This window comes from Acromyrmex echinatior, chromosome 15 (assembly GCF_024713525.1).
Source record: "Acromyrmex echinatior isolate Ae372 chromosome 15, ASM2471352v2, whole genome shotgun sequence".
In the NCBI taxonomy this organism is placed as follows: domain Eukaryota; kingdom Metazoa; phylum Arthropoda; class Insecta; order Hymenoptera; family Formicidae; genus Acromyrmex; species Acromyrmex echinatior.
Window position 1 is genome coordinate 8,780,968 of NC_141866.1, and position 115,409 is coordinate 8,896,376.

The following is a 115,409-nucleotide window of genomic DNA, read 5'->3' on the forward strand; positions in this document are numbered from 1 at the left end:
TAAAAGAGCTTTTTTATATTTTTAATTTTTGCATCTCTTGATTTAATTTTTTATCGTTAAAATTATAGTTTAATCTATGTAATTTGAGAGAGAAGAAAGGTTATTACAAATTTTTAATATAGACACATGTTCAAAATAATGAAATTTTTTATTAATAGTGCAATATATACAGTGCACTTTGATTACACTTTAATATATTTGCACCCATACACACAAGATCGATACAGATTGTAATTAACTAATTGCTCATTGTTATCCATAATTTCCCGACTTTCCGTTCAAACGCCTCTAAATTACTGCGAACAAAGCATGGGAGTTGCCTTTGATGTGTAAAAACGTCAGTTCCAGTTTCACGCGGATTTCCACCATCTACCACATCTCTCTTATTGCGGCTCTAATGCCGCTATAATTCAGAATCACATGAGCTATATACGGACGCAGATCAATAAAGCGTTCATAAAGATTCATTCGGAAATGTTCGGACAAGATAATCGTGGATAATCAATACAATTTCGTAACGTTTCCAATTTCGCGAAGTGAAACCACGTGATTTCGTTTCCTCTACGTTCCTTTCCGGAATTCTTTCCAGAGTGTAAATCCCATTTCAACCACTTTTCGCAAATAAAATAACGTATCGATTTTCTATCTTGAGTTGCGTTGAACGTCAAAAAGCACAACTTTTGCAGCTACCTAGGAGAACGAATAGTTCACTATTCTAACTTCATTATATACCTACAAGTTTTAATCCGTTCACCAAGCGTACCTATATCTCCTGTGGTACTTTTCATACAATATGTAAGAATCTATATAGAAGTTACCGTCATAAAGTTTCTCTTTGTTACAGCCTCAGTGATTACCAAAAAAATATATATATCACGCAAAGAGAGAGAAAGGAGAGTGAGCGAGAGGAAGGGAAAGTTTACGCACCGATATCTACATATAATTGTTTATTCATTAGATCCTTCGTCAAACAAATATCGAATTTCGCCTCTGCGAAATTATATCCTTCGTCAACTTAATAATCCTATATCCATAGCTTTGAGAATGCAGAACGTGAGACAAATCCCCAAGATTTTATGGATAAATCTTATTTTCCTTTGATTTCGTATTTCAAAGACTGTATTTTGCATCATATCCTATAATATAATTATATTTTTTTTTCTTATATTATATATAAATCCCTCGATCACAAATTAAATAAATTTACAAATTATATAACGTTGACACAACATGTAATTAATATATGCATAATTTAAAATAATATCGGGCTTTGTATCAACTTCGTGTTATGTAAATTTTGTAATTTTCATTTGTGCAATTATTTACAATATAATCGTGTTAAAATAATGATAAACATCCAAAATGACTATCTAGTTGTAAGAATGATATGCCGAAGGTCTGAAAGAGTAAATATATGATTGTGTCTGACATCCAATGCGCCGTAACAATAAGAACTATTAGTAGAATTCCATAAATCATGCAATGGCTCAACGATAATTAGGAAACAGAAGAATAAAACTTTAATTACTCTTTTTCATACGTTAACGCTAGTCTGTGTTAAATTAAGTTTACTTTACGTTTTGTGCGCAGATAAAAATCCATAGGATATGCAAAATAAGTGAAAAGGGCATCGCAAAAATAAATCTTAATGCAACAAAAAGTGTTAAATCTGATAAAAACTCTTTTATGAATAATCAAAGGATTTAATTATCAATAAATGTCCAATAAACTTCGATAAATACCGTTTTCTAGTTTTAATTAGTTTCCAATGAGAGGTTTAATTAAGATCTTCAATGCAAATTAAAATGTACAAGTTGAGAGTTCAAACACGAATTCAAAACTGGAACAATAGGAATAATAGCTTTCTTGTGTATATTCATTTAATAGAATGCATACCTTTGTCTTTGAAATAAAGTATTATGCATGAATGATATATTTTGAAAGAATACTTAATAACATAAGAACGTGAAAGCAAGGTTGCAAATCAAGAGAAGCAACGAGTTGCAAAACTTTGTAGTAATAAAATATGAAACATTGGCCGTAAAATAGATAATAATCGGGTACAAACAAGCCTCGCACTATAAAGTCGATGCTCTTCTCTCGAAAGAGAGCATTAAAGAATCATTTCAACGAAATTATTTTAATTCGATAAAGTAAAAAATCAAATTACTAGCTAATGTTATAAATTTCATAATGAAGAAATTGCATTTAAAGAACGATTACAAATAATATATTATGGAGAACAATTAAAAAAAAAAATATATATATATATATATATATATTAGCACGTGTGTTCAGATCGCGTCACTAAGCGTGATCCAGCTTTTAAAATAATTATAAAATAAATCCCTTTTTTATTTACATTTTCTTTCGTGACAAGTGAAACAATTGTGGCTTACAACAATGCGTGCACTCTGTTAAAATAAAATTTCTAAAATTTCTCGACAGATACTAATAAATAATTATCAAACTAAAATAATTATTAACACAAATCTTCGCATGCCTGATGAAAACCTTGAGCAAATAAGTTTTTCCATTATCAATCAAGAGAAAAAGACAAAAATCTCTAAAAATCTCAAGTAAGAAACCTTTCCCGATTCAATTCTATGGTTTTCTTCTGGTAATACAATACGTGTCGACGGATCGTGTTCGCGGCTACAAAAGTACTTTATGTGTATACATATGTATAATATATAAGAAAATATATATGTATACACGTACGCACATAGGCAGGCGATAAGATATTATAGACAATTGCGCAGGCGTCACCGCCGGTGAGCTTTTTGCGGCGAGATAACTCTAGAGGAGGGAATTTCGCGAGAGAGAAACGCGCACCGACAGTTGGCGCCGAGTCGTTCTCGTGTGATCTCGTTGATCTTGTCTCTATTCCGCGATGTGATACTCTTGATTTCCGACTTACGATCGACGTAAGAAACTTCGCCCGTTGGAATTCCGCCGGGTGAAAATTATCGTGTCCCGAACTGCGACGAAGGATCGGACAGTCACCGTTTCTAAATTTCGCGGGAAGATCCATGTGCTCGCAGCATGGCTATCATGCAGTCTTGTTGCTGCTGGCAGTCTGTACGGAGAGGCAGCTACGCCTGTGCCATTTACACCACAGTAAGTATATATCGTAATTTATCTTGTGAATGTTTGCGAAAAAAAATTATGGTGAGAAAAAAAATTATTTATGAGCAAAGATGAAAATTAAATTTTATACTACGTTCTATTTTCCGTGCATTTAGTGGATAGAATATAAATCTCTTCAGGCTCCTTTCCTTTCTCCGAGTTATTTTAGAAAATCTTCACGTATAAACTTCTTCATATATTTATTTTTGCATGAAATAACATTGAAAAGTTTTAACTTTTTCTACTTGTACAAATTTTTATATGAATTTTTATAACATAAAATTTTTTACTTGATTTTCATTCAACAATTTAGAAAATTGATAGTTTTTTGTATGTTTTCTGCTTCAATATGTGACATTTTAAATTTTGTTTTTTATAGGCTCGTAAAAGAATAATTAGCAAATTGCTGGCTGCGTTTTTTAAAGTAGGTACATTTATGAGTACGAATGATTCATATCTCAATATAAACATCAATATTTTAATACTTAGGCCTAGTTCCACAACTCATGGTTAACTCTTAACCGAGGTTCAAACTTATTCACTGTCTCTTTCCAATTTTAGAAGAGATAAGAAACAAGTTGAACCTTGATTAAAAGTTAATTATAAATTGTGGAACTGGGCCTTAACAATAATGCCTTAACAATAATCACTTTTGCCATTGTTTCGCCTAACGATTTCTGTCTAATAAGGATGATGATAGCTTTGTATACAACTTTAATGATTGATTCCTTCACTTTTATTCTCGAACTGTCAGATGAAACAAGTAGTACGAGTCAATAATAAATCATACATTTTCGAGATATGATTAATAAACTTTAGCGATATAAAATATCAGAGCCTCTTCATATAAGTAAAAAAAAAAATAGAAAGACATTGCATTAAAGCACCTCTTTTTTTTAATATTATTTTATACAAACAATATTTAACGTCAATATTTTTTATACAAACATGTATGTCGAATACTGTTGCAATACATATGGTAAATATGCGATTTCGTAACACAATTCTGTAAAAATTTTGCAAGTATAATTTATGCATAACATTACCGCAACATCAAGCCGTCTATATAGTAAGTCACCTACTAAATCAAATATAATACACATATTTTAACATCTTCAAAAGATATTTGTAAAGTTATGTATTAAAGAGAAAGTTGTATATAAATGTTACTAATTACAGTTGATAAAACGAGAGAAACGTCCTGTTTCATATAACGCTGTTCATCAACGAGAAGCACCCTTAAAGCACAACGAAATATTACTGAATTATAAGTCCTACAGCAGTTACAGTTGAGTAACGTGACGTCAACTAATGCTTGAAATCCCGCAACTTCCTTAACAAGCATGCCTGTGATATATTTCCAAGATATTACAAGCATTCAAAGAAATGACAGTAAAAAATTCACGAAAATAATAAAATGCGTCCTAATTCCAAATATCTTTTAAAAATATCTCCTCAACGTTTTTTTTTCGAATCTTTTTTATTAAATATATTTCAAATCGGATATGCTCAAAGTAATATACGAGTTACAAATTAATCTTTGATAGATTATGAAAAATTGTAAAATGTTAAATTACTTTTTATTACTTCATATGAACGAACTTGCGTACACGCGCCCTTTCACGACTTCGTACTTGTGTGAAATTGGATTTTCAACGATGCGATGATAGAAATCAAAACTAAATTTCGAAACTGCAAGTATCAAATTCCTTGCAACTGAAAATGATTCGTATTCGATATCGACATCAAAGCTATCACTCTAAACAAATGTGTATGAATTTAATATCCCGCGGTGTTTATATAATTCTCACCGCGTTAATACCAATAATACAGATTTAAAAACCCTTTATATCAATAACATGGTAAAAATTATAACGCATAACGTAAACAACGCATGACGTTAAATGTTCTTTAGAGCACATTAATATATAATTCTTCGCATTAATATTAATAATTAAAGTGCAGATTTTAAACTCCTTTATATCAATATCAACATGGTAAAAATTATGTAAACAATGCATGATTAAATCATGTTCTTTAGAGTACATTAACAGAAGCAATAAGGATAAATACTCTTTACACATACCTTATTATTTATGAAAAATAAATTTGTAAAATTATATTCAATAAAAAATTAAAAAGTAAGAAGAGTAAAAAGATATAAATAAATTATAATTAATTCACTCCTTCCTCGTCATTTTTTCATATTTATTAAAACTAGGTAAATCGCGTTTTTACTAAAGTTAAATAGATAAATCGACATTTTTAAAAGTGTGTCACGATCTATATAAATTTGGAAAGCCTGGTTTAAATCACCAGATCACTTCAACAGTAAAGAGGAGAAATCATTTTATATCTGTAAAAAATTTATATAGATCCGCAATTGTTGTTTACCTGTTAACTGGTATATGCTTAATTTTCTCCATCAACAAAGTACAATGAAAATTAATAAAATTTGTATTAAAATGGAATATCAAATTGTGCAGCGCAGTAAATTATTGTGTGTGAAACATAATATAATTTAAAATGTAAAACTACACGACAATTAAAATATATACGAAAGTCTAATGACACAAACACAAATATTTTTCCTATAATATATGATAAACAAAAATATACTGTATATATTATACCTACGCGTATTATTCCTCGCGAAATATAATACAACATTATATAAGTGGAAAAATGATATTTACAACTAATTATTAAGACGGAACAATTTCTAAGATATTTGAGATGGATACGTGAGAGCGCAAAGCAGTAGATAATTTAGATTATAGTTGCTATGTAGATGTAAATATAATGCGCACTATTGGACATGTCATTATTAATGCAATCAGCAGTCTATTAATAATAATATGGAACATTTCATCGCGCTGGACGTGCACTCCAGTTGCATCATTAAACCAAGTAACAGCTATTGATCAACACATTCTCTTGGACACATTCGAGAATCAATCTAGTCAAAATATACGAATATCTATGCACACGCTACTTCATGCATATGTAAATATGTATATGCATTCCATTCTTCTTGAACGCACTTTTACACGCAGCAGATTTTTCGGTCTTCCGCGAAAAACTAATGGAACAATCGAAGGGAAAAAATAAAAGCAGTTAGTATTTTGCAATATCGTTGAAAGCTTTCAATTGTGAAGAGAATCGCTACAATACTCGGAAACTTTTTCACTTTTCAAGTATGCATTGCAACGTTATTGCAATTTCCATTTTTTTGAAGAAAAAAAAAAAGATTATCTGATAAAAAATTGAATCAATAATGTAGGGGAGACTGGGGACCGATTGTCACTGCTTTTGATTAGCGATTTTTAGAAAAAAAATGAATGCCCGATTTTGAAATATTATGTACGTTATTTAATATATCTTTAAGTATTAAAAAAAATATTACTCGTGAATTCATCATATCATAAAAATAAATTATTTAATTTTAAATGAAGCTGTGAAAATATGACAATTAATCCTATGTCCTGGGTTGATTCACACGTTCTAAGATTGGCAATAGCATATTTGTTATGGACACAACACATGCAAAAAATACAATTTTTATTTTAATATCAATTCTATATTTTAGAAATAATAGTAATTATGGTATTAATTCAAATAAAATAGTTATTTTAATTATAAAATATGTAATAATTTGTTTTTGCACCGTAGTTTCTATATGAAAAATAAAAAACATATATCTATATAAAATATAATATGTAAGTATATTCTCTACAAATGTGTTCTCTAAAAATATGAAAATTAATTGTCACCTAACCTTATCTCATTTTGATCAATCTACTCCTTACAGCCATTTTTAATAAAAGAGAATGTACTTACAACTTTATCAGGATAATGATTAATTTTAATTGTAGCACAGATCTTCTAAAACATATCATTTTCTATAAATACAGAGATATCGCGATTAATAAAGATTTGTCAGATATCAAAATAAGTGATACAAAAAATTTACTCACCAACTTCATTTGCTTAAAAATCGTTATAAATAATATATACAATACTTGTGGTGCAAATCATTTTACATAACAAATTAATATTATATCAATAATCTACAGTAAAAAAAAAGATTTTTCTGTCACATCCTGTTTGAATTATAAACATTTTGACAATCAACTCCGTACGACAACCAACTCCGGTCTCCCCTACATAAGTTTTTTTCACTTTAATATTATCAATTTATTTAAGAGCATGCTTAAAGTTTCGATTTTTCGCCTAAACAAGCATTGGAAAAAGAGAGTCTAGTTGCATTAATTGGAATTCTGGTTAAAAATAAACGAATTAGAATTTTCTGATTCAATTTATTCTAATTAAGAAACAACCAGACTGTTGATTAATATGAGTTTCTGGTTCATCTATTTTGAATCAAAACTTTTTCTCCACGAAAAGGACAGTTTAATTTGCTGAAATATCTAAAAATTTAGTTAGATACAGATCTGAAAATAACTTTATCGAATTATTAAAATAATTATGTAGGACATTCAAACTCTAGTTGCTATATAGAATATCGAAACTTCTTGCAACATTGGTCATCATGCGTAGTGAGATTCCCACGTAATTATTTTAATGATCCAACAAAATTATTTTTATATCTATATTTGGCTAAATTTTTAGATGCTACTTAAAATAATTCTTTTCATACACGAATCGCACACTAGGACTGCGATAAAAATATATACATATGTTATAACCGTGAGAACATTTCAACGTGTCAAGTCACGCGATCGATTCATAATTTATGACCGATTAATAAATTTAGTAGACCTCGATGGTTTGTCTTGCGCCAAGTGAAATCTGCAAAGATGTTTAGTAATTTATACATTGAGAGAATTTTTACGCTTCGCGACGTTGAAAAGTTAATTCGACAAAATTTAATGCAATCGTAATTAACCCTGAAATATTATTGTGGAAATTTGTATCCAAATGCTAATTCAAGTACAGTTTTTTTTTGTTATGGCTTAAAATAACATTTATAATTAAAATTTATTTTCTTTTATATTAAAATAGTGTTAGTTATATTGTAATAATGTAAATGTTATTTTTTTACATGTAATTTTTTTACAGAGTAATGCTAATTTAAGAAAAATGTGAGTAGAATTCCAGGATTAAATATGATCGAGTTGTAATTCATCCAAGTCTATAATTAACAGTTAGTCATAATTTTTTTCACATCGCGCGTTAGTTTAATTAACGCGTTGAAAATGTCACGCGTTGATGCTTCTGTGACTTTTGATAAATTGTCGAACGTGAGCTTAACGCAAAATTTTTCACCAAAAATATCTTCAAACTGAAAGGATCAAATAGCAGAAGGTGGGGAAGGAAGGTAGTGATCGTGCTCTATTAGATAAACAAATTTCCCCGAGGGTTTATAGTCGGAATTCGTTTTCTGACGAGGGACGTTGTTCGCAGATAGAAGCGTGCACGACCGAAGTACGAAACTTGCTTACACGGCGCAGTGTATTAATTAACATTGCGACGAGTCGTAGTAAGCGTATCACGGTTCGCCCTGAATTAAATGTAAAGTCGGATGATATATTATATCGCTGTACTGTTACGTCATATCGTGTAAAATGTTGCGCCAGATGTGATTTAATATTTTCGCGACTGTAAGCAGCAGGAGAGTTTGCGATAACGCCGTTGCGAATAAATGTTAAAATCGAACATGTCAAAAAGTCACGTCATTTACAGAAGCAGACGAAAACGTCAATTTTCGTTCCGTAAAGAAATAATCTTTTTTGACATTCATTTATATGCGACGAAAATTTAAAAAAAAAGGGAAAATAAAAGTTAAGCCACAAGGAAAATTGCGAATAAACGTTAAAAAAGTCATTTACAGAGCAGACGAAAGCGTCAATTTCCGTTTCGCAAAGATATAACTTTTTGCTTTGACATTCATTTATGCGATGAAAATTAAAAAGGGAAAGTAAAAAGTTAAAGGCGGTAACCCACTAGAAAAACTGCGAATAAACGTTAAAATCGAACATGTCAAAAAAAGTCATTTGCAGAAGCAAACAAAGTGTCACGTTCATTGCGCAAAGTTATAATTTTTTCTCACAATGTACATTAATTTAAGCGGTTAAAAATTAAAAGATTAAGGATAATAAGTCATCAAAAAATTAATATTACAATCAATATTGTCGAAAGAAACATTTACGAAAGCAAGCGAAAGCATCAATTTTTATGTATCGCAAAGATATAATTTCTTCTCGTGACGTATGTATACTAATTTACACGATAAAATAAAAAAAAAACAGCCAAAAAATTAAGGGCGACAAGCCACCAAGAAAATTCTATTAAATGATCCATTGAAGCTACTCTTACCTGAAATATTATTTTATGCTAATTTATGTGGGAGTAATAAAAGCGCGCGTCTTTATCTTCGCGTTTTTGCATCTTTTGGAATTTATTCCTGCATATCAAATCTTGAAGATCAAAATAAATCATGAAATTAGGCTAATTATAAGATCTTTTAATAAAGATGTTTAATCAATTAAAATTGAAGAAATAAGAATTCGAGATAATAACTTTCTTTTATCTCAATTTTTTACTCGTCTTTTCTAATTTAAAAGATTTAAAAGTGCAAAATGAATTCAATTTTTATATACAGTCGTATCGCAATAAATCGATTATATTTGTGATTTTTACATAAATATTTATTGTAGACAATTATAACAAGTTAATCGCAGTTGGTTCCAAGTGCTTCTTGTTCAATAATATTATTTTAATTTGACTACCGACTGTAATTAATCATCTTAACATGTCGAGTACCCAAATCGAATTTTCCTGGTCGAACGCAAATAGGTCCTTGAATCTCAAGTGTTTTCTTGTTAACATTTTGGACGCCATTAAATGGACTCGGAGACACCAAGGACACTAAAAACCATGCGAAGACCAGTGAAAGTGGAAAAAAGAAAGAAAAAACATGAAGCTATGATCCCTTCCGCTTCGCCGCGTCTTTGATATCCAGGAATTGCTGTCCGAGCATATTGCGCCATAACCCTCATTTCAAGCTTGTATTTATGGTGGTCACTCGTATTTCGTTTTATAGATCTATCAAACGATGCGTGCCAAACGGACTTTTATTAAACCCTAAATCGTGGTAACACCAATTTGGCCTCACGTAAAAATCAGATGAAAAATTCAATATTCCCTCACGTTATATCATCCCATGATCAAGTGTCAAATTTTTATTTCCTTTTCCCTAATAAAAATGTGATCGCTAAATACGACCGTTACAATACGTGAGTTTGATAATTAATTTTCAATAAGAAACAAATCTGTGAACAAATCTGTGACTTCCAGTAATCTAAGAGAGAGGAGTATTAAATTTAAGATTTAAAATATAGTGAAAAAAACTAAAAGCTATTTGTGCTTTTCGTATCAGCCAATTAAAACAGGTAATCACGACGTGATGAGATATCAATCTAACCATGTGTAGGAGAATCAATGTTGGTGTTACTGAATACAACGAGACTATCGCTATAACTAGCCTTCTAGGGATAAAATTAATGGAGTAAGCAACTTAGAGCGTGTTTTTCGGATTCCCATGTTTCTATTGTATATTTCACAATAATAATCACAACAATAGAATTGTGGTCGCGTGAGATAACACATATGCTGCGATCTAGCGAGACAGATTAATCCGGGAATAGTCATATTATTATCAAATATTATATCAAATATTTTGGGATTTTTTATCAAATTAGATGTTAAATTCAATTTTGATACGGGGTATGTGGTTCAGTTTTCTTTATAATAGAATATCAATAAAATATATAACGACACAAAACTGCTTAAAACTTAAAGTCTCTTGTCATTTCAGTTTTCTGTTGTAATATTTCTATTGTAATATACCATCAGCTACGTTCCAAAACTTTATTCTGAATAAGAGAATTAACTCCTGAACCGATATTCATAGTCTATTCTTATTTTAAGACCGTTTTAAATAATGTCTTAAAGTGTTAAACAGATTACAGAGTCGTATTCATTAAAAGAGAAGAAGAAGGCAAAGCTGTATTGGACAGGTCTTGAAATAAAAACCGATTATAAATGCCAGCCCATAAGTTAATTCTTTTACTCACAAAGGACCTGTGACAATTGTTCGGAACCGATTCGATTCTCCATAAAATATATTAAATACAAAAATCTAAAGGTAACTCTATATGATAACTTTATATGATCAATAATACTGTCAGTAGTTAACAAATACTGACAGTATTATTGATCATGTGTGGTTGATGGATGTAGAATAGTGACGGTGAATTTTGATTCTCCAGCGCTTTATTAGAATCCATCTCGCAGTATGTCACAGGACAATAAATATTGTACGTAAAACTGAAGTGAAATATATTGTGAATAATACTGATCGTATAAGGCATTGTAAAAATACTGAAAATATTGATGCATACTGTCAGTACTATTGAAATTATTATTGATCAGTATGACCGTGTAGAGTCACTTCAAGAAATATTTTTATATATCGATTCAATATGAGATTTAAAGAGTGAAGCAATTTTTCAAAATATAAATAAGGGGATATTTTCAAAATATTAGATTTTAAAAAATCTAAATATATAGTTATAAAATAGATATATAAAAAGTATATAGTTATAAAGTATATAAAAAAAACTATAAAGGTTTAAAAGTTTAAAACATGTTTAAATCTAAAACATTTTTTCAATATATCTCATCGTTTCGTTGATAATTGATAGAATCAAATATAGACATTAGCTTCGAGGAATTGTTTCATTATTTAGATTTCAAATTGGGCTGATATAAAAGAAATACACGTCTCTTAGATTTTTGTGTTCAACAATGTGTTTCAAAGAGAATCGAATCGGTGTTCTGGACAGGTTCTTTGTCAAAGTAAAGTTTTGGAATACAGTCCAGGAAATCCAAACTGATGTACGTATAATGGACTGAATTTTTAAAAGCTTGTCTCCGCTTGTTTTAGGTTTTAGCATGATAGATTGCACTACCCAAGGAACACTACCATCCAAGTCAAGAGAAAGTCAAAATGACTTTATTTTGACATCATAAAAATCAAGTTGATGATTTTTTTTGTTATAAAATTTGACTGTTCATTGATATTAAGTATCAAAAGAACGTTATTTTTATTTTTTGATTTTTATGTATTCTACTAACAACCGTTGAAGGCATAGCATAGCACTCACAATAATGTCGTCCATTTGTATATAAAAATTACGTACTGATATTCCATAAATTTTAAAAAAAGGAAACCTCTAATGTTTCTCATAGTATATCGACGAACTCAGCGAAATTACATCGGATCGGGAATGCAATGACGAACGAAATTTATGGACGATCATCGATAATGCGTTTCAATGAATGAATTTGTGATCGCATGAATAAGACGAAATATGTGATAGCGTACGGAAAAGTGAAACCTCAGCGATGTCGCTCGAAATAACAGGCGAAACCTCAGTGTGCGTTTATGCGTGCATGTATTATACCGAATGCTTAATTAACCATATGCTGATGAGAGGATCATTGGAAGGGAAGGATTAATCGGGAGTACACGAAGCAAACAGGATATAGCATGGGCGGGATAGTATAGCAGTCGATGCATCGACCGATGAGTGAATATGTTTCACTCGTGTGCAGTGGAACGAATATGTCGATCCGTTCACGAAGATTTGCCTCATATTCGTAGGAAACATGTGTTTTTCGATATAGAAATTTCGCGAAACACTCGGTAAAAAGAACTATAATTGTGAATTTTTATTTCCGGTATGCAAAACAATTTTTGCAAATCAACAGTACTAAGCTTAATATTGCAAGCAAAAATATTGATAATGCTTTGTGGCAATATATATGTATTATATATGTACATGTGCAGTGATTACGGTTCAAAATGTGCAATTGTAAGAGTTTTACCTGCTTCAAGATTATATATATGGAAGATGTAGAATTAAACGGGATAAGTGCGAAAACACAGAATCAACTTCATTAAACTGTTATCCAACAGGTTACGTAATTAAATAGGTTCTTGGAAATTAATGATACCTGTGGAACATTAAGGTACGTAAAAGTTGCACGACGATCATTTGTTGGTAGGATTTAAAGCCCTTTCAGAGCAGAGAAAATGAAATGCAACGGTTAGCCTTTGTCCTATAATTACTATTCCGAGACCTAATTATTTTTATGAACCTTTTAGATTCATTATTATTTTCTGGGCGCAAAGAAACAATATTTTTTCCATCGCCGCTTTTTAGTTTTTTAACTCGGAGGAATCACCCTGATTTTTTTATGTAAACGATTACCTGAGATATTTTTATATCCCAATTAAAATCTCTCTTACTCAGAATAAAGTTTTGGAACGTAGTTAGTAGGAGGTAGTAATTAATACTGAAAACGAAATAAATGATTTCAATATTTAAACAGTTTTGTGTTATTATATATTTTAATGATAAAAATATTAGGAGGAGACATTTAATTATACAAGGTATCTTGAAATTTTTTGCTAAGCGCTCTTGTGATAAAACGGACTAAATTGAGTCGAAAGTAAGATCACCTCTATCATTTTGTAATTTTCGCAATAGTTAACAAGATATTATTACTAAAAATCGCCGAATATTGATCTTGAATAATTTTTTATTCAAATACTATCAACTTTACAGAAAAACAGCGAGAGACAAAAATTGTTTATTTTCTTCTCATAAAGTTCTGAAAATTTTTTAATACCGTATTTTCTCATGTTGATAAAAATAATTGCCAATAAAAAAATACAATATCAAAAAGTTGAAAAAATTCTGAAAAAATTCTTAGAGTTCTATAAGAGAAAAATTAATAATTTTTATTTCTGGCAGTTTTTCTGTAAAATTGATAGTATTTGAGAAAAAAATTATTGAAGACATTCAAGACATATAAGGAAATAGGTCACTTTTATTTTATGTAATTTAAAATTCTCAACATTTTACACTTTTAATTACAAAGTATTTAAATTAACTTTTAATGAACACAAATAATTTAATTATTAATTTAAAAAGAAAGAAGGAATAAACGCACTGTTAAATTTAATCTAGAAATGATTGATATGGAATATACAATCGGAATATCCCGAAATTTTTTGCCAATCGCTTTTGTATAGATAAATAGGACTAAACTGAGTCCTTTATCATTTTGCAATTTTTGCAATAATTAACAAGATATTATAATTACTAAAAGCGAATTATCGAATATTAATAGCGCTTAGCAAAAAATTTCGGGACATTCCGATAGCGTATCAATACTGTATCACTCAAGATAGATAGCGTTCTAAGTAGGTTAATTAAATAAATGAAATAATTAAAAGTAAAGAATTAAGTACAAATAAGTGATTTTAATTTTTTCTTCGTAGCTGAGTCTTTCGCACTTCCCCATCCTACCTTTTTTCTCTCCAACGTCTAATTATCTACTTGTTTCTAAGTGTGGAAAGTCTAACGTAATACGATTAAGGAACAAGCTCCTTGACCTTTACTACGAAAATATATATTTTTAAGAGTCTATATATAACGAAAATAATAAGCCGTAAGCCGTAAGAAATTGACCAATCATGGTTGAATATGAGAAAAATAATCGATCACCCGATAAATCGTCTACAATGAGAATAAAATACTGTATAATGAAAAGTAAGCTGTAAAAAATTTACCAATCATAATTGATTATTCTCCTCACATTCGACAGTAATTAATCAATTTCTTACATCATATTACAATTTATTACACCATATCAATAACTTATTCCTCTCGTAGGCAGCCCTTAATTGATCAATTTCTTACATCTTATGGCTTATTACGTTTACTATAACGACCTTTTCCTTGCCACCGTACTTAATAAAAGATGCTAAATAAAACTCGACGAAATTACCATCATTACCGATCATGATCTCCACGCAACGGACACTTCCGTTACTTTCGCGGTTGATTGGCTAATGGAAAATTCAAAAAATGACGGTTATGGCGGAACATATATGGCGGAGGACTCACCGTTACCCCAAGTTGAAAGATAGCAAAAACCTCTTGTCCTCGTAATCCTTCTCGGTAATCCTTTAGCAGATCCCTCGATGATTATCTCAGTCTCCAATATTTCTCCAATATTCGATTCAATACGATACAAAATGTCCGCGCATAGGCACACAAATTCCACTTCTATTCCGACACAAGTCGTCCCATCAGCCAACGAATCTCTCTCAACCGACACTTACTAATTGCTCTCGTCCGTGCCGATTAACGCGCCGAGACTGACGTCGTCTATCACCAGGATTTCAACACTCCGAGGACGCGTAAATGTCAAGAGGGCGAAACAATGGCGACTCGCTCGAAACCGATTCGACGGGCGACCAAAACGTATCGAAAAATGTCGATCGTGACGTATACCGTGATGGATCAACCGTCGCGAGATCCATCACGGCCTCGACGTTCGTGTCGTTCGAAAGCGTAAAACCCACCGCGAATGAATAAATAACGAGAAGAGCGGAGAAAAGTGAAGCGATCGCGATCGACCGCGATCCAAACACGATGCGACGCCGAACGGAACTGTAGGGCACGCGCGTTCCCCGCTTGCACCCCACCCCTCCCCCCTCGCGTGACGTATGATCGCTCAACTCGCATCCCAAGTATCGGCTTCCAGGAATTTTACGCGAGAATTAGACAACTTGTTTACGCTCTGTTCACCTTTAGCCGGATATAAACCTACGAATACCAAACGCGAAAGTTTGTTGCATAAATGATGTACAATTTCAATTGCTATATATGAACACTATGATCTGATCGATAAAATATTAAGAAAAGAAACAATTAACGGCTTAAACACAAACGAGAATGTCCGAACATTCGCGTTCGATTATTTACTATTCATTCGGTATTCATTCGTTAAGTATATATAAGTGTCCAGTTTCAACGAGAAAAGTTTTCTGAGGTTTTTTTCTTTACTTCGGAGAAATTTTGACATGTGGAAACTTGAAAATTGGCTTGAATGGATCTATGAAGTTAGCAACATTCTGCACTGAGAAAAAAATATATATCCTAAATTTCAATAAATATTTATTTGAATAGTACGAACTAAATATTTATTAAACATAAAAATATATTTCTTTGGTACAAAAAATAATTTGATTTAACAATCACTTCTTTTTATAAAGTAAATATTTATTTATTGTAAGTAAATGTTTAGTTGGCAGTATTCAATAAATAAATATTTATTTTAATTTAGACTATTTTTTTCTCAGTATATTAATATGAAGAAAAATTACAATAATATTTTTTATAGTTCCTTATAAAAATTTAAAAATTCTATATTTTTTTATATTAATCCTGAAATTACGTTATGGAAAAAATGTTATATTAAAACTAGTATATTATGGATTCAATGGACCCAGTTAAGGATTGAGAAACTAAAAATGGAAAAATAAACTAAAAATAATGCGTTTTTTATATTAGATTTTAATTATTATATTTATACAGATTCAAAAATTTATTGTTATATATTAATAATGATCTCATATTAGGTCGAAACGTTTGTTGTTTATAAAGTATATGTAATTTTGTTTGGCTCGTACCTCCCTTTTGTAGTCTTGAAAAGTAAATTAATTTTGCAAGTTTAGCACGAGATGCCTCCTCTTTTAAAGTACAAAAATAATAAATATTATCACTTTTATGAACAATTCCTGTCAGTGCTATTCGAGTTTCAGCATTTATAAATATAATTTAAAAATGAAATTCTAATAATTACCAATTTTTTATACACTTTAAATATTAAAGTATTATGATACTTGAAAACAAATAATTGATTACACAGGACAAAGAAAATTAAAAAAAGTAATTCTAATCAGGATTTCTTGAATAATATTATATGTATATATATATATTTTATATATATATATATATATATATATATATATATAAAATATATTTTTGGTTACAAAAAACAATGAAACAAATTGTTTTATCACATCAAGTTTTAGATTTTGAATTTTAGGATAAAAAATCAGTAACTTATAAAAAAAGAATATAAAATAAATCACTGTACTGTAAAAAGTAAAGTATTTATAATGTTTACATTTAATGGTTACTAATAAATAAATATAACAAGTATAAATTATTGTCTTTATTTAGAACGCATAATTTAAATGCAAAAAAATATCTAAGAACTAAACATTATCCAAAGTAAAACAATTTTTAGCGTTTTCAATTTAAAACATCTTTCAAAACTAAACTTTTTGTGTTTCCAAATAATATATTTTAAAAAATTAAACACATTTATGTATTTTTAAATAAGACACTATTTTAAAATTAAACGTTTTTTAACGTTTTGCATGCTTGTTTAAAATTAAAACATCTAAGTATTTAAAAAACAAAGACAAGAAATAAAACATTTTAATATCTTAAAATTAAACAGTTTCTTTTATGAGTGTAATAGTTTTATGAGTGTTGTCAATAAAGTAATAAAAATAAGTGAATATTCAATTACATTGATTCCTTATTAACAAAAAATAAAAAAATCTCATAAATTAACAAAACGTTTGATTGTTAAGAATATATTCTATAGAAAAGCAGGCACTTTTTTATATTTAGCAAAATTAGTAAGAATGAATATCGAATTGACACAATCGATTTTTTATTATCAAATTCTGGTAGATAAATTTAAATCTGTAAAAAATTAATAATATACAGTCTGACCTCTGTCAGAATATAAATTCGTTGTTAAAGCTTTCACAAGTGAGTATTTAAGAATTTTTTTTAATTTTTTGCGATTTTAAACAAATTAAACGAATCCAAGCAGAACAACAAGTCATTATGATCTGAAGACTCGGTAGTGTCTCGGCGCTAAAACAAGCGAAGCGTCATGGCTATTGAAATGATATCAAAATGACTACAAAATGATCATTAAAAGCCACTTTTCAATCATTTCCAATTCATTTAAATATCATTTTGACGTTAACGTCACTTGTTGTTTCCGCTTGGGAAGGTACGTTAAGTCAAATCACAAACTCAGAGATGCACCAAGGCTTCTCACGTGCGCTAGTTTAAACTCAAATTTATGATTTAACATTTCTCTACATTTCGAATTCACAGCTCGTTACCTAACGTGATCATGTTTCGATGTATCGAATAATATAAGGCCATCCTGTATTAACCTGATAATTTCAACGCGCGATATTATATTCGCGTCCAACTAATTTGATTTTACTCTTCCCGCAATATTTCAATATCGGTAAATGAAACGCGATTCTGACAAGAGACGCGTCTAAATTTAAATAATTGCGTAGGATAATTTCGAATGGCTCTAAAAGAGCACCGTGAATTGCAAAACTGTAATTTTGGACAATACAATATAGGGCTAAGAACCGACTCAGGATAAAGTATAAATAACAATATTACTGTAAGCAATATAAAAACGTAGAAACATTTCGACCCCTATCGAATCCTTTTCAATGTTAAAAAATAAATTTAAATGTTATTACGGTAACTACGCAAGATGTTCAACATATAAAAAGCGCATGTTGGAAATAATAATTATGGTATAATACGGCCTAGATTCAACCAGCTTTCCATGGAACTTATTGTTAATCTATTCCAGAAATCACAATCATATGAAGTCTATAATACCGTAAGCTTCCTCTCAATTTACAATTGATCCAGTGAAAATCAATGTAACAAAGATGCATATATCCTTCATATTCTTTTTGCAATTGCTGATTACTCGAACGTTCAAAATAATTAAAAATTTTTATAATACTTTGGACGTTCAAATAATCAGCAGTTGCAAAAAGAATATGAAGAATATATGCATCTTTGTTACATTAATTTTCACTGGACCAACCTGTTGTAAATTGAAAGGAAGCTTATAGTTATTAATAAACTTCATATGAATGTTTTTATATTGCTTACAATAATATTGTTACTTATACTTTATCCTGATTGATTCTTAGCCTTATATTTATATTGTTGAACTTATTTAATTATTGGAACCGTTATTATTTATTGAATTGTAATTATGGAAATCTTAATTTGTCTCTCATAAGCGATGCAATTCACGTCTTTCTTCTTCATAAATGAAATACTAGAAATTACGTGCTGGACACTTGTGGCTCGCAATTATCTCGGGCATGCGGTAAGAGAAAAAGCGAACGTTGGGGTGAAAAGGGGAATGTTGGTTTAATATCGGCGAATTATCGCGAGTGCCGACCACGAGACGCCCGTATAGAATTGGATACCATCGAGATCTCCCCTGCCGATGCTATCCGAATTAAACTAACTCGGATTATTGCGACGGGCATACTCCGTATAATACTCCGCCCCACAAATTGCCAGCAGGATTGCTACCGAGCTTACTGACGCGAAATCGAATTATTCTCTGAATATCGAACTCACGTTATCTGCCTGTTGTCTCTCTATTTTTCCTGCCCTCGTAAAATCAATATCTAAAATATCTAAAATATCGATGCATGAGCTGAAGAACAACGAGACTGATATAGATTTGCTCAATTAAATGTGCGACACAATGGGGAGAGATTAAATCGCGAATGTTAATGTTAACATAGTTAATAGCACGACGCTTATACGAGGATATGTCGGATTATTATGCATTATGCAGAGCAACCAGTTCAATCCTTTGTGGACCGACCCCATTTGCATCCCTTTTTATTTTAAAAAGAATATAAATTCCATTAAACTGCTCGTTCGATTTTTGAAATTTTATTCGAATCTACGACCAAAAATATAAAAGATCCATGGTACGCATTAACGATGTTAATAAATTAATCTTAATTGACGATTTTATTGAAGTGAATTGATTAATAATATATATTTAGAATGCATTCCATTGGGTGCTCACAACGCTCGCGAGCTTTATTTTTCCTTGTTTAACATTTGATAAACAAGAAAGATGAAGTGATTCCAACATGATGTAAAAAAAAAGATGTAACATTGCGCGTAACATAGCAATACAGGAACAATCGATCAAATTTGAACCAAAATGTCCTTTCCTGTATATAATAACATTAACATAATAGAACAGCCAATCAAATTTGGTTCCAACCAAAGGAGATTTTCACTCTCCTAGTCCACGGGATTACATCTTTCTTTTTATATTATGAATCCAGAAGAACATGTAAAAATAATAATAAATATCAAATAGAACGTAGTCTTATCGTTAGTAGATATTTTCTTATCATATGGCTATCGTAAAATTCTTCAAATGATTTTGGCACCCCCAAGATATTTTGATGTTCGGAATGTCTCGATCTTTATTACATTAATGCACTGTGTTTTATAAATATACATTAATAACAATTCCCGGTTTCCACACTCCAGATATACTTCGCTTTGTTAGCGTCGACTACCGGCATGATTCTTTGGGTGGAGAGTCAGTATCTAAAAGGAACCGTTTCTCTACCGGAATCGTCCAGCTTTCTAGAATCAGGGACCATGTCACCGAGTAAGTAGATAGTAGATAGCAAATAGATGGTATTATAGTGAGTTAACGATATCGATTTCTTTCCGCTCCACACAATATTCTTTAGTCTCGATTGAAACAAAAGTTCTCGATCCTCGCGCATGGAATTGTCTACATTTAAGTAGACGGCTTCGCTTAAACGATATTGTATTGCTTACATTGCTTCAGCGACGGTTCAATTCTACGGAATGCTGCTTATCTGCTCCTGCTGCGGCGTGTTGTGCAGCCTCCTTCTTTTGTACGGCTTATACAAGGTAGGGCAAAACTTCGGAGTAACAATTAATGCATAATACATCGCACAACGATATCATTTCTTATTTGTAATTTATTAGAAAAATCACGAAATCAATTTTGCAGTAGAATTTCGATTGTATTTTCTATTTAAATTTAGTTAGTTAAATTAATTTGTTACATTAGACTGTGTTATTGTATTAGATAGGAAGTTACCTAATATTTATTTACCATACTATTTTATAATCCTGTGATAATCCTTGTAAACATTTCTATCATGTTTTACCGAACAGCTAAATTTGCATCCTATTATTTTGCGCATAATATGAAAACCTTTTGTTTATATCTCTTTCTCAAAATGTAGAAAGTCTAGTGGTATTTTCATATCTATTATATTTGCAACTAAACTCAACTCTCTGTGAGAATGCTGTAGAAAATACTTTCGCTCCCACTTGGCACGTGATAAAACAGTATTATCGCTGCTCCCGAATGGATCGTATAAAAGCTACAGGTATGACGCACACGCGTTATTCCCGAGAGATACGTGCCATTAGAACACGTAACACAGAATGAATATTTGAGTAAACAATTCAATATTCATATATTGTTTTTAATAAGTTTATTAACATTTAGGCTTTTCACGAAAAGCCCAAATTTTCTTAAATAGTTTCTAATTTCTTACCATAAGTTTGATATATTCTCTTGAATAAAATTAAATAATTAATAGGAAGCAATTTTTTTCTAATTAGCTTCGGGTATATTTTTATACTTCTGACAATTTTTTGAATAAAATAATTAAATAAATGTTTAAATTTAAAGATCTATTTATAACTATTATTTATTATAAGTGTATTAATGCTTTAAATAATAGATAAAGATCCTAATTTTTTTTAAGTTTTTTATCCTGATACTTTTCTATTGACCAGTGAGATTTTTATGAAATAATGTATATATGTATATAGATGCTAAGCCGGTCAATATAACATGCTATGTAGGTAATCCGCTTTGCGTGCACGATATTATTATTATAAACGATAAAAATTGTAAACTCACGTGGGCGAACCAGAAAAAAAACCGGAACGAGAACACGTTATGAATCTTAATTATTCTGAGTACTTACTTCATACTATGACGAATATCATTAACAAAACAAGCTGAAGGATTCGCGCGCGAAAGAAACGTGATGTATACATTCATGAATATTAATAACCAGAGAAACACCGATAACGTGATGAGAGCATTTTGCGAGCGTTACAAAGAGTGTTTAATTCAACAGAAATAAATATACTTGATGTGTTAGACTCCACGTTGCGTATTATATTATAGAATCATCATTAATATACAGTACTTTGTTTTATTTATCTTATCAAAATATTTATATGGAAAAAAACATAATTAAAACTTTAAAGATTTAATGTAGTGCGCGGCAGTGTGAATAACATAGATAAATATTCGTGAAAAAAAATTTTTACGTTGATACAATACAATATTAGCTACGTTTTTATATATAAGTACAATTTTATATTAGTTATATTAATAAAAAATTCTCTCTATGTACATAAGTCTTTTTTACAAGATATTACTTATTATAACATAAATAACTTTTCAGGATCACAAGATGTTGCTGATACCATGGATTGTCACAGTCATGACGTGTTGCATCATCGATATAGCACATTCCTTATACATGTTCTTCGTCACAGTGAGTTCAGATTGTCATTCATAGAAAAGATTTCCAAATCCAATACTATTATAGAGTTCGACAGGAATAATCATATTTATTATCAATAGAAGAATATTTTATTTTTAAATGGAAAATTCTTAAAACTAGAATAAAATGATTTTGAACATTGATTTTATGCCAAATACTATGGCGTAGTGTGTGTTATAAAAATAAAAATTCTAAATATACATAGGAAAGTATAAACTTAAATTTATATGTGTTATTCCTTATCTCAAGATATTAAGTCAATCTTATATTTAATTCTAAGTAGAAAAATAGAAATTATTGATCAAATTTTAATATTTTTTATTTTTATATTGCATGAATTTACGATAAGATTAAATACACCAAGAATATTTTTTGTCTTGTTATCGGAAATCCTGTACACACTTTAGCGTAATAATAATTAATTTCTCGAGAATACATTTAAGGAACATGAAAGGAAAAGAACTTTTGATCCTCACAAACTATTTCCTTATAAACTGTCTTGAATATTTGATATAATGATTCGATTATTGCCGGATAATCGATACGAAACTAATACTCCATTACATTCTACGATATATCGTTTAGCAAGTTAATCTTTCTTATAAAACCGGCTCAATGAAAGCTCTTTGAAAGTAAAAATTAATTTGAAAGTTTGATAGAAAAAAGGCAAAAGCAAGAATACAGGAAAAAACTTTCTTCATTTACGCCTACTCTCGAGCATATAATTTTCTGAAAATCAATATCTGTTTTATATATTCAGGTTGCATCCCAAATTGAATTTATAATTAATCAAACGTCACATTCTATAGAGTTTTAATCACAATAAATTTCTTTCTGAACTCCATTGTAGTATAAAGTTTTTAGTAAAATTTTGTGTGATACATGAAATATAATGTTTTATGTATTTTTTTCCTTTCAATCGTTTTTTTTTTCATTTCTCTTTCGTTATTCAATGTTTGGAATTTATGAGTGAAATAGCTTGAAAGGCTTTTATATCGCTGTTCTTTACAAGGAAAATATTAAACGAAGATATATAATATTAAAAAAAGTATATTAAAATTAAACTCGGCAGCCTTTTAAAATAAATCATAGAAAACGTAATCGAAGACAGACGTATTTTTTGACATAAATATTTTTTCAAATCTATATGGAAATCTTATAAATTTTTCTTAACACGTTTATTTACATGAAATAAAACTCATGCATGTAATTTCTATAAAATTGGTCTGTTACAGCCTGACTTTAATCCAACGAAACTTATGCTCTACACGCTAAATTTCTTTCTACTTTGTTTAAATGTAAGTATATTCGATTAATCTTGATAAAAGTAAAGAAGGAAATATTATTTTAAATATAAATCGATAATTTTTTTTTTACTTTTTATTAAAAAATTTTACAAATTATTCATAAAACATTTTTTGCAAATATTAAAGTCTTATGTTTTCTATTTTCTGTCTAATTCTTGCAGGAACAAAATTATTCACGATCTGATGGAAAATAATTTGGAGCTATCCAGATGTTTTTAAACTGGTTTTATTTGATTTTGTGAGAAATTTAATTATAACTTTAATATACAAAGTGTAAATAATAAACGAGGGATTAATCAATCAACTCTCTGAAAAAAAAGATGTATCAACAGTATTATCTTAATTGAAAATAATTTTGTTAATTCAATAACATCATTAATAAAACAAGTACTTATGCTCTTGTTTTAATAAAATTTTATTTATTTCATTAATATTGTTATTAAATAAATCAACAAAATTATTTTCGATTAAAATAATGCTGTTGAAATAACATCATTTTCTTTTCAGTGTATATAAACATTTGCAAAATCGTTGGCACAATTTATGCATTTATGTATTGTATACAATACTTTCTCATGCGTAACTAAGTACAGATATTATTACAGATATACTCGTTGTTATGTGTCATCTCGCAGTATCAAGAATATTCGGCTGGTCGCGGCACCGCTGCACACGACTACGAATACAGGGTCAGTATTCCGAAAATTACGTAGAACGAACAATTGGACAAGAGAAAAGTTGAGTGAAATTATTCAGCTATCTCACTCTGTTTGCAAACATTTTGTCAAGATGTAACCATGGAAGCGTGTTCCGATAGTTTGCAAACAATGGATCTAATTGTAAAACGATTCGAATCAATCATACAGGTGTTTGTGTATATCCCCTGTATAATAGTGGATGGTAAAAATAAGAAGATAGCGATAGCCAAAATCTATGAAAAAATATGAATATTTCTTAAAAGCTAATAGCTATCGAAGAGGACAACAGTAGCAACTATTACGTCAATTACCCAAGGAAAATTCCAATATTCCAAGGAAATTATCAGATTCCTTTTATATTTGTAACGTCCCTTTTAAATCGAAGATATGTGTCGCATTGAATTCTTTTCTTGTATTAAGATTATCTCTATATAAACAAAATTTTCCTATAATCTTGGCAATTCTCATAAAAAACATACATACTGACTATAATTCGTAAGCTTTTAACGAGCAACTTGTATCGTTATTTTGCTAAATCTATGTTATAAAATAACTCTTTTTCATACGGTATCTATTTACATCTCATACAATATCCATTGAAGGTCCCAGTAGTGAGATATGTAACGCAACCAGCGACTACGACCGCCACCACATCCTGTCTAAGTTCACGAAGAGGCATAACTAATAATGAAACAAAAGCAACACCGACTCAAAGCCCCACAACGTGTCACAATCCTCTGTTATCGGAGAAAAGTCCTACCGGGAGTCGAGTATCGAGGAAGCACGTCCAGTTTCCAGATAATACATCGTCATCACCGAGTCAGATAGAGAGGCCAGGTGAGCACGTATATGTACTTGTACATGCATATCTTGTTTCGGAAGGAGCTAAAAATAGAGTTACAAATCTAGAAACGTGAGAAGAGAGAAGAAACTTTGCCTTTTTGCTATCACAGGTAAAACATCGCGCTTGTATACATATATTTCGCGCGGCACGTGCCATTTTCATAAATCAACCTGCTAAAACTTGAGTATCAATTTTCACTTGTCACAAAGCTCTCTCTCTCCTCGCTTATCATTGAAAATTGGAGCTCGAGCGATTTCGTCTCAATTCGAGTTTTAAAAAAATTATTAAAAATACAATATATATGAAATATTCTACAAAAAATATCAAGTCTCCGAAATAAAACTCATATCTCAAATATACGTTTCTTATCAAGAAAACAAAAAATTAATTATTCCATATTTTTTGGAGGCTTATGTGCTTTAATTAATTTTAAATAATGATAAAAATGTGTATTCAACATTATAAAACATATCTCTCTTCGTGAAAATCTATTTTTATGACAAACAATTGTCTTTTTCAAAAAGATTGAATAAACAGAATTAAAGTAATTGATTGAAATTTGCGTGTTTATTTATTAAACACTTTGCTGCATAAATAATTAAATGAACAGGTGAGGGCTTTTAAGGTATTTATTATAAATATTTCAGAAACGCCAGTAGCAGAGATTCCAACAAAATGTTCACCGAAAATTGAATATAACGCGAGGACCTGGCTGCAACCCAATGATGCTATAACGATCGTGGTTAATCAATCCTTGCCGTCAAGCGACGAGGAACACAATCATTGCTCATGAAAAAATGGATATACCTGAAGCACAATCACAATGCAATTGTTAATAGTGAATCTATATATGCGATTGCTGTATGATCCCTGTGAAGTTCCTGTGTTATTATGTAAATATATCGAATTTTTTTATTAAAAAAACCTACAGATATAACTTTATTTATCTTCATCCATTTTCTATTAAAAAAATCTACAGATATAACTTTATTTATCTTCATCCATTTTATAATAACTACTACTAACCACACGATAGAAATTTCTATCCCTTTGCTCGGTGCATAGATAGTCCAAGAAAAAAAAATAAAGTTGAAAAAATTTATTAATAAATGCGAAAATGTTAAAAATAAAATTAAAAACAAAGTAGGATTTCAGTATGGAATTTTCGAAAATTTTATTTGATTTGCGAACGATTATTAATATAACGATAGATTGAAATTTGATGTCTTACCTGCGATTTCTCAATAAAAGTTCATGGAAACCAGCTTTGTTAGCAAATCGGCTTTTACGAATTGATCAATACTATCTGTCTCCTTGCATGTAAACATCCTCTTTGCCTCTCAATTCAACAAGAGAGTAATAGCTTTCTATTGGGACTCTCAGCGCATCAAATAATACGTGGATTCCGGTAGTCAGATGAAAGCGACCACAAATAAGCACGGCCTCGCCAAAGAGATGAAGGTGAAATTTCTCATCGAAAGAAACGGATCTATCGTACGGGAACTCAATTAAAGTGCCGAATTTTACGTCAACCGTCAGCATGGGTTCCAAATTGCTGCCGGTGAAATCTCCCCCAAATACATCGACGTAGTTGAATAAGCAATACCCGTAACCAGACCGGAAACCTTCATTTATACGTATATCTCTTGCGAAACACAGAGAACGGACAGGAAGATAAAGGAATTGAACAAGCTAAATTGATCCTTACCTCGAGCAATTTATCTTTTGAACTTAAATAGATATTACGATCTCTGTCTTTTGAAGGAGTAACATTGAAGCTTAATATATATCTTATAGGCATATTTATTTCTCTATGCTGCTTTATAATATTATGCTTTAATATTACATACATCTTTGTGAGTTTAATTCAAAATAGATTTTTATAGAAATTTCATATACTTACGTATCTTAATAAATTTATATTGATTACATGAAATATATAGTATTTTTTATTTTATTTTATTTTTTTCAAATAACGTTCAGTTTGCGCAATTATATATTGTATTTCTAATATTTTGCGATATCAATTGATTCTCTATAAAACTTCATATAGTAAAACAAGTGTAGTCATCCATTATGTAATAAGCTAATTATAATTAACAATTTTCAAATAATTTTTGTGTTAAAAGCACTGTTTCCTTTAATTTTATTACATCTGTAATTAACTAATTTATCTAATATATTAGCTTATTGAACAAAGAGCTTTGTTCGCTAGGAAGGAAACTATTTCTTGTCGATTAAAGATCGACTATCTCGCTTACAGGTTTGATTGCATATTACAGCAAGATAAAGTTTGTAATTTAAACAGAAAGTTGTGAAACACTCAAAGAAGTCCAAAGGAAAGTAGATTATGCCGTTAAGAGCTAGAGTGCACAATAGAGTGTAATCTAAATGTACTTTTGTAATGTACTCTCAAACTTTAAGAAATTTTGAAAAGCTTGGAAAAACTTTGAAACGGAAGAGTTATGATCTAATATAAAACTATATTATCTCATGAATGTTTTAACTTTCAATGCTTTTACACACCCAATTTATTGTTTTGTAGAAAGTATTCAATTATACTTAGCAAATGTAACAATTATTAAATTACCGACGATATTGTAAAGGTTATTAGCAATTAATTGCTGTCGTAAATAATGTAGTGTTTTTCTCTGCCAATGATATTCACCATCAATGCAGAAATAAAAGCAACCTACCATAGCACCGATATAGAGTAAAAATGTTTATCTAAGAGATTCCTTTCAAATTTAAACGCACGAGATGCTCGAGCACCATTTATCAATAAATGTATGATGATAATGCCCAACCGACACATAATAAGTCCATTCCTAGATATCCTATAAAAATAATTTGAAGAAATTTGGAAGAGGATTTAATATATATCAGTAATTTCATAAATTAGATAGAAGAAAAGAGAGATATTCATTACAAATTTGATTCATAAAGATTTTTTATAGAGTATATTTGCAAAGATTTTTCTTTATTTACGAAATTCTTTTAATTCTAAGATATTTTTATTTATAAAGCTAAAGAAACATTTTTATTTAAAATTGATATAATAAAATTTACATCTAACAAGGAACTATTAAATAATTACACACCAATTTTAATAAAACTTATTTAGTAAAAATACTTTCACACAAACTGAAGAATAATGATGTCAATTTTATCGGCAATCATCAATGTTAAAATAATAAAAGCAATATGTAAATAACAATTTGTACATCTAATTAGATATTATAAGATTCATTGCGCATTTTGCATAACATGAATATTATTTTTTTTTTTTACAATAACGCACATAACAAATATTTGTTAATTAAATATATCACACAAATTTTTTTTATAAACTACATTTTGTACAATAGCTATAAATTATAAATTAAGGTGCCTTTTTATGCTGACGCTTGACGCTCATTTTCAGCGTCGAAATAAGTCACGTGAATTTCAAAATTGACGATTAATATTCATCAATTTCTATCACGTGACTTATTTTGATGCCAAAAATGAGCGTCGAGCGTCGGCATGAAAAGGCATCTTTATAAATCTGGAGACACGCTAGTGTCTCGGCTAAGCCAAGCGCAGCGACACTGCCGTGGCTTTATATATTTGACATCGTCAAGGCAGAAAATTTAATATCTCAGTAAAACTCTATGTGAGAAAGAAAAAATTGTAGAAACAAGTGTAGACTGAAAAAAATATACTAAATCTTAATATATATTTCTTTGAATAGTACTCTGAACATATACTTACAGTAAATAAATATTTACTCAATAAAAAATAATTTAAAATTAAATTAATAGCTTTCATATTAAATAAATACGAGTATATGTGTTACATTCAGTAAATATTTAGATACTTGTAACTATTAAATCAAATATTTATAAAAATTTAGTATTTTTTCAATGTAAATCGACCTCAAAAACTTTTTCTCGATTAAAAGGCGAATATTTCGCAAATCAATATTTACATATCAAGTAGTGACACGTGAAAGTACTTCATTCTTGAGTTCTTCTTGTTTCGATGAGCCGTGCAATTTCTTCTGTATCTGCTCTAGCGTCCTGCCTTTGGTTTCAGGTACATAGAAAATTGTGAATAAGGCACCAGCAAGGCTGCACATGGTGAATATCCAGAATGGCGTATGCATACCGGCACTTTCGCTTACAATCAGATACAGACTCTCGATGACAAAGGCTGTGATATGAATCGTCATTGTGCCTATCATAATGCCGAAGGCCTTTACGTTCATGGGAAACAATTCGCCGCCCATAGTGAACGGTAACACCCCCAAACCCAGACTAAACATGATTCTATATAAGATCACGCCAATGGCGGGCAACCATGTTATATTGCTGGTATCCATGTGATGGTACTGAAGATGAAAGTATGTCGCAACCATAGCGGTAGAGCATGCAGAACCGATAGTGGAGATCATCAGCCATGACTTCCTGCCGCTACAATCGGTGATGAACATGATGACGATCGCGCAAATTAGTTGCATGGCGCCCAATATCATAGTCAAGTATTTACCCTCTAGATTACCATCCATCTCATCAAATATTAATTGAGCATACTGCATTACGGCTTGAGAACCGCTCAACTGTTGAACTAAGGACAGGCACAGCAACGTTATTAGGGCTCTGCAATATTATTCGAGCAAATTTATCGATTAGATCGTTCTATTATCAAAATGTTTTAAAAGTTGTTATAACTCTAAACACTGTGTGTGTGTGTGTGTGTGTGTGTGTGTGTGTGTGTGTGTATATATATATATATATTTGAAGGGTCCAGGATTTTTTGTTCATTCTGTCTGTGTGTATATATATATATACACACACACACACAGACAGAATGAACAAAAAATCCTGGACCCTTCAAATATCTTGAAAAGTAAGCATTTTTGAGAAAATTTTAAACAAAAGTTACAGGGTTTAAAAACATCTATTTCGCGTCGGTTAGACACGTTAGATAATGCTAATATCGATGAAACTTCCAAACTTTGTAACTTGAAAAGTATTTAATGATAAATAATTTTATAATAGCGTTTTGAAGAGTTCTTGACAGCTATCAGATTCTGGCATCAAAAATAAGGTATTAAAAAAAATCGATTTGACCTTGACATAATCTTGACGATGCCATCCAAGGTCAAACGAATGTGATCAATGAATAGATCTTTTTAAACTCTATAACTTTTGTCTCAAACATTTTTCTCAAAAATGCTTATTTTTTAAGATATTTGACGAGTCCGGGACTTTTTATACACCCTGTACACACGCGCGCGCGCACACACACACACACACACACACACACACACACACACACAACACACAAGAAATTATTAACAATAGAATTTTTTAATGTTCTCCAACGATTACAATACAATTATTTTATACAAACATAAAAAATGACTTATACATAATACTTATTTGTAAATCTTTTTAAATCCAATATCTAATTTTTATTCGTGGTAACAGGAAATCTTTGAAAGTTTTTGTGATTTGTGAATTAAAATTTTATTAATTTATGTTGATAAAACAACAAACAGAAATTTTTTTCTTCAGAAATTTGACTTCTTACCTGCGATTTCCTGGTATAAATAGGAGTTCATGGATACTAGCTTTATTAGCCAAATCGTCTTTTACGAATTGCTCAATACTGTCTGCCTCCTTGTAAACATCCTCTTTGCCTCTCAATTGAATAAGAGAGTTTATGGCTTTTTGCTTGGTGTTGCAACGCATCAAGTGATATGGGGATTCCGGTAGCCAGATAAAAGTGACCAAAAACAGACATGGTCCCGCCAAAGAGACGAGAGCGAGATTTCTCACTGAAAGAAATGAACCTATCGTGAACTCGATCAAAATACCGAGTTTCCCAGCGACTGCCAGTATAGATCCCAAATTGCCGCGAATGTCAGCCGGCGAAATCTCGCTCACATACATCGATGTGGACATAGAAATAATGCCCACAGCTAGTCCGGATATAAATCTCGATATGTATAGCTCCTGTGAAATGACAGAAAAATAAAAAGATTGAACAGACAAAATCGATCATTTACTTCGAGCAACTTTATCTTCCGGATTCAAGAAGATACCATGATCTCTTTTTTTAATAGAATAATATTACACAAAAACTTATCATGTATATTTGTTTATATATGAGATTTGTAAGCACATATCTTTTTATATATATTTATATTTATATTTTTATATTTATTTATAAGCTTTGCTTATTTATTTGCTTTTATACAGTTTCCAAAGTCCATAATATCGCTTTTTTGTGGATTTAATTAAGAAATTAAAATAGATATATAATAAATACTCATATTATCTAAATATTGTCCAAATGAGAACTATAGTAGGTTTTTTTTTAAATAGCATTTAGAGTTTGCGTAATTACATATTTTTATATATTTTAAATATACTTATTTTATAATATCAATTGATTCTCTCTAGAAATTTTTCTTACAGTGGAATCAAACGCTATAATCATTTGTAAAGTGCAAGCTTATTATTATAATTGTAAAAATAATTTTCAAATAATTTTCGCGTTAGAATTACAGCGTGTAATAAAGTAATAAAGTGTGGAACTTAAACCGAAAGTCGCGAGATATTCAAAGAGGTTCAAGAAATGTAGATTATATTGTTAAAAAAACTATAGAGTGTACCTAAATGTATCTTTAAAATGTTCTCCCAAATTTCAAGAAATTTTTAAAAAATTGAAAAAACTTTTCTTGAAAGACTAGAAGAATCACGTAATTATAAATATTCCCAGAAATGAGTGATTAACCAATTCCGAATCAACGCTGATTCAACATTGATCGATATCAATCGACTAATCCTTTCTAGTTGAATTATGATCCAGTATAGAACTGAAATCTCACGAATATTTTAAATTTTAACTTTCAATGTTTTTGTACATCCAACATATCATTTTGTAAAAAGTACTTGGATATATTTAATGAACATTGCATATTAAATTACCCACGATGATGTTGCGAAGACTATTAACAACCAGGCAATTATTGAGGGCACAACCGTAAATAACATGGTCTTCTTCCTGCCGATGATATTCACAATCAATGCAGAAATAATGCTACCTGCGGCGGCACCAATACTAAGTAAAGCTGTCACCCAAGAGGCTTCTTCTACGTTTAAACGTACAGGATATTCAGCATCACCACCATGTAGCAATAAAGGCAAAGATGGCGATGCCCAACCGACAAATAAGGCCACTGACAGCATACCTAAATTTCCTATTAAAATAATAGGGTTTAAACAAGTTTTAATATATATCATATGTTTTATTAATTAGGCAAAAGAAGACAATTTCACAAAGAATCTCAAGCATCCTGATGAACACAAAAATCAGAGCGTAAGCCGAATATAATGGGAGAGTAACAGAAGCGTAAATAAAACTTCTAGAAAAAACAATTGAAACATCAAAATGCAAAAGAAGAAAAAAAAATGCTTCTTTTATGTTTCATTGTTCCAATTTTCGTCTCCTAGAAGTTTCATTTACGCTTCTGTTACTTTCCCATTATGTTCAATTTATGCTCCGATTTTTATTTTCATTAATGATTATCAAAATTAATCAATTAGCAAACAAATTGAATAGGAATATTTAAACGTATTAAATAAAAATAATTTAAACAAATTTCAATTATAAAAAAACGCTTAATTTATTTTACATAATAATTAAATAAATATTCAGCACAATGCTGTCGAGATGTCTTTCTATTCTGCAATTATCCCAATATATACATACCTGCTGCAGCAGCGAGATATAATTTCTTCATGTTTTCACTACAATCACCTACCGTCGTGTACAAATAATAAATGAATGAATTTGTAACGATGAATACAGTATTTTTATTCAAGTGATGCAGATAATATAATATCAGTTTCATCTAAAGCATTTCAAGAGATAGATATAAAATTATAATCGTCAGACGATATGTAAAAAGGGGAATATTAATGTCCTAAAATTTTTGAAACGTTTTATAAAGTAATCAGAAAAACACTTTATTACATCTATTTAAAAAAGACATTTTTTAAACGTTTACACGTATCTTGTCTGACAATTTAGAAAATTTTTACATAATCTTAATTATCAAATATCATATGTATAATTCAAATTTATACTTTAAATATCTTATATGTTATGTACGTAATTTTTATTGCAAAATACTAATAAAAATATTATTGTATCTGTACTGACAAAAGAATTATGTAAGGTGTTCAAAAAAGGTGATACTAAACTTTAGGAATACGTAATAATTGTGAAAATAAATCAAAAAGTCTTAATAAGCAGAAATCCAAAAACCACCCAAGAAAAAATGTTCTATAATGGACATATTATATGTATAATTATACATATAATTATATAAAATATGCCAATTTTATATAATTATAATTTTATATAATTATATATAATTATATATAAAAAATAAATTTCATTATATATACAGCAGATATTCAATGTGCTTCCTTCCGTTCATTTAAACACACAATTCGGCACATCTTTTCATTGAAGATCAAACACGTTCAAAGATTCCAGGATTCCATTTTATCTCGTATTGTTGACAAGAGTATACAGTTTATATGTCGAACCAAACACTGTCAACGATAAGGCAAACGTTTGTGGATGAATAACATTGACGGAGAATTAAAAACTGTTATCAATAAGTAACGAGCTTAGAAGCTCATGAAGGACGAATGTACGAATGTGTGTAAAAAAGTAGAAAATTCTTTATAACTTGGAAATAAATAGTTCTGCTAATTAAGATTTTTTAATTTATATTCACGAGTACTATATATTCCTAAAATTTGATTACGCTTTTTTTTAACACTGTATAATATTACTGTTTTGGTTTCTTTTTTATCATATTATCTCATCAGAATATTTCATCTATCATAAAAGATTATCGATATAATAGATAGAAAAGATAAATAAACAGCAGCAAAGTATCAACAAAAACAGCATAATTAAATTGTAAAAATATTTTTAAGAAATTATTTATTTATTATAATCACATTTATAATCATATTTATTATAATACACTCATGTATTTTTTGGCATGAATTATATTTTGATTAAAATATTCAATATTTAATTTTATTAATATTAACGCAATTTTAATATTAATAGACATTGATAATAAATAGACCTTTCTTTTCTCTTTTATCAATATATTATATAATTAATTATTATTTCAACGTTATATAACATTAATTATATCTTTACACAAACACTTCACAGATGATATTGATTTCAATAAATATATAAAACTCTCTCGGCATGGTATTATAAAATTTGTTCGATTTATCAATGTCATGACGAATCTTAATTTATAATATCAATAACATATTATATGTATATGTATATGTATAAATTATCAGCTTATTCTCATAGAATTAGCTATCATTAACTATAAAAAAAATTATTGTAAATGTGTTTTTACTCATTCATGTATCATTTACATATATACATATATATATATATATATATATATATATATATATTTGCTTTATGTTTCAATAATGTTTGTCAGATCTAATTCCGTTAGTTTTTTTATAGGATTACATAAAAATGAGATTTCTTAAGTTGACTCTACAGCACCAAATGTTCTGTTTTATATCTTTGGTACACTATAGTTTAAAAACTATCCATTATTAAGCCTCTATTACATTTTATGATCTGGAAAGATTTTTCAATCTTGTTTTCGTCGATAAAACGCGAATATTTTGTAAATTAATATTCTTCAAATATTTATCAAGAGAAGATCGATATGTTCATTCTCAAATTCTTTTCATTTCGACGGATTATGCAGTTTTTTCTGTATTTCTTCCAACGTCTTGCCTTTAGTTTCAGGTACGTAGAAAAACGTGAATATAGCAGCGACAAAACAGCACGCGGCAAATATCCAGAACGGCGTGTGCATCCCGGCACTTTCACTTATGATCAGATATAAATTCGTCACGACAAACGCTACGATTGTCATCGTCATCATACCTATCATATTGCCGAGGGCCTTCACGTTCATGGAAAATAATTCGCCGGCCATGGTGAACGGTAACACTGACAAACCGAGGCTATACATGACTATGAATAAGATCACGCCTGTAGCGGGTAACCATGTTATATTGCTGATATCCACGTGATTGTATTGAAGATGAAAATATATTGCGATTATGGCAGTGGAGCACATCGTACCGACAGCGGAGATCGTCAACAATAACTTCCTGCCACTGCAATCAGTGATAATCATGCAGATAATCGTGCAGACTAGTTGTATGATGCCCAGTATTATAGTCAAGTATTTGCCTTCCATATTACTGTTCATCTTATCGAAAATTATTTGAGCGTACTGCAACAGAGCTTGAGAGCCACTCAACTGTTGAAATGTCACCAGACATACCAATGTTGTTAAGGCTCTACAAAATTATTCAATCGAATTTATCAGTTAAATTAATCCAGTTAATCATTAATTCTGTACATTAAAACAATAATTTTAACTTTATTAAAAGTTATTATAACTCCGAATTTCTTAAAGATTATTAATACTAAAATTTTTTAATATTTATCTAATATTTTACTAATATAATCTAATATTTATTTGTAAAGTCACGGTAAAAAAAAATCGAAAGTTTCATATTAATTCGCGAATATAACCGCAAACAGTTTGCTGGAAGATTGGCAGCAAATTTAATTAGACTCCTACTGCAGATCCATAGCAATCTGTGTCCGCATTAAGTTCAGAATCTATCGACAGAGTCTGTTGACATGTTATATACTAGTAGATTGATAGCAGAAAGCAGAATCTGCGTGGGTAATAACGGCAGATTGACAGTAGAAACCAAGCAAGAGCTGCAAATCCTGCTCATTTCTTCCGCAAATCCGCTGGCATCCCTACTGAAAAAAATCATGTCACAACGTTACATGATGAAATCATGTAATTAAAACATGTAAATCACGTAACGGATTGTTCCAAATCAGTACATGATTTTTTTAAACGATGTAATTTGAAAAATCACATAATATTAGAAATAATTTTGTCCATCATGTGATTTTATAGTTATCAAATTTTAAAGAATTGAATGATAGAAATAGGAGAAAAAAGAATATATCATCATGTGACTCTTCAAAATACATAATTTTAACATCACGAACTGATTTGGAACAATACGTTACGTGATATACATGTTTTAATTACATAATTTCATCATGCAACTGTCTAACGTGATTTTTTTCAGTAGGCTATACATAGCATGGCAAACAAACATTAATTGTCATATCCCTATTAAAAAAAGATCAAAAGAAACGATAGGAAATAATTCAGTCATTTTTACTCACAGTTACTTATGAATCGAAAATTAGCAAAAGAATATCGTAAGTAAAAATTATGAAAGAAAACAATTTGCTATCATTTTCTTTCATAATTATCTTATTTATTACATTATCGTTTCTTATTCAATATTCTTTTCATAGCTCAGAAACGTAGTTGCGTAACAAAATCATAAATCCACAAATAATTCTTCATCGTTTTTTTTTTTTTTTTTTTTCATAACTACTTTACATGTTATATTAATATTTTTCTTCATAAATAAATAATTATGAATATACAGAAATTTATTGAGTTTTGGTATTAATATTTCAGATGCTATTATACATATTAATACATTTTTATACATATAACTTTTATAAATACATATAACTTTTATATATATAACTTTTATACATATAACTTCCAGGAATTATTCTGAATTAATTTTTGTTGCAGAATTAGAAACTCGAAATACATCTCTTGTTTACTATCGTTTTCGAATTTAATTTGAGAATTCGTATTCAAGAAATTATGAAGAATCTCAGAACGCTATATTTTTTATCCTATTCTGTATGATTCTACTTATGAGAAATAGAACTCCGATTCATTTGATGACAAGATCGCGTAATGCTCGTTTACTAATTCCCGTTGTTTAACTTTATGATAAGACATGTAAGATATATTTTGAATTAACATTCATACACGATAAGTAAAAACAATTTTTATAAATCGTAATAATATGATGATAGGAAAAACATTATAAGAAGAACGATCATGTATGAATAAATCGAAAGTAAAGAATACCGAACGGTCAAAGTTAGATGTTACGAATATATTTAATCAATTTTTTTGTTCTAAATGTGATTGCGCGCCGATAATTGTCGGATTTTCAACACAATCATTATGAAACGTTTTAATAATCCCCTCTAAATAAAATCCCTAAAAATGATGAAAAAATATCGCAACGTTCGTTGTTACGATTATATGATCGATTACAAAATGGTTTCTGTTATAATTTTATAAAATAAATTTTGAATCATCTGTTAATAAATTATTAACAATTTAAATTTTCTTTCAAAATTGTAAAGAATAATAAATTTGTAAAAGAATATAAAATAAGATTTCTATTGTTTTCCAACTGGATTAAATCGGTTTTCAGATAATGATAAAAAACGATAATGATAAAAAACGATTTTTTTTGGAATATAAAAAGTGAAACAATATAGATAAATGATAAGATTTTTGGCAGATATATATATAGATTCCTATCGTTTCCTATCAGTTTTATGCTGGGGATTTCCGGCAATTTGCCGAGATCGTCAGATATATTACACTTTCCAGACTTAATCATCTGTATAAAGTTTGATATCTTACTGTCAACAGAAATTGATAACATATACTGCTCAAAATTTATCTCTACAAGTTTTTGGCTTACTATAAGAATTACTGATACATTAGATCTGTTTTTTGTCTCCTGTACTAGACTGTACTAGAATTCTCTTTCTTGCTTTCGCTAAATATCGAACATATTCCTATCTCTTTAAATTTCAAATATTATTACTAGTATACTCATATATTATATTAGGTGTTGGAATTAATTCGTAGCGTTTTTTAATGAAAGAATGTTATTTATTTCACATGAGCATTAAAAAATACATTAATGAAAGTACTTCCCATCACTTGTAAAACGCTACGAATTAATTCCAACACCTAATAATTCAGCCACAAAAAACATACCTAATAATGACAGATCGAAATGTGACGCCTTACCTGCGATTTCCCTGTATAAATAGGAGTTCACGAAGACCAGCCTTGTTAGCCAAATCGGCTTTTACAGATTGCTCAATGGTATCTGCCTCCTTATAAACATCCTTTTTGCCTCTCAATTGAACAAGAGAGTTTATAGCTTTCTCCTTGGCATCGCAGCGTATCAAATAGTACGGAGATTCTGGTAACCAGATAAAACTGACCACGAACAGACAAGGTGCCGCCAAAGAGATGAGAGCGAGATTTTTCACCGAAAGAAACGAACCTATCGTGAACTCAATCAAAACACCAAGTTTCATAGCGACTATCAGCATGGATCCCAAATAACCGCGAATTTTTGCTGGCGAAATCTCGCCCAAATATATCGGCATGATTGAAATATGCATGCCCATAGCCAGTCCGGATAAAAACCTCGATATGTATAGATCCTGCGAAGCAAATAAAACTTATCAAAAGAAGACTTTGCTAAGAAGAAAAACATTTCTTGTTAATTAAAGATCGAGATTTTAAGTTTGATTTCATATTACAGCGAAATAAAGTCGCAAAAGAGTCTGGAATTTAAACTGAAAGTCGCGAAATATTCAAAGAGATCCAAGGAAAATAGATTATGCTAGCAAAAGCTAGAGTTATATATAATTTAAATGTACTTTTAAAATGTGCATATTTCTATAAAGTAAGTCTTCAAGAAATTGAAAAAACTTAGAAGAACTTTATTTGAAAGATAAGAAGAATCAGGAATATTTATAATTCAATGTAGAATACTTATAGCTCACGAATATTTTAAATTTTAACTTTTAATACTTTTATACATTTTCTAAAAAAATACTCGGCTGTTACACTCAATATAGCTATTACCGTCGATGATGTTGCGAAAATTATCAGCAACCAGCCAATTACCGCAGGCACAGCTGAAAATAGCATGGTGTTCTTTCTGCCGATGATATTCACTGTTAATGCAGAAATAATGCAACCCGGGATGGCACCAAGAGTAAGTAAAGATGACACCCAAGAGATTTCTTCCAAGTTCAAACGCACGGGATATCCAGCATTATCACCATTTATTAATAAAGGCACGGATGGCGATGACCATCCCATATTTAAACCCACTGACAACGAACCTAGATTTCCTATCAAAATAAAAGGTTTCGAAGAATTAAGTTTTAATATATCACAAATTTTATTTATAAAGATTCTTTATAGATTTCATTTGAAAAATTATTCTCTATTCGTTAATTTCACTCGCACAATTCTTTTAATTCTAAGTTTGTTTCTACAGCTAAAGAAATATTTTAATTTAAAGTTGGCATAATAAAATATAAAAATTTCTGATAAAATTTTACTCCCAATGTCGTACCTGCTATAGCAGCGAGATATACTTTCTTCATGTTTTTGCTACCACCGTGTATCGCGTTCAAATATCAAATGATTGAGTTATAACGATGAATAAATTCTTATTTAGATGTAGATAATATCTTATCAGCTTTATCTAAAGCGTTTCAAGAAATTAATATCACGTTTGCCATTAGCAAACGAAATAATAAACTGCATAAATATTAATGTCCTAATATTTATTAAATTTTATGAAATTGTCAGGAAAATTATTTTATTATATCTTTAGCTGATATATTCATTAATATGGCTCTTTGGCAGAAATTTATAAGCCGGTATTCATAATCGATTCTTATATTTAAGACTGTCTTAAATACAATCTTAAAATTTTATGAACTAAAAAGGTGTATTAACATCTTAAGATATTACATACGATAGTTTGGAAATAAAAATGAATTACAAATGTCTTAAGATGCTAATATGGCTCTGTGATTAATTTATAATATCTTAAGACTGTACTTAAGATAATTTTAAATATAAAAACCGACACACAATAAGAATACCGACCTGTGATTACAGATATGTAAATTATTTATAACATCTTAAGATTGTACTTAAGGTAGTTTTAAATACAAGAACCGACAGTCAATATCGGTCATTATCTTTTGATAAAATCTAAAAATCATATATATTTTATATATATATATATATATATATATATATATATATATATAAAACATTATCAGAGTTGGAAAATAACGCGTTATTATTTGTAACGCAGTTACTTTTTTTATTATTTTTTTATAACAATCGTTACCTTTTTTGTCTTTAACAGTAACGTTGTTACATTTTTGCAGTAATGATAACGATTCAGTCGCTACTTTTACGGTTACTTTAATTTTTATTGGATCATATTTCGATATTGCTGGCGCTGAAAGACGTTTCACTTTTGTGTCCTTAGAAACTTCTAGTTTTGTCATCGTTGTAACAAATGAGCGAAATACTTAAAATGTTTTTAAATGCTTGTGTAAGTATAGTATATATTTACAATTTAACATTGTATTATATATAATAAACGGTTATCATTTGTAATAAATATAATTATAAAATGTTTACTTTCTCATTTCTATATATTTCTTAAAATATTTTATATTTTATATCTTAGACTCCATTCCGGTAATTACTATTATCAGTGTTGAAAATCTATAATTTATATTACTATTATATAATTAATCTATAATTTATATATACAACGGATTTTCAGTACTGAAAGTAAATCTTGAAATATACATGTTTAATAATGACATTAAAGTTAAAAACAATATTTAATTTAAATTCAATAATTGTTGAATTTAATTTCCAATGATTGTTTCTATCAAATTCGGTTGTTTTTTGTGCAAAAACGCATTGAAGGAACCTAATTTTATCAATACCGTATGGAAGCTAAACTCAACAATTTCCCGAAAGTGATTCGTTATTTTTTCAAGTAACGATATCGAGTTAATAGGAAATTTTTGCAATACTATTGTTTACCTAAATACAGTGAATGCTAAGGTCACGTTATCTTCTTTTTAACAACTAATTAAGAAAAGGACTTTACTTTAAGAACGTGACTTTAGCGTTCACCATATCTGGATCCACGTTATTACAAAAACTTCTTATTTTTAACTTTAAAAATTAACTATAACGGTAACGCGTTATTTTTTTTAAATTCTGATATATATATGTATACTACACACACACACACACACACACACACACACACACACACACACACACACACACACACACACACACACACACACACACACACACACACACACACACACACACACACACACACACACACACACACACACACAAAACATATATGTATATACACAGTGTCCCAAAATTTTTTGCCAAGCGCTCTTGTATAAATACAGCGGACTAAACTCAATCGAAAAGTCCTATATCATTTGCAATTTTCGCAATAGTTATTAACAAGATATTATTAAAAATTACCGAATATTAGTCTCCGAATAGAATATTCCATTCTAATAATTTTTTTTCTCAAATACTATCAACTTTACAGAAAAACTACAAGAGACAAAAATTGTTTTTTCCCCATAAAACTTCAAAAATTTTTTCAGAATTTTTTTATCAACTTTTTAGTATTACATTTTCTTATTAGCGACTATTTTTAGATTTTTACCAACATGAGAAAATACGATATCAAAAAATTCTGAAAAAATTTTCAGAACTTTATGAGAAGAAAATAAATAATTCTTATCTCTCGCTGCTTTTCTGTAAAGTTGATAGTATTTAAGTAAAAAATTATTGAAAATCAATATTCAGCGATTTTTAATAATTAATATCCTGTTACCTATTGCGAAAATTGTGGAGGGTTTTTCGACTCAATTCAGTCTGCTTCACACAAGAGCACTTGGCAAAGAATTTCGGGACACTCTATATATATATATATATATATATATATATATATATATATATATAATAAAAATTAAAAAAAAGTAATATGATCTTTTTTTGATCATTAAATATCGTGTTGTACACTAATTGTGTAAATTTACCTTGGTAGCAAGATATTGTTTATTTAACGTAATTAATTGGTCAACTTAATTAATTGTTCTTAATGAATATAACATTTTATCATCGTAAAAAATGATGTGGATTTGTCATAGCTGCATAACAAATAAATCAACATCGAAAATACGTCATTATTTTCGTATTATTAATGACGTAAATAAATGACATTATTAACTGATCAATAACATTATCAATATGTCATCGACTAGTCATTTATCTGACATCAATAAGTATGACACTATAAATACGTCATAAATAAATAACGTCATTAATTGGTAAAAAAGATAACATCATTATTACATCTTAAGTAGATCATATGACATCAACAATTCAAAATGATTAACTATCGATGTCAAAATGACTACAGTTTGCTACCTAGGTACACTTTAAATATTTTATATGATGTATATATATATATATAAAACAAAATACTAATAAAAGCACAATATTATTCAATGACTTCTTTTTATCGTATCATTACATCAGAATGTCTCGTATCTGTATCAAGAAATTATAAATATATATATATAAAGATATATATAATATATAGATTTAAAAAAAAACAAACAACAGAATGTCAACAAAAAACAATACAATTTTGTAACATTTTTAAGAAATTTATTATAATTAATAAGCTTACATTAATCTTTCAGCGAATTATATTTTAAATAGTGTTAAATATTTAATATGTATTAATATTAGCACAATATTAATATTAGTTGACATTGACAATAAATGAACCTTTATTTTCTCTTTTACAAACATAAATTTAATTATTCCAATGTTACATAACATTGACTATACTTACTAAAGCATTGCAGTCTTAACACAAGCTCTACAGTATATATTATGCATATATTTTTAATTATAAATTAAACTAAACCATCCGTGTATCCGTTTCAATAAGTTTAAAAAATTAATATTGTTAATTCGATAGTAAAAAGTTATCACAGATTTACGGAGAGTTTGGAATATCGCGCAATATCCTTATAATTAAAATATAAACTATTTATAAAATAACAACAAATATATTCTTCCAACTTTTGTAATTCTGAAGCATAAAGAATTTTTATTTTGCTATAATTTTTAAATGACCGCATCATGTATAAGTATAATATTGTATGTCCAACTATTACTTTAAAAAACAGACTCTTCATTAATTAGTAAAGGTTGACAACTTTGAGGGTAAGTGATAGTCAAGTCGATAAATAAAAGCTCGTTGTGGCACATTTAGACAAACATCGCATATGTTATGTTATAATAAAAAGACGTATATACTTATGCATATATGTATACATGCCTATTAATTACACTAATTTTATTTTATAAGTTACGTTCTTTACGATAAGGTGCGTCCAATAAGCTTACAAGCGATTGCAATGTAACAATTATAACAATATTAAATCAGGTAATGTGTTGTACTTAGTAAATACTGTTTTGTAATAACACAACACATGTACAAAGAACCACAGCCGATGATCGTATCTCATTTTTTTCTTAATATTTTCGTAACAACACTGGTAACTCACACAAGCACACTTCGCGAATGATACTTCCTTTAATAAATATGTAAAATTCACGACATAGTATTATAAAATCCATTCAAGTTATTGATTTTCAAGTTAACGATGTCATGATATTTTTATTTATTGACATCACAACATGTTCTATATAGTATATGTATAATTAACTAGTTTATTCTTATAGAATTTGTGTTACTTAACTATCGAGAGTAATTCATTTTTATACAGAATTCATATATAGATTATTATAAGTTCACATACAAAATTTCACAAAATTTTACCGACATAAAGTGTCAGGATTATTATATCTATTGATAAAGTATACGTATTAAAAAATTTTTATCAGTAGAATTTTGTAATATTTTGTAGTAGAGTGAGGCACTTGTTATTTGCTCACCCTTGATATTTCTTAATAATTTCTAATAAAATAATTCAAATAACGAGGTATCTTCAAGAAAACAAAAAATCAACATTTTCAGAAACCTTTTTTTCATTATATAAATAGTACTTTAAATGCTTGCTAAACAACTTTTTCCAAATGTACTAAATAAATAAAGACGAATATTACATAAAGAAAAATATAATATATCATATAAATAATGTAAAAAATTAGTATACTAACACTTTGCATGTAATAAAATTATAATTGTGCTTTGAAAAGATTTAATATACTTGTTGAGGTAAAATGAGAAATGTTATATATTTAAGGAAATATAATTTAGTAGTGTTCACACACTCAAATATAGCAAGAGACACAGTAATGCGCAAGCGACATTATGGTGTTCCTTTACGCGAGACTGTGAATCGAGATTATTGGATCTGAATAACAGCTGAACTAATCAAGTACACACACGCGCGCGCGCGCGCGCGCTCGCACAATTACTGTAAAATTGTATGAAAGTGTGATGATAAAAATAAAACTCGAGATATTCCAGTATATAATTCTTCTTAATGACGCATAAATTTAAAAACAACCAAACTAGTTCGAAAAGATACTGAACACATAATACATTATCAGTAACTAATAAATAAAAACACCAGTTTATTATAGTTTAATACGTATTTCATCTTTCGTATATATGTATGAACCTATTTGTTCATTCGTATAATTATCACTCACATGTATATTTATTATGTTTTATGTACATATCCGTTTTGCACAGATTCAAGTCCTGATTATCATTACACTCCGCACTGTTTTGCATAGCTTCTATTTTCTAGACAACGTAACTGTCGTCGAGTTAAAATAGTGATGTATATGTATAGTGATATATGTATATTCCATTTGGTAAATGTAAGATGTAAAATCTAATATCAATCCTTAATAAAATTTTCTACAGCGATACAATATGGTATAGAACCATAAAATACACTTTTCTCAGATTATATATAATGTGGTTGTGTGATTTTTTAATGTATACATACATGTATAAGTATTTTATATATATACACACACACACACACACACACACACACACACACACACACACACACACATACACACACACATACACACATATATATAAAATACTTAACAAATACAAAGGTGTTTGCAATTGGCAAGATTTATCGCGATTTGTGTGTAACAGATTCTTTCTTTCAATAAAGAAAGCGATTCGCCGGAACGTCGATTGCACCGCGACAACTACTGGGTGGCGGATTATCATCATCGGTATTGTTATGCTGTCTCAAAGGTTTTGTCGGAAGTTGATTACGCTGTGACGCTATCGCTCGACGTCTGAGCTCCTCTATATAATGTGTAGTGTCATTCGCTACTAATTCCTGTAAACGTTTACTTAAAGTCGATAATTCAGGCTTATCGTCTTCGTAGATCCCATCATGAGCTCCCGACTTTTCATAGAACAATATATAGGGTGTATCAGGAGGTTTCAAGCTCTTGAAGTCTTCAAACGTGGTTTGGGTTACAAAACTATCGTTAAATTTATACCAATTCTGCTTGGAATCACAAGCATACGTGAAATAGTGTCCATAATCCATACTATATCCAGAATGCACGACAGCAGCATACAAGTGATACGTTTCAGCTACGGTATATGGTATCGCCGATACTGGTAATTGTATAGTATCATTATATACTACTTTATGCCGAAGTTTTGTCCTTAATCGAGAATCAAAATCATATCGGAAGTGTTTCAGCGTTAAAATCAAATGTGCGGGTGCTTGTAAGATCGTAATGATCCTTTGCGCGTCGCATAATTTCGTACACTTGTCGCATCGATACTTGTTCTCTCCCGTAAGTTTTTCCGGCGTGAGATAATAGTTAATGAGATCTTGAACGGAAACTTCTTGGTTTTCCTGTATCTCTTCGGGAAAACACAATTGCAGGTCACGAAATTTGTCCGTATTGCGAGAGCTAGTGTCACATTGTGCGCATTGATAAGTGATCTGACACTCTCCACCTAGTACTCTGTGTACAAGAGACGTGTAAGTGCCTGTTTCTTCACCGCCTACGGATTGTATACCGCTGTCAGTTGAATCCGAATGAGAATCGCTAAGCCGTTGTCCTAGTTCTTCACCTGTTACAAAAACATTCAAAATACGAAATGTATCACCTAACTGTGATGTAAATATAAACAGTAAAATTGGGAGATTTCGGGAGCATGTTTATAATTTATTCAATCATACATAAACGAAAATTACCTCGTGTAAAATCCGCCAATGATTGTGTTTTCCTTTGTAAAGCCAAGCCTTCTGTTAGATCTTCTTCAGTTGTCCAACGTTTAATACTACTTTTTGTTGGCTCCATCGGCAATGTTACATCATCTTCTTGCTTTTCAATTTTACATTTAAGAGTTGCTGCGCTATCATTCCCTCCACAATTCGAATTGGCAGATTTTTCTTGCTCGTGTAGGACATCCAGAAGATGACTACAAAAAAAGTTTTATTAGTAGTTATAAGTTATATGTAGTTAAAAATTTATATATAAAGAAAAAGAGAATAAATATAATTTTGCTATTTTATACATTTATGAATTTTAATATCTAATTTGCATTTATACATCGATGTAACAAATAGAATTTTTTAATGATAATTTTGAGAAAAAATGATACAACCAAAATAATATACTAACCAGAGAAATTCTGAGCTATCCTGTTGCTGTCCAGGCAAAAAGTACGTTGGCCGCGATGCTCGTAATATTTCAGTCGGTGCCAAACATATTCTCTTAGAATATAATAGTAATGCGAACAAATTTTGAAGTCTCTCCAGCAAGGGTGTTTTACTCGATTCATTTAAAGAACGATAATTCAATACTTCTTGACAGAATTGTCTGGTCATTAATAAGGCTTGTAGTACACTATTCATGTAGCAAGTATTTCCCAGGTTGGACAGTCCAACTTTTCCAGACAATGGCCTTTCTGGTTCCACAATTGGTTCAAACTCTTTTGTCTCGTCTATCCACACGGGCTCTCTGCAGAGTTCTTTAACAACATGCATTCGTGGTAATACAGGATAAGGATAGTTCTCTGTATTTCCACATGGCATACAAGTAGAAAATCTTTTGCTGTAAACTTTCATGATATCGACCAAATTCTGTATGCACTCTTTACTGGAATCTGAATCTTCCTTCATCAGATCTTTTATCAACGCTGGTATTCTTTTAACTACATTCTGAACAAATGACAATGAGCTTTGCCTCTTTAAGATGTAAAATATAATATTGGAAGCATTTTGACGGATTACCGGCACTAGCAACACGCTGCACATTAACACTAGTATATCTATCGACGATTCTGTAAGTTCAAGAAGAGTAGAATACTTTTGTTGTTTCTCCAAACCACGTATGAATTCCATAATCCAAACGCTCAATCGATCTTCAAGCCATTTCGGTAGCCAATTGCACAGAACTTTTAAGGCTTGTATCAATTGATGATCAGTATGGGACTGAGATAAGATCCAATCTACCGCCTGTGGAATAACGGAAGCTTCCACAAGCTGTAATATGGTAGCGAGTCCCGGGCCTGGCTCCTGCTTTCTGTTTGTGTCAGATATAATATTGTACAAGGTTTGGAGACAAGTAAACATTAGAATGTCACGCTCGCCATTCTTTATGTTTGAACACAGTCCCTTGAGAAAATGCTGGATTTTAGTAGTGTTGTCATAAAACTCAGATATTTTTTTTGGCTCCAAGGGCATTTGAAAGGAAGACAAACTTGTGACTATCGCCTCGCAGAGCTTTGTGTGATTCGCCGACCGGGGCAGGTATGCCCTGTGCTCCGCCAATGTGTTGAGAAGCTCAGTTAAATGCGACATGTCGTCGATGTTCGTGTTCTGTAGCAACAGGGCGACGTCGTTCGAAATGGGATTGATATTGAAACGTTTCTCCGTGATGTGTCCAGACATCCAGGCCATGATTTTCGGCACCTCCGACACGTTCCCTATCTTACCCCGAAGGATATCCCTCAAGGTATCCTCGCAATCGATTAGCTGGCCGAATTCACGGTCCTCTAGATTCTGCAGCATCAGCCAGCCGTCGCTAACGGCTGCATTGTCTCCAGACACTATCAATTTTAGATAATGCCCGATGTCGTTCTTCAGTACGTGCTCGGTATCCATCTCGTCAGGTCGATCGCACTCGAATTTTTGTCACGACTTATCCTAACTAGAATTATTAAAGACGGGATAATTAACCTTCAATCGACGATGAATCCTGAGAAAATCAAAATTATATATCCCATGATGATAAAAAAGCGTAAAGAAGGAAAAAAAGAACAAGTACTACGGCATGAATCATGTGCTATCGAGATAATAGTCTGATGGGAAGATGCATTGCAATTTATGACCTCCGTGCCTCCGAACATTGACTAGGGAATAAAGTGCGATTTGTATTCATTGCATTCTTTTTAGTGCAACTGGTGCAATTGAAGTGCAAATCGGTTTACATATTTTCAGTGTTAATATTGTTAATAAATAATTTAATCCTTTCTAAGATTGTCATGACAATAAAGACTATATTGGGTCATCTAAAAAGTATCCGCGGTTTTTTGTCACTAGATGGTGTTGATGGTCAACATCATCTAGTGACAAAAACCGCGGATACTTTTTAAATGACCCAATATAATTAAAAGGATTAAATTATTTATTTATTAACACTTTGGTTTGCATTCAATTGCACTCAGAGTGCAAATCTTAATACGTAAAAAATTTCAAATGGCAAAGTATGAAATATAACAATAAGAAGGAAAATATGTAAAAATTCTTAAAAATAAATTGTAAATAAATTGTAACTAGGATAACGCACAAAAATGATTGAAAGAAAAGGCCGCAAATACAGACTTTTACAAAATATAGTCTTAAAAACGTCACGAACCAATCAGAGAGCTGTATTGCTATCTTAAGACATTACTTAAGACGGTCTTAAATATTAAGATCCGACTACGAATATCAGTCATAAATATTGGCCTACATCTATTGTGTTTCGGGACTAAAATCTGAGTAAAATAAATTAAGAAATAAATATATAAAAATAATATATTTCGCAAATAAATATGTAATCTATTTACATAAATCAGTACAACAATATCACTAAGGGCGGTATTCATTATCAGTTTTTATTTTAAAACCATGATTGATTCACAATAGCCGTGATTAAAGTATCGCTACAAATGTTTTGAAGCATTTCATGGACCAATTAAAAGACAGAACTTTACAAACTGACCAATTAAAAAACATTTCAAAGAGTTTGCAGCATCGCGTTGACCTTACCCAACATCTTAAGACAGTACTTGAGATGGTTAAATAGCTGCGTTTAGCAGAGAAAGCAACTTTATAACTGTTGTACAATTCTTCAATACGATTGGTTCTTGCTTTTGATTCCTATCAATCTAAACGTATAAACCAATCATAATGAAGAATTTTATAAAACAGTATTCCACAATACATAATTTCTGATAAGTTAAAATTCTTATTCTCCGTTCTCTGTTCCCTGTTTCTTTTATTGTGCGAAGCCTCTAACAGTTGCACAGTTGTTTTCTCTGCTGAACCATTATAACATCCATTATTACGAATACCACCATAGGAATTTTTTAAACATCCAATAAGAGAACTCGCTTTGTAGGGACAAAGATGTCGCCACTCGCCATTCAAATTTCCTAGCTAATATTTGTTCAGGGACAACGATGGTTGGCCCCGTTGGCGACGACGCGAGTCCGAGAGTTTCGTGTCCGAGCTCCTGTCCGGCATGGAGCGCGAGGGAGCGCGGCCAAGAATAGCGTGCAGCACGCGAATCTGAGTCGTTCCGTAAATGAGTGCCCAGCAGAGGTGGTGTTCGACCGAAGGCGATCGTACACGACCGCTCCCTCCGGATAACCTCGTCAAGGCGTGAGATTCCGGCGCGATCGACAATAACACTCGGATGAGGAACACGGGCCCCGGGTGTGTTCTGCTCTCTCATATATATGGAGCAGAATCGCGGGAAACGCCTGTTTCACGAGGCGTATCGCGCGCAGTGAAACGCGAGTATATGTGTGCGTACGTGCGTGCGTGCGTGCGTACGTGCGTGTTCACGTAGCGCAGTCGCCGCCACCGCCGTCGTCATCGTCGTAATCGTCTTCGCCTTCGTCGCCGCCGCCACCGCCGCCGCCGCCGCCACCGTCACCGCCGTGTACAGCAAAGTGGAAGAAGACACGAAGGGCGCGCGGAGAGAAGGGCAAGATAGAGAGGGAGCGAAACGAACAAGAGATAGGCTGCGAGGGAGAACCGAGAACGGGAGCGGCGGGCCGAGAGAAGTAGAGAACTGGAGAGAACGAAGAAGCAACAAGAACGAGTCACAAGTGCGAGTGAATGAGTGAGCGACTGTGTGCGCGTGTGCGTAAGGTTGCATGTGTGGCGCCGCGCGGTCGCGCGTGTGTGCCAAGCGAGTGCGAGAAGAAGGAGAGAAGCCTGTGCGCGCGACAAGAGGAACGATTATAGGAGCAGCCTGCCGCTTCTCTGCCTTGCCCTCTTGAGGAAAGAGGAGGACGCGCTTTTTTTCCTCCTCGCTACCGCCTGTCGTTGCCGTTGTTGCCGTTGCCGCCGTCGCCGCCGCCACCGCTACCGCCGCCGCCGCCACCGCCGCCACCGCCGCCACCGCCGCCACCGCCACCACCGCCGTCCTTGTCGCCGCCGCCGTCGTCGGGGCAATGTCTCTCGAGACACGTTCGAGCTCGGCCCTGTTCAAGCGAGCCGAACAGCTCAAACGTTGGGAACAGTCCGAGACGAATCGCGAGCCCACGCAACCGCGCCAAGTCGCGCGCAAGATCAAATTCTCTGCCGATATCGTGTTCCTGGCGGCGTGCGCGGCCAGCGACAAGGAGGAGGTCGTGCGTCTACTGCAAAGGGGAGCGGACATCAACACCGGGAACGTCGACGGTCTCACTGCGTTGCACCAGGTACTTAAGGGTAGCGAGTCACCCTGGACGCAGGCGCTTCTCCCTGGACGCGCGTCTCACGTTGGCATCTCGCTGAAATTTTGACAGCTCTTTCAAGTTTTCCCCTCCTCTTCTTCATCCTCATTCTTCTCCTCCTCTCCGGAAAGTGTTCTGCCACTTCTACCTTCCTCCCAACGTCTTCTTTCCTTTTCCCTCCTTCCCTCCCTCCCGCGTAAACGTAATTCTGCAAGATGGCTTCTACGAACTCCAGCTGTCTAACGCCCGTTTCTACCAATGTAGATTAACTTTAACTCATGACTAACAATGGGCTATTTGGACCTCAAGTGAATATTTTTAGATGATTGTATAATCTATACGATCGGTATTATAAAGTTCTAAATTGTGGCTAAATAAAACTTTGAACTTTTCTTTATCAATTGCTGTAAAACGGAGATTTACTTCTATTCTATATTTTAAACAAGATTATAACTTTAGAACTTAGGTGTAGTTTTCATAACTATGTTAAGGGTTTTTTAATCTTGATTTTTACTTACTTTTTATCTTTTTCTATTGTTGTTCTAAGGTCCTGTTTCATCAATGTAAGATTAATTGTAATCTCGATTTAATTTACTGTTTTTTTTTTAATTCTTATAACGAGAAAAAGATAAAAAGATTAAATTTAATCGAGATTAAAGTTAATCTTATATTGTGGAACTGGGCCTAAGAATTAGACAAGGATGAAGAATAAATTGGATCGAAATTAAAATCTATCTCTACCAATGTAAATCAACTTTAATCTTGATTTAATTTACTCCTTTCTAGTGTCAAGAATTTGAAAAGGACGAAGAGTGAATTAAACTGAAATTAAAGTTAATCTATATTTATAGAGATGGGTAATTAAAGTTAATCTACATAGAAACGAGTATAATTCGCAACATTACAAAATCATCCGCGGGGGTGTGTTTGCAATTGTGTCGTCCAATTCGACGCCGGTGTCAAAGGAAACAGGTCTCTTTCTTTCTTTTTCTCTCTTTCTCTGTCTCTTTTTCCCTCTTGGAATTCCGTCAAGAGACTGTCACGCTGATCACAAACGCAGCGTCTGCTTTCAATCGTTAATTACTATGTTATATATATTAGTGAGGAGATTACTTTAGGTAATATCTTGCTTGTGTAACCGTTAAATGCTAATTTTGCAAGATGTTTTGACGTGCCGCGTTTAGCTGACTCGAATGTATATTCACGCAATCGGAATAAACTTGGAAATATGATTTTTTTTCTTGTACTAGATCTTTTTTTTTAATATGCATTTTAACATTTTAATAATTGTGTTTGTATTTTATTTTGAAGTGCAACATTATAACATGCTGTTTCATTGTCAATTATTTCATTTGGTACTCGTCAGAATTCGAACGTTATTCATTTTTCTTCTGTTCACAGTTCTATGAATGTATTGTAGATTACTCTTTAATCTCTATTTAACTTACTTTTATCTTCTCATATCTCTAAGAATTTAAAAAAGATAAAGAGTAAATTAAACCGAGATTAAAATCGATTATTGGTGGAAATGAGCCTGACAGAGGAAATGTATGAAGCACACAAACATTATATCAAGTTTTGTTAGATTTAAGATCCAAGCATCACAAAAGTATTTACAGAAATAAAAAAGAAATCAGAATTTTGTATATAAAATGTATTCTAAGAATGGATTAAACTTTTTTTTTAGAACTCTGTTTATTCTATAAAAATTTATTTAATTACATTAAAAGAAGTATGCTATTCTTAGAAATATTTTTTTTCCATTTTATGTTGCCTGACAAGACAGCTGCAGTTCATAAATCTTTAATTTGAAAAGTTAAATTTGCTATTATTAAAAAGTAAAAGTTGCTATTGTTAATGCACAATGTTTTAGTGTTAATCTTATCTCATTCTTTTATTAAAATTTATTTATGTTTGTTTGTTAAAATGTGTTGTTTATTTCATAGCATGGTTTATATTTTCTACAAAGCATGCTGAATTATGAAAATGTTGGATTATGAAATAAAATAGCTGAGACCAACATATTTCGATATTATTTTAAAAAATGGATGTACGTATTGTGTGTATAAAACAGTTTATTTAATTTATTATGTATTGAATAATTGGTTGCATGATTGTTTTATATTTATTTAATAATTTAAAAAACTTGTTGTAATATCTCAATGTTTCTATTTTGTAATGGCTCTTCAATTGCCATGCTATCTTGTAGTTAATTGTTAAATTCTAGTTGTTAAACATTAGGAGATTGAAATTAAAACTTTATTGTGAGAAAAAATTAATTCGACATGCTGATATTTAAAGAATTTGTAGTTATAATATCATTCTGAGCATGCTTAGAAATTATAGAGCAATTTTCTTGTCACACTGGCAACAACTTTTTTTCGCGAGTGGTAAGCTTTTACGAGCAATCTATTTCTGGGTGTTTCCGAAAGCGGACGCAACTGGGTAATCCGGGACACCGTACATACATATATACCATAACGGTTATTACAGTACTAAGTAACTAATGAGGATATAATTAATGAGAAGAAGAGGTCGGTTGGCATGTAAGAATCCCTGATGCGGAGAAAAATGAAATAATTATATTCTGCTAAAAAAAAAAATTATTTAAATAAGCAAATCTTGCGGATCATAAAAAATTATAATGGGCGATATTTTTAAAAATGTAAAATTACAATCATAAAAAATAATAATAATAACAGTGTATCCGCTTTATATATTTTTTAAATTATATTTCTTAATGCACATTTGCCAGTTAAATTAATTAACAACCATTAACGATTTCGAAGCTTAAGAAAACTGTAAAAATGTAGCGCGATATTATCATATAAATGTAAGGAGATATTTGCTGTATAGTAATAGCGGTAAAGAGTCTTATACAAGTTTTATTAAATGGAATAACATTTTCCATAACATGAAGCGATATTTATGGCTGTTATTTAAGCGAGAAGGAAGGAAGTTAAGGCATTTCATGGATTTGCGAAAATAGAATGTGAAAATACATCAGGCATCAAATGCTATTTATAGCTCTCTGTTAGAAGTCACAGGCTGCAGCATCTGTGTTCAGTTTAAATTCTCTGTCTAGCAATGTTGTAACATGTTCCTAACTTTTTTTTCATTTTGATAATATCAAAGTCATGAAAATTTGCATACGTTGAACGACGCAAAGAATACTTTTACCGTTTGTTTAATCTATTATGAAAAGATTATTGGGCGTTAAATATCTACGAAGATTCTGATTAAATGATAAATATGTTTTTCTCTATGTTTTATTTTATGATGCTATTTGGAAATATATTGAAAATTAATTCCTTCAAAGTTTTACGTGATATAAATTTACTACATATAATAAATATAATCTTATAATAAAACATTCCATTATCATATAGAGATATTGCTTCCATTTAAGGGGTCTCTCAAAAAGTAATGACGTAATCGAAGCAGCGCATTTATAACATAACGTCGATTCGAGCCTTGGATTGCGACCAGACTTGACTAGACCGAGCAAAATTGGTGGTCTCGATGTCGAGACCTCGAAATACATCTTGCCAATCGCGCACGCTTTTCAACTCTTGTCCAACTTGTGTATTCATGCACGTTGATGTAATCAGCGGACAGCGTATGATATATTATATTCACATTATATTATTACAACAGGCTTGCATTGATGATGACCTGGATATGGTGGAGTTTTTGGTGGAACAAGGAGCGGATATCAATCGTGGAGATAATGAAGGCTGGACGCCTTTACATGCCACAGCATCTTGTGGATTCATATCTATTGCTAAGTTAGTATAGTTTTTACATAAACTATTTTTCTTTAAATTTATATATATATATAATTTATCAATAAATGTGCTAATCACATATATTGCAATAAATGGACAATTATATATTTTATAGATACTTAATAGAACAAGGATGTAATCTGGCAGCAGTAAACAATGACGGTGAACTGGCGCTGGATATTGCAGAAAGCGACGAGATGGAAGACATGCTCCAACAGCATATAAATAAAGCAGGTTTGTATTTATGTATACCTGCAGGATGTCTGAGGCCTCTCTATTGCGTAAAACTTTTAATTATAGACTTCCGAGGAAAATCAGAGCTGGAAATCGTAATACTGAAATATCTCTGCTGCAATAATTTTACAAACAATTTAATTACGTAAGTGGCAATTAGCCACCATTTTTCACCACTTCTTTATCCAAGTATTAGCTTTATAAAACTATTAGATGTTATACTTAAATCTGTAAAAAGTATAAACACTTCATAAAACATTAAGCACCTAAAATTCAACATCCGGCTAAAAGTTTGCACGCTCAGACACAAATCATACGTTGGCAAAGATATCCTCTTTCATTGACCTCTTTTCGTGATGTTGATATAATTTTACGTACAATGTGCTGAAATATTCTCTTAAGCAATATCATGCATCATTCATACCTTACACGTCTGTAACTATTCGTATAGAAATATTTATGATATGAAACGTTTCTTATGAAGTATAATTGAATTTGTTGATAAAATGAAAATGAAACATATTTGTGAAATACAGATTATTAAAATAAATTAAACTAAAAAAATTATAAATTATTACACACACACACACACACACACACACACACACACACAAATATACGAAATAAATTTAATTCAATTTTTTATATATAAAAATTTAATTTTATGTGCAGGCATTGATTGTGATCAAGCTAGGAGCGAAGAGGAACGGTCAATGTTAAATGATGCAAAAGCTTGGCGGTCAGGTGCACCAGGCAAAGATTCCATGCATCCGAGATCAGGAGCCACGGCACTTCATGTCGCCGCTGCTAAAGGCTACATCAAAGTCATGCAGTAAGACATTATATCTTAATTAAAAATAAGAGATTATTTGATATTATTAGATATAAGTAAATGAATATTATAAAAAATTACATCTCTTGTATCAAAAAATACATTTCGAAAAATACATTTCTTATATCATATGACACGCAGTACAATAAAATAAAAATTATTTTAAAAATTAAATAATTTTTTTTAATATGTTAAATGCAGATTTAGGATTGATTCCTTTTATTGAATTCTTTAATATTTCTGTGCAGCATATTACTACAAGCTCGATGCAATGTTGATACACAGGACTTTGATGGATGGACGCCTTTGCACGGTGCAGCGCATTGGGGTCAACTGGAAGCTTGCAAACTTCTTGTTGAGAACGGCTGTGATATGGATATGAAAAATTACGCCGTAAGAAAATAAATGTTTCTAATAATTATAATTAGACTGTGTATGGATTAAGTTAGCTCCAGACTTTAAATTAATTTAATCTGAATCCAGGCTGGATTTGATTGACAAATGTAATCGATTAATTTTATTCTTGTTTCTTTTCTCATCAGTATCTTGTTTTCAGGATCAAACTGCTTTTGATATTGCTGATGCAGACATTCTCAAAGCTCTTGAAAATTTGAGAGAGCAACAAGCACTTATCAAAGAAAATTCACAAACAAATAACAAGAAGCAATCGTCTATACCAAAGAAACGGTAAGCAACGTGATTCTATTCTTTCTTCTAAATAACAAATTATAATTGTTATTTTTTTCTCTTAATATACTTCTAAATGTTACAGTTTCTCAACGAGTGCTGATAATGCGGTAGCGGCACAAGAATCTACAGAAATCTTTGAAGAAGAAACGCCAAATAAAGTTAAGAAGGTTGAATTAGAGATTCAATCTGATAAAGAAGATTCCAGCACTAGTACAAACAGTGACGTTGGTAAGATTCTGCTTGTACTATTCCTTTCATATACGATCTAATCCGCACGTTTATATTTTTTTTTTTTCTAATATATGTATATAATTTTCAGACTTAATTTTTTTTTTTTTTTTTTTTAAGAGATGATTACATTGATATGAAATAATTATCTACTCTGCAACTTCCATGTTTATCTTTTATGTGAAAAAAAAGGAAAAAGTATAATTATGTTTTGCAAACTATTTTCTCACAAATCTTTATCCTATTATTCACTTTTGCGAATCTAATTTATGTTACCGTTAACTGTAATGTGTATTTCTTATAACATTGCTGCATGGACAGAAGCAACACGTGAAACACACATGGAAGAGAGTGATGGTGAAGGTGAATCTGAGATTAGCTCAGAATCACACTCTTCCACTTTCTCCAATCAATCTGATAAGTCTAACCACGCGACATGTCTTACAGATGACGGTAAGTTTGATCTGTAAGACTGTTTTTCTCCCTTTCTCTCTCTTTTTTTTTTTTTGATAATACAAGTTATTGCTTATTATTGCATGTATACTGTATAAAAATTTTATGACAAAATATCTCTCTTAAATGAAACTTACTGGATTGGTTATTGCTTTAAAGAGTGTGGACTTTAAATACTTCTTTTATAAAATTAATAGTTGCAGTAAAGTGTTTGTTCAATTATTTTACAGAAAAGAAAAATAGAGTAAACAAAGATGAAAGTGCACCCCATAGTCCAATATCTCCAGTTGAAACTAATAAAGTTCCTAATCAGGTAAGGCATCTTTTTGAATCATGAATCATCTTTGTGTGTGTGTGTGTGTGTGTGTGTGTGTGTGTGTGTGTGTGTGGTGTGTGTGTGTATGTGTGTGTGTGGTGTGTGTGTGGTGTGTGTGTGTGTGTGTGTGTGTGTGTGTGTGTGTGTGTGTGTGTGTGTGTCATATTCTTGAAAAATCTTATATAATTAGCTTTATTGCTTATTTATCCGATTTTTCTTTCTTAAGGCTCCAATATTGCCTCCAAAACAACAGACTGATAATAATGAGGACGGTGTTGTACCATCTTGGAGACGTTCAGGTTCCTTTCGAAATAGAATGCAAAGTACTGAAACTACTAATTCTGCATCTACAAGTATGTTAATTGAATGATGCGATTATATTTCACGAATTTTCCTGTTAAATAAGTCAATTATTAATAAGTTTACATAATTATTTTACAGAACTTGAAGATAAGGATAACAATATTAAAATACCAACAACACCAAACAAAGTTAGTGGAGAGCCCGATGTGGTATTAAGAAGAACGCATAGTTTCGAGACAGATGAGAAGTAAGTTTAGTTAAGTCTCTGTTTCATGCATTATACATTATTCTTTTTTTTATATATTATAAGTTCGCAGCTTTATATTTGTAGCAATATCGTGTCTTTTTATTTTTTAATTGATATAGACATATTTAATGCTATTAACAGCGGTGCTACGTTTCAACTAAGATATTGTGTAATATGCATACTCCATATGTCCGCATTAATTATGAGTCTTAGCGTTTCATATTTGTAACGTATGTCCCTATACTATTATGATAATTAGTGTAGAGATATGCATGGCACGGTAATGCATGTGATGCAGGTTTTATGAGCAGTATTTGGCATTACGTGCCCGCATCAAGGCGTTCTCGTGCCCTACCCTCCATCGCTGCAATGCAGCTACTCCTACTCACACCAATGCTACGACTCGCTCTGCATCTCTACGCGAAACACACAGGTATATGCCGCATGCCTCTAATGTTACAGCTTTTACTTGTACAATACCAATTGTAATTATGTTAATTCGGTAATTCTATCCAACTTGTTTACCATGATTATACTGTATAATATGTAGACTGCTGCGAAAGTATTAGGAGCGCAACTAAGTTCTCGCTGTTATTTTGGCATTTTCATCAAAATAACAGCAAGAACTTAGTTGCGCACCTAATATCATATTATTTGCATTATTTGAAAGTGTGTGAGAATGTAATAAATGTGATTTTAATGTTTTTTTTAATATATTCTATACTAATGAGCTTTTAATGTCGCTTGCTATTTATTAGTCTAGCTTGAAACCTTAAAAAGCTTTAAATTTTAAATCACATAATAGTACTAATCAAATCAAAAGATATTAATTTTTAATAAATTCAAAATTAGTTATTGACGAAAATTTACATATGCATATTTTAAAGTAATTCTTTTCTTTAATATTATATTTTGACGTACCACATGATTGAAATTAAATAAAGAACTCAGAAAATATAGAAATTTATAATTTTACTTGCATTTTTTTTTTAAGAATAAACTTTAAAGTATATATAATTAAAACATTCGACAAATTCTATTCTAAGATACAAGAGTTATTTTATTTTATCCATGGAAATGTTAATAAATGGAAGATATCATGGTATCTATACTTCTAAATATGGTAACGTCATTAAAATGCATATTTTTTTATAGTTTATTATTTTAAATTATTCCTTTTTTTTTAATTATTTATTTTATTCTTACTCTAGAAAGAAAGACGTGAAATTAAATTTGGAATTATCAAGACTGCCACAAGGAAGCAATACACTTTCACCAACATCTGCATCTAAAACATTGGCATCAAGTCTATTGTCATCCATCACAACAACTACCACTGCCACTACAACAACAAGTCCTATTCCAGTCAATCAAATTCGCAGGTAAAGAAATTTTTATACTAAGAATCTACACTTATATTATTAAATATTGTCTAAATATTAGAAATGACATTTTTCAATCTATTTTACATCAAATTACAAGTGAACTACAGCATTTCACTATCTTACGAAATGTAAAAGATACTGGCCGCAAAATTTTTAATCATCTTTCTACAATATCTCCAAATTTAATTGAAATCGAAGATTAAGATGTAATTAGATGTAATATTTTTGTGCATATATGTGTTATTTAACTTCACATCTTTCTACATGTTCTATGAAATGTTCTAAACACTTTAATTATTTTACGTAAAACTATAAAAATTTTAATGCTTATATCTTTACTTTTGTTATATAATTAATATTGTGTAAATGTTTGAGTTTTTCTAAGGCGGATTTTTTTAAGAATATTTAAGGATAGAGGAACTTATTTACATCATTAAAATACATTATCATATGTACACACAATCAACAAACATATTTACATTCTGTATTGTGCGTTATAATTAATGTGGCTGGGTAGTGTTCAACCAGTGGAAGCTGCATCTACAGTTGTATCGAATACAAATAATGCAGTAGCAACTGCTCCTGGAACTCCCACTACACCAGGAGGGAGCAAGCTAAGTCCAGGAAATCTCTTCAAGAATTTCTTCAAGTGGGTACTCACTGCTCGGAAGATCCTCCTGAAATATTATGACTTTTGCATATTGTCAAATATTTACATATTAATTACGTTAATTTGTTGGCAGTAGCATGGAAGTTTGCTTTTTGCAGTGTGATTATTCTTTTTGTTTGCACATTAATTGTCCTATATATATATATATATATATATATATATTTGGACAGTCACTTTATACACATTCGAATTTATTAAATTTACCTAAATACTATCTGTTAGTAGTTGGCAAATGAACACACTGCCACACACAAATACGTTTTATTTGATTTATTTTGATAAATATACTTTATGATATTTTCAATATAATTCATTGTAACAAAAATTAATATTCTGTGAAAATAATATATCGACCAGAACAATTCTTCAATATTAAGTATTACGGCTTTATTCTTTTTTCAAGTTTTCTAATCAATTCCAAAATTAATACACTACTACAAGGAAGAAATTGAAATTATGTGATACAAAACATTAAAGGTGTACCTGGAAGAAGAGATATTTTAATTATTTTCTTTTACAGGAATACATATATTTGTGTTATTTTGTGTTATATTTTGAATTTTTTGGATATTGCTTACAAATTGTGTTGAACATGCTTACTAAAAGTTTGTTTTTATTGCACAGATAAAACAATCTGACAATATTACATATCTTTTGTTTTGGAACTCGTAAATTGATACTTTATGTGTTACTGTATGAATATGTACAGATCCTTCGTTCCACCTGTACGCGATGAAGAAAGTGAAACTCAAAGGAAAGCCCATGCAAAGAGAGTAAGAGAAACGAGAAGGTCTACTCAAGGTGTGACATTGGACGAGATTAAGAGCGCCGAACAATTAGTGAAGAAAAAGCAACAGAACAATGAATTGCCGACATCAACATCATCCACGCAGGTAAAGATCATATCAGTATTATTATCGCCGTCTTATCGTGTGATTGGAGAAAAATGACTAACTTATCTGATCTGATATGTCCGAACGAATTCTTTTTAAATGGTATATCAAAATATCAAGGCAGACTTATCTAGTGTGAGAGCAAAAGTAGTGAATGTAGTGCAGCATTAACGATTGAACGTAATAAATTTCATGAAGATCTAATTGAACTAAATTTCACAATGAAATATTTGTGTTGCTTAACATCGAGAGTATATAATTTTATTTTTTATTATATTCTTACACAAAAATAACGCAGCATGACATTTAAAATTGAGATTATGATTTTTATTCGTTTTTTTTTTTAAATAATCCAGCCTTCTACTACTACCACTACTACTACTACTACTACTACTACTACTACTACTACCACCACCAACACCACCGTCAGCAATACAGCTTCGATCACAGCTACGATAACAACTGCAACCTCCACTACTGTGACTCCTGTGAATAAAGTTTCTGAAGAATCTAATTTACCTGAGAGACGACCGTCTTGGAGATTAAGGGTAGACAATGGAAGCAAGGTGTGTGCGCTTATAAAAAAAATCATTTATTTATGACTAATTTACAAATGTTCACGGTTGTCTATGATTGATGCTACGCCGCAATGCGTTTGAAGATGTAATGTACGGAAGTTTAATTGCTAATGAAAAGTGCATCATGAATGTTTTTATAAAATTCAAGATTTATATTAATAATATATTTTGTTATATAGTTTCAGTTAGAGGATGCTAATAATAAATCTACTGACAATACGACCTATATGAGAAGACCGTCTGGTGGAACTGGTGTACCTAGACCATCATCAGCGCCCGTAGAAACTATTGCCACTAGTAGTACAGAAACCACAGTTACTTTACCCCTTAGAAGATCGTTAAAGCAACCTGATGACAAAGGTAAAACTTTACAGAATAATTAACAACGTAACGAATTTAATCAGGAATTTTATATATATATATATTAATAGAAATACTGTATTAATTCGTGAAGTATTGATTATTTATCTAAAAAGATGAAATTTTTTTTTGTTATAGAACAAGATAAGGAAAATGATAGTAGAAACGCACAAGCTACACAAGCAGTTATTCAAAGGAGACGTCGGCCTAAAAGAAGATCAACAGGCGTAGTCCATGTAGATATGGATGTTAGTAAGAGTATATAATAAGTATATAATAAGATTATATTAGGTGTTGGAATTAATTCGTAGCGTTTTACAAGTGATGGGAAGTACTTTCATTAATGTATTTTTTAATGCTCATGTGAAATAAATAACATTCTTTCATTAAAAACGCTACGAATTAATTCCAACACCTAATATTTTTTTAGAAGTATTTTAATTAATATTACTACATGAAAGTAAGAAAGGATTTTGAATAGATAAAAAAATTTTAATTAGAAGAAAATTAAAGTTAACTATAATAAAAATTATTTGATAAAAATTAAATATATATTTAAACATTTCTAAAAAGATTATATTTTCTTTTTTACAGGAAATTGACCCAGAAAAGCAAGATCTAACTGCTGGTGGTGATTGCGATGATTCCAAAATCAATCACAACGAAGTGAGTAATTTTTTTTCAATATAAAATATAATTATTACACAGTGCTATGTCAAGTCTTCAAGCATAAACTCTAGTCTACTATTAAAAACATAAATCGGCGCTTTAAATTCAAGTTACTTGATTTAACATAATAATTCAAAGATTAGACTGTACATATACATGAGTGATGAATTAATTTCTGCAATAGATATTAATATGAATTCCACCGATCTAATATATTATTTCCTTGTTTTCGGTTTATTGATTTTCGTTTTACAAAATCTTTCTAACGCGTCAAAGCGTCTGTTCGAATTTCGACTTACGAGCTTCTTGCCACGGATTTACCAGGCACGTGCCAAAAACCCAAAATTGGATAACGCGCAGTTAAATGACGCAGAGGGAAACACAACACTCGCAAATCGGGACGAGCTTTGAATATAAAACATTATCTCATTTTGATCTCGATGCTGACAGCTTATTGTTTCGCAACTATTAAAGTTCCAATTATTAAACTATTACTTTATGCGTAAAGAGACGCAAGTACCATGAAAAAAAGCATTTTTTAAATATATCGTATAATTATTTTTTGCTTCATTCTGGAGGTTCCATAATATTCCAGCTTAACTTTTTCATTCACTGGATGTAAACGGTTTTCAGGTTACATAGAGCTTCAAATTATTTTTAGCTTCTTGAAAAAATAGCCTCTGTTCTCGATAAAAATAGTCTAGCATTCATTATTTTGTCACTTATATTCGAGAAATACGACATTTGAAAATAGACAGAAGAATAATCGTGATAAACATCAACGTATAATTTTGCTTAATCTTAATGTAATATTTTGATTATTCTAAATATAAGGTTATCAATTGGTCTTGACAAAGAATTTTAATTATATATTTGAGACCTTAATCGATAATTGAAACAAAAAGAAATGATCATGGCCTGATTGTGTCTAAAAGTATTTTACCCAATGCGTTTGGAATCTGACATTTAGAATCATTTCGCTTATATATATATATTTAGCATTCATAAACATTTCAGTTTTTTATATATCGATGACAGACAGATTGTTAATGCGTTCTATATAAATCTTGTGTGTGTATATATATATATATATATATATATATATATATGTGACGACTATTATCTAATATTATGAAATTTATACTCGTCCTCTTTGAACTTATTCCGATTATAAAACTAGATGTATGCAGTATCTATATATTATTTATTTATAAATGCGTCTATATTTAAGCCATTGTTAAAAAAAAACCATTTAAACTACGGTATAAGCTGCATTTATTCTCCAAAACACACAACCTTGATATTTGTGTGCGTCTCCGCGTGCATTCCAAAAATAACGCATAGTAGTAATGCTTTAAAGCGAACTGCCTGATGTCTTGGGTACCCCTGCCCAGTCTCAGTCAGTCTATCGATTCTTATTCGCAGCGTACACGCTCTGCTCTAAAAAACCGAAAAAAGTTTGTGTTTAAAATATCGCAGGCCGTAATAAAATCTCTCGCAAACCATTTATGTGAGTGTTACGAATCTGGCGGAAAGAGTTGCCGATGCTGTAGTGCCTCGTAATAACACTTGCGCACGTAACGCAAACCATGTCTTCGTACAGAAAGGGAGCACAGACTAAGCCAACAACAGCTGCAGGCTTACGAGCTCAAGCGTCAACAAATGGGCAATCAATTTTTGGAAACAGGTCACGGATCGGTGGTTTGCTCTCGTTAAATCCAAATAATTTAACGTTTAACGCGGGATTATTGGGTGTAAAATCTCCAAATCTATATTCCGGATCTAATTTTTTGAATAAGAATAAAAAGAGTAGCAACTTATTTCGAACAACTCCTTTCACGAAGTCTACGAACAGTCCGAATTATCAGAATCTTTTCACGACATATGGTGGAACGTCAACGGGATATGGTGGTGTAACTTTACCTTCTCACACAGCTGTCAGTCCTTTGAATCTGAGTCCATCTCCCAGTTATAATTATTTAAATCTAAACGTAAACACTCGGCCACATATGCAAAAAACCGAGAGTTTTAAGAGATCGAAGATAAAACCGAGTCTTAATATCGGTTCGAGAAGTTCCAGTCTACAAAGTTTAACTAGTTCTGAGGGATATGCTGTAAGCAATTTCCTTGATTTTCACATCTTAAATCTCTTATAAAACTTTCTCAGGATTTTGGAATATTTTCAAATGGTTTTTATTAAACTATTATTTTTTTCTTTTTATTTAAACATATTTTGTATACGTAAATAAATTATATAAATATGGGTTTAATAATATAACATTCACAGTAATATTAATATTACCGAATATTATATTATTAAATTCATATTTATACCCAATTTTTATTAATATTACTGATTATAATTTTTTTAGAGTGATAAAAATTTTAATTGATACATTGTAATAAAAATTTATGTTCAATATTTTTTCTCTTTTAGAGCGGAAACGATCGTTCTGGGAGAGCCACTAGATTAGGTTCGATATCTTCGCTATCATCAGAAGCCTCATCAACACCAATCAGATTAAAATCCAATAGTTCCGAAAACGGTGAATTAGATTATAAGAAATTATACGAGGAATCTCAGGTCGAGAATGAAAGGTTAAAGGATAAACTGAAGCGCTCCGACGAACAATTAAAGGAAGTCAGGCATTTATTGGAAAAAATGCAAATCAACCAAAATAAAGTAATTCTCTCTGAGGCAGAGAAAAGGGAAAGGCGAGCCATGGAGAGGAAACTTTCAGAAATGGAAGAAGAATTGAAGGTAAGTTCGCAGAGATTTTATACACTTCCTACATTATGAATCTGTTATGTATGTGAAAGCGAATGGAAGAAATGCTTTCATACATTGAATTGAATGATGAGAAGACTCGACACAATTGTCTGTGATTTTGTGTACGAATATACGTATCAGTATATTTACAATTTTAGATTTTTTAGTTAGTTACACACCGTCATCTCTTTTTTTCTTGTGTTGCTGTGACTGCTAGCGGCAAGCAAAAACAGCAATGATTATTTTTGTACGAAGACCCGATCGCTTCGGTTATATGCTTTTCCTTACCTGGCAATTTTACGCAAATTGGCGCTTTACTCTCTTTCTTATTCTCTATTTCCAATTGGTACTCATTTTCTCTTTTTTTTTCGCGGGATACAATAATTTTCAGTAATCCATTTTGTATTTTCACTGAGTTCCGCTTCTCAGAACTTCCAGCGTAGTTTTAGCGGGGAATTGCACGCGGTTTTATTCGTCTGTTAATGAAACGCGAATTAGTTATTTGTTTTTGACTATTTTGGGACTCGCAAAAACAATGGCGGGGTTTTAGGCTAATTGTTTAACTGTTTACAGCAATTGCAAAAGCTCAAAGCTGAAAATGAGAGATTGAAAGCCGAAAATCGGGCACTTACCCGCGTCGTATCCAAACTCACCAATACTAAATAGGTAAAGGACACAATGACAGCATCTGCGTTTACGATAGACATCGTATCTCACGTACAACATTAATTAATTAATTAATTACTCTTTTAATCGAATGATTAATTATAATTTTGTGTTCTGATCGCCAATATTAAAACAGAAATGATACCACTCATCATACTTATCGTACAAATCAGCTTTGCAAAATACATTCCAATATATAACGCGTACCATTAATCGACTTTTAATTAAAGGTATCATTTACTTTTATAAAAGAGAGACTTCAGACTTTCTATAATACATATGTCTTATTCTAAATATTGCAATCAATATTGTACATTTATGTATCTTCTTGTGTGATACTAATAACACTTTTATTTCTGCAATGTATTATCAAGGCAGTTATCTTACGCATATATAATTACGTATATAACATATTTTATATATGTATAAAATTTTTCAAGATGTTTCAAATTCCAAACGTGACAATTATAATAAATTATCCCGGCTAATTGTGTGATGCATGTTATAAATGAATTATTTAATAATACATTTACTAAAAAAGAAAAACAAATTTTTAACAAGAGATAAGAAAGAACGCAGTCTGTCATTTATAAGATGCATATAGGAATGAATATAGCTACCACAATTTTAACTTTAGGAAACTTTCCTCTTTATAAAACCATCATCCAACATGCAGAATAACATCAGTAAACTGAATGCCATCATCAAGCATCGATTATTTTAGCACGTGTTTCACATAAGACAAAGCCATGACTCTGCAGTTAATTATTCTTTTTAGTTTATCTTAATCATAACTGTGTGAAAGTTATTATTCAATTCCCAAAATATATTCGACTGTTAAAATATCAACATATTACACTGTATTAACTTAGATTTTCACCTCTGTCTCTCTTTCTCTCTTTCTAAGGAAGCATGTTAAATGTTAAATTGTTGCACTTTATTGCACTTTATAGACTTTAAAAAATAGTCCAATCCATAAAATTGACATTAATCCCTCTTTAACTTTATGTATAATATTGCATACTCATCATTATTCCATGGTATGCATTAGAAAGCTTTCGTATCAACGATATTATTTTGTAGTATTCAAAAAGTGCTCAACAAAAAATATGACAAATGATAGTTGCAATTGTAACATAAAATTATTTCTTGCATATGAAATATCCCTACAACTTGAAGTCAAATGTTGTATCAATAAGATAAGAATAATTGTGCGTTATCTAAATTGTCTTAATTATTCGCTAATTAAGTTCTCGCTCTTAGATTGTGTATGAGTTTGAGGATAAATTTGCAAACGTTTTTGTAAAATATTTGTATGTAAGAAAATTTTATTCAAGAATCGAATTTGTATCTAAACAATTTGTTTGAGCTATTTATCAATATCAATGCAATATTAATTAAATGTAAATAATTATGAAGGAATACTTGTGTACAAATGCAATGATTAACTTGAAAGAAATAAAGTTTATGATTCTGGTATTATATATAATACGATGATCATAAATTGATGAAACGCTTTTGCTATTCGCGATAATTTTTCAGTTCTCTTATCTGTATCGATATCTGAACATTTATTAATTTTTTGCTAGTACATTACATTTCCCGAATACTTAATGACTTTTGGTTGCAGTAATATTTGTGAGTGCCTCTTTCCATTTATCCTCCTGTTGTTTTGTGAGCACTGAAATTATTCCGTCTATAACGGCATTATTTCTTTGTATTCTCCTCTGCTGTGTTCTTAATTAGCGCATAAGAATTAGTGTGATATTTTTTTTTCTAGGTGATGGACCAACTAAAATGCGAAAATCAGAGGCTAAAAGATGAAAATGGTGCCTTGATCAGAGTAATCAGCAAATTATCCAAATAAATCTTGTAGTCTCAACTACGTAATGAAATTTTAAGTTGTATTACAACTATGTTGAATGAATTGCTTTAATTATAGCAGCATCATCATTATCGCTAGTATTCTTACAAATCTTGCGTCATGCTATCGAATTTATCTTTATAGTTATTTAACTTATTCCAATTATGAGATCAATTAATCGCATGGCTGTGCCAAAGGCGAAAAGAAATGTTACTCCTATTCTTAGACTGTGAATACTTGATTGTAAAAGACTTAGAGGAATTTTACTTTGTGGAATTACTTTTTATAATGTCAGAAAGATAAATTTTATAATCCACTATATAAAATCAATTTAATGCTTTATAGTAAAAAAAAGTCAGGTTTATTTTATTTGACTATTAGGAAAGAAAAAAAAGAACTGTTAATCTTTACGGACAGTTTTCTTTTTTAACAAATCGCGTTATCAATGTTGATTCTTTATAAGGAACATTTTGTAAATACAGACAAATAGACAATGGTGATGTGGCATTTTAGTAATTTGAAAAAAAGAATTTTTACTCGCGAAATAAGTTTTTGTGAAACACTCTGACTACATACAAACAAATCCATAATATATCGAAACTGTTTGCATTGTCGAAGCAATAAGCGATATATCTATTACTCCTGATTAAATTACGGTGATAAAGGAGTCAAAGAACATGACCTTGCTACTCAAGTGGCCTTTCTCTGAAGACTGCAATTTGTAAATCCTTCCATCATTGCCATTTTTGCAGTATAAGCAGAAATTTGATGCATATACGGGAGTAAATGTTTTTAATTACTCTGTAATATAATACATTTTCTTATATAATATCACAGATATGTAAAATATACTTTAGACATCGAGATTTTTAATCTCCTTAAAGTGCTAAAATTACTGTATGTTAGAGCTGTGGTAACTTCAGTTCAAACTGTTAATGTAGAAAATCTGTGTTATTATTTTTAACTACCTGTCCAATATAAAATGCTGTTACCTATTATTTTCTTATAGCAACACCAATAATGATTGTCCAATACGTTCTGGATAAAGACGAATTTATAAATATTGAATAATGGAATGTGTAATTGACAGTTGGCATGTTTTTTAATGATATTATTGTAAACAATTGTAAAAAAATGATGACTCAATGTAGTTATTTCGTAATGAAGTTTATTAGAAAATAATATTTGTGTAAATATTTAATACAACTTATATGTGTGTGTGTGACCTATTTTTATTATTTTATAAACTAAGTCTATGGTGGAATTCCTTTATATATCTGTAATAATATATTCTTTAAAATATTTATATTGATAAAAATTCTTATATAATATAACATAATGTGATTAATCAGCAGAATCATATAGAATGAAAGGTAAGTAATCAATATAAAACTGCTTTTAATTAATAAAACTCGAATTATTTTTATTTACAATATATCATTTCACAATATTAACTCATTAATAGATTTATTGTAATTCCTTCTCCCTCCATTTTATCATACTACTATTTCAGTAATCGTTCCATAATTCTTGCAACAACAGTCATATCTGCACATTGTTCCGTAACCTTTGCCATTTCTCCCATTAATGTGTTAAATAATTTTTTCTTGCCACTTTTATATGCTGATACAAGTTTTGGATTTTTTTCTATAATTTCTAAACATATTTGTTCTAATTGTTTCTCATCTGATATCAGGAACCAATTGTGCTCTTTAACGATCTATGTGTAATAAATAAAGTTAATTATATGAATGTAAGTTAAAAAAATATTTAATAAAATAATATGTAAATACCACATATTTTTTGAAAAAATGAGATTTTTACCTCCTTTGGTAATTTATTTGAATTGACTAATTTCTTCAAAATCTTTTTTGCCGTTATTAAATTAATTAAATTGCTTTGTAATAAATCAATCAATTCACCAATAAAATCTTCATGTGATACACTGAAAATTTATGAAGTACGCATTTTTTATTTCGAAACATTATTTTACTTAAAAAAAAGAGGCTTACCAAAATTCAATCATTAGTTTATTTTTATAAAGAAAAGTCAACAGCTCCATTACGAGAAATTTAGCGACCAATTGCGGTTTACGATTCTCATTATTTCTTGTTATTCTATTAAATAATTGTAATAATGCAAAGTCACTCTAAAAAAATATAAAATATTTTTAAAAATGTTTGTACTTGTTTCATTATAGAGCATATCCAAGATTTACCATTAAAGCTATGGTTATTTCAGGAGATATCTTAAGAACGTCCTTTAGTCTGTGACGTATTTGTTCCGGCAACTCGGGTAGCTGTCTTTTCAATACTACAGCATCAACTAAATTGCTTTTATTCGGTAAATCTTCTCTAAGATGTATGCATAAAGGTGGTAAATTTGTTTCAGGCATAAATCGGTAATCCTGAAAGTATTTAAAATGAATTTAATAATTCGTAATGTAAGTAGCAACATAAAATCGAAATGCTATGTTACTTCTTTGTCTTCTTTTTCACGCATAGGAATAGTTTTCTTGTTCACCCCATCCCAAGCACGAGTCTCATTGAACATCTTATCACCGACCTCAAGGATAGAAATATGTCTATTTATTTCATATTGAATGGCCGCAGCGACAGCACGCACGCTTCCGATATTCTTTATTTCCGTTCGAATGCCTAAACTATCTCGGTTGCTTACAGAAACATTGGCATCCACGCGAAGTGCTCCTTCTACAATTTATAAAGATAATAAAAAAACGATTATCGCACACACACACACACACACACACGCGCGCGCGCGCGCGCGCGCATGCACACAATTGTATAAAAATACTTGAAAATAATTTTTCAGCAAATAACCTTCCATTTTGCTGCTACAGACACCCAGTAATTGTAACATAAATGCAAGCTCCTTTACAAGTGCAGCTGCTTCCTCACCATCGACCAAATCTGGTTCAAATACGAATTCCATCAAAGGTATCCCGGCTCGATTAAGATCAATCAGGCTTCTAAAATATAAAAATATTAAATAAAAAATTTAATCGAAATTTTTTTAACTCTCAATTTTTATTAATTTTTGAACAGAATCAAATAGCAATCAACTCAGTACCTTGCTACATTTTCATCATGCAAACTTTTGCCGCTGTCCTGCTCCAATTGAATCTTCTTAATTTTAGAAGATTTCAAATATGGAGACTTGTGCAGTCCTGGAGTGAAAACATGAAATTTAATTTCACCATTAACAGCAATAGGTTGTCCTTGTTGAGTGATTTGAAATCCTGCCTAAATAATTTACAACTAATAAAGACAATAACGATAAGTATCTATTTTGTGACAGCTTTATTACTCACAGGCAAGTCTGCGTAGAAGTAATGTTTCCTTTCAAACAAAGAAATCTCATTCAATCGGCAGGATAGGGCCAAGGCAGTCATTACTGCTGATTCTACGCATTTCCTATTCAATACCTACAATATATACACATCTACGACAATAATTAATATTTATTGTAACAGTTTGCAAAGTTAATTATTTTTATTTGCTCAAGAAAGAGTACTTCTGCTAAATACAAATTAATAATAATATTGCATCAATATTATAATTTCCCATTTAACAATATAAATATAACACATGTTGTATATAACAATTACATTGTTAAATAGGAAATTATAATATTGATTTTATATCACTGTTAGTTTATGTTCAGTAGGTGTCTGATTCATTATAACTGATTATTAATAACTCACAGGTAATGTTCCTGGTGTGGCACAGTCGAAGAATGAAACGCATGAATTAACCGGGTTGGCAAAATTGGTAGATGCACTGGAAAACAATTTTGATTCCGTAGCAATCTGAGCGTGGACCTCCAAACCCACAGTAGACTTCCATTTCTCTCTAATTGTTAAAAAGAGACAATACAATTAATGACTTAATTATGACTCTCTGAAACATCATGAATATTTAATGAATATTTAATGAATATTTAATGAAGTAAATATGCAACTGCTATACTTGGGAGTGACATAACAAGAATTGTTTACATTCACAAATATTACAACCTAACCTAACCTAATTACTCACCGTACTTTTATATCTTTTTGATTCTTGATTGAGAGAAAACGCCGCAAAGCATTGTTATTTCGCTCTCGAATCCATTTATGCGCAAAGGTAAGACATAATTGTTGTTTTGACAACATTTTTCATTGATTTTCCATAAAATTCAGAAGAAAAGCCACGAGTTCTTCGTGGGAAAAATAATAATTCAGAATTGCCAATTGCTACAAATATGTAGGGCAGGGAATTTTGTATGCCAATATTGCAAATTGTATGGATCCGGTCATTGAACCGCCATTTTGAATATATCTTATTTAAAATATTTTGTAAATATTTTTAAAAACTTCATTGATATCCATGATTTTGTAAGAATTGATTATTTTGATATTTTTATGATATATCATTGATATTATATTAATAATCTTTTAAAAATATTAATTTTGAGGTTTATATGTATATAATTATTTCTTTAATGTACGATTGGAAACTGGGACATATCTGGCCATTTATCTTATCCATCAATTCGATAAGGTGATTCAGTTTTCTTATGTAAGAGAAATAAAGTCACATACGACGATACTTTAAACAACTTACATTTATTTGTGAATGTAGAAAATCTGTTTGCGTACAAAATGTATCGTGCAATGCGAGTTATACATAGTTTTTAACAATTAGAATAGAAACAATCGTTCTATTACTTATTGATTGTTGCTTTAACACTTTATGACCTTACAAAACGCTTTTCGTTGATATCGCTGCCGAGTCGTTCTCCCTGTTAATCTTGTCATTAGAACACTGTTAAACAGTTAAATCATGATACAGATTATCATTAGTGCCACTCATCCACTTAGAAAAACCAACAAGGCTATCAAACATCATGTAGTTCCCAAGAGATCGTTTTGTATAAGAAATAAAGAAATAAAGAATAATGAGGCTGTTGGCGAATGCTGAAATTTACTCAGTGGCGTCATCCTTAGATACACTAAATGATTCTGTCACAGTCTCCGCGCCGCTGTCGGCGATGACCACATCTTTGCGTGGCTTATCTCGTGAGTCGGTGCTCGTTTGCTCAATCTTGCGCACTATATCCTACAACAGAATATTGAAATTATAAGTCTGCTTTTTTTTGAACATTTTGCATCGTTCCTCTTTATTTTTTTTATCTCCAAAGTGAAAAAAGGAAAAATAAAAAAAATTAATGAAAAGAAGAAGCTTTATGTACTTAATTAATAGAGTAAAATAAAAAAGTGTATTCTCAGTAAGTTATCGTAATAATAACAAGTGTTCTTACCATTCCTTTGATAACTTTGCCAAAGACGACATGTCTACCATCGAGCCAAGGTGTTTGTTTAACTGTGATAAAGAATTGAGACCCGTTGGTATCCTTGCCAGCATTGGCCATGGATAGCCATCCAGCGCCATAGTGCTTCAGTTTGAAGTTTTCATCCGCAAAGCGATCCCCATAGATGCTGCGACCTAACGGGTAGATTATAGATCAGCAATCAGAATCAAAGCATCTATGCTAAACCAGACTAGTCCAAAACTCAGCTAACGAACTAAATGCTGGATGCTTTCTATTTGCCTGTTTCTACCAATGTAAATCAACTTTAATTTCGACCTAGCTTACTCTTTTTTTCTAATTTTTATTAGAAGAGATTAAAAATAAATTACATTGATAGGAACAGGCATTAATAATACAAATCAACACAAGCATCGCGTTCTATCTTTTTTAACATTCAGTAAAAATAAAACGTTACCTGTGCATACACTTGTGTTATCAAATAAAAAGTATCTGCTATTACCTCACCTTGTCCCATTGAATGAGACAAATAGAAAATAAAAAGAACAAATGCTAGAAGAGCTAGTTACTGGACAGAGCTCTAGTGTTTATTCTATTTGTTTATTCTATCTTGCTCAACAAGACAATGAAGAGGTATTAGCTCGCGAGCTAATTTTTAGACGGTACATCTGTCCTAAATAATTAAAAGTAAAGACCTCCAGTGCCATCTCCCTTTGTGAAGTCACCTCCTTGGATCATAAAATCTTTGATCACTCTGTGGAACTTGCTGCCCTTGTATCCTTCACCTTCTGGCAGTTTGGCAAGCTCGACGAAATTCTTGACTGTCTTCGGAACGGTTTTGCCGAACAGACCGATCTCTACTCTACCCGCAACCTCATCGCCGATCTTAATTTCGAACCATACCTAAAAATTTGATAAATTATTCATTAATTAATATTAAGTAAACGATTCTTTGTGAGAGAATATACGTTGCCGGACAAAGGCATTGTTCGTTCGTAAGTAACGCGTACGGATTTTTCCATACATGCAACAAAAATATCTCGCGCCGACGAAATGCCACGTATTCACAATTTATATTTTGCAGATAGTATCCAGATACTTCACATGTCATACCTTATCAGTAACTTTCGGCCCATTGCTCGCGCAGGAGACAACGGTTATCAAGCCTACGAGCAGCAGCAACCTCATGATGCTACGGACAATGAAAGTACCACACTGTCTGATCCCGCAGTGGTCTGTCAGAGTGGACCACTACCGGATGCGACGGTGCCTCGAGTACGCGTGTGCACGTTTAGAAATGTGGGAGCGTCCAATTGGCCCGTTTCCCTGGCGGTAACGTAACGAGCGAGTCACTATAAGGGCCCGCGAATATGAGAATAAATGAATAAAACGTATTTAGTTAACTCAATTAGCTCAATTTGATTGTTAGTCAAATATAACTGCAAATCGAAACTGATACGAGCTTTAGGGCACAAATGTGGATGATAAATTGACAATTTTCATGTCTAATAGTACCTTTTGATTTCATATTGAATTGAACTGAATCGAACAGTTCATTCAGGGTCATTGACTGTTGTCTGTTTCCACGTGTAGATTAATTTTGTATGATAATGTAGGTTAATTTATTCTTTATTTTTTCTAATTTTTAAAGCTAAAGAACAAAAAAAAATAAATTAAAGTTAATCTGCATTGATAGAATATATATGTATATTAATAAGATAATATCTCAAGAAAAATATAATATATACGTGTACAATAATCGTTTTTATATAGAGCTTTAATTATTATTATTAAATCAATTTAAGACAATCTTAAGTACAAAACTATGAGTATCACCTTTAATACAATAATTGCTTCATAGTGCTACTAAAACTACTTACTATTTAAATTAAATTAATGTCCATTTCTATCAATGTGTTGATTAATTTTATTCTCGGTTGATTAATTTTATTCTCAGTTCAACTTGCTCGATCTTTATTTTGTTAAATTTTTAGGATTAGGAAAAGATGTAGAGTTAGTTGAATTAAGATTCTCTAACAGCACAACAATTGCAACATTATTATTGCTGCAATATTGCATGTACAATTATATATATATATATATATATTTTTATACGAGCTCATATCGAAAAAAAATTGGTAATCTATCGTATTTGAGTCCATATTAGTTTCGAAATACTTTTTTTTATTGTATTTTTGCGTCGATTCTTTGCTTTTCTGCTCAAAGAATAGAATTTGATTTTCTTGCATGCATTGATTTCTGTCGAATTTCCTTCGAATAATCGTCGATTTTTGATTACGCAGCATAATTTTGATTTTGCACTCAGCAAAAAAAGCAGCATTGCAGTTGTTGTAAAATGATTCTTTAACATATTGATTGATTCTGTTTTTAATTCCTTACTGAATCTAAATAATGTACAAATCAACAATCGTAAACAATTTTACAACAGTTGCAAAGCTCTGCTGAACTCAGCAAATCTTGTCTATAATTTGATGATGAGTGTAGAACTCGAGAATCAACAAATAACGACGGTAATGCATTTGTTTTTCCCATTTCTTAATTAAATAACTAAAAAAGAAATATTTCCTTTTTTTTATATAAAAATCAGAAATTATGCATACCGTTAAGCGTTTCTTTAAAATTTTGTCAAATTTTATTTTCATTCAGAGTACTTGAACAGATCAAATTTTTGACAACAGAAAAAAATCATAAATTTTAGTTCTTTTAAGGCAATTCAGACGCAAAAGACATGGCCTTTGATAGATTGTATTACATCCCTGGCAAATGCGAAGCAACATGAAATATTGCGAGATCTAACTCGCGCGAAAGTTCACAGGTGTCACGAAGTACATTTACTCGTAAATAGGTTATGTACGATATATTTAAAATATGATATATTTAAATATCAACTTATCGAGGAGAGATTTTTTTTCATCATGATGCTCAGATGATGGATCTTTCATCCTGCATTTCTCAGATCGATCGACATTGAATATTAGATTATATAATTTATAACACCAGGTTTTCTTCAAATATTTATAATCTCGATTGATAAAAATAATCAGTGTCTGTTATTCAAGTTCACCGTCGAAAGCAAGTAACGAATACTATAATTACTTTTATCAATTGAGATTAAAATATCAGTCGAGTGTCTTTTGCAAATTCTAACAGATTCCAACTCGAGCATTCCTTTCATAGACAAATTATCTCGATCTTTGATTTTATTGTCAATTTGATCATCATTATATAATACCCAATTAATTTAATTTTTGTTTTTTGTGCCGTTTTACAATGGCGGCATTCGGGAGCCATTGCATCATTTTATCCTTATTTTATACCTAATGAACAATAAATAAGACAAAAATAAAATGATACAATAGCACTGATAGCACATTTTCCAAATCGATATTTCATTGACTGCGTTCAGCAGAAAAAGCAGTTTTGAAATGACTGTCATAAGATCCTTAATATAACTAACCCTTAATTCTTGCCCTCAATTTTTTTTAATTTCTCTGGATCAAATAAATGTAAACCAATCATATTAAAAAATTGTATACAGTTGCAAAGCTGTTTTTTCTGCTGAACGCAGTCAAGCTTGGGTATCTAATATTATGAAACTTTCTTCCTGAGGATGGAAAGTGAAAAATGAAAATTTTAATCATTGAAGTTAATGGAAAAATTTTTCACTTTTCATTCTAGGAAAAAAGGTTTCACGATTGATATCCTGATTAAGTCATTGAATGACCCATTGAACTGCGTTCAGAAACTTCACTTAGATGCTTCCAAGTATTATTATTTGATAATATTCTTTGGTAATAGTAAATACGATCTTATTGTTGTTAGTATTTCTTCTACGTTTATTAATATTTCATTAAATATTGATTTAGAAAAATTTGTGTTATGATACGTATTTTCGACGTTTTCGTATAATCTCATATTATTAAAACTTTTTAATTACGCTTCTACATTATCATTTTTATTATATTTTGAACAGCATTTATAATTGTATATTGTTTTATAAATAATTATTATGATTGTAATATCGAATTATATAAAAGATTACAATAAAGAATAATATTAAAAAATATTATATTATGGATAGACAGCACGCTTCTATCCTAAGGATTTAGTACAGAGACGAACCATATCTACTTTCGATGCGATTTTATCGATAGTGTTAGAAACTGTATATAATCACATAGTTCCCCAAAATGAATGTATTGGCGGTAGTGTACGGGCAATTTCGATGACAGGAAAAAGCAGGAAAAAGGTCGACATGGTCTCTACGAACTTTCCATTATTGTGTGATTTATGTAGTATGTGTCAGTATAGTATGCGTATGTATGCGTGTAGAAACCGAGCTAATGAAAAAAATCACAATTTCACCCATTCATATTTTCATCCATTTCGGCCATATCTACTTCAATCAGATAACACTATAAATAATTTTCTGTAAACAAATTCTCGATCCCTCGTACAAACGAAGTTTTTGGCCCAATTGCGCTTAAGGTTATTTCCATTTTAAACGAGATTTAAAACTTTATCTCTCCCACTCTCTTGACTTTAAAGAGAGAAAGTGAATTTTAAATCACTTAAAGGGTACTTTCCATTTAATGATACAAGTCGACACAAATCGACACAAGCGTTGTATTTTTCTTGGCATTCACAGAGTGACAAAGATAGAACGACACTTGCGTTGACTCGGTTGACTGTGTCATCAAATGGAAAAAACCCAAAGTAATGTGAAATCGGGCCTTATAGAAATATTTACATTATCATTTATAACATTATATTTGTAACAATATTTATAACGTTTATGTCTATATTCTTAATGATGTAATAAATCATAATTACACAAAACATGTAATTTATATTTTTATCTTTCGGAGACCTTGGCTGATTACTGATTTATTACATGCACATTTTAATAAGTTTTTGTGAGTCTGAATAGGACTTTACGTAACACGATTTTTTTTACGTATCTTCGAGACCTTCAAGTTAACGATTCGACTATCGACTCAGTAATTAGTTTCCCGTTTACTTTCGAGCAAACATACATTGCACGTGAGTCTTATTGTATTGCCCGATTGTCGTGGCATCTTCCAACAGACTACAACAGTGAGCAGAATTTATACGAGAAGTTGTTTGTTCCCTAGCCTGTTTTTTCTAAAAATGACCATCACGCTTTACACTACTGAGGTAAAATAAAGAGAACGGAAGAAGACAATAAAATTTTTATTTTGTTGTTCATTTGACGCTTGTTAAATTTGTGATCAAGCCGGTTTTTTAACGGTTTTATCGCAAAACAAACATTTTTCAAAACAAACAAGAATTTTTCGTCATTTTGCTTAATCATTCTCATTATCACAGCGCTCAGCAGCGCTCAGCTGCGATATTCTAAGAACAAGATTCTTTATACAGAAATTTATATTTTTTAGTTCAAAGCAAACTTAGAAAAACAAATATTCAGTGTTTAAGATTTTAAGAAAGCTTCGAAAAAAGTCACGCGAAATTTTCGTGGTTAAACATTCCAGTAAATTACATGTTCGATGATCGATAACTTTATATTACACAATTATAGAATAACTGTGTTATGTAAATATAACTTTATTTTTGCGAAAAAATCGAGAAAATCCATTATACTTATAGAAATATAATTTATAGGATTATTTTATTGAAGTAATTTTTATTTGCCTAAGATGAATGAAAATATGTCATCAAAAGAAGAGGTGCTGACTGATGTTTCTTGCGAGATATCTAATAACGATAACAATGGTGAGGTATTACCCCTTAAACCCTCTTCTTTAGAGGATCAATCTAAGGAAGATCAACCTAAGATGGATCAGTCTAAGGTGAATCAATCTAAGGAAGATCAACCTAAGGAAGACCAATCTAAGGATCAACCGAAGGATGATCAACCAAAGGAGGATCAATTGAAGGAGGATGAACCTAAGGAAGAATGGTTAGATATAATTGGCAATGGTCAGCTGATGAAGAAAGTTATAAAGAAAGGCACAAAAGACGTAAAGCCAATACAAAAAGATATATGTACATTAAAGTTTACTGGTGTGCTTGATGATGGCACAGTGGTGGAAGATCAAGATAATATTTCGATACAATTAGGAGATTTTGAAATAGTACAGGTATTATAACTATTATTATAACATTGTTATTTGTATTATAATTGTCAGTATCTTATTTACAATTTATCAAACTACAGGGATTAGACCTAACGATTGTATTGATGGAATTGGGTGAAATTGCTGAAATTAAAATCGATCCTAGATTTGCTTATGGCACACGTAGAGAAGGATCTATACCACCTAATGCTACTATTACATACACAGTTGAATTGAAAACAATAGAGGATAGTCCTGATATAGAAAGTCTAAGCGTCAAGGAAAGGAGAGAATTAGGGTAATCATTTTATTTATGACCTTTATGTACACACATATCATATATTATATATATATATATATATATATATATATATATATATATATAATTGAAGGTTAAGACTTTATATTATTTATCTCTTTAATTTTTTTTTCATCTTATACATTATTTCTTTGTAGTAACAAGAAACGCCAACGTGGAAATTGGTGGTTTGTTCGTAAGGAGCTTAATTTTGCAATACAATGTTATCGGAGAGCGTCAGAATATCTACAAATAGACGGTATGAATTGGAATGAAGAAAATGAAGAATCAGGTCCGATTACTGATAGTCAACTGCAGGGACTGTTGGATGATTGCATAAAAGTGTATAACAATTTAGCAGCTGCATTAATTGAGATAGGATCTTATAACACAGCTTTAGAAAATGTTGAGAGAGTTCTGAAGTATCAACCAAAAAATTCAAAAGCTTTATTTAGAAAAGGTAATAAAAAATTTAAAATTATTATTGTTATTTTGTCTTTTTTTTAATATGTTAACTTTTTCATATTCTTGAATTATATTTTACCCAAGTGTAGATATCTTTTTACATATGTCTATATTGTTTACAGGAAGGATATTAAAAGCCAAAGGGAATTATGGAAAGGCTTATATGGCTTTCCTTGAAGTGCAAAAGATAGATCCAGATATAAAATCGTTACAAATAGAATTAATAACTTTAAAAGAAATAATTTTAAAACAGACTGAGAAAGAAAAGCATCTGTATGCTAAAATGTTGGGTATAAATAAAGAGACTGATAAGTCATCAAAGAATATAAAAATAGAAGAAAAAAGTAAACTCGCTAAAGGAATTCTATGGACTGCGATTGGAGCATCTGCCGCTGTTATCGGTATACTTGTACACAGATTTGTTTCATGAAGAAAAAAGAAAAATGGATAAAGACAAAGAATTAATGAGGTACAAGATAAGTTGTATTCTTTGTATTTTTAATTAACAGAAATATATAATTAAATATATTAAGTTTTTTAATTACATATCAAGTTATATATTTCTAATGATACAAGCATGTTTGATGAATAAATGGTAAATATAAATGCATGAAACATGATTCTCTTCTAATTATGTTTATATATGTGTGTGTGTGTGTGTGTGTATATATATATGTATGTATATATATATGTGTATATATGTATATATATATATATATATATATATATATATATATGTATATATTGTATGCATATGTTTATGCACATACAAATTGATACAATACACAGAATTTATAAAAGAATTACTGATTTATATTTATGTCGCAAATAATTCATATAAGATATTTATCATAGTTCACATTTATTACTGGTTTATATTTATATTACAAATAATAATTATGACTTTATGATGGTTGAAACATATATACGTGTTATGATTTAATGATAGATTATTGAAAATTTATATTTTCTTTATATTTTAATATGCTCTATTAAAGATACACATGATTGTTGAATCCTTTAATCTTACACAAATGGAGATCGAACAAATTTCCGATTTCTCCTAGTCTTTGCATGTATTTTTACATGTGCAAAATGAAAATATTTGTATATTAATAAGTTCCATTATTTTCTATCTTATATACATATTGTTGAATAGAAAATGTAAAATAGCAGAGAGGAATAAAGTTAAAAGAAAAGTTTTAACTTTTTAACTAGCTTAACTGATTAGGATTTCGATTCAGCTATGTGTAAAGTTTAAATGTGTACAAAAAAAAACGTTCAAAATTAAATTTCGGATTAATATTATACGTATATATTTTCAATTAGTCTCAAATATTTAATATTAGTTATATTTTAAAGTTGAACTAAATACATCTAGATTAATACATTATTATGTCGCATTTGTCATTTTTTATGTAAAATAATAATTTATATATATTTAATACACATATTAACTTAGTGTACATTCTAACAGTTCGATAAAATTTTACGTTTATACATCCTATAATAAAATAATATCTTATATAATGTACAATACAGCTCTATGTGTGAAAATATTTGTTAAAATATTTGCTATTATACGAGGTAATAAAATTTTTGTACTTTGAAAGAATATGTATTTATTTATTTAAAAAAATTAAAATATTAAATTACATCTTGTAGTATAAAAAAATAAATTTTATAAAATTTAATAACATAGTCTTCGTTGTTAACAAAATAAATAATTTTATATTTTAATAAAATACGATAACACATAATGACATTTTAAATGTGAACAACTATTATATTATTAATTAAACAACATAATTACACATATAATCTTCTATACTATAAATCTTCAAATATTAAGGAATGCTGGAAACTCATGAGTTAAATAGCTTTCTATCATTTCCATCTTATTATTATTACTTACAAGCGGGAACGAACCTTCAATATTTTCCAATGATATTTCAGAGTAATTTGTATTGTCATAACACATTTGATCAATATTTAGAAGACTACTTTGAAATTCTGTATCTGGATAATCGGGTAAATTCAATATTTCATTACAATTTGTTCCAAGTTGATTAACAAGTTCATTAGTAGGTAATAATTCCGAATTATTGGTAATTTCTACAGTAAGCACTTGTCCTGTGTTTACATCTACTAACGAGAAAACTTGAGGAATAGATTCGACGATAGATAAATTTGTAGGTTCTAACGACAAATTCCGGCATTCGGAGTTTTCTTCAGAACTTAATGATGGTTGTATTTCCAGTTGCGAATTAGCATTTGCAACCTCTTTCTTTACATTTATAACGGAACAATCTTTCTCTTTATTTTTTGCAATTGATTCACATCCCTTTCTGACTTTTACTTTATCAGTTTCTGATCTGTTTGGTTTATCTGGCACTGGTACAAGATGGCCATCCTTTGTTTTCATGAATTTTACCACCTTGAAATTATAATTATGGTTATTTATATACAAAATATATGTCTTAAGAGACTATCATAAGAATTCTTTTTTACCTTTTTCTTTTTTTCCAGTGTAATTCTATGACAGGTTTCCATGTGACGAGTGAGATGGTGCGAGCGTTTGAATGCGGTGTTACATTGCATACAGGCAAACGGCCGATGTTGCTCGTGCGACAATTTATGTCTCTTCAATAAACTGTTTCTCTTAAAAGCTTTGCCACATTCTTCGCAAATAAATTGTCGCTCCTTACTATGAATATAAAGTACGTGATCCTTGAGGATGCTAATACTGGTAAACATTTTGCCACAATGCTCGCATACGATATTTCGCTCTTCTACATGCAGATGTTTGTGCCTATCTAGATCTGTCCTTCTGGCACACTGAAACGTACACCCATATATATTACAGACGAATCGCTTTGCGCCCTTGTGAATACGCCTGACATGTTGATCCAGAGCTCTTTGCGTAATTAATTTTTTCGAACAGATTGCACAGGAGAATATAGCCCTTACAGGTATATCCTTGTTAACTTTATTAAGATGTAACGCAGACTCCAAGTGTCGAAAATAGTCATCTTTCTTTACAAACGAGTGTCTGCAATCAGCGCAAAAATATGGACCTGTAAAATAACATTATTAGATAAGTACAAGAAAAATGAACTATCCTATTAATACAATTTTAATATTCATCACCATTTGCCGATTCTTCCTCGTTTAATTTTGGGATATGAATCGCTTTAAAGTGCTCATGCACCTTCTTTTTCGATGCAAAAGTAGTATCACAGTGTGGACATTTATAGTTATCGTGATTCTGAATATGAGATATATATGTCTGCTTGATACTGAACGTTTGCGAACATTGCTGGCACTTGAATTGCCTTTTTTTACAATGATTCTCCTTGTGTTCTTTTTCGTCTGTATCCATGTTTATCATATCTCCGCAATCCGAACATACCTTGCCATTCTGATAGGTGTGCTTTGCTCTATGACGGTTTAAAAGGGCGCGTTTGGGAAAACTTTTCGGACATACGTCGCACAAATGAGGATGTCTAACTACCCTTTCTCCATGCGCACGAAACAAATGGACATCTAAATGCTTTCGTCTGGCGAATTTTTCATTACAGTGAGGACAGTTATTTTTCTGATGACCCTCCAAATGACGATCCAAGTGTCTTTTATATCTGAACGTCATTAGACATTGCTCACACTTTTGAAACTGTTCATCTCCATCTGATAACTCCAGATTATTAACTTTTATTTCACGTTTCAATTCGGATATACTTTGATTTATATTACTGACATCTTTAGTGACATTAGAATCTGTATCTATATTTTCTGTATAAAGTTTGACAGAACAATTGTAATTCTCTATGTTCTTATTTTCTAAACATTGATCTTTGTCGAATGTATAGGAATCATTATTATGAACAGTTATATTATCTGAATCTTTGCTATTTGAAAAATTTGAGAAGTTCAGACTCATTGTGTTGAAATGTTGAATCGAGTGTGAAATATCCACATCTATAGATCTGTCTTGTTTTGTTTTTTCCTCTTCATTCTTTATACAATTTGTAGAGTCCAAGGTATTTTGTAAGAATAAGCTTTCGATTTTCATAAAATTAAAATCAATACTATTCAAATTAACATCGTCTAAACCATCTCCTTGTAAACTAATGTCTGTGACACCTGTAGAATTAGCTGCTAGACCGACCTCAGAGTTCTTATTCTCCAGATTACTGATGCATTCTCTCAGGTAATCATAACTCTCCATCTCACCATTCTCCATGCACACATTTGGAATAGCATCCAGTGTGGAATAATCCTAAAAGACAGATGATAAGTAATATAAAAGTTATTAAAGTCCAAAATCTATTATGTACTCTTTGCTTCCTGTTTCTTGCTTTTTTGTTTTTTATGACTGTTTTATTGACAAAATTGTCTTTTCTGAAATTTTACCTTGGGACAACAGCTAAAATAACAAAAGAGAAATGAAAAAACAATAAAAAGCAAAAAACAGGAAGCAAAGATCACAGATTAGACTTAAATGAAATATATCTAAAGAAGTAATCGCGTGTTTTATAATAGTAACTTTCATACAGACAGTTCATTATTTTCAATTTCTCACCTCGTTGTCGAACAAACGTAGTGTCATCATTCCAAATTACGGAGTCTCAATAATAAAAATCTGATATTTATACATGAATGCGATTGTTACATATCAGGAGAAGCTACATTTAGTTTATAAATCTCTTAAGTGGATTTATATCCAATATTCATAAAATTATTACACGAATTACTTGAAGCATTCGTAGTATAATTGCACGACACATAACCTAAAAAGAGCTGAAAAGTTCGCAAAAAGCTGAAAACGCCATGTACTGTAGATGTACATGTTGCACATGCATATTGGAAATGGATTGCGCTACTTCATTTGGAATGAAAAAGAGAATTAAAAAATATTAGATAATTCTAAATTAATTAAAATTTTTAGCTGACGTTTGCATAATAAATAAATTAATTTATATTAGTATTTCTGGAAAGTGTCCAAATTCCTACAAAAATTTCATGAGGAGTGTAATTTAAACTACAGTCCACTCGATATACTATAATATAAATACTTCGAAGCATTTTTTGATTGGTCAATTAATAAAATTCTTTCTTCCGATTGGTCAATCAAAAACTTTGAAATATTTGTATCATCAAGTGGACCGCACCCAGATCTTAAATCTGTTCGCGTTGCTTGTACTTTTGCACTTAGCATATTCGCTTTCTCTCTTTTCAACGCGAAAATTTATATCTATCCCATTTTAAGTGCAAAAATATTTGGGGACTTCAAACAATGCGAACAGACCTCTTGTTTACACCATTTAATACGCGTACATACTAATTAAGTAAAGATGTTCTTTCACGTTGACGTTCGACGTTTATTTTTAGTATTAAAACAGATCACGTAATAAAAATTGGTAAATATATCTATTAGCATCAATTAGCATAAATTTTGATCACGTAATCTTTTGCTGCTAAAAATGGAGCATCAGCATGAAAAAGCATGTTACATTTCTATTAATTATCTTAATTGATGCTTGTAAACGTATAATATATACGATATAGCTATAATTTAATTAGAGATGCATATATTCTTTAATTTAGACTTATGTGTTTTTTTTATTTTACATCAAACAGCTGAAATGATAAAATGGATAACTGTTTACGAATTATCTAAATTTTTTTGTTGCATTAGATTTTTATTAGAGTCCACAATACTCTAATTATAGCTCTTGAATTGATTCACGTCGTATGAGAGTGAAGTTAGCCGCGCGACTTTCGAATTTCTTCCGTTACGTTTGAGACTCGTTCCAACTCATTCGCAGAACGCTCGTCAGCCCGAGTAAGTTGTATTTGCGTGATCGTACTTTTTTCGCGTTAATAATTCGTTTCGATTCGTCTCGATGGGAAATAAGGTATCTGTCACGTGTCGAGAGTACCGAGTATATTTCGTCGAGTTTTGATTACTGCGAGCGATCGTAATTCACCGCTGTTTTCACGAATGTCGTGCCGGTCGTGCGAACGAAAGAGGAGCCATTGTGACGTAGGGGAGGCAGGAGGAAAAGGTGGCTCGGGAAGATATGAGACGATGGCAGAAAAATCGTACCGTGAGTGAATTATTATTTGTTCATTCTTTCTTGAAAGTTATGTAATACAAGTATTCATGCGGTAACGTTCTAATCTCGCTCCGTTAAAATCATCTTTTCCATATATATGCCACAAGTATGCAATGTTCGGTCGAGCTTGTTTCAACGTCCACAAGATAGCGCATCATTATCTAAACAATTAAGGAGTGCATTCTGTTTCACACATGATGCATAATAAATGCATAAGAATAAATGCATCATTTATTCTTGTTTAACATTCGGTAAACAAGGATAAATTATGCATTATGCGTATCATGCGTGGAACGGAATGTATCCAAGATCATGCTTATGGGATATCATAAGATTTTTTTTATTTATTGTCCATTTCTGCCAATGTTATAGATTAACTTCAATCTCGATTTAATTTAATTACTCTATTTTTTTTTAATTTTTAGACTCGGTTCCACAAATATAAAATAACTTCAATTTCTATCTATCTTTTAAATTGAGATTAAAGTTAATTTGCATTATTAGAAACGAGACATAAATATCATTCCATCTTTCTTGACATTCTGAGAATAATAAAAATATAAGAATGACATTCATCGATTTGTGTCACCAAATAGCTAGAAAGCATCAACGTAATCAGCTCTATTTATAATTGAAGAATGTTTGAATGCAATGAAATATTGTTTTAATGTCATCTATAGTGCGAATAAAATTTGAATTATTTCTCCGGCAACAGAAATCATTTTACAAAATATCCTTTAATATAATGTATATAAAATATGCATTATATGTATATTATTTTTAAATGCTTGAAACATTTTAATAAAATATTTAGAATATGTATAAAATGTCACATTAAATATATAAAATTATTAAATATTATTTTATAATATATTTTGTCTTATATATATATATATTTTACGTAATGTTTTATCATATGTTGGAAAAGAAAAAGATGAGGAGTAAGACGAATCAAGATTAAAGTTAATCTACATTGGTAGAAATGAACCTTAGACTCTTAACTTTTTAACTTAATTTAGTTACATTTTTTCGGTAACTATTAACATTTAATTTAACTTTACCCAACCGTCGATTATATGTATACATGAGCGCATATTTTTGGAGGAGAAAATATTTGATAGTCAAAAGGAGTGACAGAAATATATTCAGTTTATTTCATATGCACCATCGTGTATTTCACATTTAGCTATTAGAACTTTTTTTTTAAGTATTGTAATTTTGAACGATACATTTACATATACGTCATAAACACATAAAGTTTTATGCTGGGATTAAATCTTTCGGCAGAGGTACTTTCGACTCAAAACCAGATGGCTGAATTTCTTTTAAGAGATCTGTAACAGCTCATATATGTGTATATATTCGCCATCAATTTTGCAATCTGTGCTTTGTGAACATGCTGAACTTCCTTACAAGGCAAAGACTCTTACAAGCTATGATATGTATCTTTTTTTGTGTGCAGTTCACAATACTTTCTTAGTCCAGTTCTTTAGCCCGACTAATTAGTTTAGTAAGACAAAGAAGATATCCAGGCAGAAACAGAGAGACTTTTGAGAAAACGTGCATATTTATACACACATATATATATATATATATATATATATGCATATATATGTACATATATATATGTATGTGTATATGTATATATATACATATTCCATCTATGAAATTATATATAGATTGTTATATATAAAATATTTGCAGATAACTGTATAATATAATATTCTGTATCTAAGGAGAAGATATGTTCTACAACATATGCCATAAATAATTTTAAATTCAACATCTAAGTAAGAAAACTTCTTTCTACATTCTCACGGAATAATGAAATTTTCATTTAAAATATTTAATCATACACAGATAGATTAGATAAAAAAATTTTTCTCAGATCTAAAATAACATTAAATGTTTATATTTTTCAAGAAATCCAAATTATAGTATTTGACTATTATTAGATTAAATAAAACGTATAAAGATAAGAAAAGACGCATAAATTGTAATTAAAATAGTAAATTTATATGACTAGGTCATCGATCCGCATTAACAAATAATTTTACATCTGTAATTTAAGACAAGAGGATAACCGCTTAAAATTATGAATAAAAAATCTCAATTTCTCTCTCAGAACATTACATATGTATGATACAGCAGGGCGGATATGTAAATATGCGTATGTATGGTTATATATAATATATATGTATATTATTTTATAGGTATATGTACGCCTCTCGAGAAAATATATTGTGTAAATATATAGAGCTTAAGTATACATACGGATCGAAGATAAAAATATAATTTTTCAATAGGATAATATATCTTGTAATTAACATTTATATTTTATAGAATTCTCTTAAATGCATTAGGCATTTCGATATGTCTTGAGTTTTTTCTTACACAGGTAGATTAACGTTTCGGGAAATATCGAGAGACAATAGAAGATTGATAATATGTCTTCAGGGGACTCTCTTGGCGATTATAGCACCGGTGGCATGGAAAGCAACGGTTCGCTAAGAGTTTTTTTTTTTTCAAGACAAAGGACAGATTATTCTACGGATATTGAGATTAGAGCATTTTTGTCATTCTCTGTTTGCTGTTGTTGTTATTGTTGTTGTTATTGTTGTTGTTATTGTTGTGTTGTACATGTGATTTAAAAAAACTCTTAACATTGCACCTCCCACGATTACGCTTAAAATCACATCGTGCAATCATTTCTGAAACGATTATTATTTAACATTATACTTTCTCTGACAGTAACGATTAATATTATAATGAATTTTTCCACAGAGTAATGTTTCACATAACAATAGCCACAGATAATATATATCGTATATTTATAATATTATGATTTCATTAATACAGTTAATAGAGCGATTTCCGCGATATTATTACTCGACAGAGAGCGATTTCTGCGATTGATGTTTAACAGAGCGATTTCCGCGATTTTTAATAACTTCCCCTTCTTAGTACTTGCTTGGAATTTTATCTTTTTTTTTTTAAACGAACAATACGCACACTTATATTTGCCACTAAGAGTTAAAAGTGTCTCATCTTTTCCTTCGTCATTGTATATGTGTATATTTATAGATAACGCTATATCTCTGAATATAATGTAACAGAGAAAAATGTTTCCCTCTTTGATATGTATCGTTTATAGCGTAATAATCCTCCTACATTCTAAAATGTGTCATTTTTCAACACAATGTGACTTAGATTACGATATACACACCGACAGTGCGTAAAGTTTTTTTTTGGAGAAGGGTAGGGATAAATTTGACATAGAGTCGAGTTAAACGTCTAAGTACGATTTCTAAGGGTAAACATTGATTGAATTATAAGGTACTTGCGCCTCTTTCAGCTCTCTTCCCCCAGTAGAAAATATTTCTCCATCATTAAAACCGTCTGAATGACACCTCGCGTTTCTTGCGATGTCTGCCGGACGACCGTTCGTATAATAAGAAAGAAAAATAAATACTTCGATCTGTGCGTTTGAATAATCAACGGGACGTGCAATGGCGGACTTATGGCTAATCGGTTTCTTGGAGCTTATTAGGGACCTGTGTATTACCGAGTTTTCCCAAATCGTTGAGCTGATTTATGATTGTTTATATGCTTGTAACATTCATATTTCAGCAACAAAGTGAAAAACGTTTTCGCAATATTGAAAATATTACTGGCTTGCTAGAAATGTTATTTCTTATTTTATTTGAGCCTTAAATCCGCCATTGCAGACGACTCCTTTCGTTCTGCTGGTATCCCGACTCATTGGAATCATTCAAGAACTCCAATTAAAGATATAAGTCAACTTACAATCGTTGACGATACTTCTGTTTCTTTTAACTGCACTTTCTTCATTTTGTTATTCAAAATTGCGAAATATGCATTTTACAAACAGTATAGAAGTTCAAAGCGTTTTCTAAAAAAATCCAAAAGACACTTCAAATTTAGAAAATGTCTCTTTTAGAATTATTTGACTTTATTCTCTTTTAGATTTTGATTGGGTCATTTTTAATATATATTTTAACTTTGTGTTAGAAATGCTTCTCATATATCATCTTCTTTTTGCGTAAGATTATTTTTTATTATGAAATTAACAAGTTTTAAATCAATTTTGACTTTATGATACGCAGTGAAAATGTTTGAAAATGCAGTTGAAAAGCACAGTCTCTTACAATTTAATTATCGTTCACGGTATCGACATTGAAATTTCTCGCATTGAGGGAAATCTCATTTGCAATGCAACCACATTGTTGTGTCAGCGGTCATGATTTGTTATTCTATTGCTTCGAAAATTTTCAAAAGATAGACTTTATCATTTGAAATATCCTACAGATTAGCATAACGAGAATATTATTGATTAATAAAATAAAATAGTCAATGTTGACACTGCGACGATAACAAGGACTTTACTTCTCCCTTTGTGCACGCCTCTCATTTATTATATTATTTCATTTATTATTATTTCTATGACCATGACTTATCGCGAACAATTAAGTGCTTCACTAAACTTTCTTTACAATTCGAAAGAAAAGTTCAACCGGTAGACCGATAGATAAACCTTCTTTCGAGCTTTCTTCTACACCTTAATTTTATATCATTAAGAAACATCTTTGTCGAACGGCGCTCTTAACATCAGCGCACTTTCCTTATCATAACTACGCTAGCGTGTCCCTTATCCCTAGAGACCTATAAGACGGCTTACTATGATATGTGTTATAGGTTTGTCAGTCGCGCTATATTCGAAGAAGAAACATCCTCGAAGTAACATCTCCCCGAGTAATATTTAACTCCACTTTTGTCGCACGCTATCATTATACTTTCCGGTGTATCGTGGCATGGAGTAGAGTTAGGACTTGGAAGGAGATTGAATGTAATGTCGAATCGACAGACTTAGACCTAGGTATGTATCTTCACAACGACTAAAGGAGGATTTGATTTTCTCGTAGCTTATCTTATATACTGTATGTTATTTTATATACTTCCCATCCGTTGTGATGACGCGCGAGCGTTTAGGCGAATGGCATCCGCTTGAATAGGCGGTTGCCCTGTCCGGTGATCCGTTTCTCGCCGGAAGTGTATTGGATTACGGATTTTATCTGATCCGTCGCCACTGGGCCGATACAGACCAGAGGGTCCTTGAAGTACGAGCAAACCTGCCGAGATTTTTCCATCATCAGAATTATATAAAACGAGATTTTTTTCATTGATAGACTTAGAAAACGATCGTTCTATTCGATATAAGATATTAAAAAAGATTTATATTCACGAATAGTATTATAAGACATTTCTTTTCACATATACAAAACACTGCGTTAAAGAAATAAAATTTTTCGAACACGTTTTTTTTAAAATTTTAGATATAACTTTGTTTTACAATTATAATATTATAATAATAGATATTGTTACCTTTCTAGGAGTTTGCCGGTGTCGCCTTTGTAATTGGCAGCACAGTCCACGGCTGATATCACACTCGCTTGACATAGTGCACTCCTCATCTGTAAGTACATTTGCTTGATAGAATCTTTTCATCTTAAGTAACTGTGTATTCAAATAACACACGTCATCACGTTATTAAAATAATGTCAAAATGACTCCAAAATGATCACTGAAAGTCACTTTTCAATCATTTACGATTCATTTTAATGTCGTTTTGATGTTATCGTGTCTTATTGTTCTTGGGTATATTTTAAAAGAGCAGAATATACATTTGTCAACGTACTGTATAATTTGTTTGAAGTGGTCGGTGGTTGACACGATTTTGTTTCCCGTCCAGGCATTTCGGCACACATTAAACCAGTTTCGCAATCACTATCCCGTCTGCAAAGCTCGCCTTGTTTCATACCAAAATCGAAAACACATGTTCCAACAACTGAAACATTAAACTCGTGATTATTTTCTTATCGACAAAAATAAGAAAAAAATAAGAAATAACTCAAGAATCAAGTTGACGTTATTTTAACGTTCAAACGTCGTCAAAGACAACAGCTTGTTTCTTAGAAGGGAGCTTTATTAAACTTGTGATTATTATCTTATCGACAAAACGAAAAGAATAAGAAATAACTCAGGAAACAAGTTGACGTTATTTTAATATTCAAAATGTCGTCAAAAACATAACAGTTTGTTTCCTAAAAAGAGCTTTCTAAAAAGTTTCTTTCCTAGAAAGAACTTTCAATTATGAGATATTTTGATTTACCTCCATCGAGATTTACACAAATGGAACCCGGGCAACAGTGATCATTATACACGCATTTTCTCTCGTAGCAAGGTTCTTCTGTTGGTTCAACTCCTTCATATATACCACCATATCCTTCTTGGATTGACTGCTTTATTTAAAATACAAATTATATTTTAAGATCCTAAATGCATTATTTAGAATTGAATACATTAACAATTTTAAAATTATGAAATAATTTATCAAGAAAATTAAAAGTGGGATGGTAAAAACAATTGTTATTTTCTCTTCAATCAATAATTAAATGGAATAGAATTGTTTGTTAGAATTGCTTCGAAATCTGTAAGAAACGGTAGCCTTTTTTCTTTGTTGATTTTAGTTTATTTAATCATTTATTTCTAACTTACATCCGTAACTTTGATGAATCATTATTATCAGTGTGTCACGTGATGCTTTTCTTTCGCTTTTCTTTATTGCAGACAAGTGTGAGTTGAATGATAATGCATTTGATATTCTCTTGCTAGATTAAATTTATTTATGTAATTTTGTTTAGAATATTTTGCAAATTCACTGTTCTTTAAAAAGAATATATAAGTAAAATAATGATGAACATGGCCGCGTTTTGATATACATTGCCAGTACTATAATTTATGTTACGCATATTATAGATTTTCAGTATTGATAGCGTATGTACATACATCGGAACGTGGCCTATATAAGGAGTATGTAATAAAGAGAATATACATGAGTAAGAAAATATTACTGCATAATTCCATTCCATTTAATAATAATAGAAATTTTCCAGGGCTTGATTATACACGTGGCGAAGAGAATTAATCTTCCTGAGTTAATATGAAATAAATAAAGCTGCAATTGAACACGCGCAGATATTTATCGAGCTTGAGTATTCCCAGAAGTTATAACTCCACTGCAGTTGAAACGCAGTAAAAGTTTCTATAGTAGCAGTAATTTCACAAATATGGTACAGAGACGACTTTGTTCAATCTCCAGATCGGAATTCCGCGGTTAATTCTTCGCGACCGAAGAAATGCGAAATAAATAGAGCCGCCGGAGAATTCTTCTCGCGGTTACTGAAGCACAAGTGCACGCAGCTCGAAAATGAAGTATCGATCGTGCGTGACCTGTATTGTGGTACGGTGTTGCTAATTAAATCAAATAATAAAAAGTTCAAATAGCGTTTAAAAAAACTCGGAAGGATATCTAGGCAAACTTGCAAGTACTTTAGATTTTATCAGTCTATGTCTGAAATTTTATTATGAAAAGTGTTCAAAAGAGGTTAAAGTAATTTTTGAATTTTTATTTAATTGTTCAGATTATTAAAAGAAGTTTAAAAAATATTTAAAGAATATTAAAAAATTAAAGGAGACATTGTTGAATTTTTATCTTCGACATCTAAGATACATTTAAAGAGCACTTGAAAAATTAAAGCCGCGTAATTCACGGTCTGTTCTTATTTTAAATCCGTCTTAAGTTATTATATTTAAGATGCTAATACGGCTGTAATGACATCTCAAGATTATGCTTAAAATGATTTTAAATAACAAGAATCGATTACGAATACCAGCTTATAACATTTTTAGATGCTTGGATTTTCAGCGGATATTTGAATATCTTCAGGTTTTTGTATCTTTGATATCTAAAATATATGTAAAGGACGTTTGAAAGATTGAAATATGATTTATAAGTTTTTTCTTACAAAATATGATCATCACTTGATCACAATGATCGCGAGATATAAAACTGTTACTTTTTCAAGGATAGGTCGCTTTACTTACTTGCAATAATCCAGGGCGGTTCATGTAACCTCCATGACTGCCATAACCGAGATTAGACAGCATTTCAGGACTAAAGCGGTTGAAAAGGCCACCCCATGCCTCGACACCGATGTAAGCCGTGTTTGCTACAAGCACTAACGTTATCACCGCACACGCCTTCATGCCGTTAGAGATGTACTGATCTTCGGCGCTCTATAATCATCCGAGAGAGAAAGGATACTCATATCGCGTTAAAATTATTGAAATTTATCAGAGAAAACTCGGCATAATCGCACATTATTGAAAAGTGAATGTTAATCTATTACGTATTATTGCGCGAATTTAATTGCCAAATGCATTATGTGTGTAATTATCTCAAAATAATTAGAAATATTATTTTTGAAAGTATTTTTTTTATGTGCGTGACATTTAGAAATTTTTTATAAATTTAGTAATATAAGTATTCAGAAATTTTCAAAACATTTTGAAATCTTTTTTTTCTTAATTCATCAGAATCAGAAAGTAAATTTCACTTTTTCATTACTTAAATTTTTCACTGTTTTGAAACTGTGACTGATAATAATGTATTGAAATTACATTCGTCTAAAAGTTTCTACGTAAAACTAGATTACATTTACGATGCAGCTCGATGCAACTTACAAAGATAAGGACAAAAACAGAATATTTAAATTGCAAAACAGGATAAGAAGGAATTTGTTACCGTTTAGTTTGAAATGAATTTCGCTTGATTTTCTCTTCCTTGTATCTCTTATGAGTATATTTTATTTCCGTGTTGTTTATCCCGTGTTTTTGTTGCAAGCAGCGATCCGTAAGACGCAGTTAGCCGTTAGCATCGAACCCGTTTTACATGATGGCTTATCATATCAAATGCCGATGATGTAATGCTTCTATTATACTTTTCTTAAAGCGATCTTTTCACGGTTGCTAGTGCAATTTCATAATGCAAAAACCGATAAGAACATTCTTCATGCAAAGTCATCGATTATTATTACTTATTTTTTCTTTCGTAATTTCATATCTTTAATTTATTTCTTATGTCACACTAATTAGTAAAGTTCACTAAAGTTCACTATTAGTAAACTTTATTGCGATTCAGGGTTTTATTCTCGAAAAATATCACATATAAAATACTGGGAAAATCTATGATATACATATATTTTTATATGCGATATTCTTCGAGAATAAGCCTCTAATTTTGCATGATAATAAACTATGATAGTTAATTAAACGATTAATATTTATAAATATATTAAAATGCAATCGACTATATTCGTTTAACATGAATGTTTAAATTATAATTAATATTTATATTTACATTACAATTAATTAATATTTATATTACAATTAATGATGTGATAGGCATCTTTTTTTTCAAAGAAAATTGTTTCATATAATATGTAGTACGAGAAGATTAAATGCATTAGCATTTAATTGTTTGTAAAAGAGGGAACAATGTAATAAGTTGTGTTCATATTCTATTCATAGTCAAGGAATAATTTATGATTAGCATATGAAATGAATTGCATCAGGTCAATACTAACAATAACCTCGAATATACAATCGATAATTCGTGTTTCATCAATCTCGCTCTTATGTTTTTTCAATGAGATGAAATTTATTTGCGATATTTAGTGATATTAGTGATGTAGCTAAAATAGTAAATAGACGTTTATCACAAAATTTCAATTAATCTAAATTTATCCGATTTCTACAGCTCAAATTATCCTTTAATACATTAAAAATCCACAATCTTAAAAAAAAATATTTAAACACTGTTTTTATGAATTTTAACTTCAAATCTATAAATCAATTTATTCTATTTTAATTGTGTTTTAACACACTCTAACTATAACTACTGTATCTAGAAAAAAATATTGAGAATGTATCTGAACGTCAAGGACAAGTTTCGACAAATACAACATGTAGGATGCTCTGGTTCTAAAACATCCATGCAATGTCTACAATATCATGACACACTGAACATCAGGAACACCCTTTTTATTAACAAGCCATGAGTCACTTACGAAAAGTTCTTGCGCCCTGGCTCAGCTTGCCTGGAACGCCTTTACACCTCGGCCGGGCAGGATTAGCTACCCCTCGCTAGGTGCACACAAGCTCAACAAGTCCTCGGTGGAGTTTGCTGGAGGACTGAGTCCGTGCTGTGCTCGCTTCGGCAATCTATACTTCTACGTCGTTCCGGTTACCGTCACACGGGCGCATATACATAGTGACGCATGCGCCACCCGCTGCCGGCCCGTCTTCTTCTCTTTTTTTCGTACCACCCTATTGCGACCTACGTGACATTTTGTTCATTCAGATCTTTTGCTGCTTTGAATAAGATAGCTGGCCGAAGGAGCCTTGAACAAATAAACCACATCCGAGACTATTCATTTCCTAAGTTTGGAGTATGCAAATTTCTCTACCAATACACCTGAAGAAAATTGTTGAATCAACAACCTATTTCTGGCTGATTTGACTCGGAAGGAGCTATAGGCCAATCAGAGCAAAGAAGAAGAGGCTACTGATGTTAACAGACGATGCAGTGTCAACAATAACGTGATCGAGTGTAATAATGATACAACGAATCATTGATTTTTAATTAAAAGAAGTCGATATTTGATAAAAAATCCAGATAATATACAGCACCCTTTTTGCTACTTGTGCAAAAAAGAAAAAATCCATAGTTTTTTGCTTTGAATGCAATCTTTTTACAATCAGATTCGCGCACACGGATTAACTTTTTTCGCAAATTATAATATCACGATCCTTTGGGATACCGTTTGCGTTAGAAAACAACTTCAGAAATTACGATGTTCTGTAATATCCAGAAGAATAGCAGCGCACGTTCTACGAAAGGTCAGAGATAATAAGTAATCTCGCTCGTCACTCGTGCGAACTCGACTTTGTGGAGGGGTCCTTTGTATATTGTAGAACTTTTCTGGTTCTTAATGCCCGTTGTTATATTTATCTCAATTTGAGATTCTCAAGATGTATTCCCGACAATTATGACAAACCAGTATTCCACCTTTGCGCGCCAGGACACGTTCTCGCCGTTCATCGTGCTTACCTTGCTCACTTTAGCTCACTCCTTGTCGCACTCCTTATATTACCGCTAGTTTCGTTCTCTCTTGGTCGTATTGATCCAAGGTATCCTGATGTGCCCGCCGGGTGGTCGCTCCTGCTCCATATACTCGTTTATAAACCCCCGCATGCTCTTTCACATATACCAGATGATTGCGAAGCAAAAATCGTGATAGTCTCGTTCTTGTTTAATGCTTTTAAATCTGAACTCCTTAATAAATAATAATAATCTAATTTTTCAATGAAATATCTTTAAATGATTTTTTTCTCAAAAAGCCAGTTTTTAAAAAGGTATTGAGCTAATAGTTGTAGTTCTAAAATGTAAAGTAATTTTTATTCTTATTAGAATCCTTAATGAAAATACTGATGAATAATTTTATATCATTTTGAGGAATTTAAAGAAAGTTTATTCAAATAGTTAATTTAAATTACTATTATTTTATTATGCTAGTTTTCTCATAAAAATCTTCTAAAAAGTTTTTAACTCAATTGTTATTTAAAAGAATTATGAACTATATAATCAATAGTTTTAAATTGTATAACCTTTACTCTTTATTCTTTTATCTTTTTTGCAACTAACGGTTGATCTTAAATTCTAATTACGATGTTATTTCCTTTTTCCTAAAAAGGGCACTCAGTGAACATTTTCACGAAGGAGGAGAACAAAACCGGTAAACGTGCGTAAATCTTGCAGTGACAGATCGCAAATACGTTTACCGTCGTCCGTCTACTATGCAACCACCTGTGTGACGAAATGCCGGAGTACGCAGGTGAATGCATACATGCGTTCTCGCGAGTGCACCGGGTCGCGTCGTGTATGTGTACGTACCATTAAATCGCATCACTTCTTTCCGCTTTGACGTTTCGCGACGTAACTTTGAACGTTACTTTGGTCTTGCGTGTCGTGAATAACAGGTCCTAGACTTCCAAGAAACTTCGTGTCCACTATGATGGAATATAAATGTATATTGTCTCGTGTCGTAATAGCACGCGCATGAATAAGCGTAGGATGTTTTGTATGATGAATACTCGTTTAATGATCTCGATTACTTACTGAAATTTATTCTCCGCTAAAGTTAGCTGACATGCCATTTAATGGTCCTTTGAATTACCGCGCCCTTTGCTACGTAAACGAAAATACAATACGTGGACTGTTTATACGTATATTTTCGCTCGAAATTCAATTAATTCAACGCTTTAAATAATTTTATATTATTTGTCCAGAGGAATTTTGCTTTTATTATATACATAAATGATTACATATGTATTAAAATAGTAATTTTTCTATATAATTATGTTGAAGTAGAGTATTAAATAATATTTTTTCAGTCTGATTTAACGTTAATTTCTTCCTAAAATTTTTATTTTGTAATATTATTATTTATATTATTTCTTATTTAATATTTTATTAGTTTTCTCATATTTAAATATCACGAAATTATATAATATCACGAATACAGTTGACATTTGTATTCTGCGTAATATTTTAAATACAAGAAACACAATTCTACAATTGATACGTGTAATTTCGTAATTACTTATCGCGTGATTTAAAGACAACTAATATCAATTATAATGCAGTATTAATAATGATAATAGTACTTTCAAGAAGTTTGTTCTATTCTGAATAGAATAACTGTATATATTTTACGCATGGCTAAAATAATAAAGAGCGTATTCACAGATTCTAATCGGTAGCACGACATTTCGTTCCCCTATAAAGCTGCACACTTTGCTATTATTTTCCCATTTATCACAGATGCACAGAATTAATAATCACAGCATAACGAGGTAATAAGGGGATTGCTCTAAGATTAACTTAAAGATATTTTAGAAAGATATATTTTAGAAATTAATTATAATAAAAAAACTTATTTATGAAATTTCATTTATATAATAAAAAGTGACCAAATTTTTCTAAAGCGTAAATTGTTTCGTCTTCTGGAAAATTGTAGAGAATCGCTTGCGGCGTATAACGATATTTGAATGGATTGATTGGATTTGAATTTAAATTTTGGAGATATTTTTGATTTTTACATAAAATGCAAATATCACAGAATTAATGCCGTGGGCAAATACCTTGTGGTATATACGGTTTTTAGATTTTTATCGGTGTTATGACCTTTTAGTTCAAACACGTGCCAAATGAATGAGCGCCAGAAAGATAGGAAGCACCGGAAGCAGCGACGTTATCACTGCGTTGACGTTGTTCATACGTAATGATATAAGTATATTAAAAGTTCGATCGATTTGGAGAACATTTGTCTCTATTTTTAATAAGAGTATCACCTCGAGAATTGTAGCGCGTAATATGCACGGCGATGTGACGTCAAGTTGTTGATGTCTTTTATGATATTTCCGTGCGTGGAGTGGTGCGTTGGTGGTGAATAAATAACCGCACATGTTATGTTATCGTATAAAAATGTATTTAATAAATAACATCTAACAATGAAATAAAATAAGGCTTGCAGCTCGTCTTTATGCACTTATGTATGTATTACAGAGCTGGCGCGAATATTCACGGAACAGGCAGAGATATAAAATATGGGGAAGGATGTTGCGCAGTTTTTGAAATTCACTCGTGTCGTACACATGGTAGTCCAAAATTCGCTCACGTGTCTTTGATGATGAAATTGTTACTGATATGATTTGAAATATCATTAATTTGCGATAAATTTTCTCTTAATTGAACTGTTTAGGAGTTAACAATTTCTATAAAGATATAAATTTGAACAATTATAAATTAAATGATGAATAACTTCTAAGTTAAAAATTATTTTTATTAATAAGATATTTTTGTTAAAGATTTTTGTTAAAGAAAAGTCAGTTTCAAATTAGGAAGTCACTATATAGAGCATTGACGTAAATCGTGAATTATTTGTATCTGTTTCTTCGATCGTGGAAGGATGTAAAGGAAGCGATAGGAATCGGTCATTTCAAGAGTGATAACGATTTAAAACTTCCGATATTCTCTCTGAACTTACTTCAATATTGACTCTGCAAATACGTATACGCATGCGCATAAGGATGAGTTTAAACATTGATATGCATAAATGCAACATCGGGCACTGGTTGTGCGCCGAGAAGTAGTAATTTACCGCAGACAATTCCGTAGAATTCTATTTCCGTACGAATTTAAATAACTTGAGACTCAGGTTGACTTGTTTCTTCATTCTCCTCCTTTTCTTTATCTCTTTTTTTTTCTTTTCTCTCTCTCTCTCTCTCTCTATATATATATATATATACATATATATATATATATATATATATATCTTTCTTTCTCTGCATTTCTCTGCTACAATAAAATTTACTCAGCACAAGCTTATGCAAGTGTCATTCCCGTTGCACTAATGGAAAATATGAAATAACGGATGCATAAGAGAATAAGACGTCTCGTTATTATTCAGAAATCGATACAGCCTTCTGACATTCAAGTTTAGTTACATCTGCGGTTGTGTTACTTAATTGAGTTCTAAGTACGTTCTAAGGGAAATAAATTAGGCTTCCTTTGTACATTTATACAGAATGGCATTCGGTGCCGATCGCGCAATTACGCGAGAATGACGATTGTGACCCAGCTTCTCAGACTCCGGTGATACTGTGCAACCAAGGCTTGTAATAAGTCGTCCTCATGTACACACCCGGTAGATACGGAGCCGCACATTTAATACCGTGAGACACGGTCCCGACTAAGAACCATCTGCCGTCAGACCGTTCCATCACTAGCGGGCCACCACTGTCACCCTGAAGAAAATCATTACCGTTGTCTATAATTGTTTATGCAAGACCTATTTTCGGTATTAATCTCGCAGAATGCAATTATTTACCGCAGCATTGACAAACAAGTTAAAAGGATTAATCGCCAAAATATTGAAGAATATTATTAAAATAAAATAAAAAAATATTCCACAATAAAATAATGATAAAAACAATTAAAATTCAAAATAAAAAGTCAATATTATTAAGAATATTGACATAAATTTTCTACGTGTGATCAAGGTTAATTGCGCGTTAGCGATTAGGATTAAAAAGTAGTGCAGATGGTGGCTGATAATAAATGCATTTGATATTTCTCTCTAGAATGAAAAATAAGACCTGTACAATAGAAGATCAAATAGATTGTGTATAGTAATATTGAAGCTTATGTAGATTATGTATAGTTATACTGAAGCTTCGCACGTGCAGCCAACAAAGTAATCACATTATTTGCCATAAGATCAAAGAGGTACCGCTAACAGCTGGAACAGTTAATAAAGCTAATGGAATAGAGTAGGGAGCAACTCATCCGATTACCTCACAAGAATCCTTCTGGCCATTAGCGTATCCAGCGCAGAGGAAGCTATCCAAAATCAATTTTACGTGATCGGCAGTTTGGAACATCTCCTGACAAACTGAGTTCTCCATTATGGGCACTTGGACCTCCTGCAGCACCGACGGCACGCCACCATCTATCGAATGTAGCGTTACCGTTAGTAAAACCTTGACGGCGAGATGACACGCGAAAAGAAAGTCACGATAGAACCGCGGACAGAATTCGGGCGCGTAGGAGGCTATACGAGAGTCATCGTGAAAGTTGTTACTCTGCTCTCGTCACGGTAACCTGTTCCATTTTGTACTTTCTAGTCTTACGGGAAATTTACCGCATGAGTCGTGTACACAAAGGCGTTCGCAATTTACAAATTGGGTGAACGAAAATCGATACTCACTGTATTTAAGTCGGCCCCAGCCTGTGACCGTCGCCATTCGGCCAGTGAAGTCGATGCCGTCTTCTGGCATACAAATCGGTACGATGTGTTCGTCAAACTGCACCGGTGACTCGAGCTCCAAAAGCGCCACATCATTCTCGAATGTCGCTGGATCGTAACCGCGGTTCACGATGACACGGCGTACATTTTTCGTAACGCTGCGCTTTGGTTCCAACTCGCCCGAAATATCATATTCGCCAAACACCGCGACCAAAGAAGCCAGAAAGCTAATAACAATAAAATAATGCTATATTTGTATTTTTCCAATTGTTATTAGTTATGCAAAGCATCTCGTTATTTAACTGAATGTTGCTCGGTTAAGAAATCGATAAAAATTAAAATTATTAAATTTTCATATTTTTTACAAAACAAAATAATAATGGAAGTTGAAAATTGTTATATTATAGGGAAAGAGAAAGAGAAAGATATATATACATATATATACATATATATATATATATATATATATATATATATATAAAGTTAATATGGTATAGTTATATAGACATAAATATTTGTGTTAATTACTCATTTTCGATGAAATTTAAAATAAATTTGTATAACGTACCCTGGTTGACAATGGGCCGCTGTTATCACATATTTATCAGTGATAAGTACACCTCCGCATTTATTCTTCGTGAACAAGCCGAGCCAGGTCGCCTCGCGAACCAAAACTTGCCATGGCCACTCTCCGAAATCTGCGCCTTTTCCGCCGACTACTTTTCCTGATCTTTTTGAGACCAGAGGTCTTACGCCGCATTCTGTTATCGCAATTAATCATTATGGTGACCGTAATAACAGTCGTGATAATTGCGATTAAAAATATACATTTTTATAAAGGATTTAAAACAGAGTAATATAAGGTTTAGTGAAAAAGTAGAAAAGAAACGAGATTCCGATTTAGATGTTCGGATCTTTTATTTGTAGAATTTTTTACAAAAACTTTGCGAACTTGTCGACTGCTCACTTACGAGTCCTAAAGTCGGCTACGTTCTGCTGGATGACATTCGTTTCTGCAATGCTGCTTGCAGTCGTGTGCAGATTATATTCTTCTTCTAGAGGAATTGTCTCCGTACTGCTGGACGATGCAGTCGTGGGTTTCCTGGTCGGTCTTGTCGGACGCCTCGTTATTACTTGGGGCCTTTTTGTTGTGACATTCTGCGATGTGTTTGGTTTAGGTTTCGGAGTAGTCGCTTTAGTAGGACGCGTTGGCTTCTCGGACGACGATGGTTTCTGAGTTGGACGAGTAGGCCTCTTAGTGGTCGCGGATGGCCTCTTCGTCGTTGTCGACGATGAGGACGACGCCGGTCTAGTTGTGGGCTTTCGCGTAGGTCTTTTTGTCGTAGTGCTTCCAGTTGATGGTCTTTTCGTTACAGTAGAAGGTGTTGTTGAATTCTCTACGGTGCCATTTCGAGTGTAGACTATGTCTTTTAGATTCTAAAAAGGCGATCAGAAAAGAAGAACGAATTACACAAGTATTCTGTGTTAAAAACAAAGGTTCGTATTCAGTATTTAGAAATATTTAGAATGCTCATAACAATATTGAAAGCACTATAGTTCACATTGCATATAGAATTTCAGAAATAACGCATTTATTGATAAAAGTGCGTCCTGAATACGGATCGAGATATTTATTATTAATCCTTCAGACCTGATTGGACCATATTAAAAAAAAATTTCTTTTTTTTTTTTAATTTAATTCAAGGGCACTTTAATAAGTAATTAATATTAAGCAATTTTTCAAAAATTTAAAAGATTAAAACAATGTAGTAATATATTAAATGAGCTAAAAATGAACAAAGAATAATGCTTTAATTAAAAATAAGTTTAATATGTCAGTTTAACATGAACAATATATGTGAGACAACTTTTGACTTTATACTAATGTTTGAATTTATCTTGTCGCTTTCATGTTGTTCGAGCAAAATTAACTCATAAAGTGTATAAAATTTTTAGAAGCAAGAGAGAATAAAGAATTCAAAAGCAACAAGCTTTCAAGCTTTTTTAGTTTATAAGTATAAAAATAATGAGACATTAATGTAAACTGTGTTTATCTACTCGCAGCGCTCAAAGCGCTGAACATTAAACTATAGTTTAATCGCGTAAAAAACTCAAAGTAATCTAAAACTTTGTTAAATAACACAGGAGCATAAAACTCTCTCTGGTAAAAACAAATTATCTTGTTACCTCAAAAGTACCCTGCAGCGACTCGACGAGCTTGACAACGAAAGCGTCAACTTTATTTGTCAGCACATCGTCCTCGACGAACGTGGGCGTCGGAATATCGTGCTCGCTGATGAGTTCGATATCCGGATACCCGGTGTTATTGTATGCCTCAACAATTGTCGGCTTCTCCTGCTGCGAGATCGGCATGGAGATGTTAAGATTCGGATTCCGCACTGGTGGGAAATTGATGAGATCGTCTGGTGCCGCAGTCTCATCATCGCAAGGTGCAGCGGTGGTGCTGGTAGCCTTGTTTACGGTATCTTTGAATATAATATTATTAACTGGCGTCAAATTATTGTTTGACCAATTGACGCTGGACGTCGATGGCTTTAGATTGAACGTTGGTTTGCTCGACCACGAAGAGACCGTGGTCCAAATCACAGGCTTTTTCGTGCTCGGTCGAGTCTTTGTGCTTGCATTTTCCTCGATCGCCTCGGTGTTAACATCAATTGTTGGTTTCGCGCTGGTGCCATCCTTCAGATTGACACTGATATAGCTAGTAGAGACCACGTTGTTGTTAGCGACGTTGGAAATTACGGTGCTGATGTTGTGAGTTATGGTAGTGGACACGCTGGGTTTCTTGGTGATTAGAGTGATGGGTCTAACAGGAGTAGTTTTAGTCGAAATTGAAGTGGGCGACTTAGTAGTTGTGCCCGAAGGCTTCCTCGTGACGGGTTTCTGAGTAGTTTGCGTGGTAAAGCTCGTTCCAAGCGGGCCGAGAACTATCACGGTCGGCGCTGGAGGGTTCGTCGTAGGTCGGTTGCTGATAAAACTGCCGCTGGAAGCGCCGGAGTACGTTTGCGTGGATGGTCGTGAGCCACTCGATGTCTGATGATGCGACGTGTAAGTCATCTCGGTAGGTACGAGCTCGTAGTTGTAGTACGCCGACGAAGGTTTAGACTGTGTGAAACCAGGTTTGTAATAACTGTACGGGAAAGTCGAGGACGCGGGCGTTGTAGGTCGATAATTTGCAGAACTGACTTTGACATGATGGATAGGTTTTGAGGTCTCGTCAATACTCACCCAGGCATGAACCGGCGAGGAATTAGGAACCGGAAGAGTTACTGATACGTCTGCATTCGGTGTGGTGTCATTCAGAATGGAGATTATGTGATTAATGGCGATTTCCTCTTTGTCGTAAACAACATCATCCTTCTTCTTGTTGCCCGATGGCAAATCGTATATAATGGTGGGTACCTTCACCAAGTCGTCTTTGATGCTGGAGGAGGTCATTGGCGTAGTAGTTTCAATTTTTATTGAATTCGTCATCATTTTTGTAGTCATTTTCTTCTCGAATGTGTTTGCCAGCAGTGTGCTAGATAGATTATTCGTGAGCTTTTGCACGTTGGTGTACATCTGAGTCACCACGGGCACATTCATTATTATAGATGTCAATTTGGAAGCTTGCGACGTCAACTCTGGCATGGAAGATTCAGTCTGCTCTGAAAATTTTATCCACATATTTCCATCTTGTGTGATTTTATCGATCGGCATTTCAGTGGGGGAGGGTCGGAAAATCTCATCCGGATTATTGATCTCCTCGAGCATTGTACCGTTCTCATTCAGCAATATCGTCTCTGGATCGCTATGGTTATTCTGGCTTAGTCCGTGCGAGAACAACGCCGGAAGCTGATCGACTGGATCTACTATTTGCAAAATTTGATCGGGACTCAGCAACGTAGTGATTGGTTTTTCCCTTTGTGGATCTTGATGATTCTGAATATCATTATTAGAATCTGAATGCATCAATAATTCTGGCAATCTTAGATCATCGATAATGTCCTGCTGACCCAAAAGAGCTGGGAAGCCCTCGGCCAATTGATTTATGTTTGTCTGTTGGGGAAATTGAATTTTTTCGGCGTTGTTTGATAACGATAGCATCGGTGAAGAATCTTGATTCGAACTAGAGATCTTCGTGTACATCGTTTCGCCGTCACTAGAGACATTTGGCTTATCAATCTTCGTGATCTCGCCGGATGACATGCCAATCGGCATGCCGTCCGAATTCAGCAGGATAGGTATGTCGGGTACGTGGTCGATCTGTTCTAAATTGATAAACTCCTCGGTGCTGGGCAGATTATCGTTGCTATTCATCGAGCTCTTCGGTGGTAATTGGCAGCACGCACCGAAAAGGAAGCCGTCCATGCAGGCACCGACGACCTCACCGTTACGCCGTGTGCATTCATAATTAAACATGCATATCGGTGGCTCGCTCGACTTAATGCGCGACGGCAATGACGGCCGGCACACCTTCGGCACTATCGTGTAGCCACCGAACAGCTTTCTACCTGAAAGATAATTATAATAAAAGATCAATCCTATAAGGTTCACGACTTTTCTCTTTATTTTGTGCAAAAAGTTAATTTGAGATAGAATCGAAAAATAGCGTATTTCATATAAAGAGAAGCCTATGCGATGTTTTTTTATAAAAGATCCTGCACTAATCACATAGAGAATTGGTCCCAATTGATCAGTAAACGTGTGTGTGAGTTAGTTTTCAACATATAATGTTTTATAATGTGATGAATAAGAATGTCATAAATACAAAATTCAATAATGAATAGTTTTTGAGTTAGGATGAATAAAAGGTGTCAAATTGTGCTCACATAGTATTCTTTTGATATAGCTCAAAAATTATTCACTTTAAAAAAATATCGATTTAATACATGCGGTGTCTACCCATACAGTTCTCATCGTGTTAGTTCATATTAACACCAACATGGTATGGATTTAAAACCTTATTATTTATATCAACACCATTATGATATGGATTTAAAACCACATTATGTTGATATTAATATTAATACTAATACAGTGAAAATTACGGACACCGGTAGATGTAAAATCCACATAAATATTTTTTAGAGTGCATCAGTTTTGTATCTATGATATCTTTTATTCACACATATTATTATATATGTGGAAATTAAGTCATTTCATTAAGATCCAATTTTCCATATAATTAACGTGGGGTCTTTTGGTTTATTTTACGTGTATATCATAAGGTATTAGTTTAGAGAACTTTCGCAATTTCTGAAGAAAAAAAATCGGTAAAAGTTTATTTTCGTAAAATAAATTATCGTAGCATGTTGCGAAGAGGCATCCAAAGTTCGCTCCGGTTGGTATTTGGGTTGCGGAAGAGTACCGCGTTCACGTAGCTCGAGATACTGCCCCAAATTTCGGTTTACCCTTAAAGAGAAATCGAATATCGAATCGAGGATTTATTGGTTGCGATACGTAACCCGTGGTAGAGACGTTAAATAACCGTTTTTGCGTGGGCCAAAATGTATGGACATCGTTTATCTTTGCAATGTTTCCATTTTAGTCACTGATGTTGCAATAGAATGAACGAAGCAAGAAGAGTATAAATATAGATATCGCGTAGATATCGATTCATTTAAGAATCTCGGGAACGAGAGGAAGGTTATTTCTTCAAAAAGTTATCCTCGCTCTTTCGTTTAATTCCCATCTCATAGATTTGACGATAACATCTTTCCTGTTTCTCTTGCTTATTTCTCTCGAGCACGCGAGAGAAAATATGAATCAGCATCAATATTGAATTAATATCGGGATATACGGCGAGAAAACGTCGGTTACGAGACGCACGCCCGTTTTGCGCGTGTGTTGTGTTCGCACATACGCGGCTATATCTTTTTCCGGTTATGCTTAGCTGACCAAAGCATAGACGAGCAGGCATGTAGGCTCTGCTGCACGTGCCTTCTATGCGCTTGCACACTGCCGATATATGATGACCTACTCCGCGATCCGTCTGGATACTCGCGGTTGGCGTTCCAGATTTTTGCTATGCGTGGACTCTCGCGTCTTGCCGATCTATCTCATATTTATCAGTTTTGGTATACTGCATTCGCTCGTTTCCAAATATAACACATACCCGAAGAACACAAACGCCTAAAACTCGCCATAAAATTGTCTGAAATGTTCTACATTTCTCGAATGTCTTCTAAACACCTTTCGTCTTTCGGATTTTTTTATATATCACAAGATAAAAATATTACAAGATATAAAATAAATATCAATTGCGATAAATGTAAAGTAATAAAAAATATTTATCAAATAACAATATGGAATAAAAATTTGCGCGATAAATTTTTTTTATTTGTGATGTTAGAACAATATATATATATATATATATAATGTATGATAACAATATCAAGTTATGATAGAAAGTTTAAGTTCTCAACTGATTAGGAACTTGAAGAATTAAATTCATCGTTTTTATATCCCCGCTCTTTGTTACGTAAATATGTTCTCGCGCAAAATTTACATATTTTTTGCGACGTCCGTCGTGGGCTGTACAACTTTCTTTTCTACGCGACGCGGAAAATAGAAGAGGGCAATTTGCAATTTAGATTAGCCGCGGGATTGTGCACAGTGTTGTGAAAAATGGATTGACTACGTGAACCGTAGGAGCGCGGTGCCCATTCTGGAGCATGTAAGGCATGCTAGTTAATAGACAATATGTATGAAAGCATAAAGTGCATACACCTTAATTAATCATTGTAAGACATGTGACGCAATACAAGCATTAAACGTTCATTGTTGATATTACGTTTAACAGAGGTTTGCTCAAAATGGAAGAGCGTTGTATTAAATACTCATGATGATCTAAAAGCTTTGTAGCAAACTTCGTTAATTGTTTACGTAAATTAAATCGAACGTTACTGCCTGAGCCTTTTTTATATATACTGTTTCGTGTACTGATATTTATCTGATGGATTATATAGATTATATCTTACATCTTAGATTATATGTCTTTTACACAATGAAAATAATTACCAAGCAGTTAATGGTTTATTGATCTCAATCTATAACCGATCTCGAGAAAATGAGCACTTTAGAAAATACTTATATTAATGTGTTAAACACATATCGCGATAAAGATGATGATGCACAATTTCCTGCGAGATGTGTTTTTTCATTTATTTTATCATACTGCAACGATAAAATATATGTTGGGGACAAAATATGTTGGGCACAAATAGCAGTAATAATTAACCCGTATTATGGTTAAACTTTTTGCTCCTGTATGTATTTCCTACGCGTATTGTCGTGTCGACAGGATGCAATGTGCATTTGGAAACAGATAGGACGAAAGCAGCTAAAAATATGGGTATTATTAAAGCAGATATATAAGTTGATTCTATTAAAAAGATTCATTTCACTCTACATTTTGTATCAATCTACATTTTCTATTATATTTCTGTCACATTTGTGTTATATATTTTTTTCAATTAATATGATATTTTTATTATTGCCCTGAAATCTGACAGTAATAATCAATAATTGATAAAATATAAGCTCCGTTAAGCGTTACAAATAAATAAATAGACTCTTATTATTATTATTACTGTCTCCGTGTTTAAAAATATTATGCATTTATCATTCAAAAATTTAAATAAATCTTTATTTTAATTTTCGCATTAAATCTATCATTCTTTATAATTGATAACTTGGTTTTGTTTTTACAAGTTTCTTATTTGCGCGTCATATAATCATGCAGGCACTCGATAAAAAAATGTTCACTGTTTTATAGATCCCATACAAATTGATATAATAAATAAATCGAAAGAGAATTCTCAACGAGAAGAAATTTCACGCGCTGCGAGAAATGTCATAAAGTATTATAGAGCTGTAAATGCCATCGCGAGTGTCGCGCGAGCCACAAAGTCTCTTGACACAAATCAACGTGCGAAAGTAGAGAAAGGTAAATTTCTGATATATAGGGCAAAGTCATCGTTAATAAATATTTAAATATAATAGTTACATGTTTGATAAACAGCCAGCTTGTAAGAATAATTTCGAGAGAGAGCGTCTTTTGGATTCACGACGTTGATAACTTGACATGTTCGATAGATGACATTTGAAAATTCGCCGTCAATAAACAAGAGTGTCCTAGAATTGTCGTCTGTTTAACTGTGTTTAATGAGAAGCTTGAAGTCAATCTTCTTCTCGCAGTAGATTCTCATCGTATAGAATCATAATTTATCGTTACACTTTAATTTCCAATGTTAAATATTATTTTTATTAATTGAAATTTGTGTTTAATTTTTATTTAAATTGATTCAATTATACATTAATTAAAACCAACTGTTACTTGTTTATATCAATCTCACGTCATATTTTAATTAATACAATTGAATTAATTTTCTTCAATTGAAGTTCCCCAAATCGCTTGTTATATGTCACATTAAATAATCACGTTTAATGATTCAATATCACTGTCGTTAAAATGACCGTTCACGTTGTGAAGTTTATTCTCCATAAACACGTCAATAACATTTATAATTGAGTGAATATAGAATATATTATATATCTGGAACGATATTGCTCCGACAACATGCGCCACTTTCATCTCGAGTACCGCGTAAATATCTTAAAAATTTTATGTGTTTCACAAACTCATAAACGAAACGTCTCTCTTGTGATTTTTAAAGGACCCGCGTGTAAATAGAATACAATGTCAATATTTGCCGTGCCAAAAATTCGTAAAAACGCGATGAGTTAAAACGTGAAACACTGACGCGCGGCTTTTCTCCGACGACCCTTGACCTTCCTCTCATGCTCGCCGGAAGGGACCGAAAGCGGCGTACGTGAGACATCGATATTCGCGCAGCTCGGCAGATAATCGAATTTCACCTCGTCTGTATTATACGCTCAACGCGCGACCGGAATAAATGGCATATGGCGAAAAGCTTCGTTCTCGGCTCCACCTCTCTGTTGTTGATTTTGCTCAAAGAAAGACGGAAAGTAGAATTTGGTGTCAGTAATGACCGCCGACTTTAACATATCATTTTGTATGAGCCAATGGACAGTGGTATGCATGTTAACGAGAATGCATATGCGAGAATAATTTGTAAAAGTAGAAATCCAAGTTTTGCCTCATTTTCACGTTACTCACGTATATTACCTTCTAATGATAAATAAAAATAACTTATTATGCGGAAAAAGATGTGTTTGAAAAATTATGTAAATTATATGGGTTATTTTTTTTGTGTTAAACAAGTTTCTAATTTCGAATTCTTTAAATACATATGTGGAATAGAGAGAGAGAGAGAGAGAGAGAGAGAGAGAGAGAGAGAGAGGAAAAGATATACGTTAATAAAATATTTGGTCCTATTGAACTAGATATATGAAATGTAGATGGTATGAATTACCTTCATTTTGAGGCGTCCAGGAGTGAGAAGAGACACATGTCAGAGTAAGAAAGATGAACAGCAGACAGACACCTTTCTCAACAACCATCTGTAATGAAAAAGTATTTTAAGAAAATCTAGATACTTATTGAGAAAAGACATTTATCTTGAAAGATTTATATTAGTTGTATATTAAAATTTTAAGGAAATTTAAAATTAAAACGTTCTTATCAAACTTAAAGGTAGTTCTGCTTTAAGTCAACGTTAATTTATTTATAAAAGCTCTTGGCACCAGCTCAACGACGATCTTAAAGCACCCTTTAGTTTTAAAGACCTGACTTTGAGACATAAAATATGACGTAAAAGATATATAGAGCATTATATTCATATAGCACTTATATTCGCAAGAAAAAGCGGATAAGTTACAATTTTCTTTCTGCGAGATACAAACTTACTTATCCTATTCATTAAACGCGCATTACGTTTCAGCCAGAAAATTTCTCCATTCTCATAATGACATAAATGTATTCAAGTACAAAATAAGTGAGAGATAGCGTTCACAGAAGATATTTAGTTGATCAATTATATTCTCTCTTTTCAAGTGAATAATTTACGAAGAGATAACATCTGTATTGATTGACACATTGAAAAGAGATCTGTTTTTTAAGTTCATCTTCAGCATAATTGTTCAGCAGCCATAATTTTTCAGAGCTAATTATCAGATCTACATATTGGCACGTGTTTTTGTCCCTCATAACGGTACAAAAATATCAGCACGTCTCTCACACGTATGCCAGAAAAACTGAGAGTCGTAAGATGATTCCCATGGCGTATTCTCTCAATTAATTTTATTTTACAAAATACTAACAGTTAATTTTACAACAATTTATATGCACTAACGAACATTTATTATTTAAAATTCAACTATGTATAGTAATTTAATTCCAAAAATTAATTAAAAAGTTGAATGAGATATGACATAAATAACGTAAATAATTATCATTCATATAAAATGGATATTGATTACGATATTAAAACCGAAGATAATGAAGCGTATAATATTACACCAAATGGATCGTAAATTATCATATTAAATTTATTTTAATTATAACGAATACATATTTGGAAATAAATATCTCATATTTATCTCTTCGCATATTCGAAACAATTTTATCGAAAAATATTTTTATCGTATGTTAAAATGTGGTTTATGCTCAATTTATATAGCGTATCATTTCAAATTACAGTTATTCATTAATGAACGAGTGAATCCAATGACTGATAATGTAATGCTTATAATGGATGAATATATGAAGGGTTAACCAATATTTCACAAACATGGATCAATGCTCCTATATCACGTAGGTGTGTGCTTGCACACACAAAAAAAACGCAGGTAAACGTGAGAGAGTATATGTAGCTCTATTAATAACTTTTGCAAGAAGCAAAAGGTCAAAAAAGGTTTACGGACGCCATTATAATTTATAAAAATATAAATTTGTATCTAATTTAATCTAATATACGATAACGATAAAAATAGAATTAATTGAGATCAAGACAAATCGTACTGTTAAAATTTTAAGCGAAACACGAAGCGCATTTTTACTCGCTTTCTCACTTTTGTCAAGTTCATATTCAAAGATTTTTGAAATTCCACGAATACAGTATTCGCACACGTTTCACACGTGAATCGTCAAAATGTATGAAGAGCAAACATCGCCTTGGACCTATGTGTTTCTTCCTTGTTGGAGAAGTTCACGCTCACAAGCAAACACGAGCGCGCGCGTATGTTCGGAATCCCGTTACAGTCAGTCACATAAGCCCGATGATACGTTAGCTGTGGACGAGACGAAGGAACGGGAACGAGATATCGGAGGAACCTGAAGGTAAAGTCGCTGGAGATCTTCGGCGATAGAGTAGAAGCCTTGATGAGCGAGACGAGGAGAAGAAATGGAGAGACGATGAGAAGCAAAGATACGAGAATGAGCGTCGGGCAAGCCGTTGCTCGCTTTAACACAGGTTCATCAAGACACTGGTGACCCAGTTTACCAATTCACCGACATTCTGTCCCATTCCCACCGTGGCCTTGCTAACCCATTACAAAGTTCGTCTTCCAACGTGTTATACGAGATTACCGTCATTCATTTAAGTCAGTGTCAGCGAAAATACACGTATCTGTGAGTTTTAAGATACTGCTATCTGACTTTTGGAGTTCTAATTTTTTAAATTTCGTATACAATGCTGGAAGTTTCCGACCAACTTTATTGTATAGTTTAGATAAAAAATCTTTACAAAAGAGTAAGATTTAATATAAAAGTACTTAATGTATTCTAGTATTTGAAATATTCGTATTCATAAATTGATTATAAATTTTATTAACTTATAATATAAATTGAAAAATAGATCGACAAGAATTATCATAAAATTATATGTTGGAGGAAACTTTCGACAGCTGTATATCTCACTGTATATCTCAAATTTAAAAAATTGAAAATTTAATGGATCGATGAGATGCAGCAGCATTAAAACTGAGTTTTATATTAGGTAAGCTTCGTAAAGTTAAATTGTAACAAAGGAGTAATTTAGGTACATAACGATTGGCTTGTCAAATGATAGTTTCGACATAAGTTATAATAATGTTTTTGTCTATTTATGGTCCGTTCGTGCCGCTCTGATTTTTAATGCGATCCGTTAAAGTGAACTGTTGTTCCACACAGACACGTGAGTTGATATGACTATATTAATACTCTCACCTGTTAACCTAAAAACTACGGAACATCCGGTCGATTATATGATGTTGATTAAATGTACCACAATTATGCTAATTTCATTAAATATTGGATGATTATACTAATTACATAAAATGTATTTGAATTATATGTATGCATACATACATATATATGGTATATAATGTGACTCGCATTTATATTATAAATTATGCCGTTTGATCCGTAAAATATAATACATATTTAAAAAATAAATATGTGGAAACAAATTAATCAAATTAAAAAATATTTCACGAAATGTTTTATGACGATGTTTTCATTAAAAGGAGAGAAAACTTATGATAGATGATAAAAGATAACATAAGTAAAATAATAATAAAAATCAAATAATAATTCAAAAGAAAAATAATAATGAATATATATTTTATTTACTTTTGCATATGTAATAAGAACTTTTACAATGCAAGGAGACGAGATTGTAGATTATAAATACGTAATGTTTAACTTGTATATTAACATAATCCATAATTATGAAACATTCTCTATTTAAAGTTAAGCGTAAGGTTAAACATACACTTCATTATGCACGGCTACCTTGATTCAGGGTCGATTGAATTATGATAATGTCGGTATATCGCGTAATAGTTGCACAAGGCTTATATCGTGAGAATGTTACATCGTTATATGCTGTTAACACACAAGTGCGAGCCTTTCGTACGCCCTACGTACGGCCGTGAATACGCGGAAGTCACTTTCGTTGCAGGTGTTTCGTTTTCGCGTAACATTTTCCGGTCGTTGTCAGTGATTATATCAATCAACTCGAGAATTCAACGCACTTACTTCAAGTAGCATCCTCCACTTTACTTTTTTACACCCCCTTTTTTATGCTGTAAAATATGCACGCATAA

General features: G+C 31.4%; 11 protein-coding genes across 31 annotated transcripts in view; 3 read left to right on the top strand and 8 right to left on the bottom strand.

The window, feature by feature from the left end:
* Positions 1–2,803: 2,803 nt before the first annotated feature.
* Positions 2,804–26,411, top strand: LOC105145673 (uncharacterized). The gene is made up of 8 exons (XM_011055414.2): positions 2,804–3,120; positions 20,463–20,586; positions 20,773–20,858; positions 22,445–22,537; positions 23,782–23,844; positions 24,459–24,542; positions 25,154–25,388; positions 26,043–26,411. Exons 1-8 carry the CDS (start codon positions 3,046–3,048, stop codon positions 26,186–26,188), a joined length of 906 nt encoding a protein of 301 aa, XP_011053716.1. The 5' UTR covers positions 2,804–3,045; the 3' UTR covers positions 26,189–26,411.
* A 2,258-nt stretch (positions 26,412–28,669) lies between these two features.
* Positions 28,670–32,661, bottom strand: LOC105145696 (facilitated trehalose transporter Tret1). The gene is made up of 3 exons (XM_011055456.2): positions 32,376–32,661; positions 30,973–31,397; positions 28,670–30,035 (listed from the first exon to the last, which is right to left on the bottom strand). Exons 1-3 carry the CDS (start codon positions 32,634–32,636, stop codon positions 29,369–29,371), a joined length of 1,353 nt encoding a protein of 450 aa, XP_011053758.2. The 5' UTR covers positions 32,637–32,661; the 3' UTR covers positions 28,670–29,368.
* Positions 32,662–35,197: 2,536 nt separating this feature from the next.
* On the bottom strand, positions 35,198–39,914 carry LOC105145672 (facilitated trehalose transporter Tret1). Its single transcript, XM_011055413.2, has 4 exons — positions 39,840–39,914; positions 39,341–39,612; positions 38,489–38,913; positions 35,198–35,828 (listed from the first exon to the last, which is right to left on the bottom strand). Exons 1-4 carry the CDS (start codon positions 39,868–39,870, stop codon positions 35,204–35,206), a joined length of 1,353 nt encoding a protein of 450 aa, XP_011053715.1. The 5' UTR covers positions 39,871–39,914; the 3' UTR covers positions 35,198–35,203.
* Positions 39,915–42,996: 3,082 nt separating this feature from the next.
* Positions 42,997–48,708, bottom strand: LOC105145671 (Deubiquitinating apoptotic inhibitor). Its single transcript, XM_011055411.2, has 3 exons — positions 47,015–48,708; positions 46,585–46,811; positions 42,997–46,460 (listed from the first exon to the last, which is right to left on the bottom strand). Exons 1-3 carry the CDS (start codon positions 48,496–48,498, stop codon positions 45,523–45,525), a joined length of 2,649 nt encoding a protein of 882 aa, XP_011053713.2. The 5' UTR covers positions 48,499–48,708; the 3' UTR covers positions 42,997–45,522.
* A 1,388-nt stretch (positions 48,709–50,096) lies between these two features.
* Mbs (Myosin binding subunit) lies at positions 50,097–69,454 on the top strand. Of its 8 annotated transcripts, XM_011055402.2 has the most exons (22): positions 50,099–51,311; positions 54,984–55,114; positions 55,230–55,348; positions 56,021–56,180; positions 56,429–56,573; positions 56,737–56,867; positions 56,953–57,098; positions 57,420–57,551; positions 57,782–57,864; positions 58,094–58,220; positions 58,309–58,417; positions 58,716–58,850; positions 59,629–59,799; positions 60,320–60,451; positions 61,182–61,365; positions 61,722–61,931; positions 62,123–62,303; positions 62,442–62,551; positions 62,898–62,969; positions 65,410–65,733; positions 66,316–66,408; positions 68,189–69,454. In XM_011055402.2, exons 1-21 carry the CDS (start codon positions 51,063–51,065, stop codon positions 66,406–66,408), a joined length of 3,144 nt encoding a protein of 1,047 aa, XP_011053704.1. In that variant the 5' UTR covers positions 50,099–51,062; the 3' UTR covers positions 68,189–69,454. The 8 variants fall into 8 exon arrangements, with proteins under 8 accessions (XP_011053709.1, XP_011053705.1, XP_011053704.1 ...); XM_011055407.2 differs by lacking the exon at positions 61,722–61,931 and having other exon boundaries at positions 50,097–51,311; XM_011055403.2 differs by lacking the exon at positions 66,316–66,408 and having other exon boundaries at positions 50,098–51,311.
* Positions 69,455–69,668: 214 nt separating this feature from the next.
* GatB (glutamyl-tRNA(Gln) amidotransferase subunit B, mitochondrial) lies at positions 69,669–72,605 on the bottom strand. Of its 4 annotated transcripts, none has more exons than XM_011055399.2 (10): positions 72,331–72,593; positions 71,997–72,144; positions 71,604–71,717; positions 71,363–71,535; positions 71,113–71,261; positions 70,751–70,983; positions 70,491–70,679; positions 70,285–70,421; positions 70,097–70,217; positions 69,669–69,992 (listed from the first exon to the last, which is right to left on the bottom strand). In XM_011055399.2, exons 1-10 carry the CDS (start codon positions 72,444–72,446, stop codon positions 69,777–69,779), a joined length of 1,596 nt encoding a protein of 531 aa, XP_011053701.1. In that variant the 5' UTR covers positions 72,447–72,593; the 3' UTR covers positions 69,669–69,776. The 4 variants fall into 4 exon arrangements, with proteins under 4 accessions (XP_011053701.1, XP_087270294.1, XP_011053703.1 ...); XM_087414168.1 differs by lacking the exon at positions 72,331–72,593 and adding an exon at positions 72,291–72,308; XM_011055401.2 differs by lacking the exon at positions 72,331–72,593 and adding an exon at positions 72,262–72,282 and having other exon boundaries at positions 71,604–71,734.
* Positions 72,606–72,880: 275 nt separating this feature from the next.
* On the bottom strand, positions 72,881–74,890 carry Ppib (peptidylprolyl isomerase B (cyclophilin B)). The gene is made up of 4 exons (XM_011055397.2): positions 74,717–74,890; positions 74,299–74,506; positions 73,595–73,779; positions 72,881–73,392 (listed from the first exon to the last, which is right to left on the bottom strand). The coding sequence occupies exons 1-4, from the start codon at positions 74,789–74,791 to the stop codon at positions 73,258–73,260; spliced, it is 603 nt and encodes a 200-aa protein (XP_011053699.1). The 5' UTR covers positions 74,792–74,890; the 3' UTR covers positions 72,881–73,257.
* A 2,855-nt stretch (positions 74,891–77,745) lies between these two features.
* Positions 77,746–82,100, top strand: LOC105145665 (peptidyl-prolyl cis-trans isomerase FKBP8). 9 transcript variants are annotated; one of them, XM_087414171.1, is made up of 7 exons: positions 77,748–77,940; positions 78,555–78,667; positions 78,760–78,802; positions 79,303–79,746; positions 79,824–80,020; positions 80,179–80,480; positions 80,608–82,100. In XM_087414171.1, the coding sequence occupies exons 3-7, from the start codon at positions 78,776–78,778 to the stop codon at positions 80,913–80,915; spliced, it is 1,278 nt and encodes a 425-aa protein (XP_087270297.1). In that variant the 5' UTR covers positions 77,748–77,940; positions 78,555–78,667; positions 78,760–78,775; the 3' UTR covers positions 80,916–82,100. The 9 variants fall into 9 exon arrangements, with proteins under 9 accessions (XP_011053698.2, XP_087270297.1, XP_087270299.1 ...); XM_087414169.1 differs by lacking the exon at positions 78,555–78,667 and having other exon boundaries at positions 77,750–78,112; positions 78,713–78,802; XM_087414170.1 differs by lacking the exon at positions 78,555–78,667 and having other exon boundaries at positions 77,750–77,940; positions 78,713–78,802.
* Positions 82,082–86,032, bottom strand: LOC105145664 (uncharacterized). The gene is made up of 4 exons (XM_011055391.2): positions 85,068–86,032; positions 83,636–84,764; positions 82,997–83,562; positions 82,082–82,922 (listed from the first exon to the last, which is right to left on the bottom strand). The coding sequence occupies exons 1-4, from the start codon at positions 85,095–85,097 to the stop codon at positions 82,326–82,328; spliced, it is 2,322 nt and encodes a 773-aa protein (XP_011053693.1). The 5' UTR covers positions 85,098–86,032; the 3' UTR covers positions 82,082–82,325.
* A 1,703-nt stretch (positions 86,033–87,735) lies between these two features.
* spab (space blanket) lies at positions 87,736–96,784 on the bottom strand. 2 transcript variants are annotated; one of them, XM_011055390.2, is made up of 6 exons: positions 96,594–96,784; positions 94,570–94,761; positions 92,795–92,921; positions 92,321–92,470; positions 92,008–92,096; positions 87,736–91,754 (listed from the first exon to the last, which is right to left on the bottom strand). In XM_011055390.2, the coding sequence occupies exons 2-6, from the start codon at positions 94,729–94,731 to the stop codon at positions 91,611–91,613; spliced, it is 672 nt and encodes a 223-aa protein (XP_011053692.1). In that variant the 5' UTR covers positions 94,732–94,761; positions 96,594–96,784; the 3' UTR covers positions 87,736–91,610. The 2 variants fall into 2 exon arrangements, with proteins under 2 accessions (XP_011053692.1, XP_011053691.1); XM_011055389.2 differs by having other exon boundaries at positions 92,795–92,924; positions 96,594–96,782.
* Positions 96,785–100,054: 3,270 nt separating this feature from the next.
* The window catches only part of flz (transmembrane serine protease filzig), a 20,082-nt gene continuing 4,727 nt past the window's right edge, over positions 100,055–115,409 (bottom strand). Inside the window, exons 2-9 of one of the 2 annotated variants that reach the window (XM_011055388.2) lie at positions 111,797–111,884; positions 105,645–106,909; positions 104,583–105,521; positions 103,367–103,832; positions 102,964–103,156; positions 102,357–102,622; positions 101,944–102,098; positions 100,055–101,394 (exon numbers count right to left, since the gene is read on the bottom strand). In XM_011055388.2, coding sequence (XP_011053690.2) covers positions 101,233–101,394; positions 101,944–102,098; positions 102,357–102,622; positions 102,964–103,156; positions 103,367–103,832; positions 104,583–105,521; positions 105,645–106,909; positions 111,797–111,884 — 3,534 coding nt within the window. In that variant the 3' untranslated portion in view covers positions 100,055–101,232. Of the gene's footprint in view, positions 101,395–101,943; positions 102,099–102,356; positions 102,623–102,963; positions 103,157–103,366; positions 103,833–104,582; positions 106,910–111,796; positions 111,885–115,409 lie in introns of both variants that reach the window. The other variant, XM_011055386.2, reaches the window with a different exon arrangement.

Excerpts from the sequence above, each read along its gene's own strand:
- LOC105145673 (XM_011055414.2), top strand. The coding sequence starts at position 3,046 with ATGGCTATCATGCAGTCTTGTTGCTGCTGGCAGTCTGTACGGAGAGGC. Across the intron at positions 20,859-22,444 it reads TTTTGTACGGCTTATACAAG|GATCACAAGATGTTGCTGAT; the intron begins GTAGGGCAAAAC and ends ATAACTTTTCAG. Across the intron at positions 25,389-26,042 it reads GAGTCAGATAGAGAGGCCAG|AAACGCCAGTAGCAGAGATT; the intron begins GTGAGCACGTAT and ends TAAATATTTCAG.
- LOC105145696 (XM_011055456.2), bottom strand. The coding sequence starts at position 32,636 with ATGCTGTCAGTGGCCTTATTTGTCGGTTGGGCATCGCCATCTTTGCCT. Across the intron at positions 31,398-32,375 it reads TCTTCGCAACATCATCGTGG|GAGCTATACATATCGAGATT; the intron begins GTAATTTAATAT and ends GTCATTTCACAG. Across the intron at positions 30,036-30,972 it reads TTTATACCAGGAAATCGCAG|AGCCCTAATAACGTTGCTGT; the intron begins GTAAGAAGTCAA and ends ATAATATTGCAG.
- LOC105145672 (XM_011055413.2), bottom strand. The coding sequence starts at position 39,870 with ATGAAGAAAGTATATCTCGCTGCTATAGCAG. Across the intron at positions 39,613-39,839 it reads ATATCTCGCTGCTATAGCAG|GAAATCTAGGTTCGTTGTCA; the intron begins GTACGACATTGG and ends TTATTTTGATAG. Across the intron at positions 35,829-38,488 it reads TTTATACAGGGAAATCGCAG|AGCCTTAACAACATTGGTAT; the intron begins GTAAGGCGTCAC and ends ATAATTTTGTAG.
- LOC105145671 (XM_011055411.2), bottom strand. The coding sequence starts at position 48,498 with ATGGATACCGAGCACGTACTGAAGAACGACATCGGGCATTATCTAAAA. Across the intron at positions 46,812-47,014 it reads GATAGCTCAGAATTTCTCTG|TCATCTTCTGGATGTCCTAC; the intron begins GTTAGTATATTA and ends CTTTTTTTGTAG. Across the intron at positions 46,461-46,584 it reads ATTGGCGGATTTTACACGAG|GTGAAGAACTAGGACAACGG; the intron begins GTAATTTTCGTT and ends TTTTTGTAACAG.
- Mbs (XM_011055402.2), top strand. The coding sequence starts at position 51,063 with ATGTCTCTCGAGACACGTTCGAGCTCGGCCCTGTTCAAGCGAGCCGAA. Across the intron at positions 61,932-62,122 it reads GGGTAGACAATGGAAGCAAG|TTTCAGTTAGAGGATGCTAA; the intron begins GTGTGTGCGCTT and ends TTTGTTATATAG. Across the intron at positions 65,734-66,315 it reads AAATGGAAGAAGAATTGAAG|CAATTGCAAAAGCTCAAAGC; the intron begins GTAAGTTCGCAG and ends AACTGTTTACAG.
- GatB (XM_011055399.2), bottom strand. The coding sequence starts at position 72,446 with ATGTTGTCAAAACAACAATTATGTCTTACCTTTGCGCATAAATGGATT. Across the intron at positions 70,984-71,112 it reads CTGTAGCAGCAAAATGGAAG|AAGGAGCACTTCGCGTGGAT; the intron begins GTTATTTGCTGA and ends TATAAATTGTAG. Across the intron at positions 70,218-70,284 it reads AAACTAATGATTGAATTTTG|TGTATCACATGAAGATTTTA; the intron begins GTAAGCCTCTTT and ends ATAAATTTTCAG.
- Ppib (XM_011055397.2), bottom strand. The coding sequence starts at position 74,791 with ATGAGGTTGCTGCTGCTCGTAGGCTTGATAACCGTTGTCTCCTGCGCG. Across the intron at positions 73,780-74,298 it reads AAAGGGAGATGGCACTGGAG|GTCGCAGCATCTATGGGGAT; the intron begins GTCTTTACTTTT and ends TCTACCCGTTAG. Across the intron at positions 73,393-73,594 it reads GCAAAGTTATCAAAGGAATG|GATATAGTGCGCAAGATTGA; the intron begins GTAAGAACACTT and ends ATTCTGTTGTAG.
- LOC105145665 (XM_087414171.1), top strand. The coding sequence starts at position 78,776 with ATGACCATCACGCTTTACACTACTGAG. Across the intron at positions 78,803-79,302 it reads TCACGCTTTACACTACTGAG|ATGAATGAAAATATGTCATC; the intron begins GTAAAATAAAGA and ends TATTTGCCTAAG. Across the intron at positions 79,747-79,823 it reads GAGATTTTGAAATAGTACAG|GGATTAGACCTAACGATTGT; the intron begins GTATTATAACTA and ends ATCAAACTACAG.
- LOC105145664 (XM_011055391.2), bottom strand. The coding sequence starts at position 85,097 with ATGATGACACTACGTTTGTTCGACAACGAG. Across the intron at positions 83,563-83,635 it reads CGAGGAAGAATCGGCAAATG|GTCCATATTTTTGCGCTGAT; the intron begins GTGATGAATATT and ends GTTATTTTACAG. Across the intron at positions 82,923-82,996 it reads CACTGGAAAAAAAGAAAAAG|GTGGTAAAATTCATGAAAAC; the intron begins GTAAAAAAGAAT and ends TATAATTTCAAG.
- spab (XM_011055389.2), bottom strand. The coding sequence starts at position 94,731 with ATGAAGGCGTGTGCGGTGATAACGTTAGTGCTTGTAGCAAACACGGCT. Across the intron at positions 92,097-92,320 it reads CACTTCAAACAAATTATACA|ATGAGGAGTGCACTATGTCA; the intron begins GTACGTTGACAA and ends ATGTACTTACAG. Across the intron at positions 91,755-92,007 it reads ACCGGCAAACTCCTAGAAAG|GTTTGCTCGTACTTCAAGGA; the intron begins GTAACAATATCT and ends AAATCTCGGCAG.